This window comes from Ambystoma mexicanum, chromosome 1p (genome assembly GCF_040938575.1).
Source record: "Ambystoma mexicanum isolate Mex_15411 chromosome 1p, UKY_AmexF1_1, whole genome shotgun sequence".
NCBI classification, from domain to species: Eukaryota; Metazoa; Chordata; class Amphibia; order Caudata; family Ambystomatidae; genus Ambystoma; species Ambystoma mexicanum.
The window spans coordinates 949,475,934-949,620,112 of NC_090921.1; the positions used below are offsets into that span (position 1 = coordinate 949,475,934).

At 46.2% G+C, this 144,179-nt stretch overlaps 1 protein-coding gene across 1 annotated transcript; it reads left to right on the top strand.

Annotated features, from left to right (window-relative positions):
• The first annotated feature begins 59,858 nt into the window (after nucleotides 1-59,858).
• Nucleotides 59,859-117,500, top strand: PDP2 (pyruvate dehydrogenase phosphatase catalytic subunit 2). Its single transcript, XM_069653275.1, has 2 exons — nucleotides 59,859-60,104; nucleotides 113,890-117,500. Exon 2 carries the CDS (start codon nucleotides 114,039-114,041, stop codon nucleotides 115,524-115,526), a length of 1,488 nt encoding a protein of 495 aa, XP_069509376.1. The 5' UTR covers nucleotides 59,859-60,104; nucleotides 113,890-114,038; the 3' UTR covers nucleotides 115,527-117,500.
• The last annotated feature ends 26,679 nt before the right edge of the window (nucleotides 117,501-144,179 follow it).

The following is a 144,179-nucleotide window of genomic DNA, read 5'->3' on the forward strand; positions in this document are numbered from 1 at the left end:
TGGGACGGTTGCCGGTGTCACTCAGGGAAGCGATCATAGTACCGCTCCCCAAGCCCAACAAACCAAGACATAGCTGTGGTTCCTACAGACATTTGTCGTTGCTGAACCAGGACAGCAAAATATTGATGGCTGTCCTGGCAAACAGATTGCGAAAAGTAATTAGCAAGTTAATACATCCAGACCAAACGGGCTATGTCCCGAATAGGAACATAACCCACAACCATAGGCGACTCCACCGAGTGATAGAATGGAGCGATAGGACGGAAGGTGAAATGGCGATTGTGTCGTTGGACGCAGTAAAAGCTTTCGACTCGGTCAGGTGGTCATGGCTGTTGGCGGCCCTGGGAGAGTACGAAATGGGGCCCTGTTACATCAGGTGGGGGGCGAAGATGCTGTATAGTGAGCCGCTAGCCAGAGTTCGAACGGGATCAGTGAAATCTGGGAGATGGCAACTTAGCAGAGGAACCAGGCAAGGGTGCCCCTGGTCCCCGATGCTTTACATTCTTGCCCTGGAGCCCTTAGCGATATACCACAGGCAACAATATGACATGATAGGTATTGAGGTAGGAGGGGAACGACACCTAATATCCTTATATGCGGACGATTTGCTGCTGTACCTGAAATACCCGGAAGAAAATCTCCAGTATATCCTGGAAGTGATGGAGAGGTATGTGGGGCTATCCGGAATAGCGGTAAATCCTCAGAAATCCAGCATATTCCCGCTAGGTAGCTATAAAGGAACCCCTGCGGACAGGTTACCAGTGCTGCAAATACCATGGGTGGTTGGTTCTTTCCGTTACCTCGGAATAGACGTGTACCACACGGTAGAACAGGAACATAGGCATAACACTGAGATGGCCATTGAAAAAATTGGGAAATGCATGAAGTTTTGGGAAAAGTTGCCCCTAGCAATGATGGGACGAGGGGCAATGCTTAAGATGGTGGCCTTACGTAGGCTTTTGCATTACTTTAGCAATATTCCACACATGAGACCCAAGAAATGTTTTGCTAAACTGAACAGTATGTGTAGGGACTTCCTATGGCATGGCACTCGGAACAGAGTGGCGCTATGGAAGTTGCAGAATTGCTATGAGAAGGGAGGGATTAAATTGCCGAATTTCGAGGTTTATTATGTGGCGAGTCAGCTACAATATGTGGCCAAGTGGCTCTCCGATAAGCGACCCCTGAGTTAAGGTTGTTTGGGCAGGGTAGTACCCCGTTTTATTTAAGAGAAATTATCTGGCTGTCTGAGTCAGAGATGAATGGACGCCCTGGAATGATGAGGCTTGGGTGGAAAATGTGGCGTCGAGCATGCCGGATGATGGAAGACCCATTCCGTGCTCCCCGCAGGTCCCGCTGGTTGCACTGGCAGGGGAAGAATAACAGCTGAGAATGATTATCAGGACCTACTGGGAATCGGTGGGGCTGGTAACGTTAGAGGATGTTTGGCGAGAGGGGGCCATTAGGGATTTTGGAATACTTAGAGAAGAGGCCAAGCTACATACGGGCCAATATGTTACGTATCATGGGATGGTGCAGAGAATTCGAAAAGCGTGGCCTGAAACAGCATTGGCAGAGGAACCAGATGCTAACATGGGGGCGATATATGACATATCGGAAGGGGGACATGAGATTTCTAGATTGTATGAGATGGTGATGACTAAGGTTGGAAAAGAGTTGACACAATTGAGACTAGACTGGGAAGCGGAGGTTGGAGCCCCAATGGAGGATGGGATGTGGGAACGCGCCCTGGGATACCACAAGAAGGTGTCAAGAAATGCAAGATTGAAACAAATACAGCTGTATATAACGCATAGAGCATATATGACCCCTCTGAGGATATCTAAGTTCAAAATCGCCAGGCGACAGGCGTGTCCTAAATGCGATAAAGAAAATGCTGACATGACACACATGTTTTGGTCGTGCCCAGTAATTGAATGTTTCTGGGGTGAAGTGGCACAAAAACTAGTAGAGAAAGGGGTCACGCTCATTATAGATATGGCTTGGGCCTGCCTGTTGGGAGGGTTCCCCAGACCACGGAAACTTAAACATGTTGGAAAACTTAAAGATTTGGCATATGTGCTCGCAAAACGAAGGATTGCCATGGGATGGAAGACGTGCCACAAGCCACGGGTGGAGGTGTGGTGGAAGGAGTTACAGAAATGGGCATAGGCTGAAACGATGGTATGGCAAGAGGTGAGTAGCATGAGGGGGGAGGAAGAAGTGAGTACCCTGATGGTATGGAAATCATTAATAGCAGAACTGTTCGGAGCAATAACGGATCAAACAGAATCCGAGGGAAGCTAAATCCCGCCACATGCAGCAGATATGGAATGTGAAGTACGAGTGGGCTCATAAAGGGGGGTGGGATTGGGGAAGCAGTGATCAAGAATAATTGGTGTACAAGGAACTGTTCTAAAATGCACTGCACGTTTGGTTTGTATTGTTGTTTGGTTTGAATAAAATTAATAAAAATATTAAAAAAAAAAAAAAAGAAATGATCAAAGCTCGCCGTAGAGGGAGCAGTGTTGACAAGTAATGAGGGGAGCACGGCACAAGTAGTGCAGTTACCACAGAAAAATAATATAGCCAATGCCCAAGACCAGAATGGGTATAATTATATGCCAAGACACAGAGGGAATGTGCCTCGAGGAGGATTTCAAAACCCTCAAGGAAGGGGAGGATCTAATGGTGGACAGCCACTAATATGTTGGAATTGTGGAAAAATAGGACACATGACTGGAGCACGTAGAAGCAGAGGAGGCATGCAACAACAGAATTGTCAATCTCCAAGAGGGAGGATGGGATATGCTCCACGATACAATACAGATTCACAAGGATATTATGCCCAAGTTCACACGCATTATCAGGCATATGCGCCACAACCTTAGCAGTTTCAGCAAGTGCCAGTGCAGACACAATTGCCACAACCCCAGCAATTCCAACAAGCACCAATGCAGACACAGTCATGATAGGGGCAGCGACAGTAAGCACCTATGAAAATGCAGGAGGCACCCACTCAACAAGCACAATACATTCCAATGCAACAGACAGGTGCATCACAATGGCAAATGGACATGGGTAAGTAGTAAAACCCATATTAGGGACTGTCACTGTGGTGGCAGGGAATCCTTTCACAGGCAATGGGATGAATTTATACCCACAATAGGACAGCCCACAGGATGACCTGATGTGTTCAGTACTATCTGTACTATCTGTAACACCAGATCCCCAAGAGGAACCAAAGGTCAAGGTGATGATAGGAGGCAAGACGATTTCATTTCTTGTAGACGGTGGGGCGACTTTTTCCTGTGTCCATGAGGGAAAATATCCAATGTGAGGCATTGCCATGAATGCGTAGGGATTTTCTGGGGCGACAAATTTAGTTCCATTTACAGACAAATTACCCATTTCTATAGGGGAACATGACATGTCTATGCCATTTGCGATACTCTAAACAGACACTGGTAAACATACTAGGATGGAATTTAATGACAAACTGTCGGGGGGGAATTCTCCCGGGGTCGGCTGGGCCGTCCGCGGACCTCCGGGCAGGGAGGCCCCAACTCCTCCCGTATATCCCAAAGAGATAGAGTATGAGACACACGCAAGAAGCAAGGTGATTCTGCTGTTTATTAAACAAAACGGCAGGGATGGGTCAAGGATCGTACGCGTCCGTCCTGACACTCTCTCAACATCGTGGGGCTCGCAGGCCCTTTTTACCTTAGTATGACGCGCTACTTGCTTCACCTGAGAAAGTTAGCAAAAAACCTATCGCCACTCTGGATTGGTTCCCTGAGTGGTAGGGTTAGTATAGCATACGTATAGAGAACTTTGTTATTGGTTAAGGGTCAGTCAGGTGGTATACTTGGGTTGTCCCTTCAGTTTGATACATAAAAATTGGTACATGAAGACCCCTGAGGATTGGTTAATGTTAATGGCGTCAGTGATAAGGGCCCCATGTTCTGATTGGTTCTCCCGCGAGCCCCCCAGTCTGGGACCATCGCTGTTCCCAGCTCGCGGTGCACCTGTCATTTGCAACAATGTTTCACTATGGGTATGTGCAGACAATGTGAGGATTTATTCATAAGCAGGAAGGCCGACTACTCCCACCGCTGCAGATGTCCATTGAGTCGCTTAATTGTATCTGCCTGTGTCTTGAGACGGGGGGATCCAGGCGCCTTCTTCCTCCTGGGCTTGGCATCCTATCAGGTTTGGCTTGGTCACGTGAGGTGGGACCGTGTTTGAGGCAGAATTCTGCACAATTAATATTGCATTTCTCACTGTGTGCCTGGCTTATCTTGCAGGTGCGACCTTGGCGTCGACTTGCGGTATGAGAGTTTGCAACGTTGTGCCCTTGACTGTCTGCTTTCGCCGGGCTCATTCTGCAGGGTCAGCAACCGAGCTCTTGCTCATTCAATGTTCATGGAAGCTTTTGCTTGCGGCCTACTTGGGCCTGGTGCATAGGTGGAACCATTTGATACAGAGCGCTTTAGGTTATGGTATCATATTGCTCTATCCCCAGTATCGTGTCTTTGTTATATTTCTCATTATGGTACAAGGGTTTAGAAGAAGCGTGAGCAAGCCTTTTTAGATGAGTTCATTATGCGTCTTGCGTTTCTGCATTTTGAGAAGCCTATGTGGAAAATAATAAAGATGCACGTCCGTGGGTGTGTCCGTCGCCTATGTTCTTCGTGTGGATTGGTGTGGGAGTGTCCGGTGTGTATGTTTGCACGGGTGTGCTGACCGTTGGCTAGGTCGTCATGGCATCTCTAACGATGTGTTGATTTGGTGCTGGATGGTTTAGTCGAGTTCATCCATGCCGCAGGTGTCGGCATGTGCAGGGCAGGCTGGTGGGCAGGCGGGTGGGCACGCGAGTGGGCACATCCGTATGTTCTTGTACCAGGGTATTTGGTCGTCTGGGAGATGGGCGAACTCCTCTTGTGGCGGGTGTCTGGGCTGTGATCCTCTAGGCCAGGGTTGAGAGGGGATTGGTGGGAGCCTTTTGTTCACTTTTCCCACTTCAGTCCCCCCTCTGGTCGACTTGTTGACCACAAACATATCCTTTTCCTTATCTCCTCTCACTCTCCATATTTTAGTTACTCCTCCCAAATGTCCATAGTGGTTAACATGGTCTTCAAATGACCAGTACATATATACACATGTTCCTCCAGGTGTGCAGTATACCCATTTCCCTATGCAGCTCCTTGGGTTTCTTGGGTTTTCGAGCTTCACAGATGCTGGGTCCAGGTGGTTAGTGATGATCTGGTTGCGCAACCTCTCTCTCTCTTTTATTATTGTGCCTGTGTGTTGGCCGTCATCTGCTGGCATCAAGGGGTGCATACTGACCATCTCGATCATCTCATCTGTGGTGCGTGCCTTCCGGGCCTTCCAAAATCTTATTATGATAAGTGCAGCTCCAGCCAAAATAATGCATCCAACTATGATCTTCAGTCCATCTGACAGCCAAGATGGCATCCATGACCATAGCGTCGAAAACCAGCTCTCATCCTTTTTTACACCTTTACTTTCATCCATCATTTTGGAGTGCATCTGGGCCAATTGTGATACTGCTTCTGTCAGTGTACCATTGTCAGCATCGTTAGCAGGAATGAATGTGCAGCATGATTGTCCTATCTTTGCGCAAACTCCTCCTTCCATTGCTGTGAGGAGGTCCAGTACATATCTGTTCTGTAGTGCTACCATCCTCACTGCTCGCAGTTCCTCTTTTATTGCGTTGAATCCATTTACTGTAGAGTTAATTGTCATCATTAGTTCCCATCTAGTTATCTGGAGCCATTTTGCGTTTGCGTAGGCCTGTAGTCCAGAATGTATTATTGAGGAGAAGAACATTGCTGCTCTGCTGAATAGTCTGTGTTCTGGCGGAATTGAAGTGAGTGCTGTTTCCGACCTTCCCCACAGGTAATTTCCTGTCAGAGGTTCTCCTTGTCTTTTCTTTCTATTCAGGACAGTGTTGTTGCCGTTGTTTCGGTTCTCTGGCCCCTTCTGAAGCTGTGCAGATCTCTTCTTCCTTTTGTTTCCTTCATCCATTTTGGGGAAGTTTGCCACATTCACATGTGTCTGGGGCACCACTAGTGATGGTACATTAACGTGTACTATTGTGCATATACCATTCCACAGAGGGGGCAGTGTGTGGTATGCCTTGTCTCCACAGGCCCAGTAATGGTCCATTACTACTGCTGTTCTTGCTCCCCCCTCAGGTAGCTCTGTCACGCTTGCACAGTTGGTGTTGTATCCTACGTCCACTTCTCCTTTGTGTTGGTAGCATACCTTAGGTGCAGTCATCGGCAGTATTGTTATTGGGTCTTCATCCTTCTCTATCCACGTTAGCATGGGTACGTACTTGACCCAAGTCATCCAACATCTGTTGTTGTGTTCAGCAATAGTTGTAGTATCTTCTCTCATTACCATGTTGCTGCCAACCACTCCTGTGTCCCATTTGTCACCCAGGTACACCTTTCCTGTTATTATTATCAACGGTCTTTCCCAACATCCTTGTTTACCAGGAACTTCAGTGGCGTACCAATCACATGGTAGGTACTGTAGTGTAACTTTCTTCGTTTCTCCTTTTTCAGGGCCACTTGTTATGTATTTGAATGCTTCAGCATGTAAACTGGCCTTGTGGTAACTCAAATAACTCTTAAGGAAGTTATTTTCGTACGGGTATGTGTCTCGTGTTTTCCATACCAGGTGCACCGTGTTCCCTTGAAATCTCCCTTTCGTTTGGAACAGTGTCAGGTATATTATACACGGTGCTGTTTTTTCACCTATTTCCGTGGCAACGAAAGTTCGGGAGGCACTCATGGCGTATGGGATCAATGAGCAGACGTAGCAGCTGTCTTCTGTTGTTTGTTTACCTATTTGAGTCATGTGCTGGTACCACATGTTGTTTGAGACGTGTGCTGAATTTTGTATGTAGTTGTCAATATCTTTATTGTCTGAGTATGTGCTGCGTTTAACTCTATTTCCCTTGTGTGCAATTTTGCTAGTACCACCTAACGTAACACCTGTTGCAGCTGGGGGTGGGGGTATGTTAGGTTTGGGTACAGCAAAAATATTTATAGCATAACTGTTCCACCATACAGAGGCAGCCACAAACCCGGTGATCATCAAAATCCCTATCATCTTTATTACAGAGGCTAGTCTCACCGGCATTTTACTCTTACCTTGCTGCGGTCCGGCAGCTAATTCTTGCGACGTTAAAGTTGCCCGCCTGAAAATTCTCAATATGCTTGTTATTAGTGTTAGTTGTTGTTTTCAAGCTCTCCCTATCAAGTAGTCGTTCAGTGCCCAGGCGAAGAGCTGTTCCCACGCCAATCTAAGCGATCTATCTCTTAGGACAGGCAAGTATGGGTGGAGGTGGGGCATTGATTGTTCTATGGCCAAGAGAAGTGCTGTGTAGTAGACACGTACCCTCCTCCTTTTCAGGTACTTTGGCCTTTTTATGTAATAGACAAATTGGTGTGATAATTCTTCGGGGTAGTTATTGTCTGAGGGTATCATCTACTCCTGGCCAGTGAACTTTGTTAGTTATCTATTTTCTTAGCAGTACAATAATACGCCGTACCTGCATGTGCGAGAGAAAAAAAAGAGAGAACATTCAAGTGTTTACATGTGTATGTGCAAAACAATGTCCTTCAGTTGGGTTATTACTGCAGTGGGTAGAGGGTCGATGGGCAGAGGGTTGGGGCTCAACTGGTAGAGGTTTCTTTACTCTTTTATCGTGTGACCATGGGGTGGGCGGTATGGTAATTACCCCTTTCTATTTCAGTAGTTGTCTCTGGGGAATCAGGGGGGTGGCAGGGTATGGGGACACTTTGGCCGTTAGTTGCGGTAGAAGTCCCTTCCTCCGTTGGCGACGCTGTTGCTGTTCTTCCAATGGCCCTGTCGGTGACGCTAGGGCGGGTCTGGAGTTTGCAGATCTTTACGTCGTGTAGGTGATTCCAGGCACGTTTGTCCTGTAGCTTTACTGCTCTCGTTGATACTTCCTCTACCAGGTGGGGGCCAGTGAAGCGTGGGCTGTTCCACTTTCTGTTGAAATTGCGGAGTAGTACGTGGTCACCTTTGGCAATTTTGCACAGTTTTCCCTTTTCCAATTCTTCATCCGCGTCTTCTTGTTGATCACTCTTAGACCCGCCCCGCGTGCGCTCGAGCTGTTGAGACACAAACACTACACTAGTAATCAAAGAAGACACATATTGGTACATTTCATCACCAAGGACATTTGCAGTACTCTCATGGTCGGTGAATGCTCTTGATGTTGGCGTCAGAGGAAGGCGCATTTGGCGTCCGGTCACCACCTCATGAGGGGTGAGGTGGTGGTCGGAGCCTGGTCTATTCCTTAGCTCAAATAGGGCTAGCGGAAGGCAATACAGCCAACTCTTCTTTGTTGTTTGCTGTATTTTTGCAATTGCCTCTTTTAATAGGCCATTCAGGCGTTCGCATGTACCGTTGGCCTGCGGGTGATATGCACATGCAAATTTATGCTTGATGTTCAGTAAGGATGTGATATGCTGGAACATTTCATTGGCGAAATGCGGCCCATTTTCTGACCGCAGTATTTCGCACACCCCCCACCTGGGGAAGACCTCCCTCACTAGGAATTTAGCTGCTCGGAATGCATCTGGGTGTGAGCACGGCCCTGTCTCAATCCACCTCGAGAATGGGCACACAACTACAATCATATACCTATTTCCTTGACATACGTTGATCATATCAACATAGTCAATATGGATGTGTCGGAAAGGTCCCTCTGGCCGGGGTATAGTACCTTTTATCACCTTCAGTGTGTGACCGGCCGTGAACTGCTGACATGTGAGACAATTGCTGATAAAATTTGACACGTGGGAATTTAGCTCGGGGCAGAACCAATCTTCCCTAATTCGTGCTGCGATGACTTCCTTGCCTGTGTGGGCTGGGTGGTGTAGCTGGCTCAGGGCGGTGTTCAATAGTGCCAGTGGCATTACCATCTTTCCAGTGCTACGCTGGCGCCATAGTGCGCCAGTTGGCGACATTGTACATCCTCTTTTTACCCATATTTCTTTTTCTGCCATTGGTGCAGCCGCTTGTAGCTCCATTATCTGTGTGGCTGGGAGATGGGTGTACCCTTCTCTTATTAACATCTCCTTAGCTATTCCCCTCCCTCTCCCTCTCTCTGACTCTGGGGGGTTATATATCTCGCCAAGATATGCAGCATACTTCGCGTGTGCGTCTGCTGCTGCATTCCCTTTTGAAATATGGTCTTCACCATTAGTGTGTGCGGTGCATTTGACCAAGGCTAATTCTTGGGGGTCATTTATTACTTCAATTAGTTCAGCCAATAGGAGGGCATGTTGTACTGGGGTGCCGTCAGCTCTCCTAAACCCTCTTCTCCTCCACTTGGACAACCCTGAGTGGACAGTAGATGTGACATATGCACTGTCGGAATAAATGGTCACTCGTTTGTCAAAGCTTTCCTTCAACGCCAAGATCAGTGCAACTAATTCCGCTGCTTGGGCGGAGTAATGCTGTGGTAATTGTACGCATTTCATTGCCACACACATTGGTACCTCCGTCATTTTTACCACTGCTGCCCCAGTTCTCCTAATCCCGTCACTTTGGTCAATTGTTGATGACCCATCAATGAACAAGAGCTCACCTCCGTCTAGTGCATTCTCTTCAACCCTTCTACTGCATGAATATATTTCAGTAATCTTTGTACAATCGTGTGCATAGTCTCCTTCCTCAATTGCTTCTGCTATAAACCTTGCAGGGTTGACCGTGCTGCATCTAACAATTGATAGTTCAGCGCTAGATAATATTATCTCATAACCTGACGCCCTCTGCGTTGTTAGTGTGGACTTAGGCTTGTTCAATATTGCAAATAGTGCATGTTCCACAAAAAGTGTGGTCGGGCACCCCATGGTGATTGCTGCTGCTTTCTCTACCGTAAAGGCAGCTGCGGCGAGACTTTGTTCGCAAGGGAAATGACCTAGCATCACAGGATCCAAGTGGCCGCTGTAAAACGCTAGCCCATGCTTGTTTTTTGAGCCAACACTGCTTTCATTACTGTTGAGTCGCAGTGTGAAAATATAAAAAATGGTCGTTCATAATCTGGGGTGGCCAGTACCGGAGCTGTTGATATTGCATCTTTCAGTTCATCAAAAGCCTCTTTCATTTCCATTGTCCACCCCAACTTTTTCTCCCCTTTGTTAGCTTCCTTTAACCCCTCAAGTAGGGGTCCTATGTATGAGCTGTAATCAAATACCCATGCTCTGCAATAGTTGCACAGGCCCAGGAACTGCTGTAATTCTCTCACTGTTTGTGGCAATGGCGTTTTTGAAATGGCCTGTGCTCTTTGTGGTGCAATCCGTCTTCCATATTGGGATATGAGCTGTCCAATATAAAGTACTTGTTCCTGACAGTATTGTAACTTCTCCTTGTCTACCTTGTAACCTTTCTCAGCCAATATTGTCAGCATCTTTAATGAATCCTCTCTGCATCTTTTTTCAACATACTGTAACACTGTGCTTTCTACTTCAATGCTACCCAAATCCATCTGTATTACTCTGTTAAATATTGAGGGTGACTCGCAGTACCCTTGTGGCAGTCTGGTGTGTTTCCACTTTGTGTTTCTGTAAGTGGAGCTTGTTAGATCTTGTGAGTCTGGGTGCAGTGGTATTGAGAAGAAGGCATTTTGAAGGTCGATCACTGTAAACCGTGATGCTTCTGCTGGAATGCCGCACAATATTGTAGCCGGGTTTGCTGCTATGGGGTATTCTGCTTCCACTATGTGTTCAAAGGCCTGAGGTCCTGTATGAAGCGCCAAGATCCCCCTTTAGCCTTGCGCACTGGGTATACAGCTGTGTTGCATGGAGATTCTGATGGGACCAATATGCCATTATTTATAAGGGCCGTTATTGTTTCATATATGCCCTCATCTGCCTCTTTTGATAGTGGGTACTGTTTCACTCTGGGGAGTAGTGCACCCTTTTTCAACTTTATTCTTACTCCCCCTATGCTTTTTATGCACCCCACGTCATAGGGGCTAGTAGTCCATAATGATATGGGTACTTTTGCCATATCCTCCTCAAAAAAGGGAACTGGGGTGGACGTGGGTGCCTCAAGTGCCATTGCAATTTTCTGTGCCACTTGTTTGTACGTCACCCTTAGCCATATTTCCACACTCATCATAAATACAATTTCACCTTCTTCCTTTTCTCCTGAGAAGAGCTCCTCATCTGACACCTGGGTGAGTCTACATCCCTCTGCCAGTGCTATTACTGCCCTCCATGCTCTTCCTTCTCTGTCTTGGGCATGCACTGCAATGTAATCAGCGGTTGCTATAATGCTCTCTATGTCCACTGAAATCACCTTTCCTTCTGGTTCGTTGGCTGGTGTTTCTGGTCTAAACAAGTAGGCTGCTGGCCTCCTCCAGATCTTGCCCTCTATCCCTGGCATCCATGCAAATGCCATGTCCGTCCCGTACTGGAACAGTTCACCATCTACTGGCTCAGCCCTAATCACTGTCTGTCCACAGTATGCCTGCATAATCTGTCGTGCAGTGAGCATGTTAATTCCTGGAGTGGAGCAAATTATGCCGTCCTCCGTAAAGGAGATCGTCATATTCAACTTGCTCATTATGTCTCTCCCCATTATATTTACTGGTGAGGCCCTAGAATATAAAAGTGGGACTGACATGTCATAATCCCCTATTGATAAGGGAATGTTATCAGTAAAGGGAACCAACCCCCTAGCCCCAGAGAATCCGTGGGTGTTCATGGCTTCACCTGACATCTTAAATTTACCTTCCCTTATGCAAGACCAGGTCGCCTCGGTGTCAACAAGGAATGATAATTTTTTGTCACCTATCATTACCTCTATGCATGGTTCCTCCGCACTATTAGGTGTTACCGACAGGATGGGACACACCAAGGTCGTCTGTGGGCTGTCCTATTGGGGGTATAATGATTGACCACTTCCCGTGTAAGGGTTGTGTCCCAGCACTGTCACCCTACCCAGTTGTGTTTGCTGTAGTTGGGTATTGGTTGAGGTTATGTTATGGTCTTGGACTTGTGCAAGTGGCTGTACTTGCTGTGCTTGGAGTTGTTGTGTAATCGCTACCTGTTGTTGAGGCGGTGGATATGTCCGTGGATGTTGTGGTGTTACTATTTGTTGCTGTCCATTTCCCTGTTGCAATGTCTGCTGTTGCTGGAGGCCCTGCTGTTCCTGTGTGAGCTCTTGTTGTTCCTGTTCACTCCACAACGGTGTGCCTGGTCTCACTCTACATGTACGTGACATGTGTCCTACCAATCCACAAATCCAACACACCAGTGGTTCCCTGTTCTGCCATGGAAAGCTTCCTGTGTTGTCCTGGTATACTGGGTGCCCGGTGGGGTAGGAATTTCTAAGTCCCCCCACCTCTCGTTGTGTGCTATATCCGTATCCTCTCCCTCTCATTATTCCTCCCCTTCCCCGGTTGTAATTATAATACCCAGCTCCTGGCGTTGAGTATCCTCCTCCCATGTTAGTCGTGTATGGTTGGAGTGGCGGCATCTGTTGTGTTACAGTCTGCGATGATTGTATTTGGGAGGGGTCTTGTGCAGCCACTACTTGTGTGGGGCTTTGATTTATGGTGGCAGGTGTAGTTATTAGTGCGCCGTCCATCGTGTATTTAGTGAGTTTCTTCTGTACTAGTTTAGCCTCTTCCGTTTTCCTATCCTCTTCCTTTTTTTTCATTTTTTCTTGCCATGTCCTGCAATGATGTACTATAGTCAGTTGTATTTCTGGCCATGCTTTTGCTTCCATCCCCACTGCTTTCTTTAGTTGTTTCTGGACTGCTTCTGGGAGCCCCTGTACTAGTATATGATAGAATATTGCTGGTGTTTTGTCCCATTGTTCTCTAGTTTCCATACGCCACTTCTCTTGAATTTCCTGGATATAATCAACAGGATCTTCGTTCTCACGCATCTTGCTCGAGGTAATTGCTCCTATGTCTGATGTGTCTGGATACTGTACCCTCAGTGCCTGCCATAACGCATGTCTGCAGTTTGCGAATGGTTCCCCATCGTGCGATGTGTTTGTTATTGTGACCCCGGGGAAGCCCGCTCTCTTCCAGATGTCATCCGCAGCATCCCCTAATATTGATATTAGAAGGCCCTTTACATCTCCCACTGCCAACTTCTGTCCTGCGGTGTGTTTTTCCATTTCATATATCCATTTACCCGCACCTCCGCTTAATGATGGGAGTCTGCACTTTATATTTTCCTTGTCTGTATGCTTCCAAGGCACGTATTGTGGTCTAACCCCTCCCCTCTCTAGAAGAGGCATTAAGTTGTGTCCCGTTTTACCCCCTGGGTTCCACAAAATCGAGTCCTCACACCCCTCCTCTTCTTCCGTCTCTTCTACATCGTCAGTTTCGTCCATATTTCTCCTGCTCTTCACCCTTTCACCTCCACCACTTCCCATTCTTTCATCGTTTCCTTTATTTATGGTGGGCGTGTGTATTAGTTGTCCCTGCCTGCGTCCAGGGAGGTCTCTAAGCCTTCCTGCATAGGGTGTCAGTTCGCTTGTGAAGGGCGCTAGTTTAGATGGGCATGTTGCACGTAATGAGCGTGAGGTGGTGGAGCTTGTAGGACTGGACGGTGACGGCGTAGCTTCACGTGTCTGCCTTTCCGCTATTCCATGCTCCTCCTCCTCACTTCTCTGCAGTTCTTCCTTTCTCCTGCAGATCCATGGTGAGTCTCTATTTGTCCGGGTGGTGTATAGTTTATCTAGGCTTTCCCTTTCACTATTTCTTCCTTCCTTCTCCATTCCTTCTTCTTCCTCACTACAAAAGTCATTCATAAATGGTAACCCCCAAACTGTCTTTTTCCCCCCAATCGTTACTGTTCTTAAGTCTATTAGGTCCGTTCCTCCCTTTTCTTCTTTACTACTCGCTCCCCTTTGTGCGATGTTGTTGCTACTTCTGTATCTCTATATACATGCCTCCTTACTTCACTCTCCCCCCTCCTATCTTCTCTTCCCCCTTCATTTCTCTCCGCTATTTCTCTACCAATTTCCTCTCTTTTCTTTTTTAATTCTTCCATTACTTCACAACTCATTTTTTCCAATATCTTTTCATCTTCTTTCTTCCTTTCCCATCTCTCCCTCTCCCTTTCTAATATACTCTCTATCATCCTCCCTTCTTCGTATTTCCTTGTCATTTCTGACAGCAATCTCTTCTTCCATATTGCCATTTCTTTTTCTTTCTCCTCTTCCTCTTTTTTCCTGTCGCGCAGTGCTACTCTTGATACCCTTTCTGCTGCTGCCTTTAACCTTTCGGCTTCCCTCCTTTGCTCCTCAGTTCGTTCTCTCATTTTTTCCAACTCATTCTTACCTTCTTTCCTTTCCCGTGCTCTCTCTCTTTCCCCCTTCTCGAGCTGCTTTATCAGTGCATTCTGCTCATCCCTCAATTCTGCTAATCGTTCCTCCAAAGTCCCTTCCTTTTGTCTTGACAGCTCTTCCCCCTTTCCTTCCCCCTCTTCCCCTTCCATTTCACTCCCCCTGGTATTATCCTCGTCCATTTTCCTTACCACCTCCTTCTCTTCTCCTGTTAATGAACCTCGTAATTTTAATCGTATCTGCGCAGCTACCCACTCATCCGTAGTCTGCTCTTCTTCAGCCCTCCCCACCCCTGCTAGCATCTTCCTATGAGCTGGTCCCGTTGTACTAGTCCGCTCCCCTCCCGTGTGGCCACCTGTAGCTGTATATGGAGGCGGGCTGTATGCCGGGTTCGAGTACCCCTCAGCCGCTCTTAATTGTTCTCTTGCTATTTCTCCTAGCTCTCTTAAAGGATACAACCCCCCTCCCTCTGTTTTCACTACATTCGCTAGAGGTATATCGTCGCTCTGTTCCTTTTTTATTTCATTTTCGGTTGAGTTGTCACTCTTTTCTCCTCCCTCTTGTCCTTTCCCCGTGTTCTGTGTGCCTTCACTCTCCTTTTCCCCATTCTCTCCCTCCTCCTTAATCTCCTTATCTCCCGTTTTTTCTCCTACAATGAACATTCCGTTTGGTCCTGGTCGGGACCCTTGGAACATCCTCCATAAGTTGAACACCTCCACGTGGTGTGCCAACTTCTTCCCCTTGTATGTATTATGCAGATGGTTTAATAGTGAGTGTTGGGTATATGGATCAAAGCTACCATTAGGCGGCCATGGTGTCGTCATTTTGTTGTCCGTCCCCTGTGTCCATTCTATGCTGTACTTGATCAATTTCTCCCTATGGGGTGATAGTGTTTTACATATGTGTTGCAGCAGGGTAGTGAGGGTGTTCCCCCACCCCCCCGATCCAGTCCCATATGACATAGTAGCGCTCCACTTGTTACCCTTCCCCTATTTGGTAGTGGTTATCTCACCAGCAGTTTACAATATACAGCCTTATATCTTTACCTGGCCCCATAAGTTTGGGGACTTGCGATAGTCCGCTAAGGAAAAATTAGTAAAATATAGTATTTACATCTGTATATTCTTTTCTTCCGATTCTTCATTTATACAACACCCTTACGGCCCCCTGCGGCCGGGGCGTACGTAGCCCTCTGCGGCTGCGTGCCCCTTGTGACGTTCTTATACTGCCGTCCTACTTTCACTTGCCCCTCCTCCCTCTTCTACACTTGCCGTGGCCGGCGTTCTCCGTGCGCAGCCACATCCCCCTTTTCGCCTTCCCCGATCAACTCATTACCGTGTACCTCCGTTTCCACGCCCTTAACACAGCTCTCCTCCCTGCCACTCAAAAATAAAGATGCCTGGTTCTCGAGATGTCCTATGAAAGCCCTACTGGTGACGTCACCGATCTCTTCGAACTACTGGTAAGTTCATCATATATTCTTTAAGTCCAAAATACACTTGCAATCTACCCCTGTTAACCCCACAGCTGTCTTCCTGTCACTCCTGGAACAAGGTAGTCAATAATCTAATCGGACTGCGCACGCTGCGTCGCCTCGCGTGTGATACGCCCCTCGACAGGAGGGCTTAACCAGCCAATTATCTTCCGTATTGGGCAACTAGCTAGCTGCCGCCTACAGGGAAACGTCATCTATCTATCGAGTTTCCTGCTCGAACAATAGGGATCCTCATCTACTCATTGATCAATAAATGCCAAATCGTAGGAAACCACGCACACACACCCCTACACATGGTCGCGACCTAGGCCAATCAGTGTCTACGAGCGGCCGCACGTGATGTTTTCGTGCTCCGCCCCCTTCTCTCCCATAACGTAGTGGACTGCTCGCGCACTCGTCCGGCTACCATTCATTTCATTGCCAACACTAAATTATCAAACCTTCGCCGCGCACCTGTGCAATACCTCCCGCATTCAATTCCTCCCCCCTCCCTCACAATTTCACATTGCTTGTTGGGCGTGGCATACTCACCAAGTTCTCTTGATGCGGGGTCGCTCGACTGCGTGCACCCCTCCAAGCGGCTCGCCACCTCCCCTCGTCTGGACTACGTCTGGACACTCGCCAACCGCGGGCGGGATACTTCTCAACCGGCTCCCGAGGGCCAATATCCGGATTGCGCTGTCCGGTCTTCTCGCAGTTCCGCGACGGTCCTGTAGTCCTCAAAAGGGGGCAGCGGCAGAGGGGGCCGCGCCGCCGGGCCTCCTCGCAACGGGAGTCCTTGGAAAAATAAAAATAAAAGCGGACCTTAAACAGATCTCAGCAGTGCCTCCAACTTGTCGGGGGGGAATTCTCCCGGGGTCGGCTGGGCCGTCCACGGACCTCCGGGCAGGGAGGCCCCAACTCCTCCCGTATATCCCAAAGAGATAGAGTATGAGACACACGCAAGAAGCAAGGTGATTCTGCTGTTTATTAAACAAAACGGCAGGGGTGGGTCAAGGATCGTACGCGTCCGTCCTGACACTCTCTCAACATCGTGGGGCTCGCAGGCCCTTTTTACCTTAGTATGACGCGCTACTTGCGTCACCTGAGAAAGTTAGCAAAAAACCTATCGCCACTCTGGATTGGTTCCCTGAGTGGTAGGGTTAGTATAGCATACGTATAGAGAACGTTGTTATTGGTTAAGGGTCAGTCAGGTGGTATACTTGGGTTGTCCCTTCAGTTTGATACATAAAAATTGTTACATGAAGACCCCTGAGGATTGGTTAATGTTAATGGCGTCAGTGATAAGGGCCCCATGTTCTGATTGGTTCTCCCGCGAGCCCCCCAGTCTGGGACCATCGCTGTTCCCAGCTCGCGGTGCACCTGTCATTTGCAACAATGTTTCACTATGGGTATGTGCAGACAATGTGAGGATTTATTCATAAGCAGGAAGGCCGACTACTCCCACCGCTGCAGATGTCCATTGAGTCGCTTAATTGTATCTGCCTGTGTCTTGAGACAGGGGGATCCAGGCGCCTTCTTCCTCCTGGGCTTGGCATCCTATCAGGTTTGGCTTGGTCACGTGAGGTGGGACCGTGTTTGAGGCAGAATTCTGCACAATTAATATTGCATTTCTCACTGTGTGCCTGGCTTATCTTGCAGGTGCGACCTTGGCGTCGACTTGCAGTATGAGAGTTTGCAACGTTGTGCCCTTGACTGTCTGCTTTCGCCGGGCTCATTCTGCAGGGTCAGCAACCAAGCTCTTGCTCATTCAATGTTCATGGAAGCTTTTGCTTGCGGCCTACTTGGGCCTGGTGCATAGGTGGAACCGTTTGATACAGAGCGCTTTAGGTTATGGTATCATATTGCTCTATCCCCAGTATCGTGTCTTCGTTATATTTCTCATTATGGTACAAGGGTTTAGAAGAAGCGTGAGCAAGCCTTTTTAGATGAGTTCATTATGCGTCTTGCGTTTCTGCATTTTGAGAAGCCTATGTGGAAAATAATAAAGATGCACGTCCGTGGGTGTGTCCGTCGCCTACGTCATAGCACTGAGTATGTTCTTCGTGTGGATTGGTGTGGGAGTGTCCGGTGTGTATGTTTGCACGGGTGTGCTGACCGTTGGCTAGGTCGTCATGGCATCTCTAACGATGTGTTGATTTGTTGTTGCATGGTTTAGTCGAGTTCATCCATGCCGCAGGTGTCGGCATGTGCAGGGCAGGCTGGTGGGCAGGCGGGTGGGCACGCGAGTGGGCACATCCGTATGTTCTTGTACCAGGGTATTTGGTCGTCTGGGAGATGGGCGAACTCCTCTCGTGGCGGGTGTCTGGGCCGTGATCCTCTAGGCCAGGGTTGAGAGGGGATTGGTGGGAGCCTTTTGTTCACTTTTCCCACTTCAAAAGTTTAACTTGACGATATCTTTTACTGATGGAGGCATAGAGTGTTCAACCTCGGGGATACATTATATGAATGTGAGGGAATTTATATTAACCTTTACAGGAAAGAAAGCCTTACAGGAAGTCCCTCTAGACGAGGAGGTATTTTTTTTATCGAGTAAGTGTTTTATTATCATGGGTTAATAAATTGGCAACTAAATTGGCAGGAAATATATTAAGGATACCTGATACATTTTTGTTCAGGCCAGAAATTCCTATGGATGATGAGGGAGGGCAAGTTATTCCTTTGGCATTAGAAGCAGCAGTGGTAAGAGAAGAAAGAGTGATGCTTCATGGGACAGATGATGAGGCACGGGGATGGAGAATGGTAATAGCCCTCAATGAAGGATATAGACTGACGGACTTGACAGATGAACAACTATTTAGGGATGACTATTCAGATGATGAGTTAGTATTCTTTATAAGTCTCACTTATTGGATTAAAGATGAGAACATAGAGATTCCACAGAGAATGGCGTTTGTAAAAGAAACTGCTTTTTTCAGGAGGACTTGGAAAAGGTGCCAAGTATTCTATGGACCACAAATCCATATGATGTGGGCCTATTGGAAGGAGAGGGAGCAGTGAAAATTAAGATTAAACCAGGAGCTATTTTGCCAAGTGCAAAACAGTACCTGATGTCTAGAGAAGCAGATGAGGGGATATTCAAAACTATATCCACCCTAATGAAACAAGGCATTCTAGTAACATCAGATTCTCCATATAACATGGCTGTGTACCCTGTCAAAAAATCAACAGGGGTGTTGTGGAGATTTAGACAGGATCTTTGCCCCCTAAATCATATAGTCGAAGCAGAGTTTCCTTTAGTTCGAAACCCTGCAACAATATTGTGCAATATTCCATCAAAAGACAGGTATTTTACTGTTATAGATTTGAAAAATGTGTTTTTCTCAATTCCCCTACATGAAGACTCACAGGATTTGACTTTGATCTCATATAGAACGATTCACCTGAAACATACTTGTTTGCCCCAGGCGTACTGTGAGTCCCCTTCGATTTTTAATAGAGTCTTTCAGATGGACTTGGGAAATGTTCAGCTCGAAAGCGCCCTAATTCAATATGTGGATGACAATTTAGTGTGTAGTGAGACAGAAGAAATATGTAGAGAAGACTCTGCAAACTTATGACGATACTCACAAATAAAGGGTATAAAGAAGACAAAGAAAAATTACAATATTGTAACGAAGTATTATACGTAGGACAGTTAATCCCACATTAAGGAAGAAAAGTGACACCTGAAAGAGCAGAAGCCTCATTATTGTTTTTAATGTATTTATGGATTTATAATGCGCCGACATCCTGCAGGCATTGGGGTGCAATTAAGACACATAAGGACTTCAGAAGGATGGGACAGTAGAATATAGTTACAAATTCAGGAATCACAGGAGGACATAACTAATAAGGTCATGGAATTACCAGAAAAGATGTGTTTTCAAGTTTTTCTGAAGAGCATTAAGTTGGGAATGACTCTAAGTGTAGGTGGTAGGGCATTCCAGAAAGAAGATGCAATGGCCAGGAAGGATCTTCTTAGCCCCCTAGATCTTGTGAACCTAATTCCCTGCAGCTGAGCGAGAAAGGAGGATCGCACATTTCTAGTAGGTTGGTGTGGTTGAACCAAGGCATTCAGATATTGCGGGGCCTTGCCGTAAAGAGAGGTATGCACTAGCATGCCAATTCTGAACTGAATTTGCTCCTGCACTAGGAGCCAGTAGAGGTCTTTCCTGAAATTGGATATATGCGATCTTCTTGGAATGTTCAGGGCCACGTCAACCGCGTCATTCTGGATGGTTTGGCAGGCCTGGATGTTAAATTGTGAAGCGCCACATAACAAGGTGTTACAAAAGTCAAGCCTTGATAGAATAGTAGCTCGAGCTATGATTACAGAATTAATTTTATTGAGATAGGGACAAAGGGTCCGGAGAAGCCTTAGATGATAGTTACAAGTCTGGCAAAGATGTTGCACCTGGGCGTCTGAATTCAGGGAAACCTCCAGATAGACCCCTAGTGTTTTGACTTACTTCTGGGTCATGATTTTGTTCCCTTGTAACAGAACATTATCATATGCGGCGTCCAGTTTGGAACAAGCCTGAGGGGATCAACAAATAAGGAGTTCAGTTCAGTTTTATTGCTGTTAATACATAATCAGTTCTTGGACATCCAACTTTTGATCGAGTTATAGATGTTGTTCATTACTAAGGAGTATAGGGAGTGGTCCTCACACAGCTGGATGACCAGCTGCGTGTTATCGGCGTAGTTGGTAAAATAAAACTCCCAGGTGCTCCAATAGAGAACAGAAGGAGTGCACATAAAGATTGAAAAGCAGTGGCGAAAAGGAAGCTCCCTGTGCGACCCTGCACTCAATAGGGGAGGCAGTGGAGGAAGCTGAACCCCATTGAATATTGGACTCGCGATTGGTGAGGAAGGACTGAACCCAATTCACTGCATCTGTAGAACAGGCACCCTGATGCCGTAATCACAGAAGTAGACGCTTGTGGTCCACGAGGTCGAAAGCCGCGGACAGGTCTAAAAGAATCAGCATCCCGCTTTCCCTTTCTCCATGATTTTGAATAGATGGGATTCGAGATCCATGAGGAATGTTTCCATGCTAAAAGAAGGGCGGAAATCTGATTGTCGGCTGTGAAGGTTGTTGTTGCATTCCGTAAAGGCTTGCAATTGGGAAGTTGCAACCTTATCCAGGCTTTTCAAAAAGATTTGGCTGTTGGTGATTGGCCTTAGGTTTCTGGGGTCAGAGAGGTTGAGGCTGAGTTTTTTTGGGATCGGGGTGATTGTTACTGTCTTAGGTTCTGTGGGGACTTGGCAGTCTCTAAAAGAAGTGTTGACAAATTGGACAAGGAAAGGTACAAATAAGTATTTATGCTCCAAAATGAGTTTAGGGGACAGCAGATTAAAGGGACAGGAAGTTGCGTGCATGGACGAGAGTATTTTAGACATGTCTGCAAGTGAGATGGGAGAGAAGGAGAAACTGTGAGAAGATGTACCTTTCTATGTCGTGTGGGCTGGTGCTCCTGTGGCGGTGGCTAGGCTCTGGGCTAGTAAGATTTTAACCCTGGTTGTGGACATTTTCTCTTTAAAGACTGCTGCTGTTCGAGAACAGTCAAAGTCGGTTGCTACAAAAGGGGATTAAGAGACTTTAGGTTTTTCCAGGGATTTCAATATATCAAAATGTTTTTCAATCAAATTAGAAGATTGTTGTATCTGAGAATTGAAGACATTTTTCTTTGTGTCTACGATTAGGGATTTATAGGATTTGTCCCATTGCTTCCATTCCAGCCGAGTGGCATCGGAGGGATGTTTTATCCAACGTCGTTCCAGGGAACGTTTTATCTTTTTCAAGACCTCTAACTCTGTTGTAAACCAGTTTTGATGCCTTGAATTGTCTCTAACTGATTTTGTTTTTACTGGGGCAATAATGTCAAGCATTTTGGTGAAGGTATTGGTGAAATCGGACACTATGTGATCCACTTGATCGGAGAGAGATGAGTTAGACATAATACACTCTAAACAGAGCTGAAGGCCAGGGGGACGCATCTTTTGATAAGTTTCAAAGTATTAGTAGGCTTGAGCAAGGGTAACAGGAGTTGCAAAGTGAAGCCGATGATGGAATGGTCTGACCAAATGCAAGGGGAGGTAACAACATTGTCCAATTTGAGTTTCCTGGGCACTATCCAATCGAGGATATGCTGATTGGCCATGGTTGGATATGAGTTAATGACTTTGTGGTCACTATAGGATAGAGCTGCTTCCACATCTACCCCTTCCGTGTCTCAGAGGTCATCTCTCCAGCGATTAAGGTCCCCCAGAAATAAAGTTCATGAGTTAATTAGCTTGTTAAGCACTGCAAGGATTTCTTCATTGAAATTGGGCAGTAAATGGGGGGGCATAGATAAGAATTATGTTAACACAAATCTGCGGGGAGGAAGTCATTTTGAGGAGTACGATTTCACAACCAATCCAAGAATTAGTGGCAAGAATTAGTCACAGAAACAAGTTGATTTGGCATTAATGGCTACCCCAGCCCCATGTTCCTCAGTGCGATTGGAGTTGAAGAAAGTGTAACCTGAGTGGAGGCCTAGGAAATGGAAGGACAGCTTGTATCTTGGACCCAGGTCTCTGTGATACAAAGTATGTCAAGATTGTTCTTCAAAATGAGTTTGTGCAAGTCCTGCGTGTGTTTCACTAGTGAACGGGTATTGAGGAGGGCAATTTTGAGCAAGCTTATCTTAGCTTCTGATCGCAGAGGTTTTGGTAAGCCAGTGGGCTGGGTGGTAGGCAAGGGTTGCGGAGAGACCAGGTTAATGGAACCATGAGAATCCAAAAGGAGTGGAGCGCCTGCTACGGCTTTTGCTATTACCAGCGTATCCTGTGCCTCAGCGTGGGATGTAGAGCCAGACTCCGCATCTGTATTGATTACAGTTGAAGAACCTCCTGAAAGTCCTTCCTCGTCTAAGATTACAGGAGGGCTGTCAAGAATAGTGCGTTTGAGCCTGTCTATAAGGGCCAGTCATTGAGGTGGAGCGTTACCATTTATAGGGGTTCATTCCCAGGAAAGCCCATGTTTCAGGGTAATTTCAGATTCAAGATGTAGCGGAGGCGAGGTAAGCTTACCACTAGAGAGGACCACCTCCCCGCCGAGTATGTCGATGACCGGCTTGTTGCTCAAGCGCCGGCGCTCATGTGCCTGACGTTTCAGTATATGGAGCCCCGGGCACCCTGGGTTCAGGAGCGTATAACGAACGCTCTCACGTTCACCAAGTAATCCATGTGGAAAGGTTTACAATTCATATGGGTATTGTTACAACAATGAGAGTGCTTTTCCCTCTGCCAGTACTAATTCAGAAGTGAATTGCAAAAGCATGGTGGTGCCAAGAAATAAACGTGCTCGGCGGCAGTGGCTAAGTAGTCAAATAAATAAATTCATACTTTCACAAATAATGAAACGCTGATTAAAAAGGAAACCAAGACAACGTGCACGCAATCACAATACAATAAGCAGCCTAAACCTGCGAATTATGAGAACTGTACAGCCAAAAACGGTGAGACAAATGCAGCAATTCTTAGGTCTATGGAATTATTGCAGGGCCTGGGTCTTTGACTACAGTACATATATTTGACCACTTTTAAAAATGCTCAAAGAAGCACTTGTGGCTAAAACTAAATTAGTATGGACAGAAGACATGACTGAAGGATTTAAATAATTTTAAAAAATTATAAATACAGCTCTTTTATTAGGGATTCCAAATTATAGTGAGGAATTTTACCTATTTTCCTATTCAAATGGAGAAGTCATGACAGAAGTCCTATAATTATCAAAAATAATCAGGATGTGAGATCCTGTAAACAACAAAATGCGGTTCTGAACATGTGAGTTTATTTCAAAACCATAAGTATTATTATTCAATTAGTTTACATAGCTTTCGATAAGCACGAAAGGCTCAAAGGAATGGACAGGAGCGATTGTATCTGGTGGAAATACAAAATGAGTATCGACCTCTTTTGTGTTGAGGTACAGAGCTCCACCTATGGGCACAGTGATATACAACAGTTTGAAGAGCATATATTTGAACAATAGTGCACCCGGGACATAGGGTGGTCCAGGGCATGGTTCACACAGGGTGTACACAACATAATCTGCAAGACATACATGAAAAAGGGTTTTTGCAGTTGTGTCACTGGGGATCGACACAGGTGTGTTTCGGCCATGAAGGCAGAATTGTCGCCTGGATTGTGTTCGCCTTTTTCAGGATGAGCACCAAATGTGTTGTAGTCTGTATTGTCTGCGAATAGATTAAGATTGTCAGGATCTCAGGATCTAATTGTGTTATTTATAGCTTCATAAATGAGGGCCTAGTGTTGCCATGTCAAAGAACAGCTTACCTGCTGCTGCGGTAGCAGTGGTGATGCTGTCTAAAGCCCATCCAAGGATTGGTGCTGGATGGTTGGTGCGAAAATGCACTTGGGGGAGCCGTGGGTTCCTGATGTATCAATTTTGGTCAGGATCCTATTGGCAAGAGGAAGGCCGAAGAAGGTCCCTCGTCTGGAAAAAACAATGGTGGAAGTGAGTTTGAGGCATCGGCTCAAGAGTCTAAAAAGGGTGAGGGTGTCGATGACCCTCGTCTCGTTACCACTGTTGGACGTAGGTGCCGTGGTGGGTGTCTGGAGCGAACTATAGTGCCTCTGCTGGTGCCTGAGGGATAGATCCAGTATTAGGCTCGTAGTGTGAACTAGGGCGTTTATGTAATGGAAGGTGACATAGGTACATATGTGCACCATGGCGTATGGACAACGTGGTTTAAACTCGCCAATAATTTGACCGCTGACCAATGCGATCTAGGGCGTTTATGTAATGGTAGGTACCATAAGTACATAAAAGCCCCATGGCGTGTGGACAACTTGGTGCAAACTCGCAAATTAATCTAAATTTAACCGCTGGCTGATGTACAGTGCCGTGTTGAAAATTGCAGAAGTGCGTCTGGACTGGTAGTGCGTCCGTGGTACTCTGATGGATGGCAGTGCGCTGGTGGGGCCAAATTGCAACATATAGTGACTGCGCATTATATTCAAAAGATGGTAGTGTGGATCCAGCCAGTGAAGGTGGTAGTTCTGCTATTCATGACTTACAGTGAGTCAAACGAATGAATAATGAGGGCGAAGCCTCTAGACGCGTAGACTTACCGCGAGCCGTGAGAACACTGTGCGTCGTCGGGGGATCCTCAGCTGGAATGGTAGTTGTGGCATCGGAGTGAGATATGTCTGTTAATAAGCTAGTCACTGTGTGGTGCCTATGCCAATGGCACTGGGGCGTGAGGTGATTAGACCAATGGGAGTGTTTTTTTAATACAAACCAATCCGAGACGAGCCGCGAATGGAAACTGAAAGCGGTCTCTGTGAAGGACTGGAACTACTAAGGGCGCTAGGGTTACTGGGACATGTAGTGCCTGATCATGGGGAGGCGGAATAGTATCCAAATACAGAAATTATGCAAATGTTCAGTTTAGTGACAATGAGATATCTCAAAGTATAGACGTTGCATGTGGGCAATGTTTCTAAACTGACAGAGGATGAGAGTGTCAGTAATGTTGGACACATCATAGGTATTTAAAAATCCATATACTCACAGTTCTTATCCAGTGATTATAAAAACAGTCCATATGGGTTCATGCAGTTTAGTGGCATAAATGTTCTCGGACCAAACAATCTTGCATGTGGGCAAAACTTCTAGGGTCAAGGGAACCAAATATGGTTTTATTGTGCGTGTGGTTGAACCATGTTGGAAAGAGCAACGTATGTGGGTCTACCTCACGCTCGGGTGGAGCTTAGACTCAAAGATGTTTCCACTCCCCGGTAATGATAAGGCTGTGGCAGACTGTATCTAGTCTATGGACCCACTTTTGTTCCAGTTTCATGAGGGACAGGTCAATATTGCCTCCGCGTTTCTGTGGCTGTAGTTGCTGCAGCACAGTCCAGGTTAATTGTTCATGCGTATGGCCTTTTTTGTTGAAGTGCTCGACCAGAGGTTTATCCTGTACTTGATTCTTGATGCAGGCTCTATGCTCATTGATCCTCTGTTTGACAGGTCTGATGGTCTTTCCGATGTATATTATGTCGCATGGGCATCTGATGACGTAGATGACATATCTACTTTCGCAGTTTGTATGGATGTTCATGTTCCATGTGAAATCCTTGTAGGTGAATGTTTTGCTGTTGCTGTCAAAAACAAAATTGTTAGCACTCACATTTTGGGCACTCTTGCATCAGCCCTATGTGTCGCCCCATGGGCTTCCAAGCACACCTCAATGACATGGCAGTCTACATATAGACATTTTACTATTCCGCCTCCCCATGATCAGGCACTACATGTACCAGCAACCCTAGCGCGCTTAATAGTTCCAGTCCTTCACGGAGACCGCTTTCAGTTTCCATTCGCGGCTAGTCTCGATTGGTTTGTATTAAAAAACCACTCCCATTGGTCTAATCACCTCATGCCCCCGTGCCATTGGCCCAGGCACCACACAGTGACTAGCTTATTAGCAGACATATCTCACTCCGATGACACAGCTACCATTACAGCTGCGGATCCCATGACGACACAGTGTTCTCACGGCTCGCGTTAAGTCCACACGTCCAGAGGCTTCACCCTCATTATTCATTTGTTTGACTCACTGTAAGTCATGAATAGCAGAACTACCACCTTCACTGGCTGGATCCCCACTACCATCTTTTGAATATAATGCGCAGTCACTATATGTTGCAATTTGGCCCCACCAGCGCACTGCCATCCATCAGAGTACCACGGACGCACTACCGGTCCAGACGCACTTCTGCAATTTTCAACACGGCACTGTACATCGGCCAGCGGTTAAATTTAGATTCATTTGCGAGTTTGCACCAAGTTGTCCACACGCCATGGGGCACTATTGTTTAAATATATGTTCTTCAAACTGTTGTATATCACTGTGCCCATAGGTGGAACTCTGTACCTCACACAAAAGAGGTCGATACTCATTTTGTATTTCCACCAGATACAATCACTCCTGTCCATTCCGTTGAGCCTTTCGTGCTTATCGAAAGCTATGTAAACTAATTGAATAATAATACTTATGGTTTTGAAATAAACTCATATGTTCAGAACCGCATTTTGTTGTTTATAGGTTCTCACATCCTGATTATTTTTTATAATTATATACATAACCGCCTGGGTATATCAGGACCCCGCCAGTCGCCCTTATTTTCACTTGATGACAGAAGTCCTTACACGGAAAATGACATTAGGACATGGTCATAAACCATTAGCTTATTGCCGTGGAATTTTAGATACAGTTATTAAAGTACACTATCCCTGCGAACGGTCTTAGGCAGCTGCTACATTTGCCATAGAAAAGGCTTCAAGTATAACTATGGGGTGTTCCGTAACTCTATTTCTAGAGCATGCATTGTTTGCAATTCTAGAAAAGCCCAAAAGTACATTGACTACTCAAAGAGCATCGGGGTACGAGGTAAGTATCTCAAACCCTGAGATCAAAATTGTTAGGTGCATGTAAGGAAGGCATGGTATCAATAGTAGACACATACACAATAGATGCAAGTTCTGAAAACCTTTATTTTGGTATTTTAATTGTGTTGGTAGGTTTCCTAACTGGCCATAACTCCAAAATGGGAGTAGTCTCGACCATTAAACAAATAACAAACAAGTCCAAGTCAGGCTAGTCAAAATTAAAAGGCCTATACTAAAAATAAAACAAACCTTTGCCTCCTTCTCAAATGACAAATGTGTTAAGGGAATACAAAAGGAAAAATAGTGTCTTAAAAGAAATGTCAGAATGGCTTAGGTAACAACTCCCTTCCCCATGTTCAGCAGCACAGGGTCTCGAGAGTTTCTTAAAAACGGATAGGTAGATGGCACAGTTCTATCAGTCTTGCACACTTTGACGTACTGGTATAATTCAACAGTTCAGGCCTGGGCTTCAAGTTTGTGGTAGTTCAATCAGTTCCTTAGGCCTTGTCATAAATACACAGTTCCACTCTTGACATTTACTTTGCCACATTTCAACACAGGCTTCCCTCTGCCAGGCTCAAGCCTGTTTTTCTCTTTGTGAGGGTTCTCTTCCCTATGTTTTGTCTTTATATCTTTTTACTGTTGAAGACTTTCAAAACTGCAAGGATTTTATGTAGACCTCTGAATGACCACTTCAACCTCTCTTTAAACAATTCAACAATCAACAATCTTACTCATCTCACAACACCAATGACTCTTGGTACTTGTAGTTCCTTATTCTCTTTACTTTGCCCTCTGGGCCATTTTCGAAAGTTCATATACTTTGTCCTCTTGGCATATTCAGAGTTCACATACTTTGATTTTCTCTTATTCAACTTTCGTTCGGGATTGCAGTAACTTTCTTGCCTTCAGTTCCTGTTTTAATACACTTCGCTCAGAACATTTCACAGAGACTTTGGAATGTGCAATTCCGCCTTGCAGGACCACTCTTTTATTTTGTATACTTTCTTCACAATTCAGCAAATGTCCTTTTCATTCCGCGTTTTACCAGCACACGCTCAACCTTCAGCTTTTGGTTACAGTTACATTTGCTTTTAACACAAACCAGTCTTTTGTTGCCTTCGATAACTCACTGGTCAAGTTAATTGGGCTTCTTTCTTCAACGCCTTTGATGCAGCAGTCAATGTTGTTACCAACACCTCATCTGCTCCTCCACAACTCAGTCTTACACTCAGCAGGGTAGTGGGCCACTTTGAAGCACCTGAGCGCTTTCTCCCTTCCACTCACTTGGCTTCAGTCTTGGAATGCTTACGGCTTCCCAAAAGTGTGGAATTCCTGCCTGGCTCCTGCTTGTTCTTCGCAACTGCTGATCAGCCTCTTGGCCTTCCAGCTTCCATAGCCTGGTTCACACCAGCCCAGAAAGAGCTACTCCTTCTGGTACTCAGCCTTGCTCACAATGTGCTTCTGTGTGCCCCCTTTTATCCTGGCAGGGAGTGTTAAAAAGTGGCATGTGTGTATAGTTAGGATTACGTGCCTCACTCTGTCTGGTCTCATTAAACGGGCAGAGCCATTTCAAGTCAGTAGAGGTAATCTTCATGGCCTCATTCCTCATCTTCCTCGGCTCAGCAGTGTTGTCAATGTGAAGTGGGGAGGAATTATGGGAGCTGTAGTTTCCCATAAAATAAGCATGGATAGGGGTTAGATGGGTCGTGGATAGATGGGTTGTGTAAAAAAGGGGATACAGTGTCTCACCATCAGGTGCTTCTCCCCCACTCCCCGAGAGCCCTCTACCCAGGTAATCCTCCCTCTTCTGTCCACCCCCAGTGTTGGGATCCAAAAGCAATGGCCTTTCCCTGGCCACCTGAGTGTGGGATCCCCAGGGACTAGGTTGTGAAACACCCTCTGATTTTTCACATATGCCTACCCTATGTGATGTAGACAAATCTGTTTCACAGGGGAACCGTGAAAGGAAGTCCATGTTGCTCTGATCTTTACCTTTCCGATGTTCTACTGTGAAACAATGTGGTTGTAAGTTCAGAAAACCATTGTATTATGCCTGGGTTGGATTCCTTTAGCTGATTTATCCAGACAAGGGGAGAATGGTCAGTAACTAGGATGAATTTTGTTCACAAGAGGTAATTTTTGAGATAAAGGATGGCCTATACTATTGTTTTTGCTTCTCAGTTCTGGATTCCAACTGCGCCAGGAGACGATTCAGTTTGTTGTGTGCGCGTTATAAATATCTCAAATCAAATCAAATCAAATCAAATGTCTAATGCTTCTAATTTGAACACTAAATAGTTCTCTCTGGGAAATAAGTTGCAACTGGCAAATAATATAGGAGGTTCTAAGCCTTCGGCTATTTGGGACAAAACAGCCCCCAGTCCAGTCAGAGAGGCATCAGTCTGAAGTATAACCTCTTTTGAGAAGTCTGCCACTTTCCGTATGGGATTTTGACATAAAGTTTGTTTTAAACTGTTATAACAGACTTCATCCTCATCAGTCCAATGATTTATTTGAGGTTCAGCGTTATTTAGCTTGTCAGTCAGTCGTGATGTTTTTTCTGAGAAATTAGGGAAAAACCTGCAATATTATCCAATCAGACCCAAACATTTTCTAAGGTCTCGTTTGGTCTTAGGTGTTGGTGCATTTAGAATGGCTTTTACTTTCTCTTGCTGAGGCTGTATGCTACCATTTCATACAAAAAAGCCTAGATATTTTACAGCTGATTGAGCTAGCTTACATTTTCTAGCGTTAGCTGTCAGCCTACTTTTCGAAGGGCTCTCATAGTGGTGTACAGATGATAGAGATGGTATTCCCATGTTTACCTAGAAATAATAATATCAATATCCTCCCCGCAGAAATCAGAACAGGGTTGGAGAATCCCATCCATTAGTCTATGGAAAGTCGCTGGTGCACTGTGTAAACCAACAAATAGGACCTTGAATTGGAAAAGTCCTATCAGTGTTGAAAGGGCTGTCTCTTCCTTGTCTGGGTCATGTAAGGGAACCTGCCGGTATCCATTAGTTAAACCCAATGTTGACAAGAAAACTGCTGTCCCCAATTTGTCAATCAGGTCATCTATACGAGGCATGGGATATGCATCAAAGCCTGAGATGGCATTAACTTGCCAGAAATCTATGCAAAATCTCCAAGTTTGGTTTGGTTTGATCACCAACACAATGGGAGATGACCAAGGACTTGAAGAAGGTTTGATAACGTTAGCCCTGAGCATACTTTCCACTTTGTCAATAATGATCTTTTTCCTTGCCTCTGGGAGTCTACAGGGTTTTGAGGGAACTACTTTCCAAAGGTGGTCATTGTAATAATGCTCGGTCCAGGCTGCTTTAGGTTACTTCTTAGTAAGTTTACTTCAGTTTCTTCAGTTACATATTACAGGCATTGGACATCAGGAATACAATAAAGACACCGGCACCCATCACCCAGAAAGGGAGGGCCCAACTGATTCAACATAGAACACTCACCACAGCATTCTCCCACTCATACATCAACATTCCACAGGCACTCAGGTGACATCATAAATCACATGACAAACCACATCAGACTAACCAAGCACTTCACAACACATCTCCCTCCTTACCAACACACTCACAAACAAGTACTTCACAACAGTCGTATACAGTGGTAAGTTCTGTGTACCTTCCATGTTGTCTCGCTAAATACATTAGGAAAGGCAGAAACAAGATCTTTCAAACTTTCTTTCTTATCATTGGGAGGTTCTTGGGGTATAAGTTCCACATGATCAATTTCTATGGGTGCCAAACAAGAAAATGTAGGAGTGTGTGAGGATGCTGGATTTTCCATCCACTCCTTTAGAAGGTTGGCGTGGTAGATATGAGTCTTTTGGCGTCTGTCTAGTTGGGCTACTTTGTAGTTGCATTTTCCATCTGTTCCAATGCCTCATAAGGCCTGTGCCACTTCAAGATTAATTTATTCTCCGAAGTTGGCAAGAGAACCAGAACTTTTTGACCCACTAAAAATGTTCTTAAATTTACCTTTCTTGTTATATGAAAGCTTCTGTTGGTATTGAGCTTTCTCCATGTGGGCACAGACTAAAGATCTGACTATGTTCATGTGTTCTCATAACCGATTTGCAGTTTGAGACAGTGGTATTGGGCATCTTCCATCTCTTCCCAGGTTGCCCTGAGCATGTCCAAGAAATCCCTTGGCTCTCTGCCATACAGTAGCTCAAAGGGTGAAAATCCAGTAGATGCTTAAGGAGTTTTTCTCACAGCATGTAAGGCCTATGGAAACATGCAATCCCAATCTTTCCTGCCTTCATCAACTAGTTTTATTAGAATGGTTTTCAGGGTCTTATTAAATCATTCTACCAATTCATCTGTTTGAGGATGATAAACTGAGGTACTTAACTTAGTGATAGGAAGTAATTCTTTAACTTCTCCCATAAGTTTACACATAAAATGTGTTCCTTGATCTGTTAGAATTTCTTTTAGGAACCCGACCTGGGAATAAAATGGTAGCAGATGTTTTCATATTTGCTGGATCGTACTATTTCTCATGGGAAAGGCCTTAGGATAGCTTGTGGCATAGTCTACCATCACTAAGACAAATGTATTGCCCAATTTAGAGGTTTCAAGGGGTCCAATGATGTCCATCCTGATTTGGGAGAATGGGACCTCTATTATAGGTGGTGAATTCAAAGGGGCAGGTGGAGCAATATTTGTGCTGGTCTTTTGACATATCTCACATGTCTGCACAAAATTTTTAATGTCGACATATATTCCTGGGCAATAAAATGTTCCACTGAAATGGGATTGGGTTTTAACTTGTCCTAGATGTGACCCTGTTAAATGTGAGTGGATAATTTCCAGAACTATTTTCCAATGGGTTTGGGTATTACCAACTGGGTTTGACATATTTCTTCCCCTGAGGTTTCCATTCGATATAACAGTCCCTGTTTTAAAAAGAAGAAGGGGCCTCCTTAATCATTGCCTTCAGACTCCGGTATTACTTGTATGAAAGCCTCTGCTAATAATGGATCATTTCTCTGAGCAAATGCCAAATCTGGAAGGACAGCTGGTTCATCTTCATGGCTAGTATTGATGTTAGGTCTTTCATCAGCCTCTCCAAAACCTAGATCTCCTCTCTCTGTTACCTCCGTATCACAATTATGCCTTACGATAAGTAGTGAATGAATCACAATCAGAACTGACCTTGGAAATGCAGCAGGGTTTGCAGTTAGTGAGTAGCCCCCCTGGTCTTCTTTGCCACCTGGTTCCCATAAGAACGTCCAGGATCCCCGGAGGCTGGAAGCCCAGGGAAACCCTCTGGGGAATAAAACCCTGTCATCAGGGGAGTTGCTAGGTCTGGAAAAGACCCGGGGCTACGCTGATGTCGGAACTGTTGGGACTGGGGGCTAGCTAGTCTTTTGGCTGTAGCTCCTGAGATTCTATCCGGGGCTACAACCAAAAGATCAGGGGCTACAGCCCCCTTAGCCCCCCCCTAGCAACGCCCCTGCCTGTCATGGTTCGAGGTGGAAACAGGAATCTTGCACCGAGGTGGAAACAGGAATCTTGCACCGTTCTTTTGTCCAAGCCCCTCCGTTGTTCAGCTGCTCTTGAACTGCTCTCCCACAGGCCCTAGTATTTGACTGGACTTCTCATTCCAGTGTGCTGATAGAAGATGAAGAAAGAGAGCACACCGGTGAGAAGAAATCGTGCACGTTTGCTTAGAGAGGAAGGAGGGAGCTATCGAATTTATATAATCTTACGAACCACCATTTAATATAATATAAACCACCATTTATATAATCTTACGTCTTGTACTGAAGGGCAGCAGGCAGTCTGACTAATTCATGGGTACTGGACAGAAAGCTTAATGCCGCTAAGTGGTTCGTAAGATTATATAAAGAAAGTAAAGTATTACAAAAAGGGTCGATAGCAGAGGTGAAATGGAAGGAGTTACAGAGGGAGAACGAGTTTACAGAGTGTCTTGCTTGAAAGAATCAATGCACTGTTGTCCTGGCAACGTCTGCTACTAATGCCGTCTGGGAAGCCGAGACGCGTGGAGCGTCCAATGACTACACGGTTGCTTGGCACATTCAGCGCCATCTTGGGGGAAGTACAATAGAGCAAGCCCACATGCCTCCAACGAAGCCAGAGAGAATGCCGCCAATAAAGGCACATGATATTCGTATTGTGCCTCTTCTTTTAACTGGGGTAGTAAGGCCCTTTCAATCCCTTGTGCTATTTTATCCTCAGGATTTTATTTATTTATTTATTTTATTTTTGCTTATTACACACTGTGTGTGGTGCTCATTTATCGACCTCGGAAGGATGAAAGGCTGAGTTTGGCCCTGCCGGGGCTTTGATTTATGGTGGCAGGTGTAGTTATTAGTGCGCCGTCCATCGTGTATTTAGTGAGTTTCTTCTGTACTAGTTTAGCCTCTTCCGTTTTCCTATCCTCTTCCTTTTTTTTCATTTTTTCTTGCCATGTCCTGCAATGATGTACTATAGTCAGTTGTATTTCTGGCCATGCTTTTGCTTCCATCCCCACTGCTTTCTTTAGTTGTTTCTGGACTGCTTCTGGGAGCCCCTGTACTAGTATATGATAGAATATTGCTGGTGTTTTGTCCCATTGTTCTCTAGTTTCCATACGCCACTTCTCTTGAATTTCCTGGATATAATCAACAGGATCTTCGTTCTCACGCATCTTGCTCGAGGTAATTGCTCCTATGTCTGATGTGTCTGGATACTGTACCCTCAGTGCCTGCCATAACGCATGTCTGCAGTTTGCGAATGGTTCCCCATCGTGCGATGTGTTTGTTATTGTGACCCCGGGGAAGCCCGCTCTCTTCCAGATGTCATCCGCAGCATCCCCTAATATTGATATTAGAAGGCCCTTTACATCTCCCACTGCCAACTTCTGTCCTGCGGTGTGTTTTTCCATTTCATATATCCATTTACCCGCACCTCCGCTTAATGATGGGAGTCTGCACTTTATATTTTCCTTGTCTGTATGCTTCCAAGGCACGTATTGTGGTCTAACCCCTCCCCTCTCTAGAAGAGGCATTAAGTTGTGTCCCGTTTTACCCCCTGGGTTCCACAAAATCGAGTCCTCACACCCCTCCTCTTCTTCCGTCTCTTCTACATCGTCAGTTTCGTCCATATTTCTCCTGCTCTTCACCCTTTCACCTCCACCACTTCCCATTCTTTCATCGTTTCCTTTATTTATGGTGGGCGTGTGTATTAGTTGTCCCTGCCTGCGTCCAGGGAGGTCTCTAAGCCTTCCTGCATAGGGTGTCAGTTCGCTTGTGAAGGGCGCTAGTTTAGATGGGCATGTTGCACGTAATGAGCGTGAGGTGGTGGAGCTTGTAGGACTGGACGGTGACGGCGTAGCTTCACGTGTCTGCCTTTCCGCTATTCCATGCTCCTCCTCCTCACTTCTCTGCAGTTCTTCCTTTCTCCTGCAGATCCATGGTGAGTCTCTATTTGTCCGGGTGGTGTATAGTTTATCTAGGCTTTCCCTTTCACTATTTCTTCCTTCCTTCTCCATTCCTTCTTCTTCCTCACTACAAAAGTCATTCATAAATGGTAACCCCCAAACTGTCTTTTTCCCCCCAATCGTTACTGTTCTTAAGTCTATTAGGTCCGTTCCTCCCTTTTCTTCTTTACTACTCGCTCCCCTTTGTGCGATGTTGTTGCTACTTCTGTATCTCTATATACATGCCTCCTTACTTCACTCTCCCCCCTCCTATCTTCTCTTCCCCCTTCATTTCTCTCCGCTATTTCTCTACCAATTTCCTCTCTTTTCTTTTTTAATTCTTCCATTACTTCACAACTCATTTTTTCCAATATCTTTTCATCTTCTTTCTTCCTTTCCCATCTCTCCCTCTCCCTTTCTAATATACTCTCTATCATCCTCCCTTCTTCGTATTTCCTTGTCATTTCTGACAGCAATCTCTTCTTCCATATTGCCATTTCTTTTTCTTTCTCCTCTTCCTCTTTTTTCCTGTCGCGCAGTGCTACTCTTGATACCCTTTCTGCTGCTGCCTTTAACCTTTCGGCTTCCCTCCTTTGCTCCTCAGTTCGTTCTCTCATTTTTTCCAACTCATTCTTACCTTCTTTCCTTTCCCGTGCTCTCTCTCTTTCCCCCTTCTCGAGCTGCTTTATCAGTGCATTCTGCTCATCCCTCAATTCTGCTAATCGTTCCTCCAAAGTCCCTTCCTTTTGTCTTGACAGCTCTTCCCCCTTTCCTTCCCCCTCTTCCCCTTCCATTTCACTCCCCCTGGTATTATCCTCGTCCATTTTCCTTACCACCTCCTTCTCTTCTCCTGTTAATGAACCTCGTAATTTTAATCGTATCTGCGCAGCTACCCACTCATCCGTAGTCTGCTCTTCTTCAGCCCTCCCCACCCCTGCTAGCATCTTCCTATGAGCTGGTCCCGTTGTACTAGTCCGCTCCCCTCCCGTGTGGCCACCTGTAGCTGTATATGGAGGCGGGCTGTATGCCGGGTTCGAGTACCCCTCAGCCGCTCTTAATTGTTCTCTTGCTATTTCTCCTAGCTCTCTTAAAGGATACAACCCCCCTCCCTCTGTTTTCACTACATTCGCTAGAGGTATATCGTCGCTCTGTTCCTTTTTTATTTCATTTTCGGTTGAGTTGTCACTCTTTTCTCCTCCCTCTTGTCCTTTCCCCGTGTTCTGTGTGCCTTCACTCTCCTTTTCCCCATTCTCTCCCTCCTCCTTAATCTCCTTATCTCCCGTTTTTTCTCCTACAATGAACATTCCGTTTGGTCCTGGTCGGGACCCTTGGAACATCCTCCATAAGTTGAACACCTCCACGTGGTGTGCCAACTTCTTCCCCTTGTATGTATTATGCAGATGGTTTAATAGTGAGTGTTGGGTATATGGATCAAAGCTACCATTAGGCGGCCATGGTGTCGTCATTTTGTTGTCCGTCCCCTGTGTCCATTCTATGCTGTACTTGATCAATTTCTCCCTATGGGGTGATAGTGTTTTACATATGTGTTGCAGCAGGGTAGTGAGGGTGTTCCCCCACCCCCCCGATCCAGTCCCATATGACATAGTAGCGCTCCACTTGTTACCCTTCCCCTATTTGGTAGTGGTTATCTCACCAGCAGTTTACAATATACAGCCTTATATCTTTACCTGGCCCCATAAGTTTGGGGACTTGCGATAGTCCGCTAAGGAAAAATTAGTAAAATATAGTATTTACATCTGTATATTCTTTTCTTCCGATTCTTCATTTATACAACACCCTTACGGCCCCCTGCGGCCGGGGCGTACGTAGCCCTCTGCGGCTGCGTGCCCCTTGTGACGTTCTTATACTGCCGTCCTACTTTCACTTGCCCCTCCTCCCTCTTCTACACTTGCCGTGGCCGGCGTTCTCCGTGCGCAGCCACATCCCCCTTTTCGCCTTCCCCGATCAACTCATTACCGTGTACCTCCGTTTCCACGCCCTTAACACAGCTCTCCTCCCTGCCACTCAAAAATAAAGATGCCTGGTTCTCGAGATGTCCTATGAAAGCCCTACTGGTGACGTCACCGATCTCTTCGAACTACTGGTAAGTTCATCATATATTCTTTAAGTCCAAAATACACTTGCAATCTACCCCTGTTAACCCCACAGCTGTCTTCCTGTCACTCCTGGAACAAGGTAGTCAATAATCTAATCGGACTGCGCACGCTGCGTCGCCTCGCGTGTGATACGCCCCTCGACAGGAGGGCTTAACCAGCCAATTATCTTCCGTATTGGGCAACTAGCTAGCTGCCGCCTACAGGGAAACGTCATCTATCTATCGAGTTTCCTGCTCGAACAATAGGGATCCTCATCTACTCATTGATCAATAAATGCCAAATCGTAGGAAACCACGCACACACACCCCTACACATGGTCGCGACCTAGGCCAATCAGTGTCTACGAGCGGCCGCACGTGATGTTTTCGTGCTCCGCCCCCTTCTCTCCCATAACGTAGTGGACTGCTCGCGCACTCGTCCGGCTACCATTCATTTCATTGCCAACACTAAATTATCAAACCTTCGCCGCGCACCTGTGCAATACCTCCCGCATTCAATTCCTCCCCCCTCCCTCACAATTTCACATTGCTTGTTGGGCGTGGCATACTCACCAAGTTCTCTTGATGCGGGGTCGCTCGACTGCGTGCACCCCTCCAAGCGGCTCGCCACCTCCCCTCGTCTGGACTACGTCTGGACACTCGCCAACCGCGGGCGGGATACTTCTCAACCGGCTCCCGAGGGCCAATATCCGGATTGCGCTGTCCGGTCTTCTCGCAGTTCCGCGACGGTCCTGTAGTCCTCAAAAGGGGGCAGCGGCAGAGGGGGCCGCGCCGCCGGGCCTCCTCGCAACGGGAGTCCTTGGAAAAATAAAAATAAAAGCGGACCTTAAACAGATCTCAGCAGTGCCTCCAACTTGTCGGGGGGGAATTCTCCCGGGGTCGGCTGGGCCGTCCACGGACCTCCGGGCAGGGAGGCCCCAACTCCTCCCGTATATCCCAAAGAGATAGAGTATGAGACACACGCAAGAAGCAAGGTGATTCTGCTGTTTATTAAACAAAACGGCAGGGGTGGGTCAAGGATCGTACGCGTCCGTCCTGACACTCTCTCAACATCGTGGGGCTCGCAGGCCCTTTTTACCTTAGTATGACGCGCTACTTGCGTCACCTGAGAAAGTTAGCAAAAAACCTATCGCCACTCTGGATTGGTTCCCTGAGTGGTAGGGTTAGTATAGCATACGTATAGAGAACGTTGTTATTGGTTAAGGGTCAGTCAGGTGGTATACTTGGGTTGTCCCTTCAGTTTGATACATAAAAATTGTTACATGAAGACCCCTGAGGATTGGTTAATGTTAATGGCGTCAGTGATAAGGGCCCCATGTTCTGATTGGTTCTCCCGCGAGCCCCCCAGTCTGGGACCATCGCTGTTCCCAGCTCGCGGTGCACCTGTCATTTGCAACAATGTTTCACTATGGGTATGTGCAGACAATGTGAGGATTTATTCATAAGCAGGAAGGCCGACTACTCCCACCGCTGCAGATGTCCATTGAGTCGCTTAATTGTATCTGCCTGTGTCTTGAGACAGGGGGATCCAGGCGCCTTCTTCCTCCTGGGCTTGGCATCCTATCAGGTTTGGCTTGGTCACGTGAGGTGGGACCGTGTTTGAGGCAGAATTCTGCACAATTAATATTGCATTTCTCACTGTGTGCCTGGCTTATCTTGCAGGTGCGACCTTGGCGTCGACTTGCAGTATGAGAGTTTGCAACGTTGTGCCCTTGACTGTCTGCTTTCGCCGGGCTCATTCTGCAGGGTCAGCAACCAAGCTCTTGCTCATTCAATGTTCATGGAAGCTTTTGCTTGCGGCCTACTTGGGCCTGGTGCATAGGTGGAACCGTTTGATACAGAGCGCTTTAGGTTATGGTATCATATTGCTCTATCCCCAGTATCGTGTCTTCGTTATATTTCTCATTATGGTACAAGGGTTTAGAAGAAGCGTGAGCAAGCCTTTTTAGATGAGTTCATTATGCGTCTTGCGTTTCTGCATTTTGAGAAGCCTATGTGGAAAATAATAAAGATGCACGTCCGTGGGTGTGTCCGTCGCCTACGTCATAGCACTGAGTATGTTCTTCGTGTGGATTGGTGTGGGAGTGTCCGGTGTGTATGTTTGCACGGGTGTGCTGACCGTTGGCTAGGTCGTCATGGCATCTCTAACGATGTGTTGATTTGTTGTTGCATGGTTTAGTCGAGTTCATCCATGCCGCAGGTGTCGGCATGTGCAGGGCAGGCTGGTGGGCAGGCGGGTGGGCACGCGAGTGGGCACATCCGTATGTTCTTGTACCAGGGTATTTGGTCGTCTGGGAGATGGGCGAACTCCTCTCGTGGCGGGTGTCTGGGCCGTGATCCTCTAGGCCAGGGTTGAGAGGGGATTGGTGGGAGCCTTTTGTTCACTTTTCCCACTTCAAAAGTTTAACTTGACGATATCTTTTACTGATGGAGGCATAGAGTGTTCAACCTCGGGGATACATTATATGAATGTGAGGGAATTTATATTAACCTTTACAGGAAAGAAAGCCTTACAGGAAGTCCCTCTAGACGAGGAGGTATTTTTTTTATCGAGTAAGTGTTTTATTATCATGGGTTAATAAATTGGCAACTAAATTGGCAGGAAATATATTAAGGATACCTGATACATTTTTGTTCAGGCCAGAAATTCCTATGGATGATGAGGGAGGGCAAGTTATTCCTTTGGCATTAGAAGCAGCAGTGGTAAGAGAAGAAAGAGTGATGCTTCATGGGACAGATGATGAGGCACGGGGATGGAGAATGGTAATAGCCCTCAATGAAGGATATAGACTGACGGACTTGACAGATGAACAACTATTTAGGGATGACTATTCAGATGATGAGTTAGTATTCTTTATAAGTCTCACTTATTGGATTAAAGATGAGAACATAGAGATTCCACAGAGAATGGCGTTTGTAAAAGAAACTGCTTTTTTCAGGAGGACTTGGAAAAGGTGCCAAGTATTCTATGGACCACAAATCCATATGATGTGGGCCTATTGGAAGGAGAGGGAGCAGTGAAAATTAAGATTAAACCAGGAGCTATTTTGCCAAGTGCAAAACAGTACCTGATGTCTAGAGAAGCAGATGAGGGGATATTCAAAACTATATCCACCCTAATGAAACAAGGCATTCTAGTAACATCAGATTCTCCATATAACATGGCTGTGTACCCTGTCAAAAAATCAACAGGGGTGTTGTGGAGATTTAGACAGGATCTTTGCCCCCTAAATCATATAGTCGAAGCAGAGTTTCCTTTAGTTCGAAACCCTGCAACAATATTGTGCAATATTCCATCAAAAGACAGGTATTTTACTGTTATAGATTTGAAAAATGTGTTTTTCTCAATTCCCCTACATGAAGACTCACAGGATTTGACTTTGATCTCATATAGAACGATTCACCTGAAACATACTTGTTTGCCCCAGGCGTACTGTGAGTCCCCTTCGATTTTTAATAGAGTCTTTCAGATGGACTTGGGAAATGTTCAGCTCGAAAGCGCCCTAATTCAATATGTGGATGACAATTTAGTGTGTAGTGAGACAGAAGAAATATGTAGAGAAGACTCTGCAAACTTATGACGATACTCACAAATAAAGGGTATAAAGAAGACAAAGAAAAATTACAATATTGTAACGAAGTATTATACGTAGGACAGTTAATCCCACATTAAGGAAGAAAAGTGACACCTGAAAGAGCAGAAGCCTCATTATTGTTTTTAATGTATTTATGGATTTATAATGCGCCGACATCCTGCAGGCATTGGGGTGCAATTAAGACACATAAGGACTTCAGAAGGATGGGACAGTAGAATATAGTTACAAATTCAGGAATCACAGGAGGACATAACTAATAAGGTCATGGAATTACCAGAAAAGATGTGTTTTCAAGTTTTTCTGAAGAGCATTAAGTTGGGAATGACTCTAAGTGTAGGTGGTAGGGCATTCCAGAAAGAAGATGCAATGGCCAGGAAGGATCTTCTTAGCCCCCTAGATCTTGTGAACCTAATTCCCTGCAGCTGAGCGAGAAAGGAGGATCGCACATTTCTAGTAGGTTGGTGTGGTTGAACCAAGGCATTCAGATATTGCGGGGCCTTGCCGTAAAGAGAGGTATGCACTAGCATGCCAATTCTGAACTGAATTTGCTCCTGCACTAGGAGCCAGTAGAGGTCTTTCCTGAAATTGGATATATGCGATCTTCTTGGAATGTTCAGGGCCACGTCAACCGCGTCATTCTGGATGGTTTGGCAGGCCTGGATGTTAAATTGTGAAGCGCCACATAACAAGGTGTTACAAAAGTCAAGCCTTGATAGAATAGTAGCTCGAGCTATGATTACAGAATTAATTTTATTGAGATAGGGACAAAGGGTCCGGAGAAGCCTTAGATGATAGTTACAAGTCTGGCAAAGATGTTGCACCTGGGCGTCTGAATTCAGGGAAACCTCCAGATAGACCCCTAGTGTTTTGACTTACTTCTGGGTCATGATTTTGTTCCCTTGTAACAGAACATTATCATATGCGGCGTCCAGTTTGGAACAAGCCTGAGGGGATCAACAAATAAGGAGTTCAGTTCAGTTTTATTGCTGTTAATACATAATCAGTTCTTGGACATCCAACTTTTGATCGAGTTATAGATGTTGTTCATTACTAAGGAGTATAGGGAGTGGTCCTCACACAGCTGGATGACCAGCTGCGTGTTATCGGCGTAGTTGGTAAAATAAAACTCCCAGGTGCTCCAATAGAGAACAGAAGGAGTGCACATAAAGATTGAAAAGCAGTGGCGAAAAGGAAGCTCCCTGTGCGACCCTGCACTCAATAGGGGAGGCAGTGGAGGAAGCTGAACCCCATTGAATATTGGACTCGCGATTGGTGAGGAAGGACTGAACCCAATTCACTGCATCTGTAGAACAGGCACCCTGATGCCGTAATCACAGAAGTAGACGCTTGTGGTCCACGAGGTCGAAAGCCGCGGACAGGTCTAAAAGAATCAGCATCCCGCTTTCCCTTTCTCCATGATTTTGAATAGATGGGATTCGAGATCCATGAGGAATGTTTCCATGCTAAAAGAAGGGCGGAAATCTGATTGTCGGCTGTGAAGGTTGTTGTTGCATTCCGTAAAGGCTTGCAATTGGGAAGTTGCAACCTTATCCAGGCTTTTCAAAAAGATTTGGCTGTTGGTGATTGGCCTTAGGTTTCTGGGGTCAGAGAGGTTGAGGCTGAGTTTTTTTGGGATCGGGGTGATTGTTACTGTCTTAGGTTCTGTGGGGACTTGGCAGTCTCTAAAAGAAGTGTTGACAAATTGGACAAGGAAAGGTACAAATAAGTATTTATGCTCCAAAATGAGTTTAGGGGACAGCAGATTAAAGGGACAGGAAGTTGCGTGCATGGACGAGAGTATTTTAGACATGTCTGCAAGTGAGATGGGAGAGAAGGAGAAACTGTGAGAAGATGTACCTTTCTATGTCGTGTGGGCTGGTGCTCCTGTGGCGGTGGCTAGGCTCTGGGCTAGTAAGATTTTAACCCTGGTTGTGGACATTTTCTCTTTAAAGACTGCTGCTGTTCGAGAACAGTCAAAGTCGGTTGCTACAAAAGGGGATTAAGAGACTTTAGGTTTTTCCAGGGATTTCAATATATCAAAATGTTTTTCAATCAAATTAGAAGATTGTTGTATCTGAGAATTGAAGACATTTTTCTTTGTGTCTACGATTAGGGATTTATAGGATTTGTCCCATTGCTTCCATTCCAGCCGAGTGGCATCGGAGGGATGTTTTATCCAACGTCGTTCCAGGGAACGTTTTATCTTTTTCAAGACCTCTAACTCTGTTGTAAACCAGTTTTGATGCCTTGAATTGTCTCTAACTGATTTTGTTTTTACTGGGGCAATAATGTCAAGCATTTTGGTGAAGGTATTGGTGAAATCGGACACTATGTGATCCACTTGATCGGAGAGAGATGAGTTAGACATAATACACTCTAAACAGAGCTGAAGGCCAGGGGGACGCATCTTTTGATAAGTTTCAAAGTATTAGTAGGCTTGAGCAAGGGTAACAGGAGTTGCAAAGTGAAGCCGATGATGGAATGGTCTGACCAAATGCAAGGGGAGGTAACAACATTGTCCAATTTGAGTTTCCTGGGCACTATCCAATCGAGGATATGCTGATTGGCCATGGTTGGATATGAGTTAATGACTTTGTGGTCACTATAGGATAGAGCTGCTTCCACATCTACCCCTTCCGTGTCTCAGAGGTCATCTCTCCAGCGATTAAGGTCCCCCAGAAATAAAGTTCATGAGTTAATTAGCTTGTTAAGCACTGCAAGGATTTCTTCATTGAAATTGGGCAGTAAATGGGGGGGCATAGATAAGAATTATGTTAACACAAATCTGCGGGGAGGAAGTCATTTTGAGGAGTACGATTTCACAACCAATCCAAGAATTAGTGGCAAGAATTAGTCACAGAAACAAGTTGATTTGGCATTAATGGCTACCCCAGCCCCATGTTCCTCAGTGCGATTGGAGTTGAAGAAAGTGTAACCTGAGTGGAGGCCTAGGAAATGGAAGGACAGCTTGTATCTTGGACCCAGGTCTCTGTGATACAAAGTATGTCAAGATTGTTCTTCAAAATGAGTTTGTGCAAGTCCTGCGTGTGTTTCACTAGTGAACGGGTATTGAGGAGGGCAATTTTGAGCAAGCTTATCTTAGCTTCTGATCGCAGAGGTTTTGGTAAGCCAGTGGGCTGGGTGGTAGGCAAGGGTTGCGGAGAGACCAGGTTAATGGAACCATGAGAATCCAAAAGGAGTGGAGCGCCTGCTACGGCTTTTGCTATTACCAGCGTATCCTGTGCCTCAGCGTGGGATGTAGAGCCAGACTCCGCATCTGTATTGATTACAGTTGAAGAACCTCCTGAAAGTCCTTCCTCGTCTAAGATTACAGGAGGGCTGTCAAGAATAGTGCGTTTGAGCCTGTCTATAAGGGCCAGTCATTGAGGTGGAGCGTTACCATTTATAGGGGTTCATTCCCAGGAAAGCCCATGTTTCAGGGTAATTTCAGATTCAAGATGTAGCGGAGGCGAGGTAAGCTTACCACTAGAGAGGACCACCTCCCCGCCGAGTATGTCGATGACCGGCTTGTTGCTCAAGCGCCGGCGCTCATGTGCCTGACGTTTCAGTATATGGAGCCCCGGGCACCCTGGGTTCAGGAGCGTATAACGAACGCTCTCACGTTCACCAAGTAATCCATGTGGAAAGGTTTACAATTCATATGGGTATTGTTACAACAATGAGAGTGCTTTTCCCTCTGCCAGTACTAATTCAGAAGTGAATTGCAAAAGCATGGTGGTGCCAAGAAATAAACGTGCTCGGCGGCAGTGGCTAAGTAGTCAAATAAATAAATTCATACTTTCACAAATAATGAAACGCTGATTAAAAAGGAAACCAAGACAACGTGCACGCAATCACAATACAATAAGCAGCCTAAACCTGCGAATTATGAGAACTGTACAGCCAAAAACGGTGAGACAAATGCAGCAATTCTTAGGTCTATGGAATTATTGCAGGGCCTGGGTCTTTGACTACAGTACATATATTTGACCACTTTTAAAAATGCTCAAAGAAGCACTTGTGGCTAAAACTAAATTAGTATGGACAGAAGACATGACTGAAGGATTTAAATAATTTTAAAAAATTATAAATACAGCTCTTTTATTAGGGATTCCAAATTATAGTGAGGAATTTTACCTATTTTCCTATTCAAATGGAGAAGTCATGACAGAAGTCCTATAATTATCAAAAATAATCAGGATGTGAGATCCTGTAAACAACAAAATGCGGTTCTGAACATGTGAGTTTATTTCAAAACCATAAGTATTATTATTCAATTAGTTTACATAGCTTTCGATAAGCACGAAAGGCTCAAAGGAATGGACAGGAGCGATTGTATCTGGTGGAAATACAAAATGAGTATCGACCTCTTTTGTGTTGAGGTACAGAGCTCCACCTATGGGCACAGTGATATACAACAGTTTGAAGAGCATATATTTGAACAATAGTGCACCCGGGACATAGGGTGGTCCAGGGCATGGTTCACACAGGGTGTACACAACATAATCTGCAAGACATACATGAAAAAGGGTTTTTGCAGTTGTGTCACTGGGGATCGACACAGGTGTGTTTCGGCCATGAAGGCAGAATTGTCGCCTGGATTGTGTTCGCCTTTTTCAGGATGAGCACCAAATGTGTTGTAGTCTGTATTGTCTGCGAATAGATTAAGATTGTCAGGATCTCAGGATCTAATTGTGTTATTTATAGCTTCATAAATGAGGGCCTAGTGTTGCCATGTCAAAGAACAGCTTACCTGCTGCTGCGGTAGCAGTGGTGATGCTGTCTAAAGCCCATCCAAGGATTGGTGCTGGATGGTTGGTGCGAAAATGCACTTGGGGGAGCCGTGGGTTCCTGATGTATCAATTTTGGTCAGGATCCTATTGGCAAGAGGAAGGCCGAAGAAGGTCCCTCGTCTGGAAAAAACAATGGTGGAAGTGAGTTTGAGGCATCGGCTCAAGAGTCTAAAAAGGGTGAGGGTGTCGATGACCCTCGTCTCGTTACCACTGTTGGACGTAGGTGCCGTGGTGGGTGTCTGGAGCGAACTATAGTGCCTCTGCTGGTGCCTGAGGGATAGATCCAGTATTAGGCTCGTAGTGTGAACTAGGGCGTTTATGTAATGGAAGGTGACATAGGTACATATGTGCACCATGGCGTATGGACAACGTGGTTTAAACTCGCCAATAATTTGACCGCTGACCAATGCGATCTAGGGCGTTTATGTAATGGTAGGTACCATAAGTACATAAAAGCCCCATGGCGTGTGGACAACTTGGTGCAAACTCGCAAATTAATCTAAATTTAACCGCTGGCTGATGTACAGTGCCGTGTTGAAAATTGCAGAAGTGCGTCTGGACTGGTAGTGCGTCCGTGGTACTCTGATGGATGGCAGTGCGCTGGTGGGGCCAAATTGCAACATATAGTGACTGCGCATTATATTCAAAAGATGGTAGTGTGGATCCAGCCAGTGAAGGTGGTAGTTCTGCTATTCATGACTTACAGTGAGTCAAACGAATGAATAATGAGGGCGAAGCCTCTAGACGCGTAGACTTACCGCGAGCCGTGAGAACACTGTGCGTCGTCGGGGGATCCTCAGCTGGAATGGTAGTTGTGGCATCGGAGTGAGATATGTCTGTTAATAAGCTAGTCACTGTGTGGTGCCTATGCCAATGGCACTGGGGCGTGAGGTGATTAGACCAATGGGAGTGTTTTTTTAATACAAACCAATCCGAGACGAGCCGCGAATGGAAACTGAAAGCGGTCTCTGTGAAGGACTGGAACTACTAAGGGCGCTAGGGTTACTGGGACATGTAGTGCCTGATCATGGGGAGGCGGAATAGTATCCAAATACAGAAATTATGCAAATGTTCAGTTTAGTGACAATGAGATATCTCAAAGTATAGACGTTGCATGTGGGCAATGTTTCTAAACTGACAGAGGATGAGAGTGTCAGTAATGTTGGACACATCATAGGTATTTAAAAATCCATATACTCACAGTTCTTATCCAGTGATTATAAAAACAGTCCATATGGGTTCATGCAGTTTAGTGGCATAAATGTTCTCGGACCAAACAATCTTGCATGTGGGCAAAACTTCTAGGGTCAAGGGAACCAAATATGGTTTTATTGTGCGTGTGGTTGAACCATGTTGGAAAGAGCAACGTATGTGGGTCTACCTCACGCTCGGGTGGAGCTTAGACTCAAAGATGTTTCCACTCCCCGGTAATGATAAGGCTGTGGCAGACTGTATCTAGTCTATGGACCCACTTTTGTTCCAGTTTCATGAGGGACAGGTCAATATTGCCTCCGCGTTTCTGTGGCTGTAGTTGCTGCAGCACAGTCCAGGTTAATTGTTCATGCGTATGGCCTTTTTTGTTGAAGTGCTCGACCAGAGGTTTATCCTGTACTTGATTCTTGATGCAGGCTCTATGCTCATTGATCCTCTGTTTGACAGGTCTGATGGTCTTTCCGATGTATATTATGTCGCATGGGCATCTGATGACGTAGATGACATATCTACTTTCGCAGTTTGTATGGATGTTCATGTTCCATGTGAAATCCTTGTAGGTGAATGTTTTGCTGTTGCTGTCAAAAACAAAATTGTTAGCACTCACATTTTGGGCACTCTTGCATCAGCCCTATGTGTCGCCCCATGGGCTTCCAAGCACACCTCAATGACATGGCAGTCTACATATAGACATTTTACTATTCCGCCTCCCCATGATCAGGCACTACATGTACCAGCAACCCTAGCGCGCTTAATAGTTCCAGTCCTTCACGGAGACCGCTTTCAGTTTCCATTCGCGGCTAGTCTCGATTGGTTTGTATTAAAAAACCACTCCCATTGGTCTAATCACCTCATGCCCCCGTGCCATTGGCCCAGGCACCACACAGTGACTAGCTTATTAGCAGACATATCTCACTCCGATGACACAGCTACCATTACAGCTGCGGATCCCATGACGACACAGTGTTCTCACGGCTCGCGTTAAGTCCACACGTCCAGAGGCTTCACCCTCATTATTCATTTGTTTGACTCACTGTAAGTCATGAATAGCAGAACTACCACCTTCACTGGCTGGATCCCCACTACCATCTTTTGAATATAATGCGCAGTCACTATATGTTGCAATTTGGCCCCACCAGCGCACTGCCATCCATCAGAGTACCACGGACGCACTACCGGTCCAGACGCACTTCTGCAATTTTCAACACGGCACTGTACATCGGCCAGCGGTTAAATTTAGATTCATTTGCGAGTTTGCACCAAGTTGTCCACACGCCATGGGGCACTATTGTTTAAATATATGTTCTTCAAACTGTTGTATATCACTGTGCCCATAGGTGGAACTCTGTACCTCACACAAAAGAGGTCGATACTCATTTTGTATTTCCACCAGATACAATCACTCCTGTCCATTCCGTTGAGCCTTTCGTGCTTATCGAAAGCTATGTAAACTAATTGAATAATAATACTTATGGTTTTGAAATAAACTCATATGTTCAGAACCGCATTTTGTTGTTTATAGGTTCTCACATCCTGATTATTTTTTATAATTATATACATAACCGCCTGGGTATATCAGGACCCCGCCAGTCGCCCTTATTTTCACTTGATGACAGAAGTCCTTACACGGAAAATGACATTAGGACATGGTCATAAACCATTAGCTTATTGCCGTGGAATTTTAGATACAGTTATTAAAGTACACTATCCCTGCGAACGGTCTTAGGCAGCTGCTACATTTGCCATAGAAAAGGCTTCAAGTATAACTATGGGGTGTTCCGTAACTCTATTTCTAGAGCATGCATTGTTTGCAATTCTAGAAAAGCCCAAAAGTACATTGACTACTCAAAGAGCATCGGGGTACGAGGTAAGTATCTCAAACCCTGAGATCAAAATTGTTAGGTGCATGTAAGGAAGGCATGGTATCAATAGTAGACACATACACAATAGATGCAAGTTCTGAAAACCTTTATTTTGGTATTTTAATTGTGTTGGTAGGTTTCCTAACTGGCCATAACTCCAAAATGGGAGTAGTCTCGACCATTAAACAAATAACAAACAAGTCCAAGTCAGGCTAGTCAAAATTAAAAGGCCTATACTAAAAATAAAACAAACCTTTGCCTCCTTCTCAAATGACAAATGTGTTAAGGGAATACAAAAGGAAAAATAGTGTCTTAAAAGAAATGTCAGAATGGCTTAGGTAACAACTCCCTTCCCCATGTTCAGCAGCACAGGGTCTCGAGAGTTTCTTAAAAACGGATAGGTAGATGGCACAGTTCTATCAGTCTTGCACACTTTGACGTACTGGTATAATTCAACAGTTCAGGCCTGGGCTTCAAGTTTGTGGTAGTTCAATCAGTTCCTTAGGCCTTGTCATAAATACACAGTTCCACTCTTGACATTTACTTTGCCACATTTCAACACAGGCTTCCCTCTGCCAGGCTCAAGCCTGTTTTTCTCTTTGTGAGGGTTCTCTTCCCTATGTTTTGTCTTTATATCTTTTTACTGTTGAAGACTTTCAAAACTGCAAGGATTTTATGTAGACCTCTGAATGACCACTTCAACCTCTCTTTAAACAATTCAACAATCAACAATCTTACTCATCTCACAACACCAATGACTCTTGGTACTTGTAGTTCCTTATTCTCTTTACTTTGCCCTCTGGGCCATTTTCGAAAGTTCATATACTTTGTCCTCTTGGCATATTCAGAGTTCACATACTTTGATTTTCTCTTATTCAACTTTTGTTCGGGATTGCAGTAACTTTCTTGCCTTCAGTTCCTGTTTTAATACACTTCGCTCAGAACATTTCACAGAGACTTTGGAATGTGCAATTCCGCCTTGCAGGACCACTCTTTTATTTTGTATACTTTCTTCACAATTCAGCAAATGTCCTTTTCATTCCGCGTTTTACCAGCACACGCTCAACCTTCAGCTTTTGGTTACAGTTACATTTGCTTTTAACACAAACCAGTCTTTTGTTGCCTTCGATAACTCACTGGTCAAGTTAATTGGGCTTCTTTCTTCAACGCCTTTGATGCAGCAGTCAATGTTGTTACCAACACCTCATCTGCTCCTCCACAACTCAGTCTTACACTCAGCAGGGTAGTGGGCCACTTTGAAGCACCTGAGCGCTTTCTCCCTTCCACTCACTTGGCTTCAGTCTTGGAATGCTTACGGCTTCCCAAAAGTGTGGAATTCCTGCCTGGCTCCTGCTTGTTCTTCGCAACTGCTGATCAGCCTCTTGGCCTTCCAGCTTCCATAGCCTGGTTCACACCAGCCCAGAAAGAGCTACTCCTTCTGGTACTCAGCCTTGCTCACAATGTGCTTCTGTGTGCCCCCTTTTATCCTGGCAGGGAGTGTTAAAAAGTGGCATGTGTGTATAGTTAGGATTACGTGCCTCACTCTGTCTGGTCTCATTAAACGGGCAGAGCCATTTCAAGTCAGTAGAGGTAATCTTCATGGCCTCATTCCTCATCTTCCTCGGCTCAGCAGTGTTGTCAATGTGAAGTGGGGAGGAATTATGGGAGCTGTAGTTTCCCATAAAATAAGCATGGATAGGGGTTAGATGGGTCGTGGATAGATGGGTTGTGTAAAAAAGGGGATACAGTGTCTCACCATCAGGTGCTTCTCCCCCACTCCCCGAGAGCCCTCTACCCAGGTAATCCTCCCTCTTCTGTCCACCCCCAGTGTTGGGATCCAAAAGCAATGGCCTTTCCCTGGCCACCTGAGTGTGGGATCCCCAGGGACTAGGTTGTGAAACACCCTCTGATTTTTCACATATGCCTACCCTATGTGATGTAGACAAATCTGTTTCACAGGGGAACCGTGAAAGGAAGTCCATGTTGCTCTGATCTTTACCTTTCCGATGTTCTACTGTGAAACAATGTGGTTGTAAGTTCAGAAAACCATTGTATTATGCCTGGGTTGGATTCCTTTAGCTGATTTATCCAGACAAGGGGAGAATGGTCAGTAACTAGGATGAATTTTGTTCACAAGAGGTAATTTTTGAGATAAAGGATGGCCTATACTATTGTTTTTGCTTCTCAGTTCTGGATTCCAACTGCGCCAGGAGACGATTCAGTTTGTTGTGTGCGCGTTATAAATATCTCAAATCAAATCAAATCAAATCAAATGTCTAATGCTTCTAATTTGAACACTAAATAGTTCTCTCTGGGAAATAAGTTGCAACTGGCAAATAATATAGGAGGTTCTAAGCCTTCGGCTATTTGGGACAAAACAGCCCCCAGTCCAGTCAGAGAGGCATCAGTCTGAAGTATAACCTCTTTTGAGAAGTCTGCCACTTTCCGTATGGGATTTTGACATAAAGTTTGTTTTAAACTGTTATAACAGACTTCATCCTCATCAGTCCAATGATTTATTTGAGGTTCAGCGTTATTTAGCTTGTCAGTCAGTCGTGATGTTTTTTCTGAGAAATTAGGGAAAAACCTGCAATATTATCCAATCAGACCCAAACATTTTCTAAGGTCTCGTTTGGTCTTAGGTGTTGGTGCATTTAGAATGGCTTTTACTTTCTCTTGCTGAGGCTGTATGCTACCATTTCATACAAAAAAGCCTAGATATTTTACAGCTGATTGAGCTAGCTTACATTTTCTAGCGTTAGCTGTCAGCCTACTTTTCGAAGGGCTCTCATAGTGGTGTACAGATGATAGAGATGGTATTCCCATGTTTACCTAGAAATAATAATATCAATATCCTCCCCGCAGAAATCAGAACAGGGTTGGAGAATCCCATCCATTAGTCTATGGAAAGTCGCTGGTGCACTGTGTAAACCAACAAATAGGACCTTGAATTGGAAAAGTCCTATCAGTGTTGAAAGGGCTGTCTCTTCCTTGTCTGGGTCATGTAAGGGAACCTGCCGGTATCCATTAGTTAAACCCAATGTTGACAAGAAAACTGCTGTCCCCAATTTGTCAATCAGGTCATCTATACGAGGCATGGGATATGCATCAAAGCCTGAGATGGCATTAACTTGCCAGAAATCTATGCAAAATCTCCAAGTTTGGTTTGGTTTGATCACCAACACAATGGGAGATGACCAAGGACTTGAAGAAGGTTTGATAACGTTAGCCCTGAGCATACTTTCCACTTTGTCAATAATGATCTTTTTCCTTGCCTCTGGGAGTCTACAGGGTTTTGAGGGAACTACTTTCCAAAGGTGGTCATTGTAATAATGCTCGGTCCAGGCTGCTTTAGGTTACTTCTTAGTAAGTTTACTTCAGTTTCTTCAGTTACATATTACAGGCATTGGACATCAGGAATACAATAAAGACACCGGCACCCATCACCCAGAAAGGGAGGGCCCAACTGATTCAACATAGAACACTCACCACAGCATTCTCCCACTCATACATCAACATTCCACAGGCACTCAGGTGACATCATAAATCACATGACAAACCACATCAGACTAACCAAGCACTTCACAACACATCTCCCTCCTTACCAACACACTCACAAACAAGTACTTCACAACAGTCGTATACAGTGGTAAGTTCTGTGTACCTTCCATGTTGTCTCGCTAAATACATTAGGAAAGGCAGAAACAAGATCTTTCAAACTTTCTTTCTTATCATTGGGAGGTTCTTGGGGTATAAGTTCCACATGATCAATTTCTATGGGTGCCAAACAAGAAAATGTAGGAGTGTGTGAGGATGCTGGATTTTCCATCCACTCCTTTAGAAGGTTGGCGTGGTAGATATGAGTCTTTTGGCGTCTGTCTAGTTGGGCTACTTTGTAGTTGCATTTTCCATCTGTTCCAATGCCTCATAAGGCCTGTGCCACTTCAAGATTAATTTATTCTCCGAAGTTGGCAAGAGAACCAGAACTTTTTGACCCACTAAAAATGTTCTTAAATTTACCTTTCTTGTTATATGAAAGCTTCTGTTGGTATTGAGCTTTCTCCATGTGGGCACAGACTAAAGATCTGACTATGTTCATGTGTTCTCATAACCGATTTGCAGTTTGAGACAGTGGTATTGGGCATCTTCCATCTCTTCCCAGGTTGCCCTGAGCATGTCCAAGAAATCCCTTGGCTCTCTGCCATACAGTAGCTCAAAGGGTGAAAATCCAGTAGATGCTTAAGGAGTTTTTCTCACAGCATGTAAGGCCTATGGAAACATGCAATCCCAATCTTTCCTGCCTTCATCAACTAGTTTTATTAGAATGGTTTTCAGGGTCTTATTAAATCATTCTACCAATTCATCTGTTTGAGGATGATAAACTGAGGTACTTAACTTAGTGATAGGAAGTAATTCTTTAACTTCTCCCATAAGTTTACACATAAAATGTGTTCCTTGATCTGTTAGAATTTCTTTTAGGAACCCGACCTGGGAATAAAATGGTAGCAGATGTTTTCATATTTGCTGGATCGTACTATTTCTCATGGGAAAGGCCTTAGGATAGCTTGTGGCATAGTCTACCATCACTAAGACAAATGTATTGCCCAATTTAGAGGTTTCAAGGGGTCCAATGATGTCCATCCTGATTTGGGAGAATGGGACCTCTATTATAGGTGGTGAATTCAAAGGGGCAGGTGGAGCAATATTTGTGCTGGTCTTTTGACATATCTCACATGTCTGCACAAAATTTTTAATGTCGACATATATTCCTGGGCAATAAAATGTTCCACTGAAATGGGATTGGGTTTTAACTTGTCCTAGATGTGACCCTGTTAAATGTGAGTGGATAATTTCCAGAACTATTTTCCAATGGGTTTGGGTATTACCAACTGGGTTTGACATATTTCTTCCCCTGAGGTTTCCATTCGATATAACAGTCCCTGTTTTAAAAAGAAGAAGGGGCCTCCTTAATCATTGCCTTCAGACTCCGGTATTACTTGTATGAAAGCCTCTGCTAATAATGGATCATTTCTCTGAGCAAATGCCAAATCTGGAAGGACAGCTGGTTCATCTTCATGGCTAGTATTGATGTTAGGTCTTTCATCAGCCTCTCCAAAACCTAGATCTCCTCTCTCTGTTACCTCCGTATCACAATTATGCCTTACGATAAGTAGTGAATGAATCACAATCAGAACTGACCTTGGAAATGCAGCAGGGTTTGCAGTTAGTGAGTAGCCCCCCTGGTCTTCTTTGCCACCTGGTTCCCATAAGAACGTCCAGGATCCCCGGAGGCTGGAAGCCCAGGGAAACCCTCTGGGGAATAAAACCCTGTCATCAGGGGAGTTGCTAGGTCTGGAAAAGACCCGGGGCTACGCTGATGTCGGAACTGTTGGGACTGGGGGCTAGCTAGTCTTTTGGCTGTAGCTCCTGAGATTCTATCCGGGGCTACAACCAAAAGATCAGGGGCTACAGCCCCCTTAGCCCCCCCCTAGCAACGCCCCTGCCTGTCATGGTTCGAGGTGGAAACAGGAATCTTGCACCGAGGTGGAAACAGGAATCTTGCACCGTTCTTTTGTCCAAGCCCCTCCGTTGTTCAGCTGCTCTTGAACTGCTCTCCCACAGGCCCTAGTATTTGACTGGACTTCTCATTCCAGTGTGCTGATAGAAGATGAAGAAAGAGAGCACACCGGTGAGAAGAAATCGTGCACGTTTGCTTAGAGAGGAAGGAGGGAGCTATCGAATTTATATAATCTTACGAACCACCATTTAATATAATATAAACCACCATTTATATAATCTTACGTCTTGTACTGAAGGGCAGCAGGCAGTCTGACTAATTCATGGGTACTGGACAGAAAGCTTAATGCCGCTAAGTGGTTCGTAAGATTATATAAAGAAAGTAAAGTATTACAAAAAGGGTCGATAGCAGAGGTGAAATGGAAGGAGTTACAGAGGGAGAACGAGTTTACAGAGTGTCTTGCTTGAAAGAATCAATGCACTGTTGTCCTGGCAACGTCTGCTACTAATGCCGTCTGGGAAGCCGAGACGCGTGGAGCGTCCAATGACTACACGGTTGCTTGGCACATTCAGCGCCATCTTGGGGGAAGTACAATAGAGCAAGCCCACATGCCTCCAACGAAGCCAGAGAGAATGCCGCCAATAAAGGCACATGATATTCGTATTGTGCCTCTTCTTTTAACTGGGGTAGTAAGGCCCTTTCAATCCCTTGTGCTATTTTATCCTCAGGATTTTATTTATTTATTTATTTTATTTTTGCTTATTACACACTGTGTGTGGTGCTCATTTATCGACCTCGGAAGGATGAAAGGCTGAGTTTGGCCCTGCCGGGATTTGACGTGCGTCGGCAGACTGCACAGATGTCAAAGCGAGTGCTCTACTCGCTGTGCTATCTGACCAGCTTGACCAGATGAATGACCAGATGAATGTCACATGGTGTTTCCCCATGATTGTGTAAAAGTACTTTCACATCTCCCCTGAAATCTGCTAAACCAGAATTGGGGGCTAGTCTGATGTAGCATTCATGGGGAGATATTAGAACTAAGTCAGTGGGAATCATACTCCTTTTCGCTGAAGGGATGCACGCTTCCCTACTACTGCAGATGTCGAATCCTATAGAACCTTTTGTAGCTTTAGTGGGGCTTGAGGGTCTACCACTTAGTTTTTGAATTCTTAGGGTCCCCCAATGTGCTTCAATTGAGTTGCATCCCATTGCTGACACCATATGTAAGGAAGGTATGGTACCAATGTCATAAAAAAGATATAAGAACCTATGCTGAAACTATATAAAAATACTTAAGAATGACGATGTAACTAGAGCACTAAGAGAAACATGTACCCAATGATACAGTAATCATTAACACAAAGAAGAATGAGGTGACTCGCTGGCCAATAACTGTAAATATGCCATAACGCAAGGGAGAAAGTACGTATAAAAGCTGGTTTATGGAGGTATTTATTCAATGTTTAGGACAGCCATTAGAAGAAGATGGACGACAGCTTACGTCAAATCAATCCAGCTACCTCAAAATATGAGCCCAGGATCATGAAGTCAAAAGACAGTCAAGAGGCTGTTTATCCCTTGCCAAATAAATTAGTACATTGGTCTGGGACCAAGGATGCTATTTCGAGAGATGGTGGCAAAGTATGAAGGGAGTCCAATGAGCAGATCATGTGCGAAGGACATATTTCTCAAGATTAGGAGGAACAAGAACATTTACAGATGCCAAGTATTGGACAATTAAAAGTTAATGTTAATGTTAAAGGTGTTTATACTGCATACTGTCACCACCGGAGTGGTCCCCAGGCACTCTGGTGGATCTTTAAAGGAGGGTGTGAAAAGGAAAAGGGGGTTTAGTAGGGTGTAGTGGGAATAGAAAAGTGAGAGTTGTGATGTCTTGTTGGCAGCTTCAGTTCGGTTTGCACAGTTTGCTGAGCTTAAGTGTGGTTTTTCGGGTCGTGCAAATCCTCATGTGCTGTTGTGCCAAGTTATGTGTTGTTTGTCTGTTGTTCCCGTGTGGTGAAGTACGTGCAGGTTGCTGTGCAGAGAAGTGGTTGTGTGAGTTTCTGTATGAGAAGTGTTTGTGGAAAGTTGAGGTTTTAGAGTTGGGTTCCCAGGTTTTTCCTTACCTCTTTGTCTTTGTGTTTCTGCGCTCAACATCTATGATTATCATGTGTGTTTGGTATTGTAGATTGTCCGCCTAGTTGGCAGGCACGTTGAGGAGCCGCAGTTTTACTCTGCATTACTACAGTGGTATGTGTACCGGGCTGATGCAGGCATGTTCCCCCATATTGGGGTTGGTGATGTTTAGGTTAGAGGATTTTGGTATTTCCCCGCCCATCCCATGTCGGGTCCTTACCTATGTTTCCTCTGTGGACTAGCGGTATGTGACATGGGTGGTCTGTGTGTCCTTTCCCTGACCTCCCGTTTAGGGAAGATTAAATTAGGGGTAATGGGCTCCTCCCTGGGATTCTTATTTCCCGCTGGGTTTATGCGTCCTTAGTTGTTTCCTTCTGGTTCTGAAGGAAAGAGCCAGGTTTTGAGTAGTTTTCTGAATTCCAGATGATCCCTTGTGCTGAGTATATTTTTTGGTAGGTCATTCCAAGTTATTGCTGCCAGGTGAGAGAAAGATGATCCTACGAATATTATTTTATTGTATGGTTTTGGTTCTAGGCGAATGTCGTTGCTTGATCTGAGTGGTCTTGTCGGATGGTAGACGGTTATTTTCTCATTTAGGAATTCTGCTCCTTGGCCATGGATTGCTCTGTGCGTTATGCACATTGTTTTGAACTTTATTCGCTGTTTTATTGGTAGCCAATGTAGCATTTTCAGTGCTGGGGTAATGTTTTCTCTTCGTGGTAGTTTGAGTAGGAGTCTGGGCGCAGCGTTTTGTATGCGCTGCAGTTTCTTTAATAGTCGTGCTGGCATTCCTAGGTATAGGCTGTTGACGTAGTCTACTCTGGATATGATGAGTGCGATGATGGTGAGTGTTTTGTGGGTGGAAGAGAGGAATGGTAGGAGCCTTTTTGTCGCGTGTAGGAGGAAGAAACATTTCTTGATTATAGCGTTATAAAGTGTATGTGGTTTATATGGGATAGAGTGAGCAAGTCTCTAGAGGCCAAGAGGATCAACTGCATACATGCCAACATTCAGATGCACCTGGGAGGGAGATTTCCACAAGGAAATTGGGAGATGCATAGTTCCCCATAGGAATGCATTGGGGCTACAGTTAAATCGAGAGGGTTGGCATGTATGCAACTGCACCCAGTGTAATTGAATCAAATAGTGTTAAATGCACTCTCAAAATTGACAAATTCATGGTCTCTTAACACGTGACGAAGAGCTCACAAACAAGGGATATTCATTAGGCTTGAAACTAAGATAATGGTGTGCCTACACTCCCTTGAATGTTCCAGGACACTACAGACTTGCATGGTCAATCTTCAGTGCATACTGTCATGAAGCCTAACGATGAGAGAGGGTAGATTAATTGGGAAAACAAGGGGAGAGCTGATGTTTCTCAAAGCACCTGGGTTTCGTTTCTATGTACGTGCTGCTAGCGAGCCGAATGTCCAAGGTTGGATTTGATTTGCCAAGCAATCAGAAAAGCCTGCCATGCACTTTTGCATACAATGTTGCAAATGACTATTCTGCTGCAATATTCTCTGTTGTAATTAGTATACTACGTATGTAGAAGTAGCTCAGGGCGTGTCCTACAGACATGCGGCTGCCAATGAGAGACTAACACTCATTCATTCTATATGTACACTTGTTCCCCTAATGCAATCCCACCTCTCGATAGGTTTTTGGAATATGCCAGGAGTCATAGTGACGCATCTCATAGCTCTCAACTCACACGCTTTTGGCGGGTGTCACCCGCCTTGAAAAAGGCTGACTCACCCGCCAAGCCTCCAGCACTCCCATTCATTTCAATGGGCGTCTCACCCGCCAAAAACAAAATCGGGTGATTTCACCCGCCTTTGCAACACAAATGGTTGAGAGCTATGGCATCTATCATTATATAAACTAAGCATAATCAAGAAAACGTGATCCTGCATAAACCGATTTGATGAATGACGATTAACCCTGCTTTCCTTCATTGAGATAAAAGCAGTATTTTACCATCTTCTTTGAGTCTGTTCAGTTATTTAGTCTGAGATGTTTTATTGGTAATTCCATCTAGCACAAAGACGCTTCAAGGTGCCAGAACACAAATCTTTTAACAATTGCAGTACCCGTCAGGCAATTGTGTGCAAAAATCAGATTGCTATTCTTCCTTGCAGAAGCGTTCCTAGGGGGGGATAAAGGGGCTAAAACCCTGGGGGCCTCATTACACGGAAGGCGGTGAGCCATGGCGCTATTAGCGCCATGGCTCATGCCGGTAAAATACCGGCACCGCCTTGGCGGAAAGGGGATTTACCGCCCCATTCCAAGGTTGGTGGGGCGGTAAATCCCCCTTCCGCCATTGCCCTTCCCCATTCCCATTTCTGCCCCATAGGGCTCTATGGGAATGGGGAAGGCGCTAATTACGGCACCGCAATTTTGCGGTGCCGTAATTAGCTCCGAGGTCCCTTAGCGGGTTGGTTTTTAACGCCTGCAAAAAGCAGGCGTTAAAACACCAACCCGCTAAGGGACCTCGTAGTAAGGCGGTAATTGTTAACGGCCACCGTTACCATTAACGGTGGCCGTTAACCATTACCGCCTTCCGTGTAATGAGGCCCTGGGTCTTTTGGTTGTAGCCCCTGATAGAAGCTCAGGGGCTACAACCAAAAGGCTATCACCGAGTCCCGACAGTCCCAACATTAGTGTAGCCCCAGATCTTTTCCAGACCGAGCAACAACCCTGCTTCCTTGCATGCATTTTGTGATTCATATGCAGAAGGCCTTGACATAGAAGGCCTTGACATTTCCTCCTGCATAATCTCTCATGAACTAAGTCGGGATCAGTTAAATTACTAAACATAACCAGGCAGTTTACACAAATGTAATCTGTGATCATTTATGTAACACAAAAAATATTTAAAAAATAAAGACATAAAGTCATAATGCAACGTTTACTTAATGGTACATGCCAACTTTAAACAAACAGTCCTGATTTTAACTTGGAATGACATTCTGAGACTTGTACTTCTGGATTTCTCCATTATAAACCCAGGACTACAAGTCTTAGAATGCAAAGATAAAACCAGCCCTGGACTATTGTCTCCCGAATGGAAAGGATAATGTTGCCATATATGTTTTTGTTTTCATAAATATTACGTTCACATGTTGTGCCATGTCAGCCGTTCGTAGTTCATACTGCCCTACATTTAGCCTTTGCTTTCTGGTAGTTGTAGTTTTGAATTTTCAGTTATAAAATAAACGTAGGACTACAAGTCCTCGAATGTGCAGTTAAAAGCAGGATTTCTCCAATTTATCTATGACATGGACCGCCTTACGAGCTCTGTAAACATCACTTCTGCACATGAAGACTGTGAAGAAGCTAAAGTGCAATGAAGTAAATAATTGAGAGTCTTTTGTTTCAATATGTCTGCCAGATTGGAGGTATTAAAGGCAGTCCTGTGCCTTTTTTGGTGTTAAACAAACATAGCCATCTTAGAAGAGAGTCAATTTTCTAACCAAGCCAAATTATTCAGCCGTTAACATTTATCTTTTGCAGCATAAACACGGATTTATATTACTTAAATGTATTTGACTCACACCACTTATATTCTGTACATTTGTATTACACTTGCTCAGAAGTATTTTTAGAAACTAAAATAAGCTCAATATTTCTTTTTTCACTCCTTTAAGTTTAATAGAACTACTTTTCTTATAGTCTTTTCTTAGTTCGGACAGCAGACGTCTCGTCGTTCTTTTGTTACAAGGCTGTCTGTCTTCTCTTCTGCTGAGTCCTTCTTTTCTTTCCTTCGCTCAAAGGAGGTACGTTCCGTTGGTTGAAAGTACTAGCCACGCCCCTTCTTTTCCCCTAGTTTAGAAGCGCCCACAGTGTTTATAAACGGAACCTGCTCCTCCCTGAGGGGAAGGTTGTGCGGTCTTCTTTGACGTTTATACGGTATCGGGTCACGTCTTTTTTTTGTTTTTTATTTTTGATCCGGTGATTGTTTAGTGTTGCTATGGCTGAGAGAGAAGGTGGAGAGCCTGCCAAAGGAGCGCGCTGCATGTAGGAGACACACGGGCGAGGGACTAAGCAGGATCCTAGACACGTTCTACTATTCCGGGTAAGAGGCGTAGGCTTTCTGACCGGATGAGCACTGAGGTTATGCAGAAAATGAGGGCTGAACTCAAGAGAGGCCTGAGAAGGAATATGTCGGAGACCAAATGGGCGAGGAGGGCTAGTGATGGACTGGAGAGTCCGACCCCGAGGAGAAACAGCAGGGAAAGTAAAAAGTCTGGGGCGGCTGAGAGGATTTTGACCTGTGAGGCTGACATCTGAGGCAATTCATGGCTAGCAAGTGTCACGTGCTATGCGTGATGCTAGGCGCTGTTGCCAGTCCTATTTTTTCACTTTTGTATGTTGTCTTTTCATGCAGGTATGTGTAGTCTACCCACAGGTCCCAGCATGCAACATGAAATATGAAATGCCAGGATTGGCGCTAGGCGACATGCATGGATACCAGCAAGTTCATTCACTTCGGTAGATGCTAGTCCAGTACTAATTTTTAACTTTTAATTCTTGGTTTTGTTGTCCCTTTGTACCTATTATAAATCCAGCACTACAAGTGCAAATTTAAAAGGGGCGAGGAGGGAGGGAGAATTGGAATCCACTCTTGTTGGTCCGTGTTAATGCAAATGACCAAAAACCCACATGCCATCATTTTCAACTAGTTTGTGCACGTTTCCACCGAGGTGAAATGATGGTCTCATGTCATTCTTCATAGTAGTTTTAAAAGTGGACAGATCGTCGTTGGTAATATAAGTGGCAATTTCCAAGGCATCCTGCTTATCGTCTGCAACCCCTAAAGCGATGGAATATATCTCATTTGGACACAAGGAGCCCCCATGCTAATTTCAAGCATCTCCCTTGCCCCTTTTTGAGTTTTTTTTTGTGTACATTTCTTTTTATTAGGTTTTACAACAATTCAACAAAACAATCTGAGGGGGATGCCCTCTAACAATGCATCATGTTGTATCCTTGTTCCACCCTCTCCCCTGATGTTGCGAGTGTGCACTCTTTTTAGGCAGTTAGCAGATCGGACCGTGATCGCAAGTAAAAGTCCTCTCCTGAGCAGGCTGTAATGATTAAGTTCTTTGCCCCCTGGGGGATTGCAGCGCCACTTGCCCATAGTCTATCTGGTTGGGCCGGGCTGGCCCCACCCTTTAAACCGTATGCCCCCTTAATTCCATTAAAACTTATTGTAGCCATTCTGTTTCTCCCGAGGCGCTACCTCCGTGGATGGCTGCGGATATCTTTTCCATGAGATATGTCTTTAGCTGTGGTGGACCATTCTTGCAATGTGGGGAGGTGCCCCTGTTTCCAATGTCTGGCCCTACAAGCTTGTGCTGCTAATTGCAGGAAGTGCTACCAAATGGCACCAGCAGGGGGTCCAGATGGCAAGTTTCCCCACCACCGCTGCGTCCCTGATCTGCCCAATAGACCTGCACCCTGGGGCAACTCCACCACATGTGCCAGTATCAGCCCGGGCTCCACAACCATGCCAGCAGTGGGGGTCCACTGTTCGAAACATTCTGGAAATTCGTACTGGGTCATATTGCCATTGGTGGAGTAGTTTTATCTCATATCACTTATACTGACATGAGATGGAGGTCTTAAAGGCACACCTACACATCTGTCACCACAAGCCATCTCCCAATTCTATCCCCAGATCCCTGTCCCAGTGTAATCAGAGCCCTCTGGTGACCCCCACCTTGGGTTCCAACAGGGTCCCATAAAGGCGTGAGATGAGGCATCTCAACTCTGCGTACCTATCCAAGACCTTCTCAACTGGGCTGAGTTCCCTCTGAATATGGTCCTTCATTTTCCGGACTTGAAAACCCCCTTAAGCCTGGGGTATAACAGCACTGACACACTACCAGCACTGACACACTACCAATACCCAAGGACCTCCTCCCAACTCTTGAATGGTGATTCCCCATCTTGTACTAGTTGACCCACCCTAGTGAGTCCCGCCTCGAACCAGGACTGGTTTTGCTCAACCTCCGGTATGTCATCTCTAGGCCGAGAGGTCTTGAAACACCTTGAATGTGTCGCCTCCGTAGAGAAAGCTCCCCAGACGTTTCTCTTTTTACAGGACTTCCATCTTCTCCCTGTACTTAGGACGCAAAGCACTATGGACCTCGGGCCCTTGCCTCCTCTGCCTCTGTGGGCCCTTTCCAGCTGCACCTCTTTGCCCACTTCAAGGGCGAACAATTGGTTGATCAGGCTCCGGCAGCTGATTCCCCTTTCTGCTCACTCACTCAGAGGATCTGTAGGTTATTGCGTCCGTTTTCCAGGTCGACCCGCTTCAGAGTTTCCTCTTCCCTCATTTCTAGGTCGGCGAGACGTGCCTCGTATTTCATGTCAAGGACATTCACTTGCAGGTTGTTGTGCTCCAGCCCCTCCAGTTTGACTTCCAGTTGGTCCAACCTGCCCTTAAGGTCACAGATTGAAGCTTGGATGTCAGTCCTCGTTACTTTAATTTCTTGGAATATAACCTTCAGGTCTTCCCTGGTCAAGGTGGGGTTGGGAGCGCCTCTGCCCGATACCATCTCGTTGGAGTGGGTTGCCCCACGGGTCGGTACAGGGATTCTATAGAAGCATTGCAGGGGCTGAATCCCTGTGGAGATCTTCATTTTGGTAGTGGCATGTCCCCCGGTGCCCTCCAGTTCAACTCTGGTGCTCCGTCAATATGCTTTACCCTGGCTTTTGTGGTTGAGTGCAGCTAGGCGTAGCGGGCCAACTTGGTGTTATTGTGGTGCCCATCCAGGGTTGACCCTTGTCCCTTGCTGTTCCTGGAACTTCCCCCTTCCAGGGGCAAGTCACCAGTATCGAGTTGGTAGTGGCCAGTGACCCACTAATACCCCCCGGTACACCTCAGTGTCTTGTCCCACCTTTCCGGGCCTCAGGCCTTGTTTGTGTGCGGTGGGATGGTGTGATATCATCCTTGTGGGAGTGCTGCGCCCCCGTTCCCAGAAAGGCCCCCCCTTTGCTGCTCAGTGTCCCCTGCAAGCTTTTACTGGGCCACCCTGTTGCCTCCGAACCTTTCCTGGATTAGGCTTGCCCCTTCTCCCCAGTACTCTGAGGGTATACTGTTCAATCACAGGCCGTTTATGCCCCTGTTCGCTTTTTCCCCCTCCCTCCTTATCTGCTTCGGGAGTTCCTCCGGGGTAGGCCCCTACGTGTTTTCTCAACCCTCGTGGGAGCCCTTCCTCACAGGGCCCTGGTGTCAGCGGGAGTCGTGGCCTCTGTGCGGTTGCCGGGCCTCTTAATCAGGATGTGGGTCGCTGATCTGTACTGGGCAGGAGAGAGATATTGATTTGCGGGGTTCCAATTTCACCCATTGGGCCCAGGATGTCTTGCGACTGGAATCCCCAAAGTTCTTGGGGTCACCCTCCGATCCCTGCTTCCCACAGTATGGGCCCTGCTGTTCTGTCCTCCGGCCACACCCCAACGTAGCGGCCTGGCTGGACTGCCGGGGCAGTCTACTGCAGCGTATCATTGCCCTGCTGCCCCGCCTCAGTCTCCTCACCTTTATCGGGGTGCACTCTGGAGGGTGGGGGGGTTGGGGGCTGTGGTTGTTTCAGGCTCTTGCTCTTCTGGTGCCCTTATGCCCGGGGGGTATTGCTGTCCCTCCGCAGATGCATCCACAGAGTCTCTGGCTGCTCCTCTGTTCACGCCTTGGGCTCCAGGCGTGTTGCTTGGCACAACTGCTGTTACGGGCCTCAGTGTTGTACACGGAACCCTGGGCTCAGGCTCCAAGCCCCTGTCTCCTTGCCCCTTGGTGGTCGCGGGGAGTGGGGGGGGTTGTTGGGCGGCCATGTGTATGCTCTCCTGCTGGTGCATAGCTCCAAGGAGTCGTGTTTGTCGCCCCAGTGCAGGGGCAGAGTGGTTCACGTCGTTCGGGGTTTGTGACTTTGGAGTGCCTCCAGAACCTCAGTCTTCACTCCAGGTCAGGGGCGATCACTGTTCACAACGGGGGTTCCGATGGGCATCTGCAAGCCAGTTCTCCACGGGGGGGGGGGGGGGGAGAGGAAATCTCTGTAGCTCCAATGTGCGAAGCGACTCCTTCACACGTCTATGCTGGTAAGCGCCCCTAGCGGTCTTTCCTTTTAAGTGGCCTATAACGGCTGTCCCGTGGATGGATGTTTGTACTGGTGCTCTATAAAACGTGATTAGGACTTGGTGAGACTGCTTGGCAACCTGTCTCTGGGGCAAGTCACCAATGTGGATGAGAGTGGTCCTTTCATCATACATTTCGTGAAGGATATGAAGACCATGCACTTTAAAAAAAAAAAAACAATCTTTTTTATGGCTCCATTCACCTGCACTCGGTGATGCAACATCATTGAGCTGACTGCCCCACCCGCCGAAACTTGGGGCTACGTTGACTCAACCTGGCTGACCTACGCAGCAGTTGCCTGACGGAACTAGACGCCTATGTCAAACAGCGCCTGGGCTTTGCTGTTAACAAATGTCTTGTATTACTAATGTAAATCATTTCACTGTTGGCACATTCGTATGCATACATTTTTGGGCAATTGAAATCTTGATCTGGGGTTAGTACTTGCATGCCAGGGGATTGACTGGAAGGGTATAGAGGGGACAGGAGACCACTTCTTCTCAAGCCTCCTTATAGCTTGGTACTGGCTGCCGGGTTTACCTCTGTCTCACTGGTCCCCGGCACCCCCACCAGTCCTCTCTCGCACTTGCCTCGGGCCCTGCACACCACACACTCTATGCACTTCAGACATTAACCCAAGAGTGGCTCTCTGCACTTACCCCAGTCTCAACTGACCGGGTGCACTTGCTTGATCTGTACATACTGCGCCTGAAGATCGTCTCCCTTGTCTTCACCCCTTAATTGCACTGTTAAAAGTGCAGAATCGCAGTCAGTCCTATTTGCTCTCTCTCTCAAACTGTTAAATGTATTTTTTATGCACTTACTCTGCCAGTGCAGACTATCATTGATTCAGAATTTCAAGGGCTCTGAGCAACTTTTTTTTCCCCCCCCATGTTCCCACCCCCATTGAGCACTTTGAAACACTTACCTGTGTATAGGGGCTATATAAATAAACAATAGCATACCAAAGCAGTCCTTAAGTGGGTGTTCTCAGACTTGGTCATAGTTAACTGATTGCTGCACTAGAATAGTTTGATTAGAACGTGTAAAGAAGTTAGATTCTCCCCACACAAATGTTTGCCCCTCTCCCACCCTCTGAAGTTGGCACCTCTTCCAACATTTGAAGAGTTTGGGCCTCCCCAATGTAGGTTTTGTTGAGCCTGTGTCTCTACATTACTTTTCCATTTCTGAATCTCATATCTCCCAAGCTCTTCCTACCAATTCCACTGCCACCTATTCACCCTACCTGTATCTCCCTGGGTGAATCCTCTGTGAAGTGCTCTGTTGCTGTGTTTGCACTCCTCAGAATCACATATATAATGCTGACCATGAACAGTAAACTTCTGCAGCATGGATAATGATTGGTAGCCCCCTGGTATTTGCAGATTCCTTTATGGTGGCATCCCTATTCTGGAGAAGCTCACTGACATTGTTGGAATCCCCAGATTGGCAAGGGGGGAGTGTGGGGGTGGTCACATTTCAATAATCTATATTATAAAAGATAGATTTTGTGTGTGACCTTGCAGCACTCAGAATATAACCATGGAGAAAAGGCATTTCAATTAACATCCCGTGGACCTAAATCTCAGTGTTTTTTGACACATGCCTGTGAAATACTATAGGGGAATAAGGCAATCTTACTAGTGTGAGGGGAATAAGGCAATCTTACTAGTGTGAGGGGAATAAGGCAATCTTACTAGTGTGAGGGGAATAAGGCAATCTTACTAGTGTGAGGGGAATAAGGCAATCTTACTAGTGTGAAGGAAGGATGCAAATGGAAGAAGAGATTCGGATGATAGCATATAATAGGAAACTTGCTATGTGATATCTATCTATTTTAAACCTCGTCCAATTTTGGTAATGTGGATGGAACAGCAGGATCATGGATCGTGGGTTTGTTGAAACGGAGCGAAAATACTATTACCCAAGGGACTGTCCAGTCAAGGTTGTATACAAATATCTACTTGCACAACAGTTCCTGCATATTACAAAATACAACCCACCCTGTAAAGGAATGCAGAGGACAGACCGTTTCAAAGAAGGAAAAGGGATGCACTCTAGATGCCGACAGGAGGGTAGTCAGAATAGTTCAAGGATACTTAGTTTCAACACAAAGGGAACAATTGGTTGTAAAAGTTCAGCAGGGGCCTTCAGAGAAGGACCAGGGTGTACCAAACTACAATGTAACTTTCGCTTGTTGATGTTCTTGGTGCCTGACGGGGTCGAGACTGTTTCAGGGTGCTTATGCGATGAGTTCAAGACAGGAGACAGCTGCAGGTATCTGCCGGCGAGCGAGTCTGGCCAGACTGTTGCAGGCTGGCCTACACAGTGACTCTGGGTCAGGAATTGTCTCAGTGCTGGTTGACGTGTCTCGGATGGCGTTCGCGACTGTACTCTGGCATAAGTCAGCAGTGCAGTTGGTTACAGCTTGAGGGACTTAACTGGCTGAAATGTCCTTTAAGGCAGACTTCAGTAGATGCTTGTCGATGCACTCCTCCTAGCTTCTTAAGTGAGCTTATGTCCTTTAATGCGGACAGCCCAAAGCTGAGGAGTGTGTTGCAGGCAGCTGCCTTGACCTTGGTTTGGTTCAGAGACTCACTTCCACCTAGGAAGCTTGCCGCAGGGCATGCTGTGTGCTGGCTGGGTACCGGTTCTAGAGCTGGATGAAGGGTCCTCTGGATTCAGTATCTCCCTCTGTTCCCTGGGAGATGTTGCGGGGTACATTGACCTGCCCAGCAGAACTCACCAAACTACATCTCAGCAGTCACCAGCAGAATGGCTGTGCTGGCTCTGTTGAGCACTATTGCCTTGCATTAAAACTGCGCTTTGCAGTATCTAAAATATTGGCTGTGCCGTTTTACTAGCCACAAATGGGGCAAGATGAAACGCAGAACACCCCGAGAATTGCTGCCGGTATTTCTTCAATTGCACCAAAGAAAATAATTCATAAGCGGCACTGCTATGCTGCCAGCTCAAAACTTTGTCACTGAGAAAGAAAATATTCTGCCATTTTAAAATGACTGCGCCCTGATGCTCTTTTTCATCTGTTCAGCAGTACACAAAAACTTCACTTCAAGCCATACTCAACGCTTTTTTTGCAACAAAATGACAGATAAACCCTTCATAAGAAGCTTTCTCTTTGCTCGTGTCACTGGACCCTTGCTTTGAACATATTCCTGTGTAGTAGAACGTGACTATTGCCATGGAAATGCTCAGAAAATAAATACATAAATAAAGTTACTGAGAAACCAGCAGGGCAGGTTTTTAGGCCCTAGCGTCAAAGGATTGACTACAGGATCTACCTTCCCCCAAGTGTACCAGCATCTGGGGCCTATGACTAGGCAGGGGTGAAGCATTTCACGCCCTCATCAGACTCTCTGGCAATGCTGTAGTCGGGCATAATGGATTTCTGGGACATTTGGGTGTCTTTTTAAGCAGCATCTCCCCTCAACTTAAACTGGGGAGCTTCAAAGACCAATCCATGGCACGGGCTAGTGCCTGACAGTTGACCGTGGGTTGAAAAAAATGCCCTTATTTAATGCTGGCCCATTTTGGGCAAAAGACTGTTCTGAATTAATAAACTTTAAGACTTTTATTTCTGCAACCGGGAAACGCAGGAATGCGAAAGTTTCACAGTTTAATGTAATTTTTGGGAAATTAAAACAAGATACATGTAGGAGACGTAACTCGTGGTAAAAGTATACTTGGTGCAACTTTAACATTTTATGCAAACATGCTCTGTGATACTAGGTACACATATATAAAATTGTAGAATTTTAGGTGAAATATTTCCCACTGAAAAGTGCGAAAGATTATTAGGAGGGCGAAATGAGAAAGTACAGACTTGAGTCAGAATGCCATTTGCCTATGTGATTTTCAAAAATGCCACAACTGTAAAAATGTGCAATGTCATAACAGATTTTTGGCAAAAATGACTGTGGGAGGGCATGGGCAATTTAAGCTCGCACCATAAAACTGATGTCATGTCCTTGAAGCCCAACCGGTTGACAGGAAGGCGGTAACGGTAAATCCTGACCAATCCAGTTGTTGGCGGCATTCCAGCCAAAGCCGTCCCCATGGTATAATCCTGTGATATCCGCCTTACATAAGGTATACTCGCAGAGACAAAGGACACTCTTATTTTCCAGCTCCTGCGCATCCAGATATTCCATATTCACTCTGCAAGATTCCAGATTCTGCTGCCAGCCCAGAGCATAGCTGACCCTGTCCAGGCAGGACCATTGATCCAGAAATCTCCACTAAAAAAATTCCACTGAAAAAATCCCAATAACTCGGGGAGAAAGGGGAAGGGTGGCTGAATACTCATTGGGATATCCAGTGCTGCCTGCTTGCCCTGCCGCCCTCTATCCAGCTGAGGCTCTGCTGTGCCGTTACCAGACCTTTGCCCAGCTGTTTTCTTCTGAGAGAGCTTGCCGCAGTGACCAGATATTGCCTTGCTGTCCAGAAACCTGGCGCACTGTCCAAAATACCCCATTCAAATGCATGTTGTGAGTATTGCCCTTACCCCAACAGCCACAAACTGCTTCCCTTGCTCTGTACCTTGTATTAGGTTCCACCCCCTAGAAATCCCATAACTGCTTTAGCTGAGTTCTCTGTACATCGTGTCCTTGATCTGCAAGTGTTGGCACCATTCTTCCACTCATTTCTGTCTTGTGTAAGTCCTTTGTACTATTTTGAGTTAACTAATTAATTCCCACATAAAGGGGCACACAGTGCGAAGGGGTTACACTTGCAAAGTAACCTGTGTCACAGGCGGCGTCTCTTTTCTATGTACTAAAATATAGTTTCTGTAAAACTTGTCCTTTCTGTAAAACTTGTCCTTTCCTTTCCAAACCGATTTTTCTCTCAACTGCTTTTATTTTTAAAACCAAATTTCCTTTTCCATTGAGGATCTCATACTGTCATTCATTTAGAGTCGCTCTTTCACTTGCATATCATCCCTGCAATGTGCATTTGTCATTCAGCATAAAAACTGCATTCCGATTATGTCTATTTCACCTGTTTTTCAAACCGTTTTGACATTTAAACCTGTGTAAATTAGCAAATGCAATTTCTATGCGTGTGATTTGGCTGCACTGTCACTTCAAAGTTGATTTTTGAACTGTATGCCGGTTTTTGGTACCTTGCCTTGTAGTTGCTAGTGTTCTTACATCCCTGATACTGTTATAACTCATATTTACCTCATTCATTTGCACATTTTAAATGAAATATTTAGTAATTCCAAGTGCTATTTTATGCAATTGCAAAGGTTTTCATGGGGGAAGGTCAGATTTTAATTGTTTGCTGCCTACCTTTCTACCCACTCACAATTTGATTATTAGAGGTTTGAGGAAGCATTGCAGGGGGGAAATCTTAACTCCAGTGCTATCTACCCGAATAGTAAAATTGCTCCCTTCATTTGTGCTTTGGATATGTTATAGTAGAAGGTCCAACTAAGTGTATTTCATCAATTTACCTTGTAATTATCACCCCATTGGTGATTGCTGCCCAATATAACATTTGTGTGATTTTTCTTTGAATTTAAAATTACCACCCACCGGCATGGTTCATGCTCCATTGTGACCCGGGGTATTTGTAAAAGGGGGTGTGAGATGGGTTGGGTTCCAGCTCAATCTGAATTCTAGGAAACGAAGTGCGCGCTGCATCGTAGGCTAGTGGCAAGAGTCCTGGTCTGCTGTGTGACGTGCGATTAGAATCATTAACAATGTTTAGGGGAGGGCTTTGCTTCCCTCTTGGAGATCCTGGCCTTCCTTTACTGGTGGAAGATGTAAGGCAGACTAGACTGTACCTTCAGCCAGGGTCCAATGCTGAGTTATTCTTGTTACCCCTTGCAAAATCTTCAGATCTGCCCAAAAGTGGGGCTTTATCCTCTTTTTAAAGCCAAATGGGACACAGTGATTGGTGTAGGCTAAGACTACAATAATTACCCAAGCAACAGAAAAGGTAAAGTGGTGAAAAATAATTCCTATCTGTTGTGGTTCAAAGGGTCTCTTAAGATTATGTTGCTCTCTGTGCTTCCTGATTAAACGGGCAGGTCTCCCATGAAGTTGCGTCAAGAACATACTTTGTCTCCATCAAACCACATACTCCTGGGGTCCCCCTTCAGGGATGATTACTGTAAACGCGCAGTCCCAGACCTGACCTTTCACTGTCCGTGAATACTAAGGGCGGGAGCTGGCTTCAGGTTGACACAGTGCATATCAAAGGTTGTTGGGGTTTCCGGTCTCCTTTTTTTTAACCTCTGCAGCCAGGACCCATTTGGGTCTGTTTTAAGTATACTGTCTTAGTATGATAATTCTTTTAATCACTGCCACCATTCTGCAGGGCTCGGCAAAAGGAAATGGTGGATCCATGAAGCCTTTGATAGTTAATTAGGCTGGCCATAGCAGAGGGGAATGTTTCCCTCCCCTTCTGAGAGACCTGGTCTAATCCTGAATGTCATATTCCAACTAAATATGACAGGGGGACGGGGCCTATAGGCTGTGTCCACCCAGAGTACACGTGTCAATGTTTATGTTGTGGACTGAACATATGAAAATGTGTGCGAACCCTCATCCTTTTTCCGGAGGTTGATCTACCACTTTAATTTCTTGAATTATATTTCAAAAAAGCCCAGGTGAGCGCACATCCACCATGCGGATGGCCTAATTGCTCACAAAGCATATCCCCTCCACAGGGGCATCATTACACTAGGTGGTCAACAAATTCACCACATTTCATATCATTTTAGAAACTAAGCTTTGCCAAATTACCTTAAATATTTTTGTTTCTAATCTTTTTTTCTGAATTCTATGTGGTCTTTTGAGAGACCCAATGATGATGGCAATTCCACAATTGTGCTGCCTGTGCCTTATCTAAACCTGGGGAAGACAATGGATCCACAGATGTTGATTTATCTGTTTGCCGTTTAGTGCAGTCTACTACTGCAAATAAAGGCGGGCGCTTTTAATAGTATGCGTTCTGTACCATGCGCAATGCTTTAAACTCCACTTGTTTCATCACTGGCTAGCAGTCCGTTCTTGAGGAGCCGGGGAGATGTGGTTGCAATGAAGTCGAGTAGCAGCCTTGTGGCTGTATTTTGCATGTACTGTAGGTTCACTATGTACTTAAGAAGGCCAAAGTAGATTTACATTAATGTAATGGGCTAGCTTCAAAAGCATTAATCGCATGACAAATTATCCATTCATGTATTTAAATTAAACAATGCTCCTAGGTAACAGACCAATTTAGCTGGCATAGGACAGCCCCTTAATGATGGCCAATATTTGTTACACCAGATTCCAGCAGTGTGAAAAAAGGCGATGTATGGCCTACTAGCTGAGTATTTGTTCAACAATGAGGCCTATTTTGACAATTAAGAATGGCAGTTTTCTGGTCGTTCAGCTGTAGGTGATCTTCGGTTCCTCGCCTGCTCTGTGCATTGTTTGAAACTATTAAAATTGTCTAAAACACAGTATAAGGCATGGCCACCTACGTGGGTGGACGTTTGTGCTAACCCTAGATCATTCATGAGATTGATCAAGGGGTTTGCATTGTTGATGCATTCAAACCAAAAAGGAAGATTGCCCATGCTTACAGCGCATGGTTGTCTTGATTCTATTAAAGACAAGGAGGCGAGCATTATGCTTTACTTCTTTATTACTGCTCTCACAGCAATTCAACTTTTTTTTAAATGTTCACTTTCCTTGAAACACGTGTTACCTCTGCAGCTTCCCTAGATGCTCCTTCCCTAGATGGTCCAACAAAAAGGGGGTCTTAGTTTTAACCTTCACTGTAAAATGTCTACAGAACTACCAATCCCCACAATCCTTGGGCTTTGAGTAGTCCTGGGCCATTCCTTCTGTCCAATCTCAATCTGCCTTTGCCTATAAGTAAGCCTACTCTTTCTTTAGCAGCGAACACTGACTTTGATGGAATAACCCAACGGTCAACTTGAAATCAACAACTGTCCTTTGTGCTGAGAACCAGCCCTCTCGACGGTGAAGAATAGACATCTCCCCTCATTTGTGTACTTTGTCTGATCATCACTCAAGTCGACTTCTGCTCATCTTCTGAAACAAATGGAGATGCTGTCAAAAGGGCAGGCAATAGGTGCACATCATTCATCAATACAGTTTTGCAATACGTCCCCTAGCGTATTCGGGGTGGGATATAATACTCGCCTCCTTGTCTTTAATAGAATCAAGACTACCCTGCACTGTAAGCATGGGCAATCTTCAGTCTGTCGAGACAGGAGGCGAACATTATGCTTGTTCAAAGCTGTCAAGTACTCTATTAGCAATCTGAGAAATAGGCTTAAAATAAAAGGTCTTAAATGTTTCGTTAGACCAATCTGCTAACTTCATTATATCCTGCAAAGCTACCCCTGCTGAAAAATCTCTAGATGCCATTGCACCCCTACCAGCATGCGCACCAAACTTTGACAAATCAATTCCTGCTCAATGCATTACCCCTCTTGACCCATCTCGCAATTGTGGCTGTCGCTACTGCATGAAAGGGCTTCCTGCGTGCAATTAAGAGGTGAGTGACCCTTGCTGGCCTCACCTCTGCTGTATCTACCTCATAATCTTTGATGCATTGTGCTACACAAAGCTTGCTATTGTTTGGGAAGGAAATAATCGAATCCGACTTTGTCCTACTTGCTATGTGGAAGGCTTCTCCCTCTGGATAGAAAATGGAGAGAAAACGTTTCTGTCTATCTAGCGCCTTCAGGTCCGCACGCAATTAAGCAAAGAAGCATGGCTAATTTCCCTGAGAGCTGAGACCGTGAAAGGTCCCTATTATCTGGCCAAGCTAGGAACAACTGAAAAACCCCTTGAACATCCTAGAGCAGCGAATATCTTGCCTCTGGAGGCTTCCTTGTTTTGATCCCTTTAAGCACATGTAGAACCGATGGATGTTCACCTACCGGCTTCCCCTCTACTTTATCGTGCCCTGCTGATATAGTGGACCTGTACACTCCAACTGTCCTTCCTGTAGGTGCAACCGTCACTGAACTGTTCTGCTAAGAAGTTCAGCACGTGTACTAAAGGGGCCGTAACCTGATTAACACCGAAACCCATGAAGTAGACGGACCAGCGTTTCCACGTGGCACCGTAGCTCCTAATGGTGGAAGGCGCCCAGGAGTCTCTGATGCAGTGAGTCGTGAAATGCCTTGCCGTTCACATCATTGCCTGAAACCCTGTAAGCCATCAGGCGCAGGGTGCCCACCACCATCCAAGGATGAAGTTCCCCATTCGGACTCTGTAGGATGTCTCTCCTGTGGGGAAGAATCCTCAGGAAATACGTATCAAGTTCCATCACTACTTGAAACCACGGCTGGGACTTCCATAATGGAACTACCAACACCAACTCTGCCTGGTCCCTGCAAACCTTCGATAACACTCTCGTTAGCGTAGCAAATGGCAGGAACGCATAGTGCACTGCTCATGTCAACTGATGCAAGAAAGCGTCCTCTCCCCTTTGCTCCTGGAGCTATCCTCCACCTGAAATGCTGGGGGGGTGGTTTGGGATTTGAGCCTGGATGCATATCTAGAGGCCCCAAGGTCTCCTGCAACTCTGCAAAGATGGCTGGGAGTAGCCTCCAGTCGCTGGAGTCTACCAGATATCGAGAATTCCAATCTGCCACTATATTTTTCACCCCTGACACATATTCTGCGGACACTGATATCTGCTGCTGCACGCAGTGATGCCAAAAATCCTTTGCTAATTCTGCTAACATCCTGGAGGAGGTCCCACCACCACCACCCGCCCCCCCCAGCTTGTTTATATCGGGTACGGCTGAAATATTGTCCATCTTGAGAAGGACGCAGCAGTTGACGCAGCAGTTGACGCAGTCTCTGATAAAGGCCCTTAAGCGGAGGAACCCGCCAGCAGCTCTAAACAATTTATGTGGAGGCGAAGCTCACTCTGGACCATTTCCCCTCCTGTTTGTAAACTTCTGCAGCGCACTCCACAGTCGGCTGGCTCTGCTTGCGTCTTTCTCACTAGATCTGGGGTATCCCTGAAGATGCCTCTGCCATTCCAGCCTTCTATGTTCTGCAGCCACCAATGCAGCTCAGTAAGGGCTTCATGATTTAGAGTAACAAACTGATGATGACCTCTGAGATGCCTGAGCTTCAGTCTCTGAAGAGCTCTGTAATGAGTGGCCATGGAAATATAGCTTGAATTGAAGCCGTGAGAAAACCCACTATGCATGCTCGATTGCGAACCAAAATAACCTTGTTCGCTATCACCGTTCTGAGCTCCTTCTTTATAGCCTTCACTTTGCATGTTGGCAACTCAAGCGTGGCCTTTCTGGTGTCTTTGATGAACCCCCATAAAATCTATTCTCTGCGCGGGTTGAAGGTCCGACTTCTCCTCGCTCATGACAATCCTGAGGGAGGATACTAGGTTGCAAACCCATGAGGCCCGTGCTCGCAGGTCAATGACACTCTGGCCCAAAATGAGAATATCGTCTAGGTAGAAGATGATCCTGATATATATATATATATCTATCTATCTCACTCTCATGTGAACCTCCTCCAGATCTCTATGCCCTACCGAAAATGAAGGTACCTCTGATGTTCCGCTGCTATTGGAATGGTGAGATATGTGTCCCTGAGATCTAACCAGACAAGCCAGTCTCCCGTCCTGAGGAGGTTGCGAAAAAGGTGAATATCTTCCATTTTGAGATCGGTATGGAATCCATTAGTTTAGATGTATTACTGGTCTGACTTGCTCCCCTCTGCGCACCAAGAACATATTGCTGATGAAATCCTGACTGTCTTACTCGTCCCGCTCTATCGCTCCTTTGGCTGGTAGGCTGGGCAGTTCGCTGACTAGCTGCTCGTGCTCCTTTTAGGGGCATGAATATCACTGGGGCATGAATATCACTGGGGTTCTTGCATTTGCAAGGGGATACCTAGGAATTCTAGTCGAATGCCTGAAATCGCTTCTAGCACTCGCGCGTTGCTGGATAACTCGCACCATGTATGCAAAAAACGAGTCTTTGCTGCCTGTAGGCGCCTCTCCCTCTACGATTCCCGGGGAAACGGGCTCTGGCCAGGAAGGAAGGTATTGTGTTGCCTACTCTCACAATACTGCGCCCTGGGTCCTTGGGGGTCTGTGCTGCGTTCCAAAACGACCGGGTGCTTCACCCTGCTGCCACCCGGTCCCTGCTAAAACCCATACAGGAAATATTCTCCTAATGGAGCTCGGCGCCTTCTCCAGGGCAGAGTATGTACCCACGAACTTGAGACATTTCCTTTTCAAATGCTTCTCCAAATAGCCATCCATTTGTGCCCTTGCCTGCCTTGTATGAGGCTAGGTCACTGAGCTTCTCTATTCAACACCACTCATCTCTGATGACTGAGCGCAATTGGCGTTTCCTAAAAGGCAAACCTACTGTTCGGCCCATCTGCCTAGGGCTCTCGCATACACTGGTGTGCCTGTATCTCTGGCCCTCTTGGCCAGGTCCATAATCTTTGCGAGCGGGCCTGCCAGATCTAGGAGCTTATCTAGGCATCCTCGCCACGCTTGGTCCAGCCCTTTTTCTAATGTCCTTTAGTGACAAAGGTCACAATCTTCGGATCCAGGTCAGGGGTGTTCGTCACTTTGCCTGGCAGGTCAGGTCTAGGGCATTCTGCCATCTTGGACTCGACTTCTCTGGCCAACGGTCTTCTCAGATGTTGTGCCATATACTGCGCCACCCTAGACGATGGCACCCATTCAGTGAACCTAGTGTGCCTTATTGCCTCTGGGTTGAACATGTTGGTCAGACCCTCCTCCTCCTCCTCCTCCTCCTCCTCTTCTTCTTCCAAAGACTATTTTGTGATAATGGGATTTTGGGGCGCTTCCTCTTTCCCTCCGTTGTCCGTGAGTAGCTGGCATCCAGTTCCTCCCCTTCATTGTACTCCCCTGGGGTAGGGGGTCGACAGCATGGCACTGTCACCCCCAGTAGAAGGGCTTTCTTTAGCCTACTGACGGGGTCGACCGGCACTGGGGTCTCAAGTCTACCCCTTCTGTGTGGCTTGGGGGTGTCAAAGAGGTGGTCCTCTTTTATTTATATAGCATGCAAGCAGCCCAGGGGCATTGAGGCACTGTTACTTGCAGGAACTTAGTTACACAGGTACAGGAATGGCAGCAGTCGTTGACACATTATGAATACTACAAAACATAATACTGTTACAGATATTGCACTTGGTCATTAAATTACAGTTTATGCAGTGGGTCATATGTTAGTATTCATACTGATGTGAAGGACCTTATGTGAAGAGGATGGTGGTCATAGCTTTGCGGAAGGCAATGAGGGAGGCCTCACCTCGGATTATGGGAGGTAAGGCATTCCAGTGAGTGGGTGCGAGATAGGGGAAGCTGGATCCGCCCGCTCTGTTTCTTTTTACTAGTGGCACAGAGAGCATGTTGGTATACGGTGATCTGGTTGGCCTTGTAGTGGAGACAGGGTGGATCCTATGTGAGAGGTAGGCAGGAGCAGTGAGGTGAATGCACTTGTGGGTCAGTGTTAGAGCTTTGAAGACTATCCTTTCCTTTATTGGGAGCCAGTGGGCTAGTTTTCTGGCCTCAGAAATGTGTTCTCTTTTAGCAATGCTTTGGGCTGCCCGGAGAACATTGTTCTGTATGACTTGTAGCCTCTCTAGGTTTTTATTGGAGGTTCCTAGAAAGAGTACATTGCAATAGTCTAGCCTAGAGCCAGCAATGGCTCTAGCTATGTTACTGCAGTTCTCTTTGGAGAGAAAGGGCCTGACTGCGTTGATAAATTTAGCATGATATGCAGCTGCGGAGGCTATTGCGTTTACTTGTCTATCCATGGTTAGGCTGGAATCCAGGTAGACTCCAAGAGTTTTGACAGAATCTGAGACGGGTATTTTAATGGTGTCAATGGTGAAGTGACTGAATTGAGAATCCTAGATTTTTTTAGCATGTCGGGGTACCTACCAGGAGGAGTTCAGTCTTGTCCGAGTTGCGGCCTAGTCCATTGTCTGCCCTCCAGGCTTGGATGGTGTTGTAGAGGGTCAAGGAGTCAGTGTCATCGTTACCAGTGAGGGTGAGGAGGATCGGAGTGTCGTTGGTGTAGGAGCCCATAGCGTCGAGGATGAGGGGTCGCGTGAAGATATTGTAGAGGGCGGGGGAGAGGCAGGAGCCTTGGGGCACACCAGAGTATGATGGTTGTTGAGGCGGAGGCTAGGTCAGAGAATACTTGCATGGTTCTGTCTTGTAAGAAGGAGGTGATCCATGCTGTGGTCTCTGGAGAGAATTTGGCAGTGGAGGAGAGGTGGTGGCATAGGACGCCATGATCTATGAGGTCGAAGGCTGTGGATAGGTCAAGGAGTAAGGGAAGTGCTGGTTTACCCATGTCTCTGGCATCATCCATCTGGTTTTTCAGGTCAAAGCAGGGCGGTGTCAGTCAGCCCCAGGAGTTTGTTCTTTTCAATGAAGTGTTGAACCTGTAGGTAGGCTGCTTTGTCCAGTATTTTGAGGAGGAATGGGACAGTGGTGATGGGTCTATAGTTGTTGGGGGAGGTGGGATCGAGAGTTTTTAAATTTAAAAAAAAAAAAGAGGGCGGACCCAAGCTTCCTTGAGGGAGGCAGGGACTTTCCCTGTGGCAAAGGAGGCATTAACAAAGGTTGTCAGGAAGGGAGCTAGCGCTTCAGTGCAGTCTTTGATGATGGAGGCTGGGCATACATCACCTTTGCAGATTGAAGGTTTGATGTTCCTCATTATGTTGATTGTCTTTTTCCTGAATGGATTTAAAGGAAAAGAGTTGGGGGAGAGGGGTCCGGGGATTGTTGTGGGACAGGGATGTGCTTATTAGGTAGGGCTTGTTTAGTGGGTAGTATTTTGTTTTTGAGGAGGCTCAATTTAGTTTGCATGGCTGTTTGTATTTCATCACACCAGACTGTCTTTGGTGAAATTCTGGGGGGCGGGAGTGGGTGTCTCGAGGTCCCTGAAAATGGCGAAGATTTCTTTTGTGCTTGATTGGGCTTCCGAGATTCTGCATTCAAAAGATTTGGCCTTTGCTTGGGTGATTGCCTTTTTGTAATTAGTGCAGTGGGCTTTGAAGATCATCATTGTCAGAGTGAGATGTTTGCCACTGTCTAGTGCAGCCTTTTTTTTTCGTTGCAGAGTGAGGAGGTCTGGGGTGAACCTTGAGTTGGAGTGGGTGGTGGTGGTGATAGCTGCTTTGATGGCAGCATCATAGGCTGTTGTAAGTGTTTCTGGGTCTGCGGCGAAGGGAGGTCTGAAGGCTGGGCCTTGGAGGAAGGGCAGTAGCTTTTCCTTTGTGAGCTGGCGAGAGCTTCTAGCGAAGCAGGTTGGGAGGGGTTGGGGTGAAGGGGTAGCGCGGGAGCTAGTGGTGAGGATGCTAAAGGTGATGATATGGTGGTCAGACCATGGGGTGGGAGTGTTTCCAGTGATGAGTTGGCAGTTATGCTGTGCGATCCAGTCGAGAGTTCTGACCTGGATGTGAGTTGGGCTAAGGATGGTGTTTTCGTAGCCTAGAGCCTTGAGGGCCGAGTCAAGGGATTTGGCTGGTAAGTACTTACTATCCAGGAGACCTAGGTTGATGTCCCCAAGTAGAATGGCTTTAGACTGTTTTTTGAGGTTGTTGGAGAGGAGGTGGATGAGAGGGGCTTGAAAGTCTCCTGTTGGGCCTGGAGGCTGGTGACAGTGTGCACAGTAATGGTGCAATGGGGAGAGAGGGTTATTTTGACTTGAGGTAGTCGCTGTTGTTGTGCAAGGATTTCTCTACCTTTCTGATAGCTAGGCAGTCTCTGGCAAAAATTGCTACACCTCCACCTTTAGATAGGCGATCTTGTCTGGTGATGAAATAGCCAGGGGGTAGTACGAGGGAGAGCGCAGGGCCGCAGGCCTCATGTAGCCAGGTTTCTGAGTTCATGAGCGAATCAAGGTCATGGGTGGTAAGGAGGTCGTGGATGTCTAGAGCGTGCGCATTGATGGACCTAGCGTTAATCATGGCACATTTAAGATGGCTTCAGTAATGGCTTGGGGGGGGGTGAGTTATGAGGAGAAAGGGTGAGGTGGTGGATGTGGTTTCGCTGTGGGAGTTGGAGGAGTTGCACATCACAGATTTTACACTGGGGGCTCATTTTCAGTGGTGGTGGTGGACACATGTGGAATCACAATGTGGAGGCAGTACAATTATATGTGGGGTAAAGTACTTCATTGGCCGCTATATTGGCGGTAGTTGTAGTGGCTGTAGGTTTTGAAGTTGGGCGGAGGAGTCTGGACTTAGCTAGTCGAGAGGGTTGCATGGTACGTGAGCAAAGCCGGGCATTGCAGGTGATCGTGGGGATGGGCTGTGAGCTGACGGTGGCTTGCAGAGTACAGGCGCGTGATCTGAAGATCCTAGTGGTAGCGCATGGGTTTGAGAGAAGCTTTTAAATATTATGCTTACCTTCGGGATGCGGCATGCGGCATGGATTTGGGGCAGACGAGCAGCGAAGAGCTGCAAAGAGCAGGGCTTTCCTTCCTTTCCTGCTCAGTTTATGAACCTTCTTACAGCCCTCTTGTTCAACCCCTGTCTCGGGGTGTTGTGCTGAGTTGCCTTCACTGGGGCTAAACGCTCTCCTCTTCCTAGACTTCTCCTGCTCTGCCTTCTGCTTGTTCAGCATGGCCTCCAGCTGGTCCGGTCTGTGTTAGGCACAGCACTCCTTCTGACACTGCCTGTGTCAATGAGTCCCCCAACACCCTTTTGAAACTGAGGGAGAGGTCTTCTTCACCCCCCCTGTGGGCTTCTCCACCCACTCCTTAAAGCTCCACTCAGGGGGGGCGCTCTACGATACTCTGGGTTCTTAATGTGCCATTCTCCAATGCTATCTGTCAGGGAAACGCAACTGTTTCTCAAGCCGAAGGGATGACTGCTACGTGCTAAAGTCATTTCCTCGGTGTGCCGCCGGAACAAACATGCAGTCCTCAAGGTGCTCCATTTGAAACACAGCACAGTGCTTGCTTGGATGCGAGAGGCTCTTAACTGGGCTACTGCGGAGTCCTAGCCCTGTGCTTCTAAAGACGGCGAGCTGTGCTGACGCGCGCCTGCTCCCGCCGGGTCCTAGAGCCTCACGCCCGTCCAGTGCCTTAAGTGGCACTACAAATCGAGCCGGGGCCCATCGAGGGGGCGTGGCCTAACAACGGGGTCTTGATGGGCCGTTAGGCCACACCCCCTTGACGAGCCCCGGCTCAATGGGCTACTGGCACCCCTGCCAGGCAGCCTTTTGTAGAGATTAGCACCCTCTCCCCTATAGGGGAGAGGGTGCTGATCTCTGCATTTATTTTGTATAGGCTTGCCTGGCAGGGGACAGCGCCTCGCCTATTCAGCCTTAATGGTGGTGCTGCCCCTCGCCAGCTGGGGAGGGGCAGCGTCACCATTAAGGCTGAAAGGGTGAGGCCGCTGGAAGCAGAGGCCTTTTTCCTAAATACTGAAACTCCCGCGAATCCGCGAGAGCTTCAGTATTTAGAAAGCAAGGCCTCTGCTTCCAGTGGCCTCACGTTTTCTCCATAATGGTGGCGCCGGCCCACGTGCATCCCTTGATTAAAGGGATGCCTCGCAGGTGCGGCGCCACCATTATAGCTGAAAGGCATTTTTTTCTGAAGCCTGAAGCTCTCGCACACGAGCGAGAGCTTCAGGCTGTAGAAAAAAATGCCTTTTCGTGTAGTGGCCGGGGCTGCCCGGGGAGATTAGTGGGCCCCGGCAGGGCCCCGCCTCAAAACGAAATTTCGGAGCCTGCCGGGGCCCAGCCCCGGCAGGCCCCGGCCCACTTAAAGCCCTGCGCCCGTCGCATGCTAAGGAGAGGAGGCGATGCTAGCTGCCTAATGTGGGTGCGTTTGCCTGCGGCTTCGGCCATGACTAAGCGAGAAGGGAAGGGAAAAAAACGCTCATAGCAAGGCATAAATTAGTTTAAAAAATAGATAGCAAATTTTGCTAATTAAAATTGTTTTGATTAGCAAATGAACTAATTTGATTAGCAATTTTGTACTAATATTGAATGTCACCAGAATTAGTTGTACCCCAAGATATAGAATTAGCAAGAATGCAGAAATTATTTCTATGTACCTCCTGAAGTATAACATCAGTGCAATGCCTGTAAAATGTGAAGGTTTGCTGCATGAATGTTACTTACAAGCTCTAATTAGTACACATTTGTTTTGGGTTAAACAAGAGCCACAATGGTCTTGTTTATTTGCAAAGTACACCCATAGCAACCTCCTTCGAGTATTTGCACCACCCTACACTGAAGACTACACATCTTGGAATGCAAAACCATGTTTGATCTCATGGATGAACTCGGCTTTACAAAGAAATGGCTTTGAGTTACTTTCTGTGCAAATGTGTTTAAGGCATCCTACTTATTTACATATTCACAGCTAGCTTTGCTAAATCGGTCTCCCGTTTCCTCTTGCTTCCCACTATTCTGATTCAGTGTTAACATGATGATCACAAATCTATTATTGCAAGTCTTAGTTGCTGCTGATTGGAAAGAACAAATGATTTAGCCTTCTGCAGGCTTTACCAGTGCAGAGCTGCGTGCTAGCAAAGGGCTCTGGGACGAATATTTTGCCCACCAAATGCACACAGCCCTGCAATTTTAACACAGCCTGCTCAGAAAGCATTCTAATATTCAAATTGTAATTGAAAGAAGGCTTTCTGCCAGCACAAGCAGTGCTTAGTGCGGGGCTGAGCGCAAGCAAGTGGCTGGTATTGATATTTCTCCCACCCAAAAGGGCAGGAGAACATTAATTCCCAGCGTGGCCACCTGCACCAATTGCATTAAAAAGATAGTTTTAGAATAAAAATTTGGGCTAGGCTTTGCTTACCTCTTAAGGCCCGTTGCTAAGTCACAGTGGGAAGGTCCTCTCTGCCTAATCTTCCTCTACACTGCAGACCAATTCCTACAAAATAGGCAAAAAGCAACTCATTACCTACCCACAACAATGCACACTGAGTCTGTGGGGTTGGGGGGGACGGGGGCTTGAGAATCGACAGCCGAACAAATGCCAGTGCAGCCACTTGCCAACGCCCAGCAACTGGGGACAGCGTTGGGACCTTTCACCTTTACAAATATATGCAAATTAGGAGGTTTGCATGTATTTTGCCCCAGAGCGCCTGTACAGAGCTCGAAGTTTCCTGCATTAAAACTGCAAAATCATTGGCTGCATCTGTAATGATGCTGCAGTTTTATTTGTTTTTGTTGTGTTAAAATGCCGTCTTCCACGTCTTCCACTAATGCCAGCTATCAAAAAGTAATTGGGGCCTGGGTGGGTGGTTTAGGGGTGCAAAAAAAAAAAAAAACTCTTCAAAAGACTAAGATATGTAGGCTAAACCGCAAAACGGGAGGGTAAATGGATATCGGGACCTTTTTGCCATGCGCTTCTGAACAGAGGCATTAGGCTGTGAGATAGCAGACCAGATCAAAGTGCAGTTGGATTCTGGTAAACATTTTAAAAACTCTGAAAGACTTTTATTGCAGGCAGTGTGTGAGAGAACAAGGGTGAGTGACAATGAACTCTAAGGAACATGGGTCAGGGAGAGTGGGGGTGCTATAGGCAAGAGAGTGCAGCTGTGAGTGAGAGCTCGGGTGCAAGTAAAAGTAAGGGTGTGGGTGACTGCGATTGAGGGCTATCGTGCAAGAACGCATGAAAACTAGGTTTGAGTAAAATTAAGAGCTAAAGTATGAGAGTGAGGTGCATGATTTGAATACATAATGAGAGTAGTGTGTTTGCATGTGAGAGGGCTAAGGTGTGAGAACCATGGTGTGAGAACCATGGATGTGGTGCATAACACAGCAAACAAATCCTGGCTTGGCCTCTTGTAGTGCAGCCTCTCAAGGTGCTAATAACTCAGACGTTGCTGCCGCGTGTTTAGTGCAAAATCCCATATGCACGCACCCCAAACTGCCACCCCTCCCACCTGGTCCCAATGATAGTTAACACCACTAGCAAGGCTTCTCACTAAGGAAGGTGTGGGGGTGGCCTTGAGGGGGCCTGGACCTCTACCCTGTGCTGCAGCCTGCCCTGATACCAGGCATCAAGAAGGCTGCAATGAGGTTGTTAGGTGTGTGTGTGTAGTGCATCAAACTTGAAGCCACAATGGTGGCGCTTCAACAGGTGACCAGAAGGTATAATGTGCAAGACTGCTACGAGATTTTCAATGATGCTGTCACAAAAGATAAGGAGATGGATCTCTGTAGGCACTCGGTAAACCTCCTGAAACCGTCGTTATGGCATACACCACATGGCCTGGTTTGAAATTCCGAAGGGACCAGATCCTTGAAATTGTGTTTGTGGTCGGTCTGTCTCTTTTAACCTTCTTGCAGCGACCATGTGCCAGCCACACAAAGCGTTTTTCATTATCACAAACGGTGCGGGAGCAGTGGAAAGTAGCAGAGTGATGATGGGCTCATCCATTTAATCAAATTTTAAGATTTTTCGAATATGAAATCTGAACTAGTTATTTTGCAGCACCTGCCGTAATAATGCAGCCTGCTGCTCGTAGAAGAGGCCTTCTAGCTGCGTTATTACGGTGGGTGCTGGCTGTAGTGTCTGATAATATTTCTCCCGCCTGTTCGGGATATCCGTTAGAATATTATTCTCAGCCACTTGCTCACACCCAGCACCTGCCATAAAACGTAGCCTGCTGCTTGTAGAAGGCTTTTTGACAAGGGCCCGGCTCCCCCACCCAAACCTCCCCTACTGATTCCCTCGGCCTCCTCACCTCCAGTGGTGTTGTGCACAGAGGCAGAACTTAAAAGGCACTAATATATATATAAAATTTTTTTTTTTTTTTTTTTTGCTGTAGAAATTCATGTCGCAGTTGGTGCGACATGATTGTTAACAGCAAAACATCATTATTATATCGCAAATTGCAATGTGATACCGCTTATTTTTATGCCTTGCATAGAAACGAAGATTGAATTGCCAATGTGCCTGTCGGATGAAATGCTTGCACGATGTTATTACCTGCCTGTATAGCTGCATTAAAAGGTCATCCCTGAACACACACACTTGCTGTTAAAACAGGCAATCTACGTTTTACACCCACCATACATGAGTAGAACCATTATGTGTAGGAAGAGACAGAATTGTGAAAGCAGCATTAAAGAAAGAGGTGGCGGCTTGCTTATAGGCGGCGGCGGCGACTTGCTTATAGGTGGCGGCGGCGACTTGCTTATAGGTGGCGGCGGCAGCTTGCTTATAGGTGGCGGCGGCGGCGGCTTGCTTATAGGTGGCGGCGGCGGCGGCGGCTTGCTTATAGGTGGCGGCGGCTTGCTTATAGGTGGCGGCGGCTTGCTTATAGGCAAAGTCAGATGTAGATGGGACAGAAGGAATAGCCCAGGGCTACTCGGAGCCCAAGGATTGTGTGGATTGGTAGTTCTGGAGACATTTTACTTTGAATGTTAAACCTCTAAGATCCCCTTTTTGTTGGAGCCTCCAGGGAAGCTGCGGAGGCAATAAAATGTGTTTTACGGAAAGTTAAAATAAATATTGCTGTGAGAGCAGTAATAAAGAAGTCAAGCATATAATGCCTTCCTCCTTAAAGTTGGGCAATGATTTCCATAACAAATATTTGTTTTGAGGTTGGTAAATTAGTGTATTGAGATATTTGGGATTAACACAAATTTGTAGTGGAGAGCTTCCACATCAGTCAAATTAAAATTGTTTTTATAATTTTGTGTTCCTTCTTGAAAACGATAGCTCACCCCCTCCTCCCTCTTTCCCTGGTCGATCATGGGTGAAAGCAGAAACATTTGTTAAAGACATTTACTGCAGCCACAGAGTTAATCACTAGCTACAGCACCTTTTAATCTAGCTGTGTATAGTTTTTTTAACCACTGAAGGTGCATTGAGCAACTTTTTTTGAAGTTCAACTTCAGTGAAACACTTCTCAAATACAGTGTTGAGAGTTAGGCAAGAGCTGACTAGAAATAGTCCACATGCAGTTCATATAATCTGCAGGATCCTGCTTGGGGAGGGATGGAGTAAATGTGTTGTAGGATGTCCGGTAATCTGAGTACTTGTGACTAAACTCTTAATCATTCTAACCCACAATCTAAGTAGTTTAACTACTTAATGGAGCCACATCTTTTAATCAGTCCGTCTCAAATTTATACTCTGATGAAAGTGTGAAACCGGTTATTGCGTCAGGATTCAAAGGGAGCAAATTCATGGTGTCTTTGCTATTGAAAATCTTAACCTGTACTAGGGATGTACCAACTGGCTTTGAGTGTATTCTGCTGATTTTTAGCTGCAAACCATTTATTCGGCTTCGACCTAATACTTGCTCTAAGCCTAAAGTTTGCTGTCCCGGTGTCCCTTGTAGTGGTGCCTGAGCGCAAGTATTTGGTGCTGGTATTGCTGCTCTTTCGAGCTTTGACACTTTTGCTGTTGTGGTTTCCCCCTCTAAGTCCCTGGGGTAGATGTTGCAGCAGGTTCCGTGTCCTTTAGGGTTGACCCCAGAGTGCGGGCAGGCTTCCACTGTGTTGCTCTGGCAAGACATCGTTATAACACATCATTTGCAAAAAGGTGTGTAAAAATGTTGTGCTGAAGTTTCTAATGTGGTGAGTGACATTTGCTATCCGTTGGTCCGCCGTGCACCACTTTCAGGCGCTCAGCAACACTGATGGAATGGACTGGGAGTTGTGCAGCATGCACTATGCAGAAGCTCTCGGTCCAGGGAGGCATGTTGCAGACCGTCTGCACAAATTTGGACCCGTAGAATAGAAAACGCAGTCAGCGCACATAAACTGAGGGAAAGGGGAGTGCATGGCATGAAACTCCTACATGTTGAAGGAGGTGTCTGTCCCACACAACATTGCGATTGGAAAGGAAAGATGCAGCAAGCAAAACCATCCCTTGCGTAAATAAAAAAGCCAGCCACATGGAAACAAGTGATGAGCAAGCGATCCAAAAAGGCTGCAGTTACATTACGAACAACAATCAACATTTTGCATCCTTCTGTTTCCGGTATGCATAACAAATGCAATTCTATAGCGTGGTAACGGAAGCTGAGCCTTTTCTGGAGCTTTACGTTACAGTAGCTCCAAGACCGAGTAGTCGGAAGAACCCGCCCACTACCTTCTGGCTGTGGATTTTCACATACCCCTGATGTAAGGCACGGCCATGCAGCCCACATTCAGAAAGAGTCCCCTGCTCCCAAGCCTGGGGGGTGGGGGGGAGAGCAGGGGTGTTACTGTCCGCAGTCGCAAGTACCATGATCGGCTGCAAAGGGCTTTTATCACACGTAACATTTAAAGTGCCCCTCCCCTATTTGATCTATGGGAGTATCTCCTGTACAAGGCACATAACATGAGGCAGCAGCTCAGGTAATGGCAGCAACTAAAAGCGCAAAAGTTTTCTTGGGAACACAGGAGACATATCTATCTTCATCAGAGCATTTCCCTAATCTGCAACTAACCCACCCCCTTTTTTATTTTTTGGTCAGATTTGTTAAACTTGCGTTCTCTACAGTGATGTGCCTTTGCCAAGGTGCACCCCAACAAATAATTGGGTAACATTACCTGTTAGAAGAGGACCTGCAAGGGCCCCTGTAAAATAGCGCAGCGAAGCAGACAGAGTTCGGGAGCAGTGCAAGCCGAACAACCTGCATAAACAAGCGTTGGCTGATGCGAGCAGAAATAGAAAGAGGCTCTTTTGAAATACTAATCTTGAAACTACGTGGGAAAGCGGGAGGCGTTGCATTGTTTTTAAAGTATACTCAATCAGACTGTTGGAAATAGAATCATGTTACAACTCGGAAAAGTTGAGTGTAAAATGGAATGCGTGTTGTTGACCCTGAAAATAGGGTCCAGGCTATTTGAATTGGCGGGCGAAGGCGCCAGTGAGTGGCATGGTGGGCGCCGCCCCTTAGTGGGGGCTGCCCAGCCGACCTCCTCCCCACGATGGCAATAGGTCAGGGGGGCGGGAAGGGGAGAGGAACACGTTAGCCCGCCCCCAGAAGCGCGCATAAAGTGAGGGGCGGGGTGGGGAACCGAGGAACCATAAAGGCACGGGAACTAATAAAAAGTGGGTTGGATGGCAGCTAGGGGACGAACGTAAGGAAATGGGGCCGGAGAAAGGGTAGTATCAGCTTCTTATCAGCAGGGAGGGCGACTGGCACGGGGAAGGTAGAACAGGATTTTTTTTTTTGAACGAGGGCGGCGTGGGGAGGTTTGAGGTGGGATATAGAGGAGGCTAACCGGAGTTCATTAGAGAAAAGCATGGTTGGCCGCTGCGATGATAAAGAAAAGGGCGCGTTTTCATTGTTTGGCTGTCGCGCCACTTTGCTAAATTGCACACTGTATTGTAACACTGTAATTCACCCGATGGCCTCCACGTCGCATCAAAGGGAAGGTTAGGTATTGCTCGAGGGGCGGGATTGGATTCCGAAAGCGTTTTCTTTGTTTTGGCTGCCGCGCCCTGTTCCACAGGGGGGGGGGCGGGGGGGGGGGAAATGTGCCGACCCTGGCGTGTATGTCGCCATGTGACACCATTATATTTAATGGTGCATGTTGGTAATTTATGAGGTGATCTTTGGTTTGGGCCGCCGCGCCATGTCCTGCCAATGGGATGGGACACGAAGGGCGGGATTGAGTGGGGAAAGCGTTTCTTTGTTTGGCCGCTGCGCCATGTTCCACGGGGGGGCTGGTGTTAATTATATTTAATGGTGCATGTTGGTAATTTATGAGGTGATCTTGGGTTTTGTCCGCCACGTCCCGTCAATGGGACGGGGATGGGAGTTAGGGAACTCGGGAACTTGCACATGCATTGGATGGGGTTGGTACGTTCCAGCACTTGGGCGTAAGCTCTTAAGAAATGGAACAGGAACGATGCCTGGGGAGGTAGGGCCAGCGGCCCCAGGCCGCAGTGCTTGTTCAGCTAGGGCGCAGTGGGTTTGCTGCATGATGAATGGCAAACGCTCGAGGTTCGAGATGGAAAGTCGGTGTTGTGTGGAGGGACGGGTAAGGTAGGGCGCGCAGGTTATTATGGGCATTAAGGATGTGGCGGGTCAGGGCACACGGAAGGTGGCTGAGAGGCCTCGTAGCGCAGAGGCAGGAGTTTGTCGTGCGACATGCCGTTTAGTAAGTTATGTCAGACGGTTAGGGGGGGGCATGGAAGATTTTACACAGGCGGAGGGAGTTGCATCAGGCAAGGGGAGCATTTGAGGATGGTAAAGGGGCGGGCGTGTTGCGCATGTTAAATTGAGGGGCGGCCGCGGTGTTGGTATAAAGTTTTAGATGGATAGTGTCTAGTAGTTTCGTAACAGTAGCCCCCCGAGACGCCGTAAATTGGGAGGTAACTGGCATTCGCACATCGGTTTTCCAGGGACTTTTGTTTAGGAACCGGAAAATACGGGTTGTAAAGCGGGGGAGGGACGGCCAAGTGGGTTTAGATCACTGAATGTATTGTTGCGGGGAGTGGGGAACATAGCAGTTCAGTGCTGTCCGCATGGTCAATGGCGGCGGCATAACTGTAAAGGCACAGGTTGGTCGGGAAAGGGGGGGGGGGGGTAACCACAAATGTTGGTGCGATGTGTACGAGGGCGGTTTGGGCAGTTTGGTGGAACAGCGTTGTTTGGAGTGCTCAAATGCCATGGCAGTAGTACAACTGTAAACAAAAGCCATTTACTGCGGGGGGGGAGGGGTAGGAAACGGACGGCGGTTAAATTAGGCATGCATGCCTTTTGATCCTGCACATATAGCCATCACATGCCACTCCCACTGAGGTGCGGTAAGTGGGAACAGGGATACGCAGGGCAATGGAGAGCATGGCCCATTAGGTTGGCAGGTAGTTGCCGAATCGGTTGGGGTAATGAAGCTGATTTGGCAAGGGTTGAACCTTGCAGCTCGGGTCTCAGCTGATATTAGAGAGGAACCGCCCTGCATTGCTGGATATTCTGGGCATGGGGGGGGCGCCGTACCACCAGCTGCCACAGTATAGATTGTGCAGTCTCGGCTACGGGGTGAAGGATGCACGGCCTTTTAATGGGTAAAGATTACAGTAAAATACAAATTAGTGGCAAGGTTGCGGGGGAGGGGTGCTCTGGCAGAGTGAAAGAAGGGAAGCCACATGCAGTAGCTATTTCGTTGGCTGCCACGCCACATGCTAGCAGGTGCAACATTGGGCAGAATGTTTTCCCCAAATGTAAAATGAAATGCGGCATGTTTGTCGGGGTATTTATGGCCGCCGCGCCACGTGCACTATTTCAGGTATGTCAGTGTTTTAGTGATTCAAATATTGGCACGGGTGGCAGTCCAGGCACAGGCAGTTTGGTGGCACTAATTTTCATATTATGGGCACGCATTTTTTTGCATACGTGTTGCCAGGTTGCTGCATGACAGGTGGTGATACTCGCCACCTTTGTTCCATTTAGACATACTCGCCACCTTTTGTTTCAATTTTGACATACGCTTTGGTGTTAGTGTGGGCTTTAGGCAGGCCTTGGGAGAGAATTTTGGTGACAGCGGAGAATGGGGGGTGGGGTTAGTTGGAACATAGTGGCAGGTATACTACGGTATTCACAGTATGGAGCACAGGGTCGGGGCGGGCGTGTGTGTTAGGTCCTTCATTGTGCATAAAGTAGGGGCTTCATGTTTGACAGACATGTTGCAGGCGCCATTAGGGGTAAATTATGTTACAGCGGGGTTTTAATTTGAAGAACAAGCCCTCAAGTGTTACATAGCCCCCCGGGCACAAAGTTGAAAAAACGTGTCTATTATCCTACAGGCTTTGAAATGCTTATGGAGGTGGTAGAACAGCAAGGGGGGACGTCGGGGAGACGGGCGGAAGGCAGTGGTTTGGCACCTAGGGAGAGTAAAGTCAAGCAATACCGTCATCCAAAATGTCATTTAAAAGAAGCACGCAGTTTGTACTCCAGTGACTAAAAATTTGTCTCACATAGGTCGACATGTCGGTACACAAGTGCAGTCAATCCGGCCCTCGACGTCGTAGAGCTCGTGATATCGGCAGACGGCCAGGTAATGGAGGAAGCAGCCGGATCATCAGCCACTGTGCACGGAATGGATGCACAATCTTGGGCTGAATATTTAGCCCTAGCAGAGGTCCTGGGGTGGCAGGCAGCTATGGCAAGGATGGGGGGGCCCGGTGATTGCCAACACAAGCGCCACCCCGGGGAACAACCCGAAAGGGGGGCGGGGGGGAACTGTCCTGGAGGGCAAGGACTCCCCAAGTGGCGAAGGCACGGGCGGCCACGAGAACCCGCCAGCGGGTGTTGGACTTGAGGGGGGCCCCCCCCCCCCCCCACGAAAGCGTACGGCAAAAACAAGTGGGGGCCCACACGTAAAGAAAACAAAAAGGGATCTGGAGGAAGAACTGGCAGCGTTAAAGGCACGGCTGGGTGCGACACCGGCAGGCCCCATGGGCATCCCAAACCCACAAACACCCACCCCAACCCCACAGCCGCCTGCACACCTGCCTAAGGCACAACCGAAATTGATCACCCCTCCGGACCGTGAGGCCAGGCCGGTACCGAGCGGTGCGCCCATCGGCGGGGATGGTGAGTCGGAATTTATACAAAAAAATGGTCAGGGCAGTGTTGACGGCACAAGGGGCAAAGGCTGCACTGGCACCCACAGCAAGCGGGGCACTTGGGTCGGTCACCACAGGAGCAAGCAATGTCTGGCGGGGGAGGGAAGAAGGGGCAATAAGCAGCACTCCGGCTCCCGGTGCAACGACCAGCACCGGGGCGGACGGACAGGTGAATAAGGAACTTGGGCTGCAGCCCGGTAACGGCACCAGCCCCAAACTACCGGCGGCAACAGGGGGCAATTAGCTATTAGCCCAAACCCTCAATCAAAAGGACCCAGACTTGGGCCCGCACTTAATGGGATACAGGGCATGCGTCATCCATGAATATAACCAACAGGGTGGAAATTAATGGTTCTTGAGGGACCAGCGTTTTCATTTGCGAATGGAACACAATCCCAAACTGGCTGGAGTCTTCCAGTGGGACAATTGAGCAAGCCGATGGGACCATAATTCTGGAGGGAGGTCGCACTAATCCCTGGGCAGAGACAGGTGAAGGGCTCTCGGCAGGGGGTACAGGGCTAAACAGGACAGTTTCGGCTCCCAAACCAGTGGCACCGAGGGAGGGGAAGATGGAAATGACAGCATGGGGCCGCAACCAGGCCGGGGAACCACAGGGCCAGTACAGTCGGCCCCCACGGAAGCTATTACAAGGCCAGCGGGGGGAGGGCGACCAAACCCTGCCAACGGGAGGGCACCGCTATACTGCAAATTTTTTAATGATGGGGCATGCAACGGGGGGCACAACCTGCAAATTTAGACCTGCTTGCTCCACGTGCGGGACCCATGGACATCCAGCCCGAATGTGCAGGGGACGGCCGGCGCCAATCGAGCAACCGAAATAGGCACCACCAGGTCGGCTCTAACAGGGGGCATCCGGTGCAAGAAGACTTTTCGGGCAATATATATTGTCATTATGGTCTAAATCAACACTGTTCACTAAAATAAACATTTTTTCCTTAAGGTGTCTCGATCTTTGGTACATCAAGGAGTGAAGGGACAAGGGCATTTGCGCCGGCGGGAGCAGACAGGAGAGGCAGCAATGGTAATGAAGGGGGAAAGGGGGCGGGGAGAGGCCTGGGAATGGCCTCAATGACAAAGGTTCTTCCCCCATCAAGGTCGATAGCCTGCTCACATGGTTAGCACAGTATCCGGTGGCTCTGGGAAGGGACGTGCTAGCACAGGGGTTTGTGCAGGGGTTCCGCATCCCCTATAAGGGTCCCGTGGGAGCCAGAACAGCGAACAACTCCAAGTCAATTAACGAAGGGCTGATGTGGCCAGGGCAAAGATCAACAAAGAAATCGAATTAGGGAGGATAGCAGGCCCTTACCAGGGTTCCCCATTGAGTAACCTTATCATCTCACCATTGGGGATGGTACCAAAGAAGGAACCTGGGAAGTTTTGCCTCATACATAACTTCTCACACCCCCAAAGGAGGGTCAGTGAACGATGGCTTGGACATGGAGGATTGTTCAGTAACATACGCTTCATTTGACCAAGCCATAAGCCTAGCTAGAGCAGCGGGAAAAGGGGCGCTCTTGACGAAAGGTGACAGAGGCAGCATTCAGGCTGCTACCAGTCCACCCGGACAGTTTCTTCCTCCTGGGTTTCCAGTTTGAGGGACATGTGTATGTTGATAATGCATGCCGATGGGCTGCAGCATATCGTGCGCGTATTTCGAAGCATTCAGCTCCTTCCTCGAATGGGCACTTAATAAACTGGAGGGCAGGGGAGGAAAAACGCATTACCTGGACGATTTCCTGTTTGTGGGTAGGGGGGGGCACCAATATTTGCGCAGCACTCCTCGAAAATTTCATGATTTTAACTAGGGATCTGGGAGGACCCCTGGCGGGGGACAAGACACAGGGTCCTTGCACTAAGTTAACCTATCTGGGGATAGAAATAGACACGGTGGAGGGGGCATGCAGATTACCTACAGAAAAGATCAAGGAATTCATTGGGGATATTGACGGGGCATTGTCTGGGGACAAGGTAACCATAAAGAGCATTCAATCCTTGGTGGGTAAGTTCAATTTTGCCGCCAGGGTAATACCGGTTGGGAGAGTCTTTGCGAGACGTCTGGCGGCGGCAACAGGAAGGCACGAGAAAGGGTGGCACAAGATATGCCTTGGGGCGGGTTTGAGGGAGGACCTCAGAGAATGGTGCTCCTTTTTAAGAGAATTTAATGGGGTATGCCTGTGGCAGTCCCCGTGGACGGCGTGTGCACAGTTACAGTTGTTCACCGACACGGCAGGTCGGGTGGGGTTTGGGGCCATATTAGTAAAGGAATGGTGCAGGGCCGACTGGCCTAAGGATTGGGCCAGGAAGGGGCTGTGCAAAAAACATCACCATGCTGGAACTATTCCCGGTGGTGGCAGCAATACACATTTGGACGCACGAACTGAGTAACAAACGACTAGTAGTGTGGTCTGACAATATGGCAGTGGTGCAGGCGGTGAACACTCATTCGGCAAGATGCCCTGCCACGTTGTGTCTACTACGCCACATGATTCGCAAATGCCTTGAGATGAATGCAGCGGTTAAAGCGCGTCACGTACCTGGGGTGAATAACACAGTGGCCGATGCACTTTCTCGTTCACAGATGACGCGATTCAGGAAAGCGCACATCCAAGCACAGCCCATCATGACTCAATTCGACAAGGAACTATGGCAGCTAGTGAGTTGGGTCAAGGAATGAGGCAGCTCGCTTCCAGAGCGTTGGCTGGGAGCACATGGACTTGATACAAGGCCAACTACGATACTTTCTTGGAGCACACTAAACATCTGGGGGGGGGGGGTAGCACGGAAGAGAGGGTGGACTGTTTTGTGCTCTGGGCCAAGGGGGCGGGCAAATCAAGATCATGGCTGACAGGGCACCTGAGCACAGTGGCATTTCATAGCCAGCTGGCAGGCCAGCATGACCCAACGAAGGGCTTTCTGGTAAGAGCTGCACTGAAAGGTTGGGACAGGGGCAGGGGGGGGGGGCACAGTACCAACCTCACCAACCTCAGTGAGGAGACCCACTGATTTTGAGCTATTACAGAAGGTCATAACAACAACTACAGGGGTGTGCTACTCGCAATACGAAAGCACCATGTTTAAAGCATGCTTCGCGTTGGCCTTTTTTTGGGGCCCTACGGATTAGTCAGTTAGTGGCGAAAGCAAAGAATGACCAGAGCTTCAGAGCCCTACTATGGGGAGATGTATGCCATAAGAGGGGGGGGGGGGATATTGGTCACCATCAGGATATCTAAAACAGACCAGCAGGCCAAGGGATGCGAGCTAGTGTTGGCCAGAGTGGGACAGGAAGCGTTTTGCCCAGTCGAAAATACGACAGCATATTTTGCGATCAGGGGGGGTGAGCCGGGGTATTTGTTCCGACACGAGGACAGAACCCCACTTACCCAGTTCCAAATCAGGAGAGTCTTGGAGGGGGCCCTGGCAAGTTCTGGTGTGGATCCAGGGCAATATTCGACCCACTCGTTCCGCATAGGTGCAGCAATGACGGCAAACGGGGAAGGCCTGGGGGAGGACAGGGTCAAAAAGATAGGGAGATGGATATCCGACTAATACAAATTATATGTGCGATAGCCAGGCCAATGCGGCCCGGGGGGGGGGGGGGGGTTGGGGAGTAGGCTTCCATATGGCGCCATGGGCACCAAATAGGCCACATACCTAATATGACCACTCATGTCTCCACAGAAACCAACAGGGTATGGGTCGTGGGCCACTCCTTCGTGGCCAGGGGAGCTGCCAGAGCACGGACGGTGTTTTGGGACGGTAACCTGGGCCTCTGGAATACACAGATCAGTTGGATCGCCAAGGGAGGCTTAAAAAGCACGTTCTTATGGGAGACATTGGAACAGGCGGCTCAGCAACACCCTTCGCCCGACATTATCTTGTTACATATAGGGGGAAATGATCTTTTGACGGAAGGAAGGATTTGACAGAGCTATTAAGAACTTTACTAACCAGAATAGGGAGAACCTTCAGGGAGTGCGAGGTGATGTGGTCTGAGATAATTCCAAGGCAGGAATGGAGGGGTGCGCTACACCACGGGGCCATAGAGGAGGGGAGGAGGAAAACCAACAGCCCTATGGGGGGGGTTTCCTAAAAAGTAGGGGGATGGTATGGATTAGGCACCCCCTCATTACCTTAAAGGTACCTGGTTATTTCAAGAAGGACAAAACGCACCTGTCCGAAGTTGGCACCGCAATAATGTCCTTAGAATGGAGGACGGCGCTAGAAAACGCGGGATGCACGTGATGGGGTACAGATCGTGTAGGGGGGGGTTAAGGGGGAGGCCTTTTTCTCCTCTTGCTACCCCCCTACGACCCCCCATCGCCCAAACATCCTCACAAATGAAAGAAAGGGGAGGCGGGGGGGCATGCTAAAACAGAAAAATTGCTAAACTAAAGAGGGGAGTGCCCTGTGCAGGCTGGGGGGAACTCTCCGCCGCCGGCAGCCAGCAGAGATTCTTGGAGGTGTCACAGGTCAATCCCTTTAACGAAGCACTGGCAGACCCATAGGGGAATGATCAGCCAACAGATTAGATGTACGGCGCCCCAAGAGTAATGGGCTCGGGGGAGGCCCTGGGGAAAAAGGGGAGGGATGTAGGGGACTTGGGAGCCAATTCCAAGCCCAAAATTGCAGGGGGGTGGGAGGGGCTTCGGTAACGAATAACAAACTCACAAACCAGGCCATCAAGGGAAGTCGGTTGGGGGGAGAACAAGAGGAGACTACGGGGGAGGGTCAGGTAACGGTGACAAAATAACAGCAAGGGGAAGTCTTCACGAAGGAGGGGGGGGCATGAGGGGGAGGGAGGTGGGGATCCAAGAAAGGGCGGCAAGGCGAATAGAGGGAACAGGGGGGAGGAAGCCAGTACCAAGGAAAGGGAGGGGGGCAAGGACCAAAAGCTGGGGGGGACAGGAGACGGGGTACGGAAGAACAGGGCTGGGAAGTCTGCATCTGGGGGGGAAAGGGGAGTCAGAACAGGGAGGGGCAGAAATGACAGGGAGGGGGGGGGGGGCTTGGCGGGACTCAAAAAACGGTGGACCTGGGGAAGGGAGGAGCAAGTTTGGGAAAGAAAGGAAGAAGGGATAGGGTACCCGGAAGAGACATTACGCTGGCAGGGGGGCACTGGGTCAGACTTCGCAGGGAGGCCTTGGGGGAGAGGGAACTGGGAAGTTCTTAGGGGCTCGGCAAGACGGAAGGGAGACCTGGGGGCCAGCACAGCATAGATAGGATAGGGCTTCCAGTACAAGCGGCAATTGGGGGACGAAGGGGGGGGGATAGAGTAGAATGGACTCAAAATAGACGGGCATCGCAAAGCGATGACCATCTAGGCAGGCAGAAAGGTGTGGGCCTGCACCGGAGGGCTGTGACGGCCTTAAGAATGGATGTGGGATATGTGTAACGTTGGGGCACTTGTGGTGGTGGTGCCGGTATAGGAACCTGAACACTAGCGAGGCACTGCGTGGCTGCCGGTTTTATCTAGACCCAGACCCAGGACACGGGTTAAGTGTCAGGGTAGGAGGGGGGGGGCAGGGCATTCCCAATAAAGACCTAGAGCAAAAGGAGGGGCACATGGATAACACGGTCATGGGAAATCTACAAACGGCTGGGGGTAGAGTGGTTATTAGCAAGGGCCGGGCTCAACCTGAGGCGTCCACCGGACCAGGACGGTAACGGGGAGGGGGGGGGGGCAAGGGATACCTAGGTAGCCGCACACTGAGTAGTATACCGGTGGCGGTGAATTACGGATCGCCTGTAAAATAACTCCAAGACTTTATGCAAATAAAGCCGCTGAGGCATTTTAATCTTCCAACTTTACGAAGTGCCTGAGTTGTTTTGTTTCAACATGTGATGTAAGACATGTGCCGGGTTGCATGTGGGGAGGAAAGGGGCGGGGGAGCAAGGGGCCAGGACATGGAGGAGGGGGGAGGACAAGGCACTGGGATGCCCACGCTAGGGCGGTGGAGCAGAAAAAGTACACGGCTGGGCGTGGGTGCGAAGAGGCTCGCTGAGGACTCCAGGATGACTTCTTTGCAGAGGAGCAGGAGGTGGCGGGTGAACCGGCACATAAGGCGAGGACAAACGAGGAAATACAGCAAGGCGAGGCCGCAATACGTGACGATGGGGAGAAAAAAACACTAAAGGTAAAAGCGCACATAGCCAAAATGTTGACAAACTTTACTTTCGAATACAAAAAACAAGAAATGTTGTTAGCAGATAAATTTGAAATATTAGAAAAAAATTGGGAACAATGCAAAGGGCAATGTCTGAGGCAAGCAATACGATTTCGCCATCAATACGATTTCACCAGGGGGAATAATTGCTGGCCATTGGAGCATGGGAAGTGTAGTGGCATGCTTGGCACAAACAGCAAGCAGCACAAACATTGCTGGGATAATGAGCAACCCCCAGTGATGGAGGGTAGTCCACAGGGAAAAAAAGCAGGGCCACAATAACCAGTGGGGATGTGAATAACAATAGCGGGTAACCAGAGGCTAGCACCAATCAAAGCACCACAAATATGGGGAGGATAGCACCAGGAAAAAGGGGGACAGAAAAGATTCAGAAAACGTTATGCTGGAACATAGACCAAAAGGCAAAAGAAAAAAATCTGAAAAAGGGAATATAGAATCTTCCATTACTAGAAGCCAAAAAGAAGGGGTATGAGGGATTTTAAAAAGGAAGAGGAGAAAAACATAGCAAGGAGATCTCCGAGCCAAATTTTGGGAATTGGTCAAAAGCCTTTAATATTCTGGCAACAGTAACTTTTGAAATACTCCCAGAGGAAGGGCTGGCTTTGTGTTATCAGGACAAGATACAGGAAGTGACATGCGGGGGGGCAGGGGGCCGGGGGGGGGAGGGGGCCTGGTTAAATTATCAAGAAGTTCAGGCGAGCCATGGACACGTACCGGGGATTTAGGGTGGGACAAGGTGGAAGCCAATTGTTACACACATGCAGTCTAAAAAAAGATATGCAAATCACTCCCCAGCATCACAAACGCAACACAGGTGCACACAAAGGCAACCCAACGCAGTAATACCAAAACTATAGAAATAGACACACAACCTTCAAAAGATGAGCAGCCCTTTTGGAAGAGGCAGCATCCTGGGGGGAGGGGGGGAAAGTCTAGGTAGATGGCAAACAAAACCTACATCGCCTCCAGAAGTAATGTTGGAAATTTAAAGGGTACTGCTGGGAGGGGGCAGGGAGGAGGGGGGAGGAATGAATGCAGGTACAAGCACACTTGTAGCGGATGCGGGGGGAACATAACAAGAACAGATGTACAAAACTGCCCAGCAATGCCAAATGAGAATACAAACGCAAAAACTGGCAGATCCCTGATAATACAGGACTTCTTTCCCTGGCTCGACATATATCCAGACAAGCAGGCTAGCTAAATCTTGAAGGAAAGGTTCTTGGAAGGATTCACTATCCCATATACAGGGTCAGCTCCACACAAATACCCCCAGAAACTAAAATCAGCAAAGGAAAATTAAAGAATAATAAAGTTAAAATGCAGAAAGAAATTGAGGTAGGAAGGGTAAGGGGTCCTTGGGACACAATGATGTTCAACAATTACATGATAGGTTTGGTACTTTAAAACGGAGACAATATAGAATGATACACCACTTGTCATACCCTCCTGGTAAATGATGGCATTCCAGAAACAGCTGTGTCATACACGTTTCCAGGAAGCACTCGGAATCATCAGAGGATGATGTGGCAAAAACACTCTCCTAGCTAAAGTAGAGATTGAATCTGCTTTCAGGCTCCTCCCAGTACATCCCACATCACAACCATGGCTATGTTTTCAATTTGAAAACAAATTCTATGCAGACAGATAGCATCCCCATGAGATGCACGTTATTTGAGAAATTCAGCTCTTTCCTTCAGTGGACTTTCCTAAGATTAGGCCCAGGAACACACATAGTGCATTATCTGGATGAATTTCTATTAATGGGGCAACAGAAGTCAACGGAGTGCAAACAGGCCCTGGTAAAATGTATTAAGAATGGGGAATCCCATTAGCAAAAGAAGAGCATACAGAACCCACCACGACTCTGACGTTTTTAGGGATAGAACTAGACGCAGTGGTAGGGGAATCCTGGATACCAAAGGGGGAAAAAGGGATCTTAACAAGGACATAAAGGCTAAAAGGTAAAAATAAAGGAACAATTATGGAGCTGAAGCTAGCCTTAACTTTGCGGACATGGTCATACCGCAGGGCAAGGTTTTTTCCTGGAGTTCATAATAAAAGGCATCACAAAATATGATTTGCACAGAAGGCTAGGCAAAGAAGTAAGAGAAGACCTATGTCGGAGCAAATGCAACGGGAATGTCATATGGCAATGTCATTAAAAACAAAACAAAAATAATACTGTTAACGGGTGCAGTAGAGGTTTTGGAGCCAATAATGGGCTGCTGGTCCATGGCCAGAACTACTGCACAAAAAAAGGGCGGACCAAAAACATAGCACTACTGGAAGCCATCCCAATATGGTTAGCATTGAGGCTATGGGCACCCAAAATGGCCAACACAGAATTGTTACTATGGTCTGACAATATGGCATTAGTAAGCCTCATTAATGGGAGACCAACGTCATGCCTTTGGGTTTTGAAAATACTCAGGGCTATAACAACAATGCTGTTGGAAAGTTATATTGAATTAAAAGCAAAACACATTGCAATGAAGTAGCTGACACTTTATCTCGCTTTCATTGGGAGACATTTTGCCAGCTCAGCTCCGTCACCAACCCAAAGATGACAAAAATACAAGATGAATGGTGGGACATTTTGGCAGAAAAAAGAACACTGGGTCAATGCTGGATGGCGGAGGCTGGAGCATTGCAGCGGAAATGACATGCCTCTCAAGAATGAGTGCCAACACAAGTACTCCCCTTAACAAAAAACAAGAACCCGCATCAAGGGTTCTGATGGAACTCGCCAGTAAAGCCCTGGCGAGCAGCACAACACGGAATTACTTTGCAAAATTATAAGGGAGGGGTGTGGACCCCACACATGATGCACTAATCATGTATGTGCTCAAGGCTGGCGGAAAATGGAAGGGCCTCAAACGAGATGGCCACTTAATTTTGTGAACTCGCAATACTGCTTAAAATCTTCACACAACTCTTCAAGGCAGCCTTTGCATTAGCATACTTTGGAGCCTTGAGAGTAAGTGAACTAATGGCATCTAGCACAAAGGCAATCGATGGGCTGGGCATGTTGTAGGCAAGAGTGAGGGCAAACTGCATGACCATAGAAATAATAAAAACAAAAATGGGGGGGGGGGAAGAATTATTATGCTCTATACAATACAAGTTTATCGGGCAAATTGCCCAGTATGTAATGCAAAGAAATGACTTCACACCCCCCCCCCCCACACCTCTCTCCTCGGCGGACAGTTCTCGATACATGATGATGGCAAGGCACTCGTCCAATTTCAGTTACAAGTGGTACTTGAGAGGCACAAAAAAAGCAGGGAGGAACAGCAAAGATTTTGGGATTTAGGATAGGAGCAGCAACCTCTGCATGGGAAGGGGGCCTGGGAGCCCAGAAAGTTAAACAGATTGGAGGTTGGGGTATCAGACTGCTACAAAGATGCATCCGGCCAGAGCTAATATAAAACATTTCTTTAAGATCAAGAACACCCCCAGAAGTCGGCATGGATTGTGGGACACTCGTTTATTTTCAGAACAGGGAGATGGTCTGAAGAAACCAGGTAAAACCACCATTTAGAAATACCATTGCATCCTGGTGGGGCCCCAGGGGCATTGTACAAGATCCATGAAAAACTGGCAGAGTTCGTAGCATTCACTGACCCAATCATCCACCTGGGGGTGGGGGAGGGGCAACAATTTGGTAGAAAGAGGTAGAAGACAATTACACATCATTGGCAGGTATAGCACACAATTGGAGGGCTACCAACATATTTTATTCAGAGATGCTGCCCAGAAAAATATGGCTAACCAGAAAGAAACTAAACAAAGGGGTGGAAAGATTCTGCATCGGCATCAATTTAATTAGGCACACCACAATAATGGCAGATGAGACCTCTTTCACAAGGATGGGACCCACTTGTCAACCATACCGAAATCGTAGCTACATTAGCCACAAGAGGATGCAGGTAAATGGCAACTTTTGGGAGGGGCGGGTGGGGGGGGGGGGGTGAGGGGCCTGTTTAGCTGAAATCCCAAACAGGTGTGGCGGCACGGGCCAGGAGGTCACACTCTGGACCATGTGCCCAAAAGTGTATATCCAGATTTTTATTCATAATGGAATTTTATACATTTTACATATATGATGTTTTGTTATGTATTTGTGCAATAAAATCCACTGCCTTTTATTGCCAACAACAAACACTATGCCTCAGTCATGATGTAAGCGGGGGTAGAGGAGTAACTAGTGTTTTGTGGGCAGACACCACCATAGTGGCCATCTCTTCTCCACAGCTTACTGGCAGGTGGTGTCCTTGTACTAACTGGTTTCGCATTGGTGCTTTGCAATCACGTGAGTTGGATATTCCTGCGGGCACTAGTTGATGTCTTTTTGCTGGACATGACGGGGTCAGAGGGATATCTGGGAGCTGTAGTGTGAAATTGGGGCTAAAGGTCTGTCTGCTGCAGTCACAGCTGCCTTGGCTCAGGAAAAATGTATGTCCTTACAATTTTATTTTATGTCAACAAGAATATTACTTTAACTGCCAAGTATATATTAATAATACAAGTGACACAATCACCCACTGCAAGGGCTCAATTGGCAGACCACCTGAATATTCCTGTTTCAGCATATGGGTTTTTGACTTTGGGTTGAGGGGAATTCTGATACTTAAATACAGGGTTGTAAACTAAGATTGGATAAGCGGGCACTAAATGCAGCTCCCCTGTATTATCCCACATTAATCATTGATCAGGAGCCACTGGGGAACGAGTAGAAGGTGTTTGCATAAACTAATTTTATCCTTTATGTATTATCCTTTTAGTTTTAAATGTGCCAAGTGAAGCTGCAGTTTGGCAGAGTGCTTTGAACTACTGGTGGAGTGTTTGGTGTGAACATAGCCACGGAGCAGCGCTCAGCAATTGGCAAGTCTTCATTTGCACCTTCAAAACGCCTGCCTTGCTTGAAAGCAAAGTGAGAAGCCAAGTGTAGCTGCAGTTCGGCAGCCGGTGAAGGTGGAGTGAAGCGAAGGAGGGTGTTTGAATGTGTGTTTTTCATTTTATCTTTTGGGCACAACCATGTACTCATTATGCAGTCCGGCCAAACGTACTGATACTACAATTGCTGAACAAATGTTTGAAATGGCCAGAAATATGCCTTTACCCCTTCCCCCCCCCCCCCCACCAGACAAGAGTGGTGCAGTTCCTTTTGTTTTCCTATACGAAGGAACATAACATGAACTATTGTTTTGGGGACCATACAGCGGAAACTGGACAAGGCCTCAAATGAAGCTGACCGTAAGGCTTACTTTATGCATTATGCCCAAAAAACTGCCTCAACACCTGGGGATGTATGACCTTTGGCTTTCGCAAGCCATTCAGATGCTGCAGAACACGGAGGTTGACACATTGAGAAATCCCATACCAGCTCCAGTAACACAAATGGACGGTTCCCTCGTTCATTCTGGTTTCTGGGGTGGAGGCTAATAAGCCCCTGGTGTGCTTACATAAAAAGGCAACTCAAAAGCACAACATGAAAACTGTAAGAGCGGGGAAAATAACCAAAAACTGTAAAGCTCTAAATAACAAAAGAAAAACATCTAGAACATTTCTGCGCAACTTGACGATAAAGGATGCATAGGCTAAAATGAAACAGGTGCAACAAAAAGCTTGTGTGCGGGAACACCGTGATTATGGACTGCTTTTTGGAAGTAGAAGAGCCATCTGAGACACCCGGACGAGCTTCAAAGAGTCGTAACTACTTGACAGTGTGCAAACCAAGTCCAGTGTTACTAACTCTACGATTCAAGTCAACAGCCCCCATTATCTGCTGAGGTTCCCATGACTACAGAGGGCTGTACTTGGTCACTCAGAACTGTCCGTGAAATGTGATGCTGTGGCTTTGACTGTTGTTCCCACCTCCGACACGCACTTAATGCTTTCAACTTGACCAGTCTCCAGAGAAGGTGGTTCTTGTATTAAAGGGCTGATTGCTCTCCTTGCGAGTATAACATGGATATGGGGGGGGGGGACATAGGGGTGGCTCAGCCAAGTCCCAAAACGTGGTGGCAACGATGGGCATGAATGCGAAGTGCTGTACATTCACGGAACAGCCAGACGCAGTTTTGGCTTCCACCATCAGTGCTGACTATATGCACGCCAACCTATGTGCATCAACTGCTTCACAAGTGCCGGAAAGAAAACCTTTGATGCCCTCATGGGTTCCAGTGGCTGGGGGTTAGGGCGTAACACTTGGAAGCTGGACAGAACTTGTTAGAACCTACTAATACTGGTTTGATTGACACTGGTGGTGTTGTGTGCCATCCACATCGACACGTATGATTATTGTGGAAAAGTACTTTTAAGGATGACCGTTGCCTAATGCTAAATAGGCCAGCCATACTTGTGTTTTCAGAGATCCTGAACCTACATGGAATTAATTCTAGGGACATTGAGCGAGTCGAGTTGATAACCATCACGTTGTTTATACCGGTATACTGTTAAGTGTGCTTTTCAATCTGATTTGGAAAGGCTGCAGTCTTGGTCTTGCACTGTTGGATATGCCGTCCGCCAAGGGGGCTTTGTTTGGCAGACAAGAGCATAGGGAAAGTGAGGCCACGTTAGTAAATGCAGCTTTGCTGCTGTGACCGATCTTTCTCTGTGATCAGTAGAGTCGGGTCAAAGATAAGCCGACTTTGCGCAAATTTTGTTGAAAGCTGCCCAGTGTCTTAACCTTTCTGTTCCCCATGCAAAGCTGGTAACGATGAGCTGACTGACTGGCTCTATAAGCATACCGGAGACTCCAGTTTAGACTCCGCCAGACCTGGATTTCATGGGCAAACTAGAACAAAAGTTTTTTTTCGGGCATTTATTTATTTGAAAGGCAGCATACAGATTTTAAACGTTTTCACAAAGTCATGCTGCTCCGCTCTACAGGTCAGATCTTCTATGGTGATTGTCCCGATTTTCAATTTGCAATTAGCAAGACCACCTGGACATCACAAGGGTGAGCTGAGGGCCTGAACTGAAAGTGAGCATTTTATTTTTCCTTTTGTTTGTATGTAAACAAATGTAATAAAACGTTCAGTGACTTGCAAAACAGTGGCGCCAGGAGCATTTTGATTAGCAACTACTCAGCCAGCAGGAGCTGAAATGGATCGATTCAGCCTGGCCCGGCATCATGTGCCATTGGGTCAATAAGTTACGGTCCTACTGCACTGAGCAAACATACATTGGAACCGCTCTTGCTCTGGCTGTGCAAATTGTTAAAAAAAAAAATGAAAACGGCCAGTGAAGTCATGCATATCGAATTACTCTCCCCAAGGTTTAGATTCAAGAAAATTAAGTTTCTCATGGATCGGATAGCCATCCAGTTCTGTTTTAGCTTAGAATTCTGCGATTTGTCGTTTCCCAACAATTTGAAAGATGGGGAACTACACATCACAGAATCCAAAGGGGGGAATGAACTGGATGCCCTTCTGATGCATGTCCACAAACAACTTTAGCTCTGTAGACCAGGCATGGACTGGTCTTTAGGGCAATACGCCTATGGCCGAACCAAAAAACGCGAAATTCTTGTGTGGGCCAGTTTTTTGGGTCGAAGTGGGGCACTTTTTTGGCAAAAGGGGGCCAGTTTGAGTCCCTTCACTATGCGGCTAATAGTTTTGACCACTGTTGCTGAATAAATATTCTTTTAAAAGTACAATTTGCATCACATTTTAATAAAATATCTCCCCCTTGGGCACTATTCAAACAGTGTTCCAAAAGGAATGAATTCCCATTTGCAACTGTGGGCCACTTTTACGTTGGTGCTCGAGACAATTTTATGCCCCTGTCCGACCCTGCTGTAGACTGTGCGAACACTGGGCCTAGCAGTGGTTTCTGCTAGTAAATAAACTGCCCCCCCCCCCTCGCTGTTGTCCTCTGTGTAGATTTGCACATTAGCACTAGAGTTGTTGCTTGGCTTGATGCTTCACCTACCTGCCTTCTGCATATGGAACTGGACTCAAGCAGGCAGGACAGATTCTACATTCAATTTGAAGTATCCAGAGCAACGTGGGTGAAATATTTCTTGGGTCTATTCTCAATTTGGTACACCACCCATGAAAGCGTTCCTCCCTCTGAACTCGCATCACAAGGGTCCTAATGCACTCAGACGTGCCAAAACTGTAATGATGGGACTGTGATGAGGTGGTGGTCTAGGCCATATTTGTGCCGATATGCATTTTAACTTTTTTTTTTTGCCACTATCTTACAAGTAGTTTCAGTTGGAGCAGTTCCGTAAACCACATGTGCCTGACACAAAATGAATATGTTAGCAATAGGAAGAATAAATACCCCAAAGCCGCCAACCCAAAGTCCCGGGAGGATAAATCGGCAGCAACATGCGTGCTTTGGAAGCAAGACGACACGAAGCAACACAGGTTCGATCCCTGGGTCCGCGCTTAGAAACCTCTCAGTGTTTAAGTGCGTTATAAATACGCAACTAAGACAAAAACAATTACGCAACTAAATAAACAAAACCAATTTCTTTAACAGTGCCTCGATGACTGCGGGCGGTGTGAGCGCTTTAAAAAAAAAATGACATTAAAAAAAAAAAGTAAACCCTTTTCCTTCTTGGCACTGTATTTATTCTTCCTATTGCTAACATATTGATTTTGTGTCAGGCACGTGTGGTTTATGGAATGGCATTAAAAACTGCTCAAACTGAAACTACTTAGCAGACGGCACATCCAACAGTGCAAGACCAAGACTGTGCAGCACTTGCTTACTGCAGCCTTTCCAAATCAGATTGAAAAGCACACTTAACGGTATGAACGGTATACCGGTATAAACCATGTGACGGTTATTATTGTTCAATTAAGTGGTTCACGGTATCTTTAACGGTATACCGTAATACCGTTACATCCCTACTTCATAATGGGTAGGATGGCGGAGTAGTTTGGAAAGAAATTCTATTGATGTGGCAGTGTCATGTCATTGGCAGTTGCTATGCTGATCAGATATTCTTGCTTCAGCAGTTTCCACATATTGCTCTTTGTGATGTACATACATTTGAAATTAGTTTATCGAAAAACATAGCTGGAAAGAGATAGTAGAGAACATACTCCTAATAAAAAGAAATTAACACACACGATCGTTTGACCAGGAAGGAATAAACGGATTTGCATCTACAGCCAACAGATCAAATCCCCCTCCCCTCTGTCTCGAAGGCTAAGGCAACATGAGGCATGCCACCTACCAGGTCAGATTAGACACATCCGTGCTACCTCCGCAACAGACGTATGTCACTGCCAGTACACCAATGATTTGTGAACACATTGCTCAAGACAATAGAGAAAAGCGTTATGGGTGTTTGGTACCATTCCCAAGCACAGAGGGTTGGTAAAGTAAAGAATACTATGTAGGGGTAAAGCATAGAGCATACAGTGTTAATTTCATTGTTATATGGTGTGTGTTAAGTGTTCGCTATAGTTGAGTTGGCCCAATCCGTCTGGGTGATTGCTTCGCTTTTGTAGTGTGCTCTGATGTAGTGTTTGCAACAGAGCAAAGGCAGTCAAAGTTGGGCCACCCATAACTTTTACAAGTTCAATGATGACTCCAAAGAGGGGAGTTCACTAAACGCCCAAAAGGGGTGTGGGGGTCCTTTAGCCAGAGGTTATTCGGAGACAGCAGGAGAGGGGTCCCTATGACACATGTATCCTAACACGTTTTTTCTAGAATTTTTAATGATCGTAGGTTTAAAGCCTGTAGTTTTAAACCAAAGGAGGCAGTACAGAAATCCTGTTAAACGGGGGTGGAAGTGGAGGGAGGACTGGTAAAAAGAGGAAGGCAGTCCCTGAATGCCAGATTGTTAGACATTGACGACCTGCTATTATGAGAAACTATTAAGACCTCTTCTGGGGAAATCTAAACCTTGCATGACCAATGTATTGTGTTAATATTCGGGGAATTGCAGAATGTATTGTGGAGGGTGGCCTCCCTATGATGGACAGTAAAGCAAGATGGATCTTTGTTAAAAACGTGTGACTTGTGCTTTTCTTTGTTATAGCCCAACCTGTGATGGGTCTCTATGGGACAAGTTGTCTTGCAAGCTTGTAAAGTGTGTTCCTCTGTATGTAATTAACAATTACAATTAAGTGATTGTATTCTACATTAGGGTGGTGTATAGGTTGGGTGGCAGGAAGACGCATTGTGGATTTTTCTTTAATCTGTCAGACCTAACGGTGCCCAAATAAAAATGGAAACCTACTTCAGTTCAAGACAACATAACCGTGAACATTTGGTTTAAACACTTCTAGCTGATGTATTGTTAAGCCAGTTTAAGCGTACACATCCTCCCCACCCCCTTAAATTCTGCTATTGGAAATGCCTCGTTAACTCTGTACCTCCATGTTGTACAGCCTTTGAACACTGCCATCCCTTATATTGATGACCTTCTTGAAAGCTACACGTTTGCGTGACAGATTCACCTGCTTTGTTAAAAAGTAACTTTCCACAGCTGTACATTTAGTGTAAACTAAAAGATGAATCTGCCGAGTCAATGTCCTAGATACTTTATTACTGAAAATATTTTCCCTGCTTCAAAAAGAACGTAAACCTTTGGAAATCTTCAAGCGCTTGGGAAAAATCTCCATATAACACTGGGAAAAAAAATAATACATGGTGGCATTGCCTTCCCCCCCTTTTTTTTTTTTTTTTAAAAACCGTGTGTCCCCAACATGAAACTAGAATTCCTCAAGATTGTCTTCTGCAATTCATTTCACCCAAGAAAGACAATTTCTCAATGTACGAGTTAACTTTGTGTTATGGGTTTGGAAAACTGTTCCCTCTCGTGTATATTACTAACTTCTAGACTACGGCAACAGCCAGACTACACCTTTATTTTCAGTTCATTACCCTTCTTTGAAGAAGTATGGTATAGCATGTGACTGCTTGCCTGCAGAATATCTTTAGATGTGTCCTATAATTTGAGTTGGTAACTTATTAAAGCCGTCTTTCATGCAAAGGTATCAATGAAAAGATGGATCAAATCATAAATTCACAGTAAACCCATTACTCTGCCTGTTTGAATTGTACTGGCGCATCTAATTGCGGCCATCTTAACAGCAATTGGGTGAAACGTCAGTTTTGCTATGTTTTAGGGTTGGACTGGGTTAGGGTTTAATATAAATGGATGTTTGGGTTACGAAGGGGCAGGAGCGCATGGGGATTTATGCGAGTACCTGCCTTGATTGTTTTTTTTTTTTTTTTAAATGTTTTATTGGTGCGTTAACAGGGTTACAGCATATATGAATCACATTTTGACTGAACTTTCACCGTATGTTTTCTCTCCCCCCAACAACGATAAACTTTTCACTTTCCCTCCCCACACCTCTTTGCCCCCACCCTTCCTGCCGCCGTCCCTTATAAGGTTTTTTGTGGCTCCAGGATCGCCCCATCAGGAATACCTTTAATACCTGTATTTCCATTCCTGTGAGTCTTATCTCCTTTGACGGGAGTCCTTCCACCTTAATTGTTCACAGGGCCTATAACCCCTCCTCAGGGTCTGGATCGAGTCGCACCCCAAGTCCAATCTCTCTCTCTCTCTCTCTCTCTCTCTCTCTCGAGTCCCTTCTCTCACACTCTCTCTCTCTCTCTCTCGAGTCCCTTCTCTCTCTCTCTCTCTCTCTCTCTCTCGTCCCTTCTCTCTCTCTCTCTCTCTCTCTCTCTCTCGTCCCTTCTCTCTCTCTCGTCCCTTCTCTCTCTCTCGTCCCTTCTCTCTCTCTCTCGTCCCTTCTCTCACACTCTCTACCTGCGGTCTCTCTGGGGCATGCTTTTCCAGGAAGGCTGATGACGTCTGGGTTTGGTCGTGAATTTGTCTCGTTAGATTCTCCATTCTGTAAAAGTCCAGTGCCTTCCTAGCCCATTCCCTTTCACTTGGGAGTTCCAATCTCTTCCATCCCCCTACCAGACATGCCCTGGCTGCCAGCAGCAAGTAGTGTGGCATATGTGGGAGGCTCACCCAGTCCCCTTCTACCGTTTCCATCCTGAACAGTACTAATAGGGGGTCCAGACACCTGTCTACTCCCTTCAGGTCTTTGATCCACCCTATGATCTCCTTCCAATAATTCTGTACCTTCTCGCACCCCCACCACATGTGCCAGTAGTTCGCTACTTGCCTGCACTTCCTCCAGCAGTGATGATCTGTGCCAGGGAACATCTGCTATCCGCAACGGGTCCAACTGCCACCTATGCAGCTGTTTGAGCCCTTGTAATTTATATTGGCAGGCTGTCGATGTGCACCAACGCCTGACCTCCATGTCTGACTCTGGTTTCACTCCCATTTCCTCTTAAACATGTCAATTCACCCCCGCCCCCCCACCCTGCGCCTCTAATATTGCCTGGTACATCCTATGAGCCCCATCATCCTAGTAACTGCTCTGTTCGAGTCAGCTTCCTCTGTAGTTTTGTCTTCCACTCCTCTGACATCAGAACTCCTTTCTGCTGTAGATATTTAAATACTGAGATATTCACTATTAGTCTTCTCGAGTTCCCCTAGGTTTATGAATTCTTCCTTCAGGACCTGACCTATTCTCTCCAGCCCTGCGTCGAACCAGCCTTGGAATCTCTCGTGGCCTGGTATCCGATCTCGTATCAGGGGTGTGGAGGGGGCAAATGTGGCTTTACGGGGACGGCCAAGTTGTGACTCCCACCAGCTCCCTTTTGACTGTCCAGAGTGGCCCCAAAATCAATGCGAGTAAACCAGTCTCTGGGCTGCCTTCCCCGGTGCCCAGAGCCATTCACCCAGTGTGACAGGCCTAAATAGGTAGTTCTCTATGCTCCACCCACTGTTTGGCCCTGTTCATTTGCAGATGTGGAATCGGAACTCTAGACTGGGCTGCCCTGTAATAAGTGTGCATGTCGGGTAACCGGGTTGCACTAATAGTCTGTAGCCCACTCGGTTTCTTTCCTTGCCCTAGGAACCGTACTATCAGTTCCAGAAAGTGCAATTCTGTCGGCAGCGCTTGGTATAGATGCAACACTCTGGGAAGAAGTATCATTTTTATGGCCTTTAGCTTTCGCAGCCAGGAGATCGTTGGTCTATACCACGTGTCCAGCTCAGTCTATACCACGTGTCCAGCTCAGTCTATGCAATAAAGGGAAGAAGTTAAATTCATAGAGGCTCTCCAGGTCTGACTCCTCACCCCTCTCCACTGCTATCCCTGCCCATTCTCTATTTTGCTCCTCCGTTTGTTCCTGCAATGGGAGAAGAGTTAATTTGCTAATGTTTACCTTGAAACTCAAAACCTTGCCATATTCTTCCATGTCTTAAGCCCCCTCTGTCTGGACCGATCCTGTTGGCTCCGAAAGGTATAGGAGTATATTCTCAGCATGCATGCTCACCTTATGGCTGACTGCCACCACTCTGATCCCCTTTATTTGGTCACCCTACCGCGGTAGCGGGCACCCCTGCCTAGTTTGAACTCCTGTGACTTTGCCCCATTTACCACCACCCGTGCCGTGGGTATCAAGTAAATTGCCCCGATTGTGCGACACATTCGGTCTCCCACCCCTTTTTTTTGCATAGTACGGCAGAGGAAGCCCCACTCGACCTTATCCAAGGCCTATTCTGCATCTAAACTCAACAACGCCTGGCCGTCTGATTTTTCCCTTGGCATGCTCCATGAGATCCAGTGTCTTCCGAATCACATCGAGGCTCTTTCTTCCCATTATAAACGCCATCTGGTCTGGGTGTACCAAATGTGGTAATTTCCCCTACAACCACGTTGCTAGGATTTTCTCATTTACATTTAAAAGTGAGATGGGGCGATATGACATAGATTGTGCTGGGTCCCTCCCCTCCTTCGGGATTACTGATATTAGGGCTTTGCTGAATGTTGCTGGTTCTTCCCCTGTGTCGAGGATATAATTTATATAATTTTACCATGTGTGGTGAAAGGACTCCCGCATGCTTTTTGTAGAATCCTATGGTGTATTCATCCTCCCCGGTGCCTTCCCATTAGGGAGTCGCGATATCGCGTCCTGCACCTCTTCTTCAGTTAGCAGGCTATCCAGGTCCTCAACCTCGGTGTGTGAGAATTTAGACATTTTGACACCCCTCAGATATTTCCCCACTTTATTTTTCCCTTCAGGGGTTTCAGATTCGTATAGCCTCTCATATCGAGCGAACCCCTCTGCAATGTCCTTTGTAGTGGTTCGATCATGCCGTTCTGGGCCTCCCAACCTAGACACCCACCTCTTAGCTCTTGCGCCCGGAGCCTTGCAGCCAGTAGCACGTCTGCCTTGTCCCTCTTCTCATAGTATCAATTTCCAAAGGGTTTCCCCCATTTCCCAGTGCTTTCAGTTCCGCCCTTTTTAGTAATGGCGCCTCGCTCTCCTCATCTATGTTCCCTCCAGTAGCATGAATCTCCTCCCCTTCTTTTATATTTCTTTGTAATTTCTCTTCCCCTCAACCCCCTCTCCCCTTTTCCTCCTAGCCCCTTCCCTAATCAAAAGGCCCTTCAAAGTTGCTTTCCCCGCATTCCACAACACTCATGTCCGTACTTCCCTGGTATCATTTAATTCAAAATATTCTATTATTAAGCGCTCTTGTCTGTGCATCCTCTGTACATCTAGGGTCATGGTCACAGTGTTGCGATCCGTCCATCCCACTGGCCTGATACTAATACTCAGCACCCTGGCCTTCTGTTCCTTGTTTGAGCAGATAGTCAATTCTAGTATACGTTTCATGCAGTGATGAAAAAAAGGTAAAGCCTTCCTCTCGTGGCTCCTCCACACAACTACTAGACTGCGTGTTTCCATGTCCCCATTTGATTTCTCCCCCAGCCTCCTTCGTCTTCCTGTCCCAGGTTATGTTTGCCAATGACAGATCCCCTCCTATAATGTACAGGTCTGCTTCAATGCCTAGTATTGCATCAAGCGCTCCAAGTAAGAGTTCTTCTTGGCCCTGAGAGCGTAAACTGCTGCCAGTAATATTCTGCCCCCTCCATGATGCCCTGTAGTATTGGCAGTCTCCCCTCCAGCCTGTTCATGGCCACACACTCCTGTAGCCTGCACTGTTTGTGTAGGACTATACCAACACCTCCTCCTTTTGTTTCCAGATTTCCAGTGGACCTGCCCTATTCACCTCTTTCCTCCCCCCACCCCTCCTGTGCATGCTCTTTCCCCCTGTATGAGGTGGGTTTCTTCCAGAAAGAGAACATCTAGCGAGGCCTTGCAAAACTCCCTCATAACTAGTGATCTTTGTTGGGGAATTGAGACCTTTCACGTTCAGTGTGCCCACAACCAGACCCTTCTCATCACCTTTCCCCATTGTGATTAAGCCCCCTCGCCCTCGTTTTCCACCATCTCTTGGTTTGTGACTCTCTTGTCCTCCTCACCCTTCACCTGGATTCCTTTGTCTTCTAGTCTGATACGTGCTTCCCTGGAGTTAAACCCTGTTGCAAGAACACAACGTGACTCTATGACTGTTAGTAACTCTAACTGGGTATGTTGAATAAAGGTCTCTGAGATGCCCCCCCCCCTCTCTCAGAGGGCCACTTTGGAGCAAGGTTGTTTAGCCCCTTCCAGCAATTTCTTTTCTCCTGTGAATCTCCACCCGGCTGTTCTCCTGTCATTCTCCACCTGGTAAATCATTTCATCATCTGTTTTCACCCATTCACACACCCGCAATCTCTTTCCGGCTGTTGCTCTTATATTGGGGGTGTCTTACGGGGCGACAGTCCATTTAGTCTCATATATTTCCTCCCCGTTTGCACTCCCTTTGTGGGCCTGGTGCGGGTCTCAATCTTTCTCTGCTCCCGGATGGTCCTTGGAGGCTCCATGGTGTGGGCTTGGCATCTGCTGTGAGGTGGCAGAGGGCTTTCTCAGCTTCTGCTGACGTTATACGGTACCTCCTAGAGGTGGACCTCAAATTGCAGCCAAAAGGGGCAGCCACACCTGTACCTAATGTCTTTTTCCCTCAACCACTGTGAGCGGTCTGCAGGCTCTGCATCTAGTAAGCGTGAGGTTCGAGAGATCTTGGTATATTGTGATTTTGGAGCCTTCAAAGCAGTCGGACCAGGGTGGAGATGGGGGACAAACGAATGATTTTACATAAGCAAGTGTACAACTTTCATGCAACAGGTTTACTTATTTGTTTACATTTTATTTGCAAGAAATGTCAGAGCCCTGCTACATTGTATCTGTACAATGGGAGCCAGTCAGTTTTTATTCAAATAATTTAAGCTCCACTGGAGCTTATTTGAGTTGATGAAACCTCAAAAGCTGGCAAGTGGCACCCTTTGGTGCATGAATAACTAGTTGAATCGTTAAAGGTTTCTCTGTAGTGGATATGAAATGTTCCAGGTACTGGGCCAAGCAACATGCTTCCCCCCCCCCTCTATGCTTTATTGTAATTCTCTGCAGTTTATACCACTGTTCTTTTTAATAATGTTTCAAGCGCTTCTCCGCAGTCGAAATAATGCAAGGACAACATTGCAGTCAAGTTGGTAGTCCCCTACTGCACAACCTGCACAGAGTATCAAGTTCATGCCTATTGTTTTGGATCACATAGACTTCAGTGGTTTGAAGCATATTCTTGCTTTGTCAGAAGCTTAATTCTGGTGTTTCCACCAGTCTTAAGGAAATAATTCCACAAATTGTTCGAGATGTCCACGTTTGTGATGGTCAAGGTTGTAGAATTTTCTTGCTTTCTTTTAAAACTGGACACCTGGAACATTAAGAATCATCCAAATACTGGACACTGAAGATGTAGTAGTTTACAGAGTTTATCACGCTTAGTTTCAAGCAGCCATTTGTGAAATTCACATGCTTTATACAATAATGATGTAGCACAACCTAACATTTCCTTTTGATTGTATGTGCACGTTTTACCAAGTAATGTCACTACTACCAAATGTTTAGCTGTATGCATACTTGTAAAACCTGATTTATAGTATTTTCAAATTTGAATGGAGATGTTTCTTTCTTTCAGGTTTTAATCAAAGCAGCATTCTAGGATAATCTGATTTCTACCAATAATGCCATGTATTTTATCCGGTTGAATTCTAAACACTCCAAGAAACTGACTTCTTATACTGCCTGGATAAAAGTGCAGTCATTCAAAGTGTCTGAAGCAGAAATATGTTCAAATGGAAGAGGCTGTTTTCCAGCGGACCTTTTGTGCCGTTTCTTCTGGGCTGTGGAAAAAGTAAAAATGTCTTAATAAAGAAATCATTCAGACACACCTCTGCAGAAGAACTGCTTAATTTTCCTTTTGCTGCAACCTCCATAAATTACATTTTAAAGGCTAATGAGATGTCCTACCAGGTACCAGACTTTGACGGTAAGAATTCAAGTTCCATTAAAAAATTTGAGAGTAACCAGTTGGCTGCCAATACACCTAATGAAGATCGTAGAAGTGCCGCAACCTGTTTGCAGACCAAGGGCTTTATGTTTGGTGTGTTTGACGGTCATGCTGGTTTTGCATGTGCACAATCAATTAGTGAACGTCTTTTCTACTACATTGCTGTTTCTTTAATGTCTCAGCAAATATTGGAAGAGATTGAGTTTGCTATGGAACATTTGAAACCTGTCCTGCCTATTCTACAGTGGCACAAGCACAGAAATGACTATGTTTACCGAGAAGTGGCCTCACTCTATGTAGATCATCTTCGAGTTTATTGGCAGGAGCTAATAGAACTTGACAATCAAACGGGACTGAGTGTGCAGGATGCTTTATCATTTGCATTTAAGAGACTAGATCATGACATCTCATTGGAAGTGCAAGTTCCTTTTGACAATGAAGTAATGAGGAATCGTGCACTTCAGATTGCCTTCTCTGGGTCAACTGCATGCGTTGCCCATGTTGACAATGTTCACTTGCATGTTGCCAATGCTGGGGACTGCAGAGCTGTTTTGGGGGTTGCAAACAAAGATGGAAATGTGTCTCCTCTTCCCCTTACAAGGGACCACAATTTCCTCAATAAAAATGAACTTTTACGATTATATGGTGAGCATCCAAAATCGGAAGAAGACACTATAGTAACAAATGACAGGTTATTGGGAATTCTCATGCCATCAAGAGCTTTTGGTGATGTCAGATTCAAATGGAGCAAAGAATTGCAGAAAAGTGTACTGGAAAATGCGTGTGATATTGAAGCATTCAACATTTATCAATATACCCCCACAAACTACTTTACACCGCCATATCTAACTGCTGAACCAGAGGTAACCTATCACAAATTAAGACCGCAGGATAAATTTCTCATTATAGCTTCAGATGGATTGTGGGATATGCTGGACAATGAGACCGTGGTAAGACTAGTTGCTGAACACCATTCAGGTGATGGTTTTCATGGATCAGAGCTGACTATTAACAAATTCAATTTAGGATACATGCACAGTTTGCTTCTCAAAAGAAAAGCAAGGGGTCTTCACCCTCCTGATCAGAATGTAGCGACCCATCTCATCAGGAATGCTATTGGAACCAATGAGTATGGAGAGATTGATCAGGAGAGACTTGCTGTAATGCTAAGTTTGCCAGATGATTTGGCAAGAATGTATAGAGATGACATTACAATCACTGTGATTTATTTTAATTCTAATGTCATTGAAAAGTACTATCATTAAAATGTTGCATACTTTTATAAAGGAAAAAACTGCAGTCAAGTAGTTCATCAAAAATGAACAGCTCCAGATTAGACTGAGTCCCACTTGTTGCTCTACCTTTTAAAAGGTACTCTTTACCATTTTGAACAAAATCCCCAAATTGTGCATTTATAACCATTGTCGTTAGTCTATTTGCACATTAATGACAAAGGATATACCTTATCATATAATCGAATATTGGCACAAAGGGAATGTGGTTGAACCCAAATGATAACCTAGACTGTAACTCGTGAACTTGAAACAGTTTGTACTGTACCTCTTTAACCTGATGTAGCTTTTTGTGGTTGGTACCAAGTCTAGAAATAAAGGACCAGATAAATGAAAAGCTGATAGAAAAAATGCTTTCGATTTGTCAGGAAAAAAACATGTCTATGGGCCAACCATTTTCCATTACACGTGTATATTAGAATGAACGATTTGAATTTACAATTCAGTTTGATTTGCATTTCCTTTAATCTCGTTCTATCTAAACAATCCAATTTTTAACTCTAACAACACACACATGCAGCAGAATAATGATAGCAATTATTATTGAACAATATTACCCACTGGTTGTGTGTTTGTCGTGTTGTTTTCCCTGCAATACATGAGCTATTGCCTTTTGATTCCTTTTTTAAAAAGGGGAACGTGGGAGAGTGAATGTACAATTTGCCATTGCAGAGCAAAAACCTATCTCTAATGGAACCTGTATGTTTAAATGGTCTTCCAACATTGACTTTCCCAATGTGAGCAGACCTTGTTGTCCTGTTTGGCGATCTACACAGCTTACTTTCTGTCCTGTCTATTGGGACCTTAGCAAAGTCTCCTACCCTGCATCGCAGCCACTTTTAAAAATAAAATGCAGTCCGACTGACCACTCAGATCTGCCACAAAATCCACTGAGCCATAATCTATTTAGTGCAATCTTCAATATTCCCTCTTATTTTTACATAGGCATCCCTGGTATGTGTTCCCTTTTAGAGTTGCATTTTCTTTCTTCAAAACTGCTGCTGTAACACCACCTCTGGGAGGTTTATATGTGTGTTTTTCAAAGAATCTGTTAATCCTTGACTTAAATGTCTCTGGTCTGGAGTGAAAGTCCCTCAGCGTTTTATCTGTAATGGCACCCTTCTACTGCCTTTCCTCCCTGCATTATGTCACTGACCATACTCCTTCTTGGCTCATTTTATTGGGCATCTCTAGCATTTAATGTTCATACACCATCACTTCCTCCTTTCTTCATATTGGATTGTTGCCAATTCCTTTTAGCACTCTATAATGTTCACATAAAATCGTTGGCATTTTGTATCATCACAACTGGGCATATGATTTTATCCCAATAATTGGTAATCAGACTGCACTTTTCTTACATTTATTGCTGATATTAATTTGGTAACACATTTGGCTTCTTCAACTCCAATTGTCTCACGGAACACACATCCAATTTGTAATTTCTGCATTTTTCTTCTGATTAGTGTGGCCTCCTGAAGCTAAATGTGTACCAATGGAACTAGCCAATAATGTCAAGTCGCACATTTAAGAGAAGCCAGTAACAATCCACCAGTTCAGTCAGTGTTCTCTTTCAATGGCCTGCTGATGCAAGTTGCATTTTTCAAAGTAATCCATGGTAATATTTTGCTAATTTTGAATATTTGCAGGCAATTCAGCCATTTTGAGTAGCATGGCGGTTCATAATAGTAAGACAGCTAAGTAAGGGGAGCGCTAACATCCATGTCTACCTTAACATATGTGAATTCAGATACCCAATTAAGGTCATGTAGGTTAGAAATGCTGTACCTGAAATGATAACCTTTCTTTTTTTTACAAGCCGACTAATTGACATGTGGTTTTACTGATCAGTGAACCTTTAATGGTTACCGTCAATTCTGATTGTCATTGTAAATGGTCTAACATATTTGGTATGTATTTTCTTGCAGTAAAAGGAAAAACAGTGTGCATTTTTGTTCTATCCAATTCTATCTACTGTGTGACCATTTTAAATATTCGGATTGTTTTACCAACTGCAACCTCAAGTAATCTAGTTTGTCCGCTATCTAGCACATTGGAATGAGGAATGTGGTCGTTTCAAATGTTTTTATTTCCCTAGTTGGGCTATTCTGGAATGGCAGTCTAAATGTTTGGATTAATGGCAGGCTGTTTTAACTGTAATTGATTTCACCCATAGGCATTTGTAGTAAAACAGTACATGAAATAAGTTGATGTTGAAAAAGTAGATCTGCAGAAGCTGTTCAAGATTGTTCATTTTTATTTTGTTCGAATTTTTTAGGCCCTATCCAGAGGGTCTTGAGGTGCCGTTCAAAGTTTGAGAAGGTGAGTGGTTAAACAGAAATTTGCAAAACATATTTGGGGAATCTGATTGGAATTTTAGCATAGGGAAGAGGGGCACGGTTATGTGTGAGGAAACTGGTATGATTCTAGGATACACAGTTGTGTTCTGTCAGTTTTCAATTTGATGTCTTCTGCTACAAGCACTTCTTCCCTCCCCAACGAGAAACTTCACCTCACAATTGTGGTAATGGAAGATGCATGTTTAAAAAAAAAAAAAAAAGTGGTCCCTTATTTGTGGACAATTGATACCCTGAAAAAAGGTCTGTTCCTGGTCTGTACATAAGAAGCAAAGAAAGACCATATCCTGCACTGTGGGACAACCATTGCTGACTTTTTAATGTATTTTCTCTGGGATTCCCACATGCCTTTGGGCAACTCTTCTTTCAATGAATGTAATGTTTGACCAATTTAAAATTGGATGCGAGCTAGCAGTTATTGTTGGCGTGGGGAGTGGTTTTAAAGGGGACATGAGGAACAAATATCCAGCATTGAGGTAATGGAGAATTGAAGCATATGTGAGTAGTGTAGACCTGATTTATTTTCATATATTTATTAGAAAAACCTATGTGGCATGCCATTAGAAATGCCACATGAGCAGAACGGTCCTTTCACAGGGTACTTTTCAATAGTTGGTCATAAAAGGTAAACAAAATGAGCTAGGTGGGCAGGTAATGGGAACATTTGTCAGGTATAAAGCAGACTAATCACAATATGTATTCACAATTATGTAATGTAGACGGGGAATTAAGGTTGACTGATTATGCCACTTTGTCTCTTCTGCTGATTCCTAGATTTAAGGTGTGTGACAGTGATCTTGAATGCCTGACCTGTGGTGGTGGTTATCGTGTGTAGGGAGCAATGAAGCTGAAAAGCAGAAGTGTGCTTCTGTGTTTTGTACCCACACAAGATTGGTCTCTGAACAAAACAACTGGAGTGTTTTTTAGACTGGTTAGGCGGCAAACATTTATTTGTGACGGGGAACTGCCCAGTGATATGGCCCACACTAGGTTTAGCCCTACATCGATTGTCACCCCTGCTGACAATGAGAAACCTGCAAAAATTGTTGCATTTTGAAAGTGGTTTTAAGATCTTTACTCTCCATCTTTCAAGACATTAATATTCACGGCACCTTTCAAAATATGAGTGGCACAGGACACTGTGTTCAAGGAGCTGCATTGCAACCAGGAAATTGTGATCAAACCAGCTGATCAAGGTGGTGGCATTGTCATTTTAAATTGTGCCAGTATAGTTGACAACACTGATCAGTATGTAAACATTAATTTAGACCCTTCAGGTAGGCTGCTGACAAAGCTACAGGAATCATGTACTAAAGGCATTGATGAGGGTTTTCTCACACAATATGAGGCCATGTTTTTGACCCCACCGGATTGCCGATGTCCTGTCTTCCCAAAATCCACAAGCAGTGCACCAGTCCACCAGGTAGAACTATTTTATCTTTGTGGGTCGATCCTTGAACCAAGTGGTCCATACATTGATGCCTTTCTTGAGCCTCTTGTTCTTGAGACAACAGCCTTTCTTAAATACATCATGGCAGTGATTTCTGAAGGGAATCCCTTCAATTACGAAAATAATTGGTTGGTCACTGTAGATATTCAGCCTTGCATACCAACATACCAGAGCTGCAAGCACTGGAAATAGGCAGAACAAGCTAGATGCTAGGTCTACTCCACATAATGTACCAACAGCTTGTATAATTGATTTAATTCAGCTTACCCTTTGCATCAATTGTTTTGAGTTTGGCTCTAATGTCTATCTCCAGAAAAAAGGCACGGCCATGGGGGCAGTCTTTGCCCCCAGTTTGGCAAACATCTATGTCTTGCTTCAGGGACCATATGCCAATAGTCAATATTTGAGGTGGATTTGGTGCTGGAAAAGGTATTGCTGATATTGTTTCATTTGGGAAGGCTCAGTCATTGCTTCTGGAATGTATATCTTGATTGAACAAATGTAATACCAACTTGTCCTTTACATGCCAGTATGATAGAGATGTATTGCCTTTGCTGGATCTCTCAATCTGACACAGAGAGGGTAAGTTGTACACTTTATTATTTAGAAAGGAAACTGGTTGCAACACCTGGTTGCATAATCTAGTCATCCTAAGGCATTACTGGATAATCTGCTTTAGTCGTATTGGAGGACGTAATTGCACTTTGATGGAGGACTTTGAATATGAAGCACAAGCTCTGGTTGAGGCCCTCTTCCAAAGAGGGCCTGATATTCCCATCGGGAGGTTTTGTTACAAAGAACATAGACAACCAATTGGTCTTTGTGACAGCTTTCTCCAAACATACCCCAAGTGTGAAAAAAGGATCAATAACTGGAATTGTGTGAACCGCACTGGATGCATTACTGATTATCCCCTGTTATCTGGCTCCAATGGAAGCTGCCTGGAATTATCTAAGGGTACCAGTTGGAGGGCATCATCTGTGTGGTAACTGCAATGTTTGCGAGTTCACCAAGTACTAAATGTATTCATGGTGACTTCCAGGGCACACTGAATCAGTTCTCCAACTGTGACACCTCTGTCATCTATATGATGAAATGTCCTTGTTCTCTGCTTTACATTGGCATGACCACGCATTAGCAGTATTTGCAACAGGACATCAGCACTCTTGGTCCAACATTCCATTTATGACCACCATACTGACGGGGATCTGAGCTGGATGGTGGTAAACTAATACCCGATGACACCAATGTTTCCATGGTCACACTTTTTGTCGACTCGAACAAACCTGGATATGTTGTGTACCCATCAAATAGGCCTTCATGATGGGCTGCAATATTGTGTTTAACTAACCCCATGGGCTGTTTACATCAGTCTTGGATCACCATCCATAATCATGTTTTCCAGGTTAATATTATGGTATGAATGCCATTTTGGGTTCCTATGCATACAGTCATGTATTCACATAGCTACGCAGGCTCCCAGAATGCTGGCAGCACATACATCAAATATGGGGCTTCTGTGGAAGCGAGTTCCATCAAGCACTGGCAATGTTCTAGTTGTTACAGCTGTTTCTACTCACGCACATGCATATGTTTAAGAATATGTGCCCCCGAGTGTTTGGATGCACTATGCTATTCGTTGGGACCTTAAGGGTTTGCTGTTTAGGCATGGACCATCAGAGTGAAAAAATGCCGTTGCCAGGACAACACGCCCAGATACATAGTTTGGAGATGATTGGACTGCGTAACTAATGCCTTTAGGCTACGATTTTCGCTGTCTGCTGCGATTGCCTTAAAGCAGCATACCTTCGCAGTTGCTCTTCTTGATGCTGTCAAGAGCTCCCAACATGCTGCAATTGAGTTTGCACCAGCACCAAGTTATGCGGCCTGTTTGATATCTTTTCTGACATTCTTTTGTTTTAGACCATGTTGGTTTATTTCACAAGACACTTTTAGTACGTCTAAAACTACAATTGTCTCTGCGTTCTGTCCCTTGAATGCCTTAGGGGGTGGCACGATGATGGACACTATTGTTGGAAATGCAGTCACAGAATCGACACTTTTTTTAATTGAAAAAATAGACATCTGAGAGACCATCAAATCAACCTCACGCAACATTGGCATCCCCAGTACCCCAGCACATACACTGCCCCCCTGGACTGAATTCCTTCTTCTTTCCTCTGCATCGCCTTAAGTATTTCCTCTTTTAAATCTACTTCTTGGATATCATTCTGGCCTCCATCATTAAAAATTGACAGGCCTGACGCTCAATGCGCCCCTCGGCATCATCAATGTCCTCTTGCAGAAGGTCATTCCCGTGCACCCTCATGACTGGTCTCATACGACCTCTTTTGAAAACGCCAACCCTAGATCCAGATGACCTGGCCAAATACAGGCCTGTTTTGAACCGCCTGTTTATTGTCAAAATCTTGGAAAAAGTAGTTGCCACACAACTACTTGCCAGAATCCAAATATTCCACCTATCAGTTAGTGTTCTGCCAAGTGTAGCATCAAGACAGCCACCACCCAGGTGGTGGATGATGCTCTCCAAATCATTGTACGGGTCACTCATGCCTCCTCAACCTCTCGGCTGAATTTGACACAGTTGACTAGCGCATCTTTGTCTCCCTCCTTGCTGAGAGGATGGAATGGTTTACCTCCCACCACTCAGGCAGACTCCAGGCCTTTCCAGATGAACTTGTTGCGTTCAAACCACCACCAGGTATACTGTGGAGTCCCCCAAGGGGCCATCCTCTCATCAATTTTTTTTTAACCTTTACATTGAGCCTCTGGCCACTCTCTTCAAAGATCCCAATATAGCCATCCACCAATATGCATACTCAGTTGTACATGAGTAAATAGCAGGCAGGATATCCTTCATTTCTGTGATTACCTAGCCATCATCCAGTCCTGGATGTTGGCTCCCTACCACAAACTAAACCGATTCAAGACTGAATTCATCCTTTACTTCCGACGGCACCTCCTCGGAGGTATTCTGTCTTTCCTCTCCTTCCCCCAGAAGCTCATGGTATCCCAAGGTCTGGTTCTCTCTAGCTTGGACTATTGCAACAACCTCCTTTCTAAATCTACCTGCCTCTACTTTCCGCCCTCTACAACTTATCCAGAACAGGACTGCAAGACTTGTCCTTGGCCTCAAGCCCTGGGATCGTATCTCTCCAGCTTTGAAATCTCTCCATTGGCTCCCAGTGGATGCAAGGATTAAATTCAAAACCCTCTGCATTGTCCACAAGGTTTTCTGGGACTTGGGTCCAAAATACCTTCAGCTATCCCTCTGCAAATACCTCCCCTCTTGAGCTCTTCGCACCTCTAACTCCCTCAGGGTCAGTCGTTTTTCAAAGAAACGAGCTGGGGGTAGATCTCTATCTTCAACTGGGGCCTCCCTCTGGAACAGCCTCCCTGCCATTCTAAAACTTGAGGAGAACCATCTCTGGTTCCGGAAGCACCTCAAAACCTTCCTCTTTGCTTCTGCCTTCGCTCCCCTTCTCCCCTGCTGATCTGCTCTCTTGGCACTGTGCACCTGGCCACCCTCTGTCCCCTGGGCCCAGGTACCTGCTCACCCTGCCACCTTCCTGCACTGCCTCTCCTGACCACCCCTTGCACTGGGGACTGTATCTGTACCCATACAGCCCCCCAATTTTCTTCTTTTTCTGCACTTGTTCAGACTTACCCAGTCTGCTGCCTTAAACAAAGCACTTGCTGGCTGCACTACCACAGTTTGCCTCAATTTTCTATTTATTTTATTTATCTGCGCTCCTCGGCTTCTGCACTTTCCACTCTCCCCCTTCCATGCACTTTTTCCCTTTCCCATGCACTTGCGCGTTCTCAATGTCACTGGGCCTAGTAAGATCATTTTTATGCTGTGCTGTGTTCTCCCTTGTTCCCTTCCCTTGCCTAGTCGCGCTCTGAAACACTTGTGTACGAGCGAGATACAAATAAAATATCATGTATCATATCCTAGTCGGTCCGCCTGCTAAAAAATGACTTGTTGACAATGCACGCACATATTGATGCACAGACCTCACAGTACTGTGCTACTGTTAAAGAGGCCACCCCAAATTCTGCCTACTTGCACTTTGTACAGCGCTCTGCTGCTCTCAAGCTGGGCCTGCGCTTCAATCAATAAAATAAAAATCGCCAAAATACAAGGTGTGGAATTTGACTTTAGCGTTGTAGCAGCATTTATTTTTCTCAGTCTTGTGCACATTAGTATGTGAGAGCGGGTAAATTTGCTTTAGTTGATATTGTAGCTATTTAACTAGTGTATTTCTCATTGCCTGTCCATATGCAGACACTCAATAAACAGGTAGGTAGGCTGCCTCTTTGAAACATATAGTATGGCAAACATATGGCGGCGGCGGCGGCATGCATTGTACATTCATAAGTATGGGGGAGAGTGGACAAATGCAGACTCAATCTCTTCCTCTCTGGAAGCTGGGTGCCCAGAAATGTTAAGATACTGCAATTAAACTTCTATATCTGTGTATATACCTGGGGGTGATAAGGAATTTAATGGGTCTTTGTGAGACCAACCAGCAAGAGCATCTGATGATACATTATTTATAACACGCTTAATACCCAGAGGTTTCTAAGCGCGGACCTGGGGATTGAACCAGTGTTGCTCTGTGTTGTCTTTCTTCCACGACGACCACGTTGCCTCTGAGCTATCCTCCTGTGTCTACTCCACCCCACGGGTCACCCATAGTGCACAAAGTATTTCCCCCACATAATTCTGGAAATGGGGGGGTAATGCACTTATCTTTCATGGTAAATACCTGCGTGTAGGTAGTGAAGTGATTGGTCACTGCGAGGATGTTCTGCAATCCGTGCTGATCCTTGTCTTAAAAGTCAATGCAGATGAGGATTGTGGGCCTGGAGCCCTCCAGGTGATTTGACAGGCTGCAGGACAACCTGCCAGCTTCCTTTTGACTCACCTGGTGCAGTGCTAGCAGTAGTTTCCTATGTGGGCATATGGTTGTGGCCAGTAGAATCTCAAGCCTACCAACTCGGTTCTCTCTTCCCCAAGATGGCCGATGGAGGGTTTTGGGGGACAGCATGATGCTCTTTGTACAGAACTTCTCCTTTCTGTGCAAGTGTGTCCATTTTCGCAGCAAGGTAATGTGATTGTGGTTTTCAGGGCAACTTTAAGGCACCACTTTGTTAGTCGTGGAATAGTTGAATGTGGCAATGTCAATATCTGCAACCTCTGGTATTATGAAGCATCAGGAAGCAAGATGCAGACAACCGATTCAAAGTTTAAAGTGGTTTATTAACTTAAATGTCTGGATGGATGAAGGCTTAACTTGCCCTATACTAAGGTGGATTTTCCTTACCTAATGAAACTAATGAAAATCAGAGTCATTGAGGTCAACTTAAGGTCTGTCTGTGACCAAAACCTATGCTTGCCCTCACAAATAAACCTAAATTATGTGTAGTGATGTCACTAATAAAAGAAACCATGTTCAAAATAAAGTTCTGATCTTCTTCCAGCTCCTGGATTACTTTCCAGCTCCCCTTCCCCAAGTTCAAGACAGTTGCACAAAGTCTTGGGGTTCCCTTTTCCAAGAAGACAACACAGTTCCAAAAAAGGTGGCTTCGAGGTTCCCTTCCTCAAGGCAGCAACACAAGTTCATAAGGTCTCGGGTTTCCCCTTCCCCAAGACATCAGCTTACCAACTTGTACTTGGTCTCAGTCTTTCATAGTTCCAGGTCAACTTTACAACCTTTCTGAGTTCTTGATGGCTCGTACAGATTGCTTTCTTCTGCTTCACTGCAGCAATTTCTGTCATGTACTTGAATTTTCTCTCTGTACGTTTATTTGGCTTTCATAGATATGGTCTCCATGGACTAGGCGCAGTTGTCGGACCACACGGTGCACCTACTACGGGTCATGCAACCGGTCAAAGGTAGTATTCTTGACTGGATTCTCACTTCCAACTACACCATCATTGAATCCATTTCTGAAGTGCCTTGGAGTGATCACTTTCAAGCTTGCCATCAACAACTAGCAGGCCATTACGAGAGACACTCCCAAACATATTGGTTAGACATACCCACAAACTCAACCGTCTCAATCCCACGCTCACAGCATCACTTTTTAACCATGATCCCACCAATCCCAGCGACATTGGCAACCTCTACCGCTCATGCCTTTAAAACACTAGACTTCGATGCTCCTGAAGTACACAAACCTGCCAACCCGTGGTTTGATGAGGAACTCATCAACTTAGCATTTTAAGAAATGAGCCATAGAACACTTCAACAACAAGAACCCCTCTTATTAATGGTAAGGCACTTACCACAGCTATCACAAATCGGCAGAAGACTCACACAAATCCAACGCTTAGACCTTGCATTCGAGATGCGGGTATTGTAACATCAAAGAGCTCTTCCCAATTCTCAGAGAATTGGAATCACTTATTCCCACTGCCTCGCCCAAAAACACGGTGTACAACCATTCAAAATGCTCCGACACATGATTCACTGCCTCCCGAGAACTTAAAGCCAAAAGAGATGCCCTTGCCTCCAAACCTACTACACTGGTCACAGCAGACACTGCCAACCCTCCACATAGCTTGCCCTCAATACATTTGATTTGATTTCAATAAAGTCCTTCAAACAGACGTTATTGACCATCCTTGCCCTCAAACCCTACAACTGCAAGGGAGACACTTGCCCTGCCCGACTTGTGAAACACTGCACTCCCACTCTAACTCCCATCATCACTGATTTCATAAATGTCTCCTCCAATTCGGTTCCCACCGAGATCAAAGCAGCATGGATAACCACCTCAAAAAACCCACCCTTGACCCCACCATTCCCACTAACGCCCTATCACTAATGTTCCCTTTCTATTGAAGATAATCGATCGGGTAACCTATTCCCAAATCCAACTCTTCCCAGAGAGCAACCACCTTCTTGTAGCTAGACAATCTGGCTTTTGTCCGAAGCATAGCACGGAAACTGCCTTACTGGACCTCAAGATCCAGATGGATAGCATCCGTGACACTGATAACCTAAGCATCTTCCGTGATCTCTTGGCTGCTTTCAACTTAATTGACGATGAAAAACCTTGCCATTCCCTTAGTGAAAACTTTTGTTTCTCCCCAGAAACCACACTAAGGTTAAAGTCATTATTATCACAGCGCGTCACCAGAGTATTTTAGAAGAGGCTGCGGATACCCAATCTGCACCTCTCTTGGTTTCTGCCTCTCCCCGGCACTCTCTAACACTTATACAAAACTCCTGTTTACTGTCCTGGACTCTCTGGGTATCACATACACAAACTTTGCCGATGACACCCAAAATCGTATTTCCATCGCTGCTGATTATACTGGACACCGCTAAAATCAACAAAGTATACATCACCATCCAAAATTGGATGGCTACAAATAGCCTGTCCCTCAACAACGACAAAACCGAGCTCCTCGTGGGCTCTCCTGCTCGGTTGAAATCTCTTGATAACTACTCCACCATACTCCTTGATGGCACATCATCCCTGTTTCGAAACAAGTTGAAACACTGGGAGTATACCTAAAAACTGATCTCTCAATGGCTAGACACATCAGTGCCTTAGCCTCTTGTGTGACATACACCTTGAATTGATGTCACTAAGCAGACATTCTTGTCGCCGCCTAACTGCTTGACCCCCAGCACAATGGACTATTGCAACATGCTCCTTCTGCTGGGTACCTCGGCTACAAATCAAAACTGCAGCTATTGCAGAACAAAGCCCTACAAGCCGTCCTAGGATTAAAAAGCAGTGATCACATTTCTGCAACCAGAAGAGAAGCTCATTGGCTGCCCATAAAAGTGAGGATTCTCTTCAAGACGCTCATGCTGACCCATAAAGGCATTTACAATGAGGCACCCACATATGGCACTCTAAAATCATCATAATGATCTCAAATATCTAGTAGCACCAACTTAGCTGGACATACCACATTATAAGAGCAAAAGGGCGGGAGGTGCCAGCTACTCAGTTGCAGCCCCCACTCTGTGGAACACTTTACCGGCATTTATAAGAAATTAACAATCTTACCTTTCTTTTAAAAAACGGATGAAAACCTGACTTTTTGACATGAGTAATGCCACCTGTTTCCTGTTCATATGACTACTTGTATCTGATAATATGACGTAACTAACGCTGTGATACTGTATACCCTTGGGTTTGGGTGTTTAACAAATGCTATAAAGAAAAATAAATGTACTGTTTCCGATTTGGTTTGACATCTCCCAATAGTTCAGCAGAATGTGTAATTGTTATTAAGCCCTACGTTATTTGAGAAGATAAGGGTACTGTATTTTGTTGAAAAGCTAAGTGATCAAAGGCAGACACAAAGTTAAGGGTTTAGATGCAGGTTTATTTATTGCATTTATTACAGCACACAAAACCCTCAGGTATCTTGGCGCTAGATAAATTCAGGTAAATCTGGAAGAAGGGGGGAGGCCAGGAGTCTTGGATGGAGAACAGTTAGTTGAACAGCCAGGTCTCTAACTTTCTGCAGAAGGTCCAGTAGGCCTGTGCTTCTCTCAGAGAGGGAGGGAGATTGTTCCAGAGTTTAGCGGCCACGACTGGGGAAACTCTTACCTCCCTCCTGCCGAGAGGCGATTGAAGTTGGGGATCTTCAGGAGGTGTGAGTTCAAGGATCTGAGAGGTCAGGCTGGTAAGTATTCCTCCATGCAGCGTGAGATGTAGGATGGGGCAGTATTGGAGAGGCACTGATGGACCAGGATTTGTAAACTAGATCCCTGAGGCCTCTTTTCAAACTGGATAGTTATCTGGGTAAATGGGCTGGGCCAACCTAGCCAACAGAACATAGCAACAGGGTGACTTTTCTTTAGGGTTCCAACCACAAGCTCTTTGGATCCACAAAAGTATTTTCATAATCAAAAAACTGTTCTGTTAATGCGAGATGCCTTTAGAGAGTTTATTTTTTCTGAGTCATAGTCTGGCTTTGAGTGTCGCAGCACTTCTTTCTGGACTCCTTGTTCTTCTGCTTCAAGTCATCTGTTTATCATCCTTGACTTCTGGGGTGACCCCATTTACTGGGTTTCACATCCCCACGTGTGTGATGGGCTGAGCTGGTAGCTGGGTGTAGAGCTGAATTTCTCATCAGGATGCCCCCCCCCCCTGTGCTGGATTACAGGCTGAGTCTGGATCTGTTTGCTACCTCTTTGGCTTTGGGGCATGACTGTTTTTCTACAACCTGGCCTCTTCTGCATCCTCCATGACTTTGAGCAATCTTGTGCCGAAGGGCAACTTTCTTACGCCTCCCCTCTGTAATGCTTCATTTCCCACAGTGCTGCTTGGCATTTCCCCAGCTGCGTTTTTGGCTTGAAATATTGTAGACTTCTCCATGCAAGATCACCCACGGTTGTTATCTGATTATGAATGTCAGTATTTACAAGACTGCTCATGTACTTTTTTTACCTTAATGCATTCCTGCACATTCTATCTTGCTGATTTAGGGAATGGGGGCTTCACTATCTCTACTGCATTTAACAAAATCTTTATAGGGGCTGGGTTTCCTGCCGAAGGACTTACTTTAGCTGGCAAAAGTCTTGATACCTCCAAATCAAGCATATCTTGGGGCCCAGTGCATGACGGAAGGCTTTGTGATTTAGAGGGTCTGGACCTACGTTGTGTCTCCCTTAAACCGAAAGGGATGTATTTGTTCTCTCTGTGATGAGTGCTTCACACATAACTGAGACTTGTTGAGGTAGGCTGGGGTAGTCACCCCCCAGTACTGCCCTTTGTGAGAAACCCGAGGGTATCCTCACTCCTCTACCCGGATCCTCTTGGATGGCCAGGGAAAGGCCATCATTTTTGGATCCTGACCCTGGGGGTGGAGAAGCAAGGGAGGATCACATGGTATCCCCCTTTCCCTTCTGAGCCCCCAACTTACCCTCCCCCTGGCTACTGAAAACCACTCCCCTCAATTTTACCCATTCAACCTACTGCAGTACTGGGATGAGGAAGAGGCGACTAGGAGTAATGAACACCAATTGGTTGTTTCACCACTCTAGTACTGAGACGAAGAAGATGCTTGTAGAGCACTACAAATACCAGGCATGTCCCTCTCATTGTCAGGCAATGCTAATTGAAAACTCACACCTGCAATCTGTCAAGTAGTTGCAGGTGTATAAAAAGGGAGGAATACAGCAACAGGGAGGCCTGTGTGGGGGAGACCAGCAGGGAGTCTGTTTTGTGAGGAGGCAGCCATGGTGTGTCCTGAGAGGAAGCCAGAATGCTGGCAGATGTCACAGAAGACCTGTGGTGCCCAGGACAAGTGGGGCTGACAGAAGCCCACAGGTGTGAGAGCCTCTGTGATTGGGAAGCCGCAGCTGGAGCTGCAGGCAAAAGAGGGAGGCAAGGAGTCACCGCCAGCGTTCCGGGAAGGGAAACTGAGCTGCCGGTGAGTACAGAGAAGCACCCGAAATACGAATGGGGCTCGCAGTTACTGGCATGCCAGCTGGCAGAGCAGAAGTGAAGCAACACTGCTGGAGGGAATGTGGAGGACCAGTGAGTGAAAGGGAAAGTCACTCAAGACCAGGAAGCTCCTAGGGGCTGCATGGAAGTGAGAGATGAAGAAATGCAGATTCAAATAAACCAGAAGCCAAGGGTTGACTGAGAATTGTATTAAATTGAATAGTAACAAACATTGAATACCGAACTGAGTGAAACTTTACGAGCAAAGCTACGAACTGATGAGAGATAAATGTGAAAGTGCCCATTTGAAAGCAACACGCTGAATAAAAGAGCAAGTGTGAAAGAGCATGACGGAAAGGTGGGGATGAAATAGGACCACCACAAAAGGGAACTTTGTGCATGAAAACAGTGCGGCAAGGCCAAAGACTGGCAGAGAATGTGTGACGTATTGTGACAAAGCCAAGAGGCTAACCAGGAGGAGCCAGGAAAGTGTGAACCTGCATATAAAGCCAAGAGGCCTATAAGAAGAAGCTAAGTGAGTGTGAATCTATACACTGGGGTGAATATGGAAGCACCTCTGTGGGATGAAGTGCCTAGGGTCGTGGTGCGCGACCTGAGATGGGTGGACAGTGTGGTCTGACAATTAGGCCTAGTCTAGGGAGTCCTCAATTGTGAAATCCAAAGACATTGTGGCAATCTACCAAGAAGGAGCACTTTTTAAGTGAACTATTAATTCAATCCGGAAGGAGTGTCAAGTTGATCAGCAGTTGTGTTGAACATTGAAAGACTGAAACCAAGGATACGTTGGAGCCTTGGGGAAAGGAACTCTGGGGCTTGATGATCGGCAATATTGTCCTGAGGATGGAGCCTTGGAACTGTGTTGCCTTGAACTTGGGGAAGGGAACCCCAAGGATTTGTGGTACTGTTTGAATTTGGGGAAAGGCAATCTTGGGACTTTTGCTGAACTTGGGGATGGCAGAGCTGAAAAGGAATCTAAAAGCAGTATGGGAGTCACCGCCCAGGCACATCACTGAAACTGCACGTTCCTAGTGTGCTGCTCGCATGTGCGGCCCAACGCCTGCCAGTACAGAGACGCAACGATAAGGCAGGCTGCAGTCCTGTGCCGTCTGCATTGACTGTTTGGCACTGGCACAGGACAGCAGGGTTCGTTCGTTTCACAGAAAGGCAAGGCGGCATGAGTACCAACTTAAGTCTATCACAGCGCTGCACAATGCTGTTTCTGTGAGCGACTGCAGGCACGTAATGAGAGGTTCTGCCTTGTTCCTTTCCACCCGACAGTAAATAAATGTGACTGGCATTGGGGTCTGAAATGGTTCACAATCGTAAGGTCAAGTGAGGAGTTAGGCGACACTGCACTGGGACGTGCTATATGTATGTGTGTATGTACCATACGTTAGTATATCGCAAACCTAGCTAAAAAACAGAAGAGCGATACAGAGGGGCGAACACTAAGAAGGAGGTAGCAACGTGCTTGGCACTGGGATTTGGATGAACATTGTGGGGGGCTCTGCTCTTCATTTATAGCAGTACATTAATATAGAAAGGTTTTTGAGGGGTGCCTAAATCTCTTATGCCCGAAGGCCCTCCTGGGCTTCTTTGACATCACGTACTGTGCACACGTGGAATACACCATGTAAGCCATCTAATAAAAGGGGCGAGACTATGGCTCCATGTGTTGTGTATGTGGCGGCTCTCCTGACCATGCAGCAGTCCGCGCTGTAAGTTTCAATAGCATGGCTTTAGACAGTTGGCTGGGTCGTATGATGGGGATCCATTTTGTGCCTGCACTGTGATTGGTGTACATGATTTGTGATGGCACAGATCACCCTTCAAGGTACACGTAGTCTGTGATGGGTCTGCAAACTCTTCATATTAAGTGATGCGCCTACATATGTAATGTCTGCATACGGGAAAGGGCCTGCACACCGTGCATATGCTGTAACGAGTTGTTTATTTAAGAAGGGGTTATATATATATATAGTGCTACATCATGGTGCCATACCGTCACTGTCTTTTTGGGCTCCTGCATTCTGTTGCTGTACGGATGCCGTTACAGGTGTCACGCTGCTGCCTTGTCCTGTAAAGTGGGGTCACTTCTCTAAGGTATTGGTCAATCAATCATCCGGAAACAAAGTGCATGCGGACGACGGCTTCCGATGCGTTGATATGGGATTTTATTTCTCAATTAAAAAATACACATCAGTAAAACAATAAAATTTCCTTTCCTGAAACTACACAATTTAAACACGGAAACATGATTCGCTATATTGATCTCTCTGGGTGTTCCACTCCCAGCTTTGCTTTTTCAAAGTTTCCAGAAAAAGCACATCGCTTTGAAATAATTTGCCACTGCAATGCGTACATGCTATGCTTGAAGCACATTTATGGCACAATGATGCATTAGCCATTGGTAGGCCAGATTGCACGGGAGAGGGGGAAGAATAAATCAATATTAGATGTTGTCAATTGTCACCTTTACACTGGCTCACATGGGCTTTCTTTCAGATTCTTAGTGTGCGGTTGAAGGTCCTTATGCAGTCCCTTGGTATCTATGTATTGGGCAGAACCACATCAATATGCAGAAAGCTTCACAAGGTTTGAAATTTGGCAGCCCGGAAATTGGTTTTGGCCAGTGGTCGAAGTGCATGAAAAGAAGTAGTGGAACTATGTTCCCTACTGGCCTGCACAACTCGCCACAAACCCCATTGCCATGGCCCCTCCCACGCACAATACAAACCCCCAAACAAATGTGCCTGCTGTTTAAGGAATGTTCAGTGCGGTGCACTGAAGTGCATATTTCAACTGTTTCCTACACTTTTATTATAAAATGAAACTGTTCCCGAATGTTTTCTTTCTCAAATAAAAGTATAAGAACAGGAACACTTAATTTAAAAAAGTAGAGGAGCACTGCTCCCAACGGCTCCTGCTCATTTCGACCACTGGAATTGGCTAAAGTGCCACATAGAAGCTGAAACTATTGCATTAGAGTACAGATCGGGAGAAATATCACGAGGTGGGACACAAAGCTTGTACGTGTTTGGCTATTTATCCACCTATTGACTGCCCATGGCCATGCTAAACCCTATGGCCATTTCCACCCTCTTCCTGCCCCTCCCCACCCAAAACACATCCTCCTGGGGTCTATTTGAGCTAGCTTTTTTAAGGCTTTACCATCAAACTGTGTGCTCAAAGTGCCTGCCAGTGTTTTCTCAAAGCAGTCTTCTGAGAGTTAATGACTTAATTGGAACCGTAAAAGCACTACTGGTGTAATAAAAATGTCAACCAGATCTGCCTTCAGCCACTCGATTTATAAGTGCTATATCTGTCCTTCACTGAAGTCCTGTTCAAAACAAGCATTGACAAAGCCAACAGCTTAAGCTTGTACATCAATATTAGGCATTCACCAGGCACTGCTGTTATATGCCCAGGTACACTTGCCACTTTCCACCTGCTACAATCCAGTTAGTACGACTACAGCAGTGCCTGACAAATTCCTCTCCCTCCATGCCTACTCAAAAGCCAAAGCTGTTGGCCTTGCCAGTGCTCATTTAAGAGTGCCTTTTATGTGTGTGCCCTTCCCAGCATGAGAATAGGATGAAATGGATGAGATGCATGTTGTCTGGGCACCTTTAATACCAGATGAATTCGTTTTTCTCATCTGCAAATTGTGCAACGTCCCCGGTCCCTCATCTATTTTGAGAGATCGTGAACTTATTTAAGACATGACCTTTCAATCCATAAATATTTAAAACATGCTTTAAATGCACTCAATGCGACTAATTTTAGTCAACATTTTCTTAGGGGATACTCAAATCCCCTCATAGAAGGGTTGGGCACCTGTGCTGTGCATGCTTGTTCAGTGAAATATGGGGCCACTTTGAAAAATATTCCAGGGCCACTTTTGGTTCCCAGTCCAGCCCTAGCTCCTGAGTTTCTTTTATCCCATCAGGTCTTTCAACAACATGATATATCCTCGGTATAGAAGTAACAACACAGGGTTCACTGAATACATTGATCGTGAACCTTGTGTTGTCTTTTTCCATCATAATCATTATGATGTATTGCTTACCTCTTAGAGGATATAGATTGGCAGGGAAATGGAACATTGCTAAGAGAGCTAAGCAAGTCTGCACTAGAGGTAAATCTCAACACACCTATTATTGTTTGTTCCAGGAGATGGGTAGTTCTGATTTGCCAGTTAATGCCGACAAGAATTTAAATTTGCCTGACCAGTTAAAGCATTGTTTGGGAATTGCATCTTGGAATGTGATGGGGCATGCAAAAAAAAAAAAAAAAAAACGCACAGTGCTGTTTTCCAAAATAATTGAACATTAGGATATCCTACTACTGCAGTAGGCATGGCCATTGACTACCTTCACCATTGACAATTACTTTACAGTGTTTTGGCGAGCCAGAAAAATAGACATGAGAGGAATGCTGGTGGTCTTTCTTCACTGATTTCTTTGGATGATTGTACGTCAGTGGTAACCTGTCTGAAAACCGATTTTATGCAAGTTGTTGAAATTAGGAATGGCTGAGGACCAGTACTTCGGATAGTAAACTGCTATGAAGAGAGACGAAAACTGTGACTTCCTAGTGAAATCAGGACCTTCTTTCTAAATGTATTAGTTCCGAACCACTTACCTGGGTGTGGGGATTTCAATTTAAAAATGGGTAATGACTCACTTGATTTATTCCTGGATTTAAATGGGGACATTATTTTGAATATCCCACAAAACATTAGGGTTGATCCTTGCATGGATAATGATGCTTTAAAACTACTCAGGTTTCTATGGTAAAAGATATGAGGGCAGCAAATGGATGGGTTCCAACGACTATTCCGGGGAACATAACTTCTAAATGTGGCAGGGGGAGTTGAACTGTAGATTATTCAATTCTGCCAATGGCCCATTGGTCTAATTGTTAACTTTGAGGTGTTAACCAGTGATCATTTGTTCCTCTCGGGGACCTTGCAAACTTCTTTTGTTCCAATGAATCTTAAAGTGCGTCCAGTACACCCGATTATAGCGGGAGCTACAACAGTGATCATAGAAGCAAAAGGGATGTTACTTATAAGAGAGAACCTGAATGCCTTGGATTGTTGTTTACCCCGGGAATCTTCTGATTATGAGATCTTGTTTAATTTTAGCAATTTATATTCTAATTTGAAAAATGATTTGTCAACATTGAAACCTATAACTTTAAAGTCTGATACGAATGCCTGGTTAGATGAGGATTGCCAAAACAAGAGAGCTGCTCTGTTAAAACCGCTCAAATGTCACAATATTTTGAAGTAAAGTCATCTCATCCCTTTGAAAACTGTATAAGGATTCCCTAAAGGGCCATAATCGCGAATGTATGGTATAATCCTGTGTTGAGCTTGCAGCTGCGGTGCTGCTAAAAATTCTGGCATATTTTGGGAAATGGTTGCGAACAGGCCTTCATGCTAGTGGGAACAATCATTTCATAGGATATATGGCAACAGCACTATATGGCCCTGTGTAGTGAGGAACAAATAGGGACATTGATCACAGTGACGGGCCCGTCAGTGAATCCGATGGCAGTGCAGGTTAGCATCTCCCCTTATATCGCATTTAAAGAAGTAACGTCCGTAATATCCAAGCTAAGAGCCGGTCCAAGCCCAATTTTATTCCATCTGACCTGTTTAATATGTTTCAGGATATATGGGCAGCTATATTCACAAAAGTTTTCATTCTAGAATACAAAAAAAGCTGTTAACAGGCAATAAATCTTACGTGGCGAGACTGATCTATATTGGTTCAGCCAGTCTTGACAGGTTTTGCCTTTTTCCTGTCAAAGCCAGCAGGAGCATGCTTTTACATGGGGACACTGTCATATATTGAAGTGTTTTCCTACAGTATAATTAGTAGCATTATGCACGAAGCAAACATGAGTATGTTCTGATATGGGAAAGCTGGCAGATATTAGTGCAGCCAGCATGGAAATGTATGGTCACAGCCAGCATGGAAATGTTTTTTTTTATGCTGACATATATATATTGTGGGGGAGCATTGTGAAAATGCATTGGAAAATGCCCATGTGCCCTCTTCGTGACTTGCATCTATTGGATTATTTCATGAGTTACCCAACAAAAGCAATTGCAAACTGTGTCGCTTTTTTTTAATCTAATGTATGCTGTAAAAGACAATGTTTTAACCCATTATTTAATTTCTTAATCTTAAGAGGGAAACCCCCATTGATTTGTTTAGACTCCTTCACTATGCTCGGTCCTGGCCTCATATTTGGTGCTAACATTTACGCCCCTCCAATTAAATAATTCACAAGACACAGCTGGCCCTGTTTTGTAGACCACTATACCTTTTGTTCTGTTATGGCCATCTGGGCTGGTACGCGCACTCTACCTGCACTCTTCAGTTACATATGTTATCACTGATGGTGGGTCCCGGGATACCACAGCACTCTTCCTCTAAAAGGGATAAGGTTGAGCAGGCTCCATCTTTGTTGCCCCTCAGGAGCAGGCCTCGCCCTAAATTACTGCTCACCACCTTAGCCCCTGCCTGGCATTGCCCCCCGTGAGCACATGTTATTAACTTGCTCCTTCTGAGGAGCATGGGCAGACCCACCTCACCTCATTAGGCTTGTGCGCTTCCTCTGCCATGCTGGGGGTGACCCCCCACTGCTCTTCGCCCAGGCTGCACTATACATACTACTTGGGACGTGTGGATCTTCTGGATCTCCCGTGACTGTCCTTGGGGTGGTCCAGCATGCTCCACAGAAATTGGTAGACTTCCTGGTCTGCACTGCTCATGCTGCCAGGACCATCACTCTGGGTTGCACTGCCCTGGCTGGCAGCAGTTCACCTTCTAGAAACCACGCCCTGACTTAGCTGTGCTGTTGGCTGAGGCCACTGCTTCACGCCCACCCGACCTGGTCCTGAGGTGGCTGCAGTCTTCGCGAGCAATCAAATTCTCCTCTCCCTTGTGGCACAACATGCAACTATTGGTCACCCTTCACCGGGGCGGCACCGGGCATAAATACCAAGGCTTCACCTTCGCCGCTCCTAGCATACGTGGCCCAGCCTACTGATGTAATGTTTCTGCATGCCCTGAAGCCAGAAACCTTGGAGTCATCTTCGACTCCTCTCCTTCCTCCCTCAAACCCAGGATATTGCCAAGAAGTCCCACTTTCAGCTCTTCCTTCTCAAAGGAATTCTCCCATTTCCCACCCTGCTCCACCAGAGGCTCAATGTTACCCGAGCCCTGGTTCTGTCTAAGATTGACTATTGCAATAGCCTCCTCCTGAATCTACCTTCTTCCACTCTGCAACCCCTCCAGCTAATCCAGAACAGTGCAGCAAGACTTATCCTTGTCCTTAAGACCAGGGATTGCATCTGATCTGGTCTGCCCTAAAAAGTATTTACTGGTTCCTGGTTGCTGCATGGATTACATTCAAATCCCTCTGCATCATCCACAAAGCTATCTGGGCCCGGGGACCACACCATCTTCAACTTTATCTCACTAAATACTCTCCTTTAGACATCTACATTCCTCTGGCACCAACTCTTTGTGTGTAAAGTGTTTTGCTAAACAGAGGGCAGGAGGTTGATTGCTTTCCTCATCTGGCTCCCTCCTATGAAACAGTCTCCCGTGCCCTCTGTGCCTTGAGCAGGACTTTCTTAAATTTTTGAAGCTCCTCAAGACTTTCCTTTTTACCTCCTCATTCCCTTCTTCTCTCCTCTGCTAATCTCACAGTTGCCGTGATTGGTGTCCTGTGCCATTATGCATCTTCGGGGCCCTTGACCTCCCACACCCAATTGCCCCAGCTTCTGTCTATCCTCAGCACTTGCACACCGTCCGCCCTGGAGGTTCGCACATACACCCAACACGCTCCTGGACATGTAGCACTCACCATACCATGCACTTACACTCCTGCACCTACCCCCCCTCTGCCCTCTTCCTTGCTGCACTTGCACGTTCAAAATACTCACAAGGCATAGTAGGTTCATCCTTTTTCTCTCCACTGTTTTTAATATTTTTGTGTATTTCGACTGCCCTGGCTGTATATGTATTCCATCTGCACATTAAAAGTGTCATTACTAGGACAGGATTTGACCCAGTGGTCAAACTGATACCTTGTGAAGAAACATGCAAGGAGGAACACCACCCCGAGCATTTCAGCAGATACCAGGTGGGCCAGTGATTCCATAGCCCCAGGGGGAACCACTTAAGCAATAAACCCCTTGACAGGGACATTACCGTTCCAGGTAATGCCACAGGGCCCATAGTTACCTTCACAAAGGCTCTGGGGCCTTACCTGACACAGTAATGCCCCACCCTCGAGGGCCTTATTGTTATTAGTACCCCGGCCTGTTAGACCGGGGTACTAAAAGTGTATTTTTCCAGTTGCGAGATGCTCCGGTGTTTCGCAACCAAAAAAAAAATGGAATGGCCGCTATGGAATGGAAAACAAAGTCCATTTTCCCTTTTCGTGGTGGCCATTGAAAAGAGTACAAAAAAAGTAAACCAAGAAAATGGCCACCATGGAATGGGAGAAGGGACTAGACGCAGTCCCTTCTCTCTTTCCATGGCGGCCATCAAAATGATTGGGGAAAAAAGTTAACAAAAAAATGTCCGCCATGAAACGACATGCAGTCCCATGTCCCTTTCCATAGCAGTGTGTCACAGATTGGGAGCGGATGTGCCGGGGTCAGAAGTGTACCCCGCGCGCCCGCTCCCGATCCGGATCAGAATGAATAAGGCAAGTGGGGCAGGAGGGGAGGGTGAAGCGAGGGAAATGAGGTAAAAGGGGGCGGGGAGGGGGTGACACAACTTACCTCATTCCCCGGCGGGGGAGATGGGGGCCTCTAGCCCACTGGCAGCTCAGGCTGGTGGGATTACTGTCTTGTAACACCCCTGTTCCGAGCCTCCCCTTGGCTGGGAGACCGTCACACCCCACTCGCTGGGTACTAATATTTATTACGGTTGTGGATACCTTGGGAAGGGCAGACTACACACCAGGAAAGAAGCTCATGCTGCTGAATGCGATGCGGGTCGAAGGGCAGAGAACATTTGCAGGACTGCGACCTGAACCATTCAAGGATGAGGAATATAATGTATATAAAAAAGCTATATGGAGCATAGTTAAGAGATTCTCCAACATAGATAAAACTGTGGTACGCAGAATATGGTTTTACACCAGGAGGCATGAGAATACTGTCAGAAGACTGTGAGAAATGGTGGCATTATGTGAGTTCAGGAACAACACGGAAAATACGATGTATGACATGCTGGTGGTGAACACTATTAGCAGGAAGGTAAATGACAACTACATATTAGAAAAAATTGTAGTTAGACAAAGCCATTCAGATAGCCAGAACGGCGTCAGAGACTACGGTCAGATGCAAAGAAATGGTAGAAAGCTTGCACAGTGCGGAGGTTCAAACTCGTCAGTACTGAAGGAACAGAGGAAGGCCAGCAAACAATGCCAGAGAAGAAGGGGACAAACCGAGAGAACCTCTGAGATGCCACAGGTGTGCGAGCACTCTACATCTTGGTGTACCTGGCCAGGGGCAAAGAATGCAACAAATGCAAGAACGTTGGAAACTTTGCCACTGCGTGTCACTGGCCAAGAAGGAAAGTAACCTCTGTAGAAGTAAAGGAAGTGATGGGGGAAGAAGATGATCAACCCACGATCATCATGGTAAACAGTACAAAATCCAGAAAAGAGAAATCTCACTCCCTGATCAAAGTAGATCGAAATTAAACCAGAGTTATGGCGGATTCGGGTTTGGATCTTACCATATTGCTGATTCGCACCTACAAGGAAATGGTGGGAAAGCATGAAGTGGAAGTTGGTAAGATTAAACACAGGCCCAATGTTTTTGAAGGTGCCACAGTATGCCTGCTCAGGTACATAAAAGGTATGTAGGGGTCATTATGAGTTTGGCAGTAATGCAGTGGTAATTCCACCCATCAGAATTACTGTTCCTGCTGGTTTGTGCAGTGGAATTACCATCACATTACAACCTGTTGGGGGTGCTTACAAACCATTGATGGTAATGGTATTACCGCGAAAACATACATTGCCCACAGTAAATCCACCGGCATTTGGTGCAATTGCTGTTACTGCCATACAATTGGCCCTAATTCCGCCTGCGGAATTACAGTTGGCGGAAATAGCATCATCGCCGAAATGGGAAGCGTGGCAGTGGCCATTTTTGAAAACTCAATCCATCTGAATCCACCACTTCCTGCAGCCATCCACAGCAACAGTACACAGTAGCCATGTCTCAGAAAACCTCCAAAGGCAAGGTGCCTGAACATAGGCTGCAGAAGCACATATTCAGAGGGAGAGGCCCAGGTCTTCACTGATGAGGTGGTTGCCTATTCTGAAGAACTGTATGGCACCCGCTAGAGAAAAACATCTGGGCTGTGCAAGCTATCCATCAGCCAGAAGGTGACAGCTGTAGACATGTTCCCACAGTATGGGGAGGATGTCGCAAGTGATGGAATGAACTCTGGGTTAGGGTGCGCAGTCTCCTCTCACAACACAGACAGGGGGCACCGGCTACAGGAGGCATCACCACAAAGCCCCTTGCCCTGACCTCATGGCAAAAGAGCAGCTATACCCTCAACATGGAGGTGGTTGAGGGAGTCGGTGGAGCAGAGGCCAGTGTCAGCAGCCAAGAGCAAGGACGTCAGTTTGTTCTGCCCCCCTGGCCAATGTACTGGGCAAATGACCAACCAAATAATGTGTCCTTTAGTTCAGATGCGCCTAATGAACAGAGTTAGATGCCAGCACATGGACATAAGTATATGCCACCCAGGGGGCAGGGGGTATGTGGCCTTCAGCTATGGAGATAAGCAGCTCTTTTCGGAAGCTTCTGCATGAGCCTGCAGTAGGTGTTTCTTGCGCTGTGAGAAGCAATTTGCCCAACAAACTACAAACACCTGACCCGGAGCACAGCAGGAGTCGGTGGGGACTGAAACGGAAAGCAGCAGAGGCACATTAGTGGTGGGCGTCGAGTGCGCTAGATGAGCAGTGCTGACCCGATGCACACTGAGGACCGGCAGCAGCAGGAGAGGTGACTGCAGAGTGCACAAGCATGGATTCACAGGCGTGCAAAGCAAATACTGCGGAGAACAGCAGTTGGCATGCACACAACAGTGGGACTGAATCAGAGATGCTCGGGATCGTGTGGAGGCAGCAGACTCCCCCCTCCCCCTATCCTTTGTCCCTTGGGTGGGGGGGGGGGGGGGAGAGAGAGAGAGAGAGAGAGAGAGAGAGAGAGAAAAAAGAAAAAAAAAAAAAAACACACGGAAACACTGGCACCTGAGTAGTCTGCGGCCTGGAAGCTACAAGCGAGATAGCAGAACACACGCCAGAAGTGTCCGACACCAGACCTGAGGGCTACCACCTGACCAACATTAGACATAGGTGAGCAGGGGGGCGCACACCACCTGCATTAAGTCTGCCTTCCTGGTGGGTCATCAAGCATGCTGCTTACCCTGCTGAGGGCCCGCTGCCATCAGAGGCGGTGGCACATGGACATTGGGCTTAAGTGCAGGCGTACTGGCAATGCACAGTGTAAAATGGGCAGAGTGTGGAGTGCACTAGGTGACTGCTAACATGAAGGGGAGTGCAGACTAAGACCCACATGAGAAGAGTGGAAGGTAATGTGAAGGAACCCACAATAGTCAAGTAAGATGGGCACAAACATTGCTCTTCAATGGCAGAGAAAGGCCGGAAAGGGCAAGGTTGGCAAACCGTCATGGAGGCCTATGCACCGAAAGGGGATGGTAACCTGAAACAGCAGGGAGAACAAGCAGGGTCGTCCTCAGCACAACAAGTGACCATGCAAGAAGAAAGTCCTATTTTGGTGACCATAGCAGTGTTGAAAACAGCACTAGAATATAAAATCGATGTAGTCATAGTGGATGTGGGCCTGTTCCTACAGGATGTCAGGGCATTGGCAGATTGCTTAGGAACCGCGGAACAACCGGTACAGGATAACACAGCAAACATAGCTACCACCCAAACCCAAGTGGCGGATCAGATAGACAAGGTGAAGGTTTTGGAACACTGCGTTGAAGATGCAGAAGGGGGAGCCCACCGAAATAATATTAGAATACTTGGAATCCCCGAGGGAGAAGAAGGAAGAGACCCTATGGAATACATCGCAAATATGCTATGCAGGAGTGGGGCCCAGGCACGTTAATGCAGGTATTCACGGTCAAAAGGGTGCTCAGATCGTTGATGAAGGGGCTGCCGCCGGGCCCTGCCCAAGACCAATTATAGCCAGGATCCTGAACTATAAAGACAGAGAAACAGTGCTTGCTTTCTCCAGAAAAGGGGGAACCATCACGAGAGGATCCTCTAAAATAGCAATATACCCTGATTACACTGCTCTGGTCCAGAGATGGAGCGCACTGTTTGGCCCAACCAAAGAATGGCTTAGGAGAGCGAACTTAGGTTACATGTTGATATGCATGGCCAAATAGAAGATATTGCACAACGGGAGATCACACTTCTTCAACAGCATGGAGGAAGCGCAATGTTGGATGGACACACAGGGGATACCACAACTTCTGTGCAGAAATAACGACGCACCATAGTGGAAGGACACAAAGCGCAACATGGAATTGACTCTGTGTGCTACCTCACAGACTATGAGGGTGAAAGAACATAGTGAGAAGGAATGCAGGGACATGAGGAACTGGGATGCCACAACAGCCAGGTGCCCACAAGAAGGCTGCCCTGGCAATGGCTGCATGCCCCAGTTGAAACTTCAGACATCAGTTTCAAGCAGTCAAGCTGCTGCACGTTGCCGATGGTGGAGAGACGGGAGTGAGAGAAGCAGCTGGCCATGAGTGGGAACATTACTGCTGGGCTATTGTTTGGTAACTTTTTTTGTTTTGGGTTACTATTGAAGTAATGGGCGAGAGGAGCGGGGGAGGCAGGCAAACAATGGGAAATATTGGGGGGAACCGTTATGTTACCAGACAGGTGGAACCATGAACATTGGGTATTATTTGAGAAATGCACAACAGTGAGATGTTATAGAGAGCTGGATCACCAGGGTGAGATGCCGATGCGTGGAGGGCCATTAGGCAGATCAATGGGGCGGTGGGAATCAAGAGGCCCGAATGCTAACAGCTATAACAAGACCTAGGGGTGTGAATATAATTGCCTGGAATGTGAGAGGCCTTAATAATTACGTCAAGAGACTACAAAATACGTGCCTTCTTGTCTCGGAAGGGCATCCAAGTAGCAATGTTACAGTAAACACACTTAACAGCAGGTAGACAGGTCACACTAGCCGGTAAATGGGGGAGAGGGGTAAAACACTATCGCTCACCTTTCTTGGAGTATGTAAGAGGGGCCCTCATTTGGATTGCACCAACAGCCCCCTTTCAGCTGTTGGAGTTCAAAAAGCATGACAGAGGGAGAATGGTTGTTGTACATGGGTTGTGGGAAAGTAGGGAAATCTGTTTTGTAAATACCTACATCCCGAATAATGTTGCCACAGTGTTCCATTAGATTGCTGTATTCCAGGTTGTCTATGTATAGACAGGGTACATGGGTGTGGGTAGGAGACGTTAACTGTACCCTTAACCTTGAGTTGGATAGATCCCACACTAAACACAGGAACCCGGCGCCATCGGCCAAAACCCTTAGCGACCTGCTTCAAGACTTAGCAAACATATGGAGGGAGAGGCACGGGGAAGAGCGAGGGTACTCATACTTTTCGGCCTCCCATGCGATGCAAACACAGATAGATTGCATGTTCACAGGGGAAGAAACATTGAGCGGCTTTGTGCACACATAATATGAAGCCAGGATACTCAGACCATGCCCCACTAATAGCAACATGGCAGAGCATGGCCTGAGTGTTACGCTCACCTGACTACCACAGAGGCGCCGGTCTGATCTGGGCTGCTGCGGCCTCCTCCAGCGTAATGCGTAGGGCCGAGATGTGTCATTTGTCTGGCCGGTAGGAGTACACTTCTGTGAATGGAAAAAGGGGAATTAACCACCCGTGGAGTTGAGCATAAATTTCCCCCACCCCCCGTTGTTCTCCCCACTGACCACCTCCGATGTCCCCTCTAAAGTCTCACCTTATAGTTTGAAAGGGTGAGCTCTCCATCCTGCTTCGAGCGCAGGGGTGCGTGATGGACCAGTTGCTCCACTGGTCGAAGGAATTGGTGAGTTCCAGGGCTATTTTGACTCTCCCGGCAAGACGCCGTAATATGCAGTTCGTAAGAGTTCAAATGCCTGACCATCACTCCTATCCAATCGCGTAATCTGTGGTCTTCTCCTTTATTCAGGTGCTGAGAGAAAACCAGAGTCGAGGAGTTATACCTCCGG

Coding starts and splice junctions, on each gene's coding strand:
- PDP2 (XM_069653275.1), top strand. CDS start 114,039: ATGTTCAAATGGAAGAGGCTGTTTTCCAGCGGACCTTTTGTGCCGTTT.